General features: G+C 43.8%; 4 protein-coding genes, 2 long non-coding RNA genes and 2 other non-coding genes across 10 annotated transcripts; 2 read left to right on the top strand and 6 right to left on the bottom strand.

Annotated features, from left to right (window-relative positions):
* Nucleotides 1–10,362: 10,362 nt before the first annotated feature.
* Nucleotides 10,363–12,477, bottom strand: LOC118944500. Its single transcript, XR_005039838.1, has 2 exons — nt 12,422–12,477; nt 10,363–10,951 (listed from the first exon to the last, which is right to left on the bottom strand). It is a non-coding gene; the product is annotated as an uncharacterized LOC118944500 (long non-coding RNA).
* Nucleotides 12,478–21,257: 8,780 nt separating this feature from the next.
* On the bottom strand, nt 21,258–39,142 carry LOC110512912 (protein O-linked-mannose beta-1,4-N-acetylglucosaminyltransferase 2). The gene is made up of 2 exons (XM_021593013.2): nt 38,841–39,142; nt 21,258–23,349 (listed from the first exon to the last, which is right to left on the bottom strand). The coding sequence occupies exon 2, from the start codon at nt 23,273–23,275 to the stop codon at nt 21,500–21,502; it is 1,776 nt and encodes a 591-aa protein (XP_021448688.1). The 5' UTR covers nt 23,276–23,349; nt 38,841–39,142; the 3' UTR covers nt 21,258–21,499.
* A 1,747-nt stretch (nt 39,143–40,889) lies between these two features.
* On the bottom strand, nt 40,890–40,962 carry trnat-ugu. The gene has a single exon. It is a non-coding gene; the product is annotated as a tRNA-Thr (tRNA).
* A 7,093-nt stretch (nt 40,963–48,055) lies between these two features.
* Nucleotides 48,056–53,165, bottom strand: LOC110512925. 2 transcript variants are annotated; one of them, XR_002471931.2, is made up of 3 exons: nt 52,912–53,165; nt 52,246–52,441; nt 48,056–48,793 (listed from the first exon to the last, which is right to left on the bottom strand). It is a non-coding gene; the product is annotated as an uncharacterized LOC110512925 (long non-coding RNA). The 2 variants fall into 2 exon arrangements; XR_005041371.1 differs by lacking the exon at nt 48,056–48,793 and having other exon boundaries at nt 50,812–52,441.
* trnat-ugu lies at nt 49,666–49,738 on the bottom strand. Its single transcript has one exon. It is a non-coding gene; the product is annotated as a tRNA-Thr (tRNA).
* Nucleotides 53,166–62,774: 9,609 nt separating the features above from the next.
* On the top strand, nt 62,775–79,675 carry tbrg4 (transforming growth factor beta regulator 4). The gene is made up of 11 exons (XM_021593029.2): nt 62,775–63,137; nt 63,736–64,251; nt 64,489–64,809; nt 67,660–67,834; nt 69,434–69,591; nt 69,724–69,834; nt 70,212–70,356; nt 70,520–70,771; nt 70,843–70,954; nt 71,034–71,148; nt 79,093–79,675. Exons 2-11 carry the CDS (start codon nt 63,838–63,840, stop codon nt 79,192–79,194), a joined length of 1,905 nt encoding a protein of 634 aa, XP_021448704.2. The 5' UTR covers nt 62,775–63,137; nt 63,736–63,837; the 3' UTR covers nt 79,195–79,675.
* Nucleotides 79,676–87,021: 7,346 nt separating this feature from the next.
* Nucleotides 87,022–104,684, top strand: LOC110512944 (mucin-17). Its single transcript, XM_021593039.2, has 10 exons — nt 87,022–87,404; nt 93,487–93,755; nt 93,836–101,021; nt 101,139–101,360; nt 102,081–102,169; nt 102,450–102,518; nt 102,639–102,785; nt 102,908–103,036; nt 103,991–104,113; nt 104,304–104,684. The coding sequence occupies exons 1-10, from the start codon at nt 87,320–87,322 to the stop codon at nt 104,316–104,318; spliced, it is 8,334 nt and encodes a 2,777-aa protein (XP_021448714.2). The 5' UTR covers nt 87,022–87,319; the 3' UTR covers nt 104,319–104,684.
* Nucleotides 104,685–105,987: 1,303 nt separating this feature from the next.
* On the bottom strand, nt 105,988–109,662 carry glipr2l (GLI pathogenesis-related 2, like). 2 transcript variants are annotated; one of them, XR_005041383.1, is made up of 6 exons: nt 109,036–109,662; nt 108,104–108,212; nt 107,818–107,921; nt 107,094–107,171; nt 106,361–106,589; nt 105,988–106,324 (listed from the first exon to the last, which is right to left on the bottom strand). XR_005041383.1 is itself a non-coding variant. In XM_021593053.2 (5 exons), exons 1-5 carry the CDS (start codon nt 109,046–109,048, stop codon nt 106,429–106,431), a joined length of 465 nt encoding a protein of 154 aa, XP_021448728.1. In that variant the 5' UTR covers nt 109,049–109,661; the 3' UTR covers nt 105,988–106,428. The 2 variants fall into 2 exon arrangements, 1 of the variants encoding a protein (XP_021448728.1); XM_021593053.2 differs by having other exon boundaries at nt 105,988–106,589; nt 109,036–109,661.
* Nucleotides 109,663–144,179: the final 34,517 nt, after the last annotated feature.

The following is a 144,179-nucleotide window of genomic DNA, read 5'->3' on the forward strand; positions in this document are numbered from 1 at the left end:
AAAATCTCATAATGCTAGGGGCTAGATGCTAGATGTTTTAGTGGTTGCCATTTTACGATAATTTCCGACTGAGCTGACACATACAGCTTTTACCATGGATGCAGTCTCCGCTAACACTGGAATGTTGCCTTTAAATGTCAGTCATGCTTTAACTCAGATCTTTCGCACTACAGATTTAATCTAGGCCTAGGTCATGATATGTATTGCTAAACTAGGGTTAGGGATAGGGTTGGTGTTACAGCTGTGCATAGTGTTAGGGTTGAGGCTTCATGTCCACATCCTGGTTCAACTCCATCCTCAACCACAACCCTAACCCTAGCTTCATGTCCACATCCTGGTTCAACCCCAGCCTCAACCACAACCCTAACCCTAGCTTCATGTCCACATCCCATTTCAACCCTAAACTGATACTTAACCCTAACCCTAGCTTCATGTCCACATCCCAGTTCAACCCTAAACTGTTACTCAAATCTAACCCTAGCTTCATGTCCACATCCCAGTTCAACCCTGAATCTATCCTCACCATAAGCCTAATCCTAGCTTCATGTCCATATACCAATTCAACCCTAAAACTATCCTCAACTCAAACCCTAGCTTCATGTCCACATCCCAACCCTAAACCGATACTCAACCCCGACCCTAACCTTAACCCTAGCTTCATGTCCACATCCCAGTTCAACCCTGAATCTATCCTCACCATAACCCTAATCCTAGCTTCATGTCCATATACCAATTCAACCCTAAAACTATCCTCAACTCAAACCCTAGCTTCATGTCCACATCCCAACCCTAAACCGATACTCAACCCCAACCCTAACCTTAACCCTAGCTTCATGTCCACATCCCAGTTCAACCCTAAACCTATCCTCAACCCTAACCCTAACCCTAGCTTCATGTCCACATCCCAGTTCAACACTAACCCTAGTCTCAACCACAACCCTAACCCAAACACTAGCCTCAACTACAACCCTAACCACAACCCTTAAGCGTTAAGCCTAACCCAAGCCTTAACACCATCCTTGTATGAATACAGTGTAACAATGAGTAAATAGAATATAATACTTGTTTCACTGTATTTATATAAATAATTACACACTAATAACACAATAATAACAGTAATACCAACAATGTAAAGTGTGACCGAATAAAAATGTGCTTAACAAGTCACATAATAAGTTGCATGGACTCAGTCTGTGAGCAATAATAGTGTTTAACATGATTTTTGAATGACTACCTCATCTCTTTACCCCACACATACAGATAATTGTAAGGTCACTCAGTCGAACACTGAATTTCAAACACAGATTCAACCACAAAAAACAGGGAGGTTTTCCAATGATTCACAAAGAAGGGCACCTATTGGTAAAAAAAAAAAAGAAGCTGACACTGAATATCCCTTTGAGCATGGTGAAGTTATTAATTACACTTTGGATGGTGTATCAATACACCCAGTCACTACAAAGAGACATGCGTCCTTCCTAACTCAGTTGCCGGAGAGGAAGGAAACCGCTCAGGATTTTCACCATGAGACCAATGGTGACTTTAAAACAGTTACAGTTTAATGGCTGTGATAAGAGAGAACTGAGGATGGATCAACAAAATTGTAGATACTCCACAATACTAACCTAAATGACAGAATGAAAAGAAGGAAGCATGTAGAGAATAAAAAAATATTTCAAAACATGCATCCTGTTTGTGGCAAAGAAATAAACGTAATGTCCTGAATACAAAGCGTTATGGTTGGGGCAAATCCAACACAACAAATCACGGAGTACCTCTTTTCATATTTTCATGCATGGTGGTGGCTGCATCATGTTACGAGTATGCTTGTCATTGGCAAGGACTAGGAAGTATTTTTAGGATCAAAATTAATAGAATAGAGCTAAGCACAGGCAAAATCCTACAGGAAAACCTGATTCAGTCTGCTTTCCACCAGACACTGGGAGACAAACTCACCTTTTAACAGGACAATAACATAGTTTTATAACATGAATGTTCCTGAGTGGCCTAGTTACAGTTTTGACTTAAATCGTCTTGAAATCTATGGAAAGACTTGGAAATGGCTGTCTAGCAATGATCAATAACCAACTTGACAGAGCTTGAATAATTGTTTAATAATAATGTGCAACTATTGTACAATAAAGGTGTGCAAAGATCTTAGAGACTTACCCAGAAAGACTCACAGCTGTAATCACTGACAACGGTGATTCTAACATGTATTGACTCAGGGGTGTGAATACTTATGTGAATTAGATATTTCTGTATTTAATTTCCAGTACATTTTCAAAAAATTTGAAAACATGTTTTTACTTTGTCATTATGGAGCATTGTGTGTATATGGGTGAGAAAAACAATCAATTTAATCCATTTTGAATTCAGGCTGTAACACAACAAAATGTGGAATATGTCAAGGGATATGAATACTTTGTGAGGAAATGTACCCAAGGCTCTCTCAAGTAGGAGGCTGTCTGTGATAATAATGAGAGAATTTTTATGGCTCCTCTCTCAGGTATGTTGCTGTAACGATGAAAGGTGCATTGCCATAGCATAATTTACAGCACCTTCTTCAGGCTGGTCTCAGGTGTTCTGCTAATGAAGATGTCAGCGTGCGTGTTTTTGAAACTTCTCAGGTGTGTTTTGTTAGCAGCATATGTTGTCAAAATAACATTGAGTTTACTATGAGGATATTATTGTGATATCACAGAGGAAACTTATTGTATACTACAGCACTACATTATGTTGGGTGCTAAATCCCCAAAGTCACCTTTTACTAAGAGGTTCTAAGATAAAACACAGAGAGATGGAAAAGCTGCATTATTTTGAGTTCAAAGCAGCCTTGAGTAGCTTTCCCCTTTCGTGTATAGTCAATGAGACATAACCCTGACTTCAAAAGCCGGCAGATTAACCTTCTCCCCTTGTTTCAGCGTTGGGGCATTTCTGCAAATATAAAAAAAACTACTGGTGAGTCACTGCTCTCTTTTGGAAGAAAAAGAGCCACTGATTTAAGACGCAACACACTCTGAATACAAATAAGAAAGACTCATCCACTCCCTCTGCAGTTGGACACACAGGCCTACACGAGCAATTCAGTAGCTGCTACCTGCCAACTTCTGACTTCCCTAAAGAACATATTTTGCACGTTGAGTGGCTTGGCTTGTATGAGGCTCACTGGTGGGACCTTGAGCAAATAAAAAAAGAATACATTTCTACACCCAGGCTAGTCCTTTGTGACCAGCTGATTAGAGACAATGTGGCTGATGCCCTTATATTTAGACTGACACCAAGTCTGCATGGATAAATGGCTTTCCAGAAGGTTCATCACCACTGCGGCTACCATCACATCAGGCACGCTTGCTGCTTCACATCATGGAGAGGGAGTAGAAGGGAAGAGTCCTAAGCTTTTCATGATGAGCATCTTCCCACAAATCATATTGTCACACTAGATGTTATGTCCCTCCAGCTTGCCTTTACACTAAGTAAGGTGAAAAACCTCTGGAGCCAGAGACTGAAGGTTAAAGAATGGATTGGAGGATGGGGTCCACTTAAGCCTCAGCCCCTGGCTCCTTCTGTTCTGCTTCTTCAGAGCCACTGTGAGAGTTATTCTCATTCTTCCTCCATTACAGCCATTCACTCCCAAATGGCACACTACATAGTGCACTACTATTGAGCAGAGCCCTATAGTCAAAAGTAATTCACTTTAAATAGAAAGGGGTGTCATTTGGGACGCACACTCACTCTGCTGTGCTCTGCCACCCGGCTCCCCCTGACACTTCTCCACTCTGGGGGCAGGCACTGTCACTTACATCCGTATGCCGGCGCTGCCCATCTGGGCTTGTCAGAGCGCATCTCATCTCCCAAGCTAAGCTGGCAGAAAAAAGCCCAGTGGACAAGAGGGAGGGATGGGAGGGAAGAGAATTAGGGATGCCGGGAGGCGACTTGTCTTCCAAGGGAAATGCAGGTAGTCTACTTTTTATAGGACAACGTATGATGATGAGACCAAGAGTGCATGCATTCACTTTCTGTCTCAGATGTTTGTTATAATTACATTGATGCAGTACAGTTTGTTCTGGAGGACATGTGTAATTAAATAACCTGTATGTATGGCCTAAACTATCTTTAGAGCCCCCAAAAAAAGGTAATGCCCTTATTTAGAACCTAAAAATAAGCAGGTAAATACTGCTTTGAGTTTGACTCCGTCTCGGAGTATCAGTTATAGAAGTTCTAGGTTGCTCTTCTTTTTCGTCTGTGCAATTTCCTTCTCATTCAAACATGATATTGATGACATGTGTAATATGAATGTAATTTCTTAGAATGCTTATTCTCATGAGATGTTTGTCAGAGCTATGAAAAAGGGCAATATACAGTACCAGTCAAAAGTTTGGACACACCTACTCATTCATGGGTTTTTCTTTATTTGACTGTTTTCTACACTGTAGATCAAAGCTATGAAATAACACATATGGAATCATGTAGTAACCAAAAAAGTGTTAAACAAATCAAAATATATTTCAGATTTTAACACTAATTAATTAAGCGATTACCTAGTCAAACCTACATTTTCCATTAACTAAACATACTAAATGACATACATTGCAAAACGTTTTTATGAAAACAATATCCCAATATAACATTTACAACAATACATCACTACTGACAGTGTCTTTCAATATGCCCATTTACATGAATGAACCATTCGGGACAGGCACTACAAAGTCAGCCCAATTCCCTTAGCTCGGGTCCTTATCCAGCATACCCAGAAGCTACAGAGATAGAGAGGAACAGAACAAACAATGCGCTCATCCACAACATATATAAGTATAATAAATATTGCTTATATTAAATATGAACACTGACAAGTGTGAAATGTATGTACTAAGACAGAAGTTCATTTGTGTGTCGACCCACATTGTTACCTTATCTTATAACTGAGCAGGGAAAAATGATGAATGTGTGCGTGCGTTACAGTACCAAATCCTGCCCGCGGCCAGTGACGGACTTCTACGTCACATTACCTTCCTCCTCTCCTGAAGCGACCAGGTTCGAGAGCCTTGATAAGTAGTCCGCCGTGACTTTCTCTTTTCCTGCCTTGTGACTGACACAGAACCTGAAGGGGTGGAGCTCCAGATAGCACCTGGTCACACAAGAATTGCAGTCCTTCATGGTCTGGATCCAGGTCAGTGCTCTGTGGTCTGTGTGCAGGTCCAATTCCCTCCCAAGAAGGTAGTAACGGAGGCTATCTAGGGCCCACTTTATAGCCAGGCACTCCTTCTCGATTGTAGAATACCTGGTTTCCCTGGGCAACAGCTTCCAACTCAGGTACAGCACGGGAAGCTCTTCTCCTGGCTCTCCTTGGGCCAGTACAGCGCCAATTCCCACAGCCGAAGCGTCCACCTGCACGAGAAATCTCTTCTGAAAATCAGGGGTCTGGAGAACAGGGAATGAGCACAGTCGTTTTTTCAGTTTCCTGAAGGCTTCCTCACACTCCTCAGTCCACTTCACAGGGTTGCTGGCCACCATTGAAGTGAGGTTGGTCACAGCCCTCAACCCAGAACCAAGACACAGGTGAAGTCCTTCCTAGGTCTAGCAGGGTGGTACCGGAGATTAATTCCGCAGTTTTCGACCATCGCTGGTCACAGCCCTCAACCCAGAACCAAGACACAGAACCAAGACACAGGTGAAGTCCTTCCTAGGTCTGGCAGGGTGGTACCGGAGATTCATTCCGCAGTTTTCGACCATCGCTGTCACACTCCTCAGTCCACTTCACAGGGTTGCTGGCCACCATTGAAGTGAGGTTGGTCACAGCCCTCAACCCAGAACCAAGACACAGGTGAAGTCCTTCCTAGGTCTGGCAGGGTGGTCGAAAACTGCGGAATTCATCTCCGGTACCACCCTGCCAGACCTAGGAAGGACTTCACCTGTGTCTTGGTTCTGGGTTGAGGGCTGTTCCTGATGGACTCCACTTTGTCCACCTGAGGCCGAACTTCACCCTTACCCAGCTGGTAACCCAGGTACTTTGTCTCCTGTTTCGCCCACTCACACTTCAGGAGGTTAAGTGTGAGGCCTGCATCATGGATCTTCCATAGGACTCTGCTAAGATGCTGTATGTGCTCCTCCCAGGAGTGGCTGTAGATCACCACGTCGTCCAAGTAAGCAGCACAGTAATCGTCACAGTCCTGGAGGACCTTGTCCATCAGCTTCTGGAAAGTCGCAGGGGCCTCATGAAGGTCAAACAGCATGACCTTGAACTGGAACAGGCCCATTGGCATCCAGAATGCAGTGTAAGCCTTGGATTGTTCATCCAGGGGCACCTGCCAGTACCCTTTGCAGAGATCCAATGTGGTGATGCCTACCCATGTCAGAGATGTAAACTCGGTCTCAACCTTTAAGTCTTTACTGAAGACTCATCTCTTCAGTGGGTCATATGATTGAGTGTAGTCTGGCCCAGGAGTGGGAAGGTGAACGGAAAGGTTCTGGAGCAACGAACTGCCCTTGCTGTCTCTGCCTGGCCGGTTCCCCTCTTTCCACTGGGATTCTCTGCCTCTAACCCTATTACAGGGGCTGAGTCACTTGCTTACTGGAGCTCTCTCATACCGTCCCTGGGAGGGGTGCGTCACCTGAGTGTGTTGAGTCACTGATGTGATCATCCTGTTTGGGTTGGCGCCCCCCCCCCCCCCCCCTTGGGTTGTGCCGTGGCGGAGATCTTTGTGGGCTATACTCAGCCTTGTCTCAGGATGGTAAGTTGGTGGTTGAAGATATCCCTCTAGTGGTGTGGGGGCTGTGCTTTGGCAAAGCGGGTGGGGTTATATCCTTCCTGTTTGGTCCTGTCCGGGGGTGTCCTCGGATGGGGCCACAGTGTCTCCTGACCCCTCCAGTCTCAGCCTCCAGTATTTATGCTGCAGTAGTTTATGTGTCGGGGGGCTAGGGTCAGTTTGTTATATCTGGAGTACTTCTCCTGTCCTATTCGGTGTCCTGTGTGAATTTAAGTGTGCTCTCTCTAATTCTCCCTTTCTCTCTTTCTTTCTCTCTCTCGGAGAACCTGAGCCCTAGGACCATGCCTCAGGACTACCTGACATGATGACTCCTTGCTGTCCCCAGTCCACCTGGCCGTGCTGCTGCTCCAGTTTCAACCGTTCTGCCTTATTATTATTGGACCATGCTGGTCATTTATGAACATTTGAACATCTTGGCCATGTTCTGTTATAATCTCCACCCGGCACAGCCAGAAGAGGACTGGCCACCCCACATAGCCTGGTTCCTCTCTAGGTTTCTTCCTAGGTTTTGGCCTTTCTAGGGAGTTTTTCCTAGCCACCGTGCTTCTACACCTGCATTGCTTGCTGTTTGGGGTTTTACGCTGGGTTTCTGTACAGCACTTTGAGATATCAGCTGATGTACGAAGGGCTATATAAATCAATTTGATTTTGATTTGATTTGGTGATGTAATGACCTCTACCTATTCTCTCCAGTAAGTCATCAATGCGGGGCATGGGGTAGGCATCAAACTGGGAGATGGCATTTACCTTACGGAAGTCCATGCAGACGCACAAAGACCCATCCTTCTTTGGGACAATGACAATAGGGCTGCTCCATTCACTTGAAGATGGCTCGACAACATCCATTTCTGTCAGGGTGTGGACCTCTTCCTTGAGGGCTCCCACGAGCCTCTCAGGCACACGGTAAGGATGCTGGCGGATAGGGTTCTGGCCAGACTTCAAACGAATGACGTGTTCTAGGACTTTGGTTCTTCCTGGTCTCTGACCGAAGAGGGACAGATACTTGACAAACAGCTGCTTCAGCTCATCTTGCTTGTTTTCTTCTAGGTGAGCCAGTATGACCTCTGCTCGTCCTTTCCATGCCTCTGTGACCCCATCCGACTCATCCTCTTCTTCTACCAGAAATTACTTTCCCTTGGAGAGTTCCTCTTTCTCCTCCCAGGCCTTGAGGAGGTTCACATGATAGGTTTGCTTCTTCTTACCCTTGTCCGGGTGCAGCACCTCGTAGGTCACCGGGCCCATCTTCCTCTCGATTAGGTACGGTCCTTGCCATTGCGCAAGGAGCTTGCTGGCAGACAAGGAAAGGAGGAGCAGGACTTTCTGTCCTGGCACAAACTCTCTGTGGCGAGTGTGCTGGTCATACCCTTTCTTCTGGGCTTGCTGAAGTTTTGCCCTAGCTTCCTCTCGGTACCGCTCCAGCCTGTCTTGCATCTGGAGGACGTACTGGACAATCCCCTGTCCTGATGTAGCTATTGGTGAACCTTCCCAGCACTTCTTCAGCAGGTCCAGTGGTCCCTGCACTGGCCATCCATAGAGGAGTTCGAATGGCGAGAAACCTGTCGATGCCTGAGGCACCTCCCTGTAAGCAAAAAGCAGAAAGGGTAACCACTTATCCCAGTCTTTACCAGTGTCAGCCACAAAATTCCTCAGCACGTTCTTGAGCGTTTGATTGAATCTCTCTACGAGCCCATCCGTTTGGGGATGGTAGGGAGTGGTTCTCAAGCCTTTAATGCCCAGCTGTTGGTGGAGTTGAACCATCAGTCGCGAGGTGAATGAAGTTTGTCCCTTGGTCCATCAGGATTTCATCTGGGATTCCTACACGAGAGAAGAGCTGAACAAGAGCACTGATTATTTTTCGAGTGGTTATGGAACGGAGTGGGAAGGCTTGTGGGAACCGGGTGGCATAGTCACAGATCACCAATATATACTTGTAACCTGCGCTACTCTTCTCCAAGGGTCCAACAATGTTCATTGCAATTATCTTGAATGGGGTAGAGATAACTGGCAGTGAACATAGATGAGCCCGGTCAGACCTACAGACAGCACTGGTTTTCTGGCACGTGGGGCATGATTTGCAGTAGGTTTGTACATCAGTATACATGGAAGGCCAAATGAAATGGGAGCCTAGCGGGCCTCCCGGTTGGCGCAGTGGTTAAGGGCGCTGAACTGCAGCGGCAGCTGTGCCATCAGAGTCCCTGGGTTCGCGCCCAGGCTCTGTCGTAACCGGCCGCGACCGGGAGGTCCGGGCGACGCACGGGTTAGGGAGGGCTTGGTCGGTAGGGGTGTCCTTGTCTCATCGCGCACCAGCGACTCCTGTGGCGGGCTGGGCGCAGTGTACGCTAACCAAGGTGGCCAGGTGCACGGTGTTTCCTCCGGCGCATTGGTGCGGCTGGCTTCCGGGTTGGATGTGCGCTGTGTTAAGAAGCTGTGCGGCTTGGTTGGGTTGTGTATCGGAGGACGCATGACTTTCAACATTCGTCTCTCCCGAGCCCGTACAGAGAGTACAGGCACACCCCCCCCAAAAAAAAATAATCTCAAAAGGTCGCTTCTCACATTGAAGATTTGAATGCCGTGTGGTAGAACTTGTAGAAGTTGCTCGAGGATGATGACCTCACCGATTTCGTCCTGTGTCTTCTCCGGTCGATCCCATCGTCGGTAGAGACCCTTAAGGCGGTGGTACGTCTCTGTCGGCGACTCACCCGATGGCGTCGATGCAGCTCTGAAGCGTTGACGGTAGGTCTCTGGGGAGATGTCGAACTTCACCAGCAGCGCTTCCTTCAAGCCCTTGTAGATGTTGGACAGCCCCTCATCCATTGCTGTGTAAGCCTCTAAGGCCTTGCCCGTGAGCAATGGGACAAGCCTGCAGGCCCACTCTACCTTCGGCCACTGCCAAATCTTGACCATGCGCTCAAAGGTAGTTGGCATGAGGGCATCTTTGGCTCCTTCCTCAGGAATGCTGGAAGATGGACGTTAACACTGATGGACTGGTCTCCTGGTGCTGAGGGCTGGCCTCATGGAGTTGTGGAGTTGAAGTCCCTGCTGCGTTGAGCCTTTGTCGTCCTGGTGTTGGCAGACCCAATCTTGGGCTCTCACTGACGAGTGAGGAGCTGTGAGGATAGATTGGCGTAGACCCCGTAATTCCTGCTTGAGGTCTTCGTCCCTCCTCTCAAGGCAGGTGAACAGTTGCTGGAAAAGGGCTACCACTGTTGGGTGTGGTTCTGGTCCCCCAACTGTTCCTTCAGTCAGCTGGTCTTTTATGGCTGTATCTGCTGGTTCAACCGGTAACTCAAACGGTTCTGGTTGTGTTTGGCCCCCTGGTCAGGCTCCTAGTTTCTCATACTTGACCTCTTCTTCACCAGACGATTCCATGGTATTCCACCCTGGTTCAATTTCAGGTACCTTTTCTGACAGTTGGTGCTGCTGCTGAGAACGTAATCCTGTACGCTTTCCTTTACCTCTCTTGTTGGAATTCACTGATTTGCGGTGCGCCATCCCATCACTGCCACCATATGTCACGTAGAGTAGGCCAGAAGGATATACTGGAAAACCTAAGCTCTATCAAAATAAAAAAATGGCGGAGCCACAAAAGTTCTTCTGTGCTTCAGCGTGTTTATTTACAAATTGATTCCGGAACAAAAACAACAGTACTGCCATCAAACATATACCTTATGGGACAGCTAAAAACAATGCTACCCCATCCACAGCTCAATCCAAAATGCCTCTCCATGAACTGAAAGAGAGGCTCCTTTTGTAGGGCTAGCCCCTCCCCTCAGAACAATTAACACAAATTAATTAAGCGATTACCTAGTCAAACCTACATTTTCCATTAACTAAACATACTAAAGGATATACATTGCAACACGTTTTTTATGAAACAATATCCCAAAATAACATTTACAACAATACATCACTACTGACAGTGACAGTGTCTTTCAATATGCCCATTTACATGAATGAACCATTCGGGACAGGCACTACAAAGTCAGCCCAATTCCCTTAGCTCGGGTCCTTATCCAGCATACCCGGAAGCTACAGAGAGAGAGGAACAGAACAAACAATGCGCTCATCCACAACATATATAAGTATAATAAATATTGCTTATATTAAATATGAACACTGACAAGTGTGAAATGTATGTACTAAGACAGAAGTTAATTTGTGTGTCGACCAACATTGTTAACCTTTCTGATCTCCCCATCCCGGATCCGGGTTCGTGAATACAGACTCAAGCTCATTACCATAACGCAACGTTAACTATTCATGAAAATCGCAAATCAAATGAAATAAATATGCTAGCTCTCAAGCTTAGCCTTTTGTTAACAACACTGTCATCTCAGATTTTCAAAATATGCTTCTCAACCATTGCAAAACAATCATTTGTGTAACAGTATTGATGGCTAACGTAGCATTTAGCATTAGCATTCAGCTGGCAACATTTACACAAAAAAACAGAAAAGCATTCAAAAAAATCATTTACCTTTGAAGAACTTCAGATGTTTTCATTGAGGAGACTCTCAGATAGCAAATGTTCAGTTTTTCCTGAAAGATTATTTGTTTAGGACAAATCGCTCCGTTTTCTGCGTCACGTTTAGCTATGAAAAAACCCCTGTATCCAGGATTGTGTAAATCTATCAGCAAGCTCATTAGCATAACACAACGTTAACTATTTATGAAAATCGCAAATGAAATGAAATAAATATGCCATCTCTCAAGCTTAGCCTTTTGTAAACAACACTGTCATCTCAGATTTTCAAAATATGCTTCTCAACCATAGGAAAACAATCATTTGTGTAAAAGTAGCTAGCTAGAGTTAGCATTTCGCGTTAGCATTTAGCGTTAGCATTAGCGTTAGCATCCAGCACGCAACATTAACAAAAACATAAAAGCCTTCAAATAAAATCATTTACCTTTGAAGAACTTCTGATGTTTTCAATGAGGATACTCTCAGTTAGATAGCAGATGCTCAGTTTTTCCAAAAAGATTCCTTGTGTATTAGAAATAGCTCCGTTTTATACATCACATTTGGCTACCAAAAAAAATCCATAAATTCAGTCCTCAAAACGCAAACTTTTTTCCAAATTAACTCCATAATATCGACTGAAAACATGGCAGACGTTGTTTAGAATCAATCCTCAAGGTGTTTTTCACATATCTCTTCATTGATACATCGTTCTTGGAAACATGGTTTCTCTCCTGAATCCCAGGAGAAAATGCCTGCACCTGAAGATTACGCACAAATTTAGACAAAGGACACCGGGCGGACCTCTGGAAAATGTAGTCTCTTATGGCCAATCTTCCAATGATATGCCTACAAATACGTCACAATGCTGCTAAGACCTTGGGCGAACGACAGAAAGTGTAGGCTCATTCGTTGCGCAATCACAGCCATATAAGGAGAGAATGGAAAACAGAGCTTCAGAAATTCTGCTAATTCCTGGGTGATGCATCATCTTGGTTTCGCCTGTAGAATGAGTTCTGGGGCACTTACAGACAAAATCTTTGCAGATTCTGAAACTTCAGAGTGTTTTCTTTCCAAAACTGTCAAGAATATGCATAGTCGAGCATCTTTTCGTGACAAAATATCGCGCTTAAAACGGGAACGTTTTTTATCCAAAAATGAAATAGCGCCCCTAGAGCTCTAACTGGTTAACTTATCTTATAACGGAGCAGGGAGGAGTGATGAATATGTGCGTGCGTTAAAGTACCAAATGCTGCCCGCGGCCAGTGACGGACTTCTACGTCGCACATGTGCAACCAGGGGGGAAAAAATCCTAGACTACCTTTACTCCACACACAGAGATGCATACAAAGCTCTCCCCCACTCCCCATTTGGCAAATCTGATCACAATTCTATCCTCCTGATTCCTGCTTACAAGCAAAACTAAAGCAGGAAGCACTAGTGACTCGCTCAATACGGAAGTGGTCAGATGACGTGGATGCAACACTACAGGACTGTTTTGCTAGCACAGACTGGAACATGTTCCGGGATTCATCCAATGGCATTGAGGAATACACCACCTCAGCTTCATCAATAAGTGCATCGATGATGTCGTCCCCACAGTGACTGTATGTACATATCCCAACCAGAAGCCATGGATTACAGGCAGCATCCACATCAAGCTAAAGGCTAGAGCTACCACTTTCAAGGAGCGGGAGACTAATGCCGACACATAAGAAATCCAGCTATGCCCTCAGACAAACCATCAAACAAGCAAAGCGTCAATACAGGATTAAGATTGAATCCTACTACACTGGCTCTGATTCTTGTCAGATGTGGCAGGGCTTGAAAACTATTACAGACTAGAAAGGGAAACCCAGACACGAGCTGCCCAGTGACGCGAGCCTACCAGGTGAGCTAAATGCCTTTTATGCTCGCTTCAAGGCAAGCAACACTGAAGCATGCACGAGAGAACCAGCTGTTCTGGATGACTGTGTGATAACATTCTCAGTAGCCGATGTGAACAAAACCTTTAAAAAGGTCAACATTCACAAAGCCGCGTGGCCAGTTGGATTACCAGGACGTGTACTCAAAGCATGCGCGGACCAACTGTCAAGTGTCTTCACTGACATTTTCAACCTCTCCCTAAACCGAGTCGGTAATACCCACATTTCAAGCAAACCACCATAGTCCCTGTACCCAAGGAAGCGAAGGTAACCTGCCTAAAGGATGAGTGCTTGGAAAGGCTGGTCATGGCTCACATCAACAGTATCCTCCCGGACACCCTAGACCCAATCCAATTCACATACCGCCCCAACAGATCCACAGATGATCCAATCTCAATTGCACTCCACACCCCCCTTTCTCACCTGGACAAAAGGAACACCTATGCGGGAATGCTGTTTATCAACTACAACTCATCGTTCAACACCATAGTGCCCACAAAGCTCATCACTAAACTAAGGACTCTGGGACTAAACACCTCCGTCTGCAACTGGAACCTGGACTTCCTGGTGGGCAGCCCCCAGGTGGTAAGAGTAGGCAACAACACGTCTGCCATGCTGATCCTTAACACTGGGGCCCATCATGGGTGTGTACCTAGTCCCCTCCTGTATTCCCTGTTCACCCTCAACTGCGTGGCCAAACATGACTCCAACACCATCATTAAGTTTGCTGACAATATAACAGTGGTAGGCCTGATCAGCGACAATAATGAGACAGCCTATAGGGTCAGAGAAGTGGCAGTGTGGTGCCAGGACAACAACCTCTCCCTCAATGTGAGCAAGACAAAGTACCTAATTGTGGACTACAGGAAAAGGTGGGCCGAACAAGCCCCCATTATCATCGACGGGGCTGTAGTGGAGCGGTCGACATCATCAATGAACTATCATGGTCCAAACATACCAAGACAGTCGTGAAGAGGGCACAACAAAACTTTTTCCCCCTCAGAAGACTGAAAAGATTTGGCATGGGCCCCCAGATGCTCAAAAGGTTCTACAGCTGCACCATCGAGAGCATCCTGACCGGTTGCATCACTGCCTGGTATGGCAACTGCTTAACATCTGACCACAAGGAGCTACAGAGGGTAGTGTGAACAGACCAGTACATCACTGGGGTCAAGCTTCCTGCCATCCAGGACCTACAGTTGAAGTTGAAAGTTTACATAAACCTTAGGCTTATACGTTTAAATTCAGTTTTTCACAATTCCTGACGTTTAATCCTAGTAAAAATGCCATGTCTTAGGTCAGTTAGGATCACCACTTTATTTTAAGAATGTGAAATGTCAGAATAAGAGTAGAGAGGGATTTATTTCAGCTTTTATTTCTTTCATCACATTAACAGTGGGTCAGAAGTTTACATACACTCAATTAGTATTTGGTAGCATTGCCTTTGAATTGTTTAACTTGGGGCAAACGTTTCGGGTAGCCTTCCGCAAGCTTCCCACAATGACGTGGGTGAATTTTGGCCCGTTCCTCCTGACAGAGCTGGTGTAACTGAGTCAGGTTTGTAGGCCTCCTTGCTCGCATGGACTTTTTCAGTTCTGCCCACAAATTTTCTATAGGATTGAGGTCAGAGCTTTGTGATGGCCACTCCAATACCTTGACTTTGTTGTCCTTAAGCCATTTTGTCACAGCTTTGGAAGTATGCTTTGGGCCATTGTCCATTTGGAAACCCATTTGCGACTAATCTTTAACTTCCTGACTGATGTCTTGAGATGTTGCTTCAATATATCCACATAATTGTCCTGCGTCATGATGCCATTAATTTGTGAGGTGCACCAGTTCCCCCTGCAGCAAAGCACCCCCACAACATGATGCTGCCACCCCTGTGCTTCACGGTTGGTATGGTGTTCTTCGGCTTGCAAGCCTCACCCTTTCTCCTCCAAACATAACGATGGTCATTATGGCCAAACAATTCTATTTTTGTTTCATCAGACCAGAGGACATTTCTCCAAAAAGTATGATCTTTGTCCCCATGTGCATTTGCAATCCGTAGTCTGGCTTTTTTTTATGGCAGTTTTTGGAGCTGTAGCTTCTTCCTTGCTGAGCGGCCTTTCAGGTTATGCCGATATAGGACTCGTTTTACTGTGAATATTGATACTTTTGAACCTGTTTCCTCCAGGATCTTCACAAGGTCCTTTGCTGTTGTTCTGGGATTGATTTGCGCGTTTCACACCAAAGTACATTAATCTCTAGGAGACAGAACGCATTTCCTTCCTGAGCGGTCTGTGTGTGGTCCCATGGTGTTTATACTTGTGTACTATTGTTTGTACAGATAAATGTGGTACTTTCAGGCATTTGGAATTTGCTCCCAAGGATGAACCAGTCTTGTGGAGGTCTACAATTTTTTTTCTGAGGTATTGGCTGAATTCTTTTGATTTTCCCATGATGTCAAGCAAAGAGCATCGAGTTTGAAGGTAGGCCTTGAAATATTTCCACAGGTACACCTCCAATTGACTTAAATGATGTCAGTTAGCCTATCAGAAGCTTCTAAAGCCATGACATCCTTTTCTGGAATTTCCCAAGCTGCTTAAAGGCACAGTCAACAGTATGTTAACTTCTGACCCACTGGAATTGTGATACAGTGAATTATAAGTGAAATAATCTGTAAGCAATTATCTGTAAGCAATTTTTGGAAAAATGACTTGTGTCATGCACAAAGTAGATGTCCTAACCGACTTGCCAAAACTATAGTTTGTTGTCAAGAAATTTGTGGAGTGGTTGAAAAACAAGTTTTAATGACTCCAACCTAAGTGTATGTAAACTTCCGACTTCAACTGTATATAATAGGCGATGTCAGAGGAAAGCCCATAAAATTGTCAGACTCCAGTCACCCAAGTTATAGATTGTTTTCTCTGCTACCAAACGGCAAGTGGTACCAGAGCGCCAAGTCTAGGGCCAAAAGGCTCCTCAACAGCTTCTAACCCCAAGCCATTAGACTGCTGAACAATTCATAAAAATCGCCACCGGACAATTTACATTAATCCCCCCTTGTACACTGCTGCTACTCGCTGTTTGTTACATATGCATAGTCACTTCACTCTCACCTACATGTACAGATTACCTCAATTAGCCTGTACCCCTGCACGGTGACTCGGTACAGGCACCCCTGTATATAGCCTTGTTGTCATTCTTATTGTGTTACTTTTATTATTACTTTTTATTTTAGCCTGCTTGGTAAATATTTTCTTCTTCTTGAACTACACTGTTGGTTAAGGGCTTGTAAGTAAGCATTTCACGGTAAAGTCTACACTTGTATTCGGCACATGTGCCAAATAAAGTTTGATTTGACTTGATATGTCCATTGCTCATGTTTCTTGGCCCAAACAAGTCTTTTCTTGTTGTTGTTGTCCTTTAGTAGTGGTTTCTTTGCAGCAAATCGACTATGAAGGCCTGATTCATGGCGTCTCCTCTGAAAAGTTGATGTTGAGATGTGTCTGTTACTTGAACTCTGTGAAGCATTTATTTGGGCTGCAATTTCTGAGGCTGGTAACTCTAATGAACTTATCTTCTGCAGCAGAGGTAACTCTGGGCCTTCCTTTCCTGTGGCGGTCCTCATGAGAGCCAGTTTCATCTTTGACCTTGATGGTTTTTGCGACTGCACTTTGAGAAACTTTCAAAATTCTTGAAGTTTTCTGGATTGACTAATCTTCGTGTCTTAAAGTAATGATGGACTGTCATTTCTCTTTGCTTTTTCGAGCTGTTCTTCCCATAATATGGACTTGGTCTAAAAAAAAACCTGGAATGAGTAGGTGTCTCCAACTGGTACTGGTACTGTATATAAAATAATGTTGCTTTATTCAATAACTCAGTTACTCAATACTTACTGTTTTATCATTATAGTAAACATAATACATGTACACTAGTTTCTGGCACACTTCAGTCTTAGCAAATATATTTTTTTTACTGGAGGTGGTATACACAACCTAACAAGCAAAAGAAACACAAAATACAACATCACATTGAACAACAGTTCAAAATAATCTCTTGAATACAAACACTGACAGAACTGCATTTGAGAACATCTTTTTTAAAAACAGTTCAAGTTGGACTTTCAAACCGAAACATCTCAGTCAAAAAGGGACAAATTCCAGTTAATGTGGTATTTAGTTTGTCAGTAGGATACCTCAATGGGTACAGCACAATGGGTAGGATATTCACATACTAGCAAGTCAGCACTGCATTTAAACCACTTGATTATTATGACACCATTAATGTCCATTAAATTATTATACCAATAATCAACAATGCAACACATTGCAAAGTCTATGAATTGGCACTGGCGATCTGTGTGTCACTAGTGCTGTTTTAGGGGAAGAGAGAAACCCAATCCAATGCTATTGATTCACAGATTCCTGTCACCACTCTCAGCCTCCTCAAAAACCGTTTCAAACCTGTGCCCTCTGCTGAAAACTCAACCGTGGGACAGAGAGATCTGGGGCCGCATGTCAAGCGCTCAGAGTAGGAGTGCTGATTTAGGACAGTTTAACCTTTTAGATCACAATACAGTGCCTTCAGAAAGTATTCACACCCCTTGACTTTTTCCACATTTTGTTGTGTTACAGCCTGAATTTAAAATGGATTCAATTGAGATTTTTTCACTGGCCTACACACAATACACCATAATGTCAAAGTGGAATGATGATTTCCCCCAAAATTCTAAATTATACTGAACAAAAATATAAACGCAACATGTAAGGTGTTGGTCCCATGAGCTAAAATAAAAGATCCCAGAACTGTTCCATATGCACAAAAAGCTTGTTTCTATCCAATTTTGAGCAGAAATGTCTTTAAATCCCTGTAAGGGATTATCTCTCCTTTACCAAGATAATCCATCCACCTGACAGGTGTAGCATATCAAGAAGCTGATTAAACCCAGTGGGTGGGCCTGGCTCCCAAGTGGGTGGGTCTATGCTCTCCCAGGCCCACCCATGGCTGCGCCCCTGCCCAGTCATGTGAAATCCACAGATTAGGGCCTAATGAATTTAAATGGTCAGTAAAATTGTTCATTGTTGCGTTTATATTTTTGTTCAGTATAATTAAAAATGAAAAGCTCAAATGTCTTGAGTCAATAACTATTCAACCCCTTTGTTATGGCAAGCCTAAATAAGTACATTTGTTTTATTTAAAATAAACAGACATTGAATATCCCTTTGAGCAGCTGTGAAAGGTGAAAACTGAGGATGGATCAACAACTTTGTAGTTACTCCACAATACTAACCTAATTGACAGAGTGAAACTAAGGAAGCCTGTACATAATTCAAATATTCCAAAACATGCATTGTGTTTGCAACAAGGCAGTAAAGTAATATTCCTAAACATGCATCCTGTTTGCAACAAGGCAGTAAAGTAATACTGAAAAAGATGTGGCAGAGCAATCACTTTTTGTCCTATATACAAAGTGTTATATTTGGGGCAAACCCAATACAACACATTACTGAGTACCACTCTCCATTCTTTTCAAGCATAGAAATGGCTGCATAATGTTATGGGCACGCTTGTAATTGCTAAAGGCTGGGGAGTTTTTCAGGTTAAAATAGAAATTAAATGGAGCAAAGCACAGGCAAAATCTTAGAGTAAAACCTGGTTCAGTCTGCTTTCCACTAGATACTGGGAGATTAATTTACAGTTCAGCAGGACAATAACCTAAAACACAAGGTCAAATCTACACTGGTTGTTTACCAAGAAGACACTGAATGTTCCTGAATGGCTGAGTTACAGTTTTGACTTAAATCTGCTTGAAAATCTATGGCAAGACCCAAATACAGTTGTCTAGCAATGATCAATAAACAATGACAGAGCTTGAAGTATTTGGGGCAAATGTTGCACAATTCAGGTGTGAAAAGCTGTTAGAGACTTGCCCAGAGAAACATGTATTGACTAAGTGGGTTGAATACTTAAAGATATACTGTATTAGTGTCATTTTTCTTCCACTTTGACATTAGATTATTTGTAGATGGGTTTAATTGTACGTTTTTTTTTCAACCATTTTAATCCCACTTTGTAACAGCAAAATGTTGAAAAAGTCAAAGGGTGTTAATACGTTCTGAAGGCAATGTATATACGCTTAGCAGGACAGGAGGGCTGCAGCTGATCTTACATCAGCACTCTTACTCTGAGGGCTTGGCACATAATGGGAAGCTAGCCATTACTTTCGTTTTGCACACCACAAGGCAATGAAATGTAACAGGCAGCATTGCACACCATCATATAGACTTGGGCTGAGTCCCAAAATGGCACCCTATTCCCTATAGAGCACTACTTTTAGGCTCTGGTGACCTTTATAGTTCTTGGTCAAAAGTAGTACACTATAAAGGGAAGAGGGTGCCATTTGGGATAAAGACACTGAATCACGCATGGTTAGCAGCATTGATGAGCCATGGAATGGGTTATTACTCCAGTTTGATTCAGGGCATAGTAGTCATTACCAAAGCATCACAGGCTAATTATTTCACAAGTTTATGCATGCATATAATCTGCACAAATTTTCTATGATCACAATCAGAAATGGTACCGATTAATAGTAAGAAAGGAATTCTGATCATTTTCTGCAACTGTGTAGACTGAATAAAAAATAATAATAGGACAATTGAACTCAGAATTGCTGTAATGGGGATACTGAAGTGACATGAACCTTTTGTATGTATATTTTGACACACAGGGCAATGACAAAGAAACTGATTAAAGAAGCTCCAGTTTTTCTGAAAGAAATAGAACTAACCCTCGCATATCTAGCAACTGTACCGCATAGCAACAGAACCTTTCACATAAATACATGACATATTCTCTTTATTTTCATTTAGAGGAACACTGTTCTTAAAATACTGCTACATTTGAAGGAATAATGCATGTTTTAGTCCGCATCTTTAGAAAACTGCAAACATTTTCCTGGACACACTCTTTGAAAGTTTTTATCTGCCTGGTAACCACATTTTCAAATTCATTTTGGTTTCTCTTAAAGGGATACTTCGGGATTTTGGCAATGAGGCCCTTTATCTACTTCCCCAGGGTCAGATGAACTCATGGACACCCTTCTTATATGTTTCTGATTGCGGTTTGAAGGAAGCTGTTAACTTGTGCTAGCATAATTGCTAACTGGATTTAGCGCAATGACTGGAAGTGTATGGGTATTTGCAGCTAGCAGGCCTGGGCAAGTCCTGTCCTCTGGGTCCTGATTGTCACACTTTTGCCCCAGCTAACACACCTAACTCCAATAATCAACTAATCATGAGCTTCAGTTAAAAATTGAATTAGTTTAAAATCAGGTGTGTTTGCTAGGGATGGGGGAAAAGTGTCACACCAATTAGGCCCCCGAGGACTGGAATTGTCCAGACCTGAAGCAGATACCCAGCTAGCAGATACCCATAGACTTCCAGTCATTGTGCTAATGCTATTTAGGATTGGCTCACGAAACTACTTCTAACTTCCTTCATACTGCACGCAGAGGCATAAATAGGGTGTCCACAAGTTCATCGGACTCTGGGTAAGTAGAAAATTGCCAGAATCTTACAGTATCCCTTTAAGGTTTTGGCAACATTCTTCAAACAATTATGTAAATTGACAATTAGAAAGGCAACATGACAAAGCTACAACTTTGTGCAGGAGGGTAGGCTAAGCCACAAAGTTGTGATTTCTCAGATAACAAATCACAAACCAATCAAATCTGAGCTTTGCTGAAAACCTACATTACATACTCAAATAAGTACAGATATAGATAGGTTCAGTGTTTTAAGACTAATAAAAAATATTTTTGCTCATAAATAAGTATATTAAAGAAATTCCTATATCTCAAAAAGATAAGTTGTATAGCACTTTCTGCTATTGTTACAGACGATCCTTAAATCGTGACTCGTGTTCCTGCGTCCCATGCTAAATGCCATTGAACTTCCATTGCATTTCACTCTCTGTGTGAGGACATGGTTGTCTCTCATCCTAGATACAGATCACATATCAACTATCCTCAAATTGGAGACTATCCTCAATCACAGATTTTCATATTAATGAGATTGAACGGGATCTTAAGCACTTACAAATTCGTAACATATCATACGAATTGTAGGAAATATACATTTATTGTGCAGGACGTAACATATCATACAAAATGAATGACATCGTATACAATTGTGCACAATTTTCTGGGACCCATTTTTGGCTCGTGAGCGCTACTTTCAAAACTACTGGCTGAACTTATACAGAACCTTTCTAGTATCACCTTCAGTAATCCAAAACCCCAATATCTGATCATCTGGAACAAGCAGTCACAATCTTGTAACTGTATAGATCAACACAAATTATGTCCTGCACATGAGTACATCGGCAAAAGGCCCCAGGAGGTTTTTGTTAAAGATGCAGCGCACCCACACCAGGTACGTCGTAAAGGGTTTGATGTTTTCAGAGAAGGTATAGTTCTGGTGGGGGAGAATATAAGGCATGTACGTGTTCTCTCCTTGCTCTTGGATCCACACTTCGTACTTCACTTCCCTGACCTTCAGGTACTTCAGGTTCCAGGGGATTTGCCAGGACACAGTCAGCTTGGCCTCGTTGGTGGCCTGGACCGATGTCTGGCACTGGGGCTCTCTGACCCGGCCCGGGTGGACCGTGCTGGCAGGCTTGGCCTTCTTCAGGTTGGGCCTGGTTTTCACGATCGCTCTGAGAGCCTCTAGTAAAGAAGGGATGTCCACTATGGTGTCCTGGTAAATACGATAGAGCCACTCAGGGTTGCGGCAGCACAGGTGTCTGGGTACTTCCTTACTGGTCAGGATGTGATCCTGCTCTTCCTTATCCAGGTGGGCTATACCTCCCTGCTCCCAGGGCCTCTCTGGGTAGGCCACAGAGTTCTCCTCCACCATGTTCCTCCAGGCCACATACTGCAGATCCATGCCTGGTAGAGAGGCCAGGGTTTTGTAAGGGGTGTACTGCTCTGGGTTGACCGCATAGGGGAAGAGCTCCACAACGACGGCCCCCCGGGGGAGGAAGAGAGAGGAGACCAGCTGGGCCCCGTGCATGCTGACCAATATGGAGGCCCCGCTGATGACCTTGACGATTCTGGGGAAGTTCTGCTCCTCCAGAGACACCGTCACCGCTCTCATCTGGAACTCCTGCACTAACGCCAGGATCAGCTCCGCTTCGTTCAGGATGAGTCTGTTGATGGAGCGACTGAACACTACGAAGTACTCATCCTTTTCCTCCGCTGCACTCTCCTCTCCTCCTCTCGTGGTGATATTGAGCTTCTCCATCAGCGATGAGGCAAACTGGCGGATCTCGTTCCCAGAGACCAGGATGTTGGCTTTGGGGCCCTGTGGCTGGACAAAGCCGTACTGGTACCATGTGGTCATCTTGGACAAGCCCACGTAGGACTTTGTGAAGCACATAAGTTTTCCAAAGTTCCTCAGCTGCTCTTTGAGAAGTGGCTGCTTGTTGCTCAGCAGGCGGTAGAGGTCAAAGTGTGCACCCTCACCCCAGCCCTCCATGAAGACCAGGCGGGCCTCATCATCCAGGTCAGAGTACTGCCGCATGGTGTAGAAGATGGGCAGCAGGTCATCGTGGAACACGTGCATCAGGTTATCCGGATTGAACCGGTTGAGGATGAGGGTGACGTCAGGGACAAACACAGGCTTGGGCATGAACTTGAGGGCAGCTGCGGGCAGCTCCAGGAAGTTGAAGTACTGGGTGTTGTGATCCTCTACAGAGGACAGGTCCAGCAGGGCCGGCTGGAAGCGCCGGGGCCCCAGGTTGGGCAGCATGAAGGAGGAGTTGCTGTGGAAGAAGACAAACTCTTCGGCCTCGGTGCAGTAGCACAGGTAGTCGAAGCGGCAGATGCGGTCAGTGTGCATCTTGCCGGTGCAGACCATGCGGGTGCCATGCTCCTGGAGGGCGAGCAGAGCGGCGTGGTAGTCTATCCGGGCCTGGGACAGCTCCTGGGACTGGCGGGTCAGCTGCAGCTCCTCCTCCAGTACTGCAGCGTGCTCGCTTAGCCTGACGTACTTCCAGAGCAGTGCTGCCACCACCGACACCAGCAGGCCATTCAGAATGGCCGCCACGTTCATCCTGCAGCTCGCCGCACGCATCACAGCTCCACGTCCAATCTGATCTCTGATCTCACATGCATGCTCCGCCTCCCGCTAGCCAGGCGCCGATACACCTGGAGAGGGAGAGAGAGAGAGAGCGAGAGTGAGAGAGGGGGTGGGGGGGAGAGAGAGAATTTTTTGCATATTACTGATATCATGTTTCCAACTGAACATACTATATTTCAGACTTAGTAAACATAGAAATAATATCAAACAAAGTGTAAGCCTATTATTTTCAGTGCTTGATGAAGGTCTACATACCGGTAGAACAATTAAAATTTTAGGGATCAAAGTCCCTTCCCTTGAAAAAGTCTTTGTCTGCGTCCCAAATAAAGGGATACTCCGGGATTTTGGCAATGAAGCCCTTTATCTACTTCCCTAGAGTCAAATGAACTCGTGGATACCATTTTCATGTCTCTGCATGCAGTTGGAAGGTAGTTTCTCACTAGCTTTAGCTCAATTGCTAACTACAGTTAAAGCAATGACTAGAAGTCTATGGGAATAGCTAACAACGCTAGTTAACATTGGCTCGCAATACCTCTAACTTCCTTCATACTGGACGCAGAGACATACAAATGGTATCCACAAGGTCGTCGGACTCTGAGGAAGTAGATAAAGGGCCTCATTGCCAAAATCTCAAAGTATTCCTTTTAAATTCACTACTTTTGGCCAGGACCCATATGGCTCTGATCAAAAGTAGTGCACTGTATTGGCTAGGGAAAAGGGTGCCATTTGGGACGTATCCTTTGTTTACCTTGGTGGATAAGCACAGGCATTCCTAGAGCCTCAAATCACATTTCCCTCCTGGTTATGTCTTGATGAATGACATTGTGAGAAAGGGGAAAAGAAAAGTTCCTCTTAAAACTACACTAACCTGCATATTGAGAGAACAAGTGAGTCATGTGGTGAGACTGGCTATCTGCGTCCCAAATGCTATTCCCTATATAGTGCACTGCTTTTGATCACTCCAGGACCCATAGTGCACTACTTTTCACTGCAGCCCTATCTTGGGAATACAGTGCCATTTGGGATGCAGACACTAATTCAGATCCCAAGCAGCTGCTTCCAGACTATGTGGGAAAGTAGTCATCTAAAAGGTTGACTGCTACAAGAACAAATGTTTCAATAGGCTAGCCTCTGCCTGGAATACTATAAATATCACTTTCCATAATAGCGGCTGAGATTAAAATAATATAATTATTCCAGTATAAAAAAGTTGAGTAAATAACATACAGGTTTGAGACTTAAACAATTAATTTAAAATATGCTTTATATCACCATGATAATTTAGCAATACTCAAAAAGAAGAGTCAAGAGAGTTAGCGTAGTCATTGGCATCTATAATATTCATCAGAATCTACGGACTATCTCCCTAACCTTCAACTTTGGGCTGTAGACACTAAATACACTCCCTTCCTCTCTCTGGAGCCAGACGGTCTGCAGTAGGCTTTTTCGGTATACTGTATATGCTGTATTCCAGAGTATTTGGTAATAGCCACGGGATGGTTTTTCAATACCAAATATTTTTTAAGTAAATACCTGCAGTCAACTTGTGCAGTAGGTTAGGAAATAAAGCAGATCACGTTCTTCATTTCACCTCTCACATTATTATTCATTATGAAGTGTAGGCCTACCGGTAGTCCCCAGTCACGCTTGTTTACAAGCACACAACAACAAGACATCGGAGCTTTGTGAGTCACATTGTTGTGCAGCATGCGCCAGGTGATCTAGTTAAAGTATGGAATTCACAACTAAATGTTTGCCAGCTAAATATCTTATAACTATTAAAGGAAAACCCCCACCCAAAAACTATATTTTGGTATTTGTTTCATTAGTCCATTGTTGACATAGTCCCAAGTTTTCAAGATGTAACTTTCAAAATACAGAGATCTGGCCCGTATGATGAATTTTGCATCATGTGATGCTGCGTTTTGCAGAGCTAAATGCTCTGAAGATGTGAATTTGGTTTGCTGATTTAGTACCTAGTTATCTATGAAAATGGAAGTATCAATGAACATGATTGTGGGAAATTAATGAATGCTCAGTTTGTCTGGCGCTGGAGTACCACGTACCGCTAGTAGGATTTTAGACACAGACTTAAGTGCTAGCCATCTAGTCTATGTTTTATAAATGTACAATGAGTATAAAACATGATTCTGGTTAAATTTATAACAAAAATTGATTTTCATATGAAGCTTTGAAAGCCAGATCAGTGATTATTGCAAAAAAAGCAGGTTAAACTATTTTGATAAAATAATTAAATCATTAGTGGGTCAAAGGCTTATATTTATAATCCCTGAATTCATTAGATTATTCCTGTTTCAAATCCAGTGAATTGACCTTATTTGTGCAACAAAGCTTATTCAGAGAAAAAGTTTCAAAAATCAAGATAAATCACCCATAAACTTGAAAACAATCTACATATGGTTTTTAGGCCTACCTTGCTGTCTAATATTAGTTTTGTGTGTGCAGCAAACTGTGAGCAGAATTTGTTACTTTTATAACATTTAAGAGCTGTGATATCTGTCCTGCAAACAGTTTATCAGAGACTGTAAAAATGTTTGCATGCGCTCGTTTTCATTTAACTAGCAATCACTATGGTATTTTCCATGTACTTGTTAGCATTGCTAACCTTGGTATTACAGAGGCTCAGTGGGGTTTGAAAATAGTGCCCCTTGTGTGCGGCGCCGGTATTACCGAATATCCCAGGATGGCACAAGGTCGGTTTGAAGGTAGGACAATCTGGATACCACCCAAGTCTATTTTGCAGCCAAGCCCATCTATCCTTCAATCCCATGTTGAGTAAAATAATTCCAGGTTAACCCTACCTCAATGTCTCTAATGCTTTGAGCAGCAGACATGGAGCACAAGATTCATAGAGCAGATATCATGGAAACATAATGAACGGGCATTGCCACTTCTAACACACATTTGGACAGACACACATGCACCTCTGATTTCTTAAAATTTTCCTCTGTAAAATCACTCTATCCTAAAAACTCCTGGAGAATCCTCCTTCGCCACTAGCATCCCCAGAGAGCAGCCATCCCCCCATGGTCTTCCTGTCTCTCTCTCTCTTCTCTCCAGACTGAGCTCATAAAGAACTCCAGTATCTCTGGCCTGACTCGGTCTCAGTCCCAAATGGCACCCTATTTCCTATTTAGTGCAATACTTTTGACCAGGGCCCATTGGACACAGCCAGCCTTACACTCTCCTAAGCCCCGGACTCTCTCTCCTCTAGCAGCCAGCCAACCCAAGGGCCCTGGAGGAAGAAGCCAGACTGAACAAAGACATGATGGCTCCATCTCTCCCTCCCTGCACTCTCTTTCACTCTCTCTTGCTGCTCTCATTCTCTTTCCATATCTGCTCTCATATGCTGCAATAGAGGCAGGCAAAGTCCTAAGGCTATTTTGACATCCAAATACATAGGCTACAATATGTCAGTGGTAGTAGTAGGCTCAGTATTTGTGGTAATACCCTGCAGTTGTAGCTAAGTTATAGGAAAAAGATCAGTCACCCAAGAGCTTTTTTACTTTTTTTCATTATGATTTGAGATGTAGTTAAGCAAAAGAGCATGATACTAATTCAGGTGGGAAAAGTCTTATTGTATCTATAGATGGAGATAAGGGCTTCCATCTATAGATACAATATGATAGCAATGCAGATGTACTGGTACACAGAATACTCATATGTGAACTGCACTACATTTGAAGATCAACTGAGTGACACCCATCGTTCTTTTGGGGCCTCCTTTTTTCTTCTCTCCCCCAAATATTTGACTTGGATCGCCATTTGCCAAGGGAACTGGCAGAGGAGACAGGTTTGGTTAACTCACCTCTGCCCACTGACCCATATTGTACTGACAGGGGGCTAAAGCCCATAGTTAGACACTGCTCGTGACCTTGACAGCTGGGCCTATAGGCTTCATGACCTGGATGTCATCAGGAGTACATGGCTGTCCCAAATGGCACCATATCCCCTTTACAGTGCACTACTTTTGATGTGACCTGATCAGAAGAAGTGCACTACAAAGGGAATAGGGTGCCATTTGAAAAATAAATTACCTACAGGGTTCCTCTTTGACCAAGCCCCCTACATGGGATTTAGGTCCAGAAATTACTTCTAAGATTTCAAATGTACCTGTATAGGCAGATAGCACAAACCCCTCGGCTTTCCCAAACCCCTCGGCTTTCCCTTTTAGCCTACCCATTTAACCAATTCCTACATGCGTTTAAGTTGGTATGATATTCAGACAATACCACTTCATTTTACTCATTCACGAAGGATGAGAAATGGGCTAATAGTGCTCAATGCATTTTTTTGCTGCTTAAATGTCACAGCATGAAGACCTAAAGCAGCATTGCCCTCCAATCCATGAGGACAAGGGCAATGGTGCCAGTGGTGAGCGTTAATCCTCCTCAATGCACACAGGCGGCCCACAGGGATGCGTGCAGGGCCCACTGCAATTCCACTGTGCCAAGTACTGAAGGTTTTTCCAAACGTCAGCCTGCCTCTGTGATAAATTAGCAGGCAATTCCATGGCATCATCTTCAGCTAAGACTGCACTGACCCACTGAGGTTTCGGCTGGAGATCAAAAGTTTTTGTGAGCGAAAATGTGGATCCAAACTCCACCGCTCCACTCCCCAGTGTTCTCCCTAAAGAGGCACCCCATGATGCTTTCCATATTAAATATCCTGTTGTGTAATATTTTATTCCAATTCTGAATTATACAGATGTATAGAAAAGGATGGTAGGATCTATTGGGACATGCTAGCACTCAGGAAAAACAGACCACTCAATTTAAGAAGTGGATTATTAATGATTACATAGCGTAATGGAAAGTCTCGCACAGTTTGACAATAAATCTGGACTTTCTAAAAAAAAGACTCTGGCACCGTAACCAGCACGCAGAAATGACAGGACAAGTAAAAAAAAAAAATGCTTAGCCATCCTGTTACTAGGAACACAGAACTAGAAAGATATTGTAGATAAGATTTGTTGCACAACCGTTCACTGTTGTCATTTGTTGCACACCATTCAGGCACAATGACTTCAATTAGCCTACATTTTGGTGCTCCAGATAATATTGCGGTACACACACTACTAAGAGACGGCCTTGAAGTCCATTATATGTAGTGAAATACATTTTCTATCTAGTGTTTTTTGTGAAAATCAGACAAAGTAGGCTACAATGAGGGAAAAAAGTATTTGACCCCGTGCTGATTTTGTACATTTGCCCACTGACAAAATGATCAGTCTATAATTTTAAATGGTAGGTTTATTTGAACAGTGAGAGACAGAATAACAACAAAAAAATCCAGAAAGACGCATGTCAAAAATGTTTGATTTGCATTTTAATGAGGGAAATAAGTATTTGACCCCTCTGCAAAACATGATTTAGTACTTGGTGGCAAAACCCTTGTTGGCAATCAGAGGTCAGACGTTTCTTGTAGTTGGCCACCAGGTTTGCACACATCTCAGGATGGATTATGTCCCACTCCTCTTTGCAGATCTTCTCCAAGTCATTTAAGGTTTCGAGGCTGATGTTAGGCAACTTGAACATTCAGCTCCCTCCACAGATTTTCTATGGGATTAAGGTCTGGAGACTGGTTAGGCCACTCCAGGACCTTAATGTGCTTCTTCTTGAGCCACTCCTTTATTGCCTTGGCCGTGTGTTTTGGGTCATTGTCATGCTGGAATACCCATCCACGACCCATTTTCAATGCCCTGGCTGAGGGAAGGAGGTTCTCACCCAAGATTTGACGGTACATGGCCCCATCCATCATCCATTTGATGCGGTGAAGTTGTCCTGTCCCCTTAGCAGAAAAACACCCCCAAAGCATAATGTTTCCACCTCCATGTTTGACGATGGGGATGGTGTTCTTGGGGTCATAGGCAGCATTCCTCCTCCTCCAAACACGGCGAGTTGAGTTGATGCCAAAGAGCTCCATTTTGGTCTCATCAGACCAATACACTTTCACCCAGTTGTCCTCTGAATCATTCAGATGTTCATTGGCAAACTTCAGATGGACATGTATATGTGCTTTCTTGAGCAGGGGGACATCGCGGGCACTGCAGGATTTCAGTCCTTCACGGCGTAGTGTGTTACTAATTGTTTTCTTGGTGACTATGGTTCCAGCTGCCTTGAGATCATTGACAAGATCCTCCCGTGTAGTTCTGGGCTGATTCCTCACCGTTCTCATGATCATTGCAACTCCACGGAGTTGAGATCTTGCATGGAGCCCCAGGCAGAGGGAGATTGATCGTTCTTTTGTGTTTCTTCCATTTGCGAATAATCGCACCAACTGTTGTCACCTTCTCACCAAGCTGCTTTGCAATGGTCTTATAGCCCATTCCAGCCTTGTGTAGGTCTACAATCTTGTCCCTGACATCCTTGGAGAGCTCTTTGGTCTTGGCCATGGTGGAGAGTTTGGAATCTGATTGATCGATTGCTTCTGTGGACAGGTGTCTTTTATACAGGTTGGGTGAGTTTATGTGAAAAATTATTTTATTAATATCACTAGCTGCAACAGAATACCTCCATGGCAGGGTTTCCGTTAGGAGAATATGGCACCTGACATTTTGACCGGCTGCATTTAAAATCAGGGCGTCCACCCATAATGCTGAGAATGACAGATCACATTTAGATTATGGTAATTCATATTAACAGAACATGCAAGTCGAGGAAGCAGCGATGTGCAGTCCTTCTTACCTAATTCTGTTGCGCACTTTGAAGATGTTAGAATAACTGTTCAGGGCTTATATAAATACGATGCATGCCAGTTTCTCTTGGCAAAGAGAGATTGACTGCATCACTTATTTTTATAAGAAACATTGTGTTGAAAATCCCAAAATGTTTGCATAGTCAACTTACACAACGCTCTGACACACACACTTATCCCACCAGCCATGCCACCAGGGGTCTTTTCACAGTCCCAAAATCCAGACCAAATTCAAGAAAGCGTACAGAATGACTCTAACCTAAGTCTATGTAAACTTCCGACTTCAACAGTATATAGGTTTTCAAAATGCAGTCGTGGTGGGTGATACGCTGATGGAGCCTGTTTCCTCCAGCATCTCCACAAGTTCCTTTGCTGTTGTTCTGGGATTTGCACTTTGAGCATACCAAAGTACGTTCATCTCTAGGAGACAGAACGCGTCTCCTTCCTGAGCAGTATGACGGCTGCGTGGTCCCATGGTGTTTATACTTGTGTACTATTGTTTGTACAGATAAATGTGGTACCTTCAGGCATTTGGAAATTGCTCCCAAGGATGAACCAGACTTGTGGAGGTCTACAAAAAAAAAAATCTGAGGTCTTGGCTGACTTCTTTTGATTTTCCCATGATGTCAAGCAAAGAGGCACTGAGTTTGAAGGTAGGCCTTGAAATACACCTCCAATTGACTCAAATTATGTAAATTAGCCTATCAGAAGCTTCTAAAGCCATGACATAATTTTCTGGAATTTTTCAAGCTGTTTAAAGGCACAGTCAACTTAGTGTATGTACATTTCTGACCGTCCTGCCAAAACTATAGTTTGATAACAAGAAATTTGTGGCGTGGTTGAAAAACTAGTTTTAATGACTCCAACCTAAGTGTATGTAAACCTCCGACTTCAAAATGTGTGCGTGTGTATATATAAAAATAAAGTGTGTGTGTGTGTATATATATATATATATATATATATATATACACACACATATATATATATATACATACATACATACACACACACACACATACTTTGTTTTTTATAATACCATCTTTGAGAACTAACAAAAAAAAAGCTATACAGTCAAGGAGAAGAGAAACTGGGCATTCTGGGCACATGCCCATTGATTTTTTGCAGAGGAACACAGCATTAGCCATTGCAAAATGCATAGAAATGCAGGAAATTAGCTTTAAAACTGCAAAATTGTCTCAGCTCCATGCAAAACTGTGTAGAATTTCTGGAAATTAGCTTCAAAACCTCAATGTTCTGAGCTCAATGGAAAAATGTGTAGATTTGCAGAAAATGTGCTTTATAACAGCAAACATCTATGCCGCCAATAGACTGTTAGTTTATATTTCCTCTCCCAATGAACTTTGTGGATGTCAAAACAATAACTGTCTACAAAAATCTCTTCACTTTAAAATGTTGATTACTTCTACTTGCCATTGTCATTCACCTGATAAGACATGGTTACATTTTTTTCTGCTAACATATGATGAAGGTCCCTGGTTTGCCTGGCTGGGGGTCTCTGGGCAAGAAAAGTTTGAAAACCCCTGGACTAAATCATTTAAAAACATTTTTATAATATGTATACTATAGAACTACATGTCTACTGAACTAATTATTAGGCCTAAATAGACATTGACAGCCTGGGTTGTTGGAAAACTGATGTCCTTACATAGCTTAACTTCTGTTGCTGCGGGGAATAACACACTCTGAATGAAGAGTAAACAGAGCGCTTTTTGCTTGACATTTTCTGTGTGAGGAAGTAAATGTTACATTAAGAGTAAAATTATCCAATTGCAGAAAGGTCAGCATAGTTCCAATCATAATCATATGCATGCATGAACTCGGGCTACAACTGGGAATGCTTCACATTTAAATGATATTTCTGTCTGGCTTAATGTTACCGCTCCAGCTCCACTTCATCAGTATTCAGTCTCCCTAGAGCTCCCACCCACCCACCACGCTTCTCAGTCAACCAACTCACCCACATCTGCTTTCCCCTAATAGTCCCAAAATCTTTGTTATACTGAATGCTGCTTATAAATAATGAAACAGGCATTAAGAAAAGTAAATATTCCCTTAGAAGGCAGCAGGCAGGCGATACAGTAAGTAAATATGCTGTGCGTAGAAAAACTGTTAAACCAGCCAGACTGGACAACACATTTCTAGCCTGAGGTTTCACCTGACTTCTCTCTATGCTTTTACAATACAAATGGCTTTCTACTTTTGTCTCTCTGAGAAGACAAAGAGCACAAAGCCTGGAGTAGTTCTGTCTTTATAGATGTCCCTGGGTGACCTAGTAATCCCAAGGCTCTTTCTTAATTGTCCTGATTCCTCAGATCCTCTCTCTTTGCCTCCTCAAAATGTACAGAAGATCCGAGGTTCCTTTGTCTAATCTTCTTCTCCAATGCATGTCGGGGAGGCAAAGAGAGAGGACGTGAGGAATCAAGGAAAGACAATTGAAAAAAATAGCCCTTGTTTCAGGGAAGCTGAAAAGGTCTTTGAAATAGTAAAGACAATTCAGCATCTGGGCAATTCCACAGTAGAGCTCAGTAGAGTAGAGTACAGCACAGCAGAGAGCATTCGAGTACAGCAAAGTACAGTAGTCAAGTAGAGTACCGTAAAGTACAGTACTATAGTGTACCTAACTCTAGTGTGCCCACTAGAGTATAGTTCAGTATTCTTTACTTTGTTGTAGCCAATTCAACTGCCAATTCAACTGCAGAAATTCCGTTAGCGGTTTCTTTATTTATTCCGTTACCAATCAAGTTATAATCACAATAATTCATAAACCAAATTGATAATCAGTAAAAAAAAACACTGACTACTTAATAGATCTACCTTTATTTGTTACTTGTGAACTTCCATTATCCTCCCCTCCTAATGAGGGAGAGAAATTAGAAAATATCTTAAACATGTGGGTTTTTGATAACAGAATTTCAAGAAACAAGGCAATTTTTCTGAAACTTAAAGGCAGAAAAATGTATCCAAAACTAAATATAAAGTGTTGATATTTGTTGGTAAGGGGTGTTTCCTTCAATGTGAGTGTTATATACAGTGCCTTGCGAAAGTATTCGGCCCCCTTGAACTTTGCGACCTTTTGACACATTTCAGGCTTCAAACATAAAGATATAAAACTGTATTTTTTTGTGAAGAATCAACAACAAGTGGGACACAATCGTGAAGTGGAACGACATTTATTGGATATTTCAAACTTTTTTAACAAATCAAAAACTGAAAAATTGGGCATGCAAAATTATTCAGCCCCCTTAAAACCAGTTGCATCTCTAGGGGCGCTATTTCATTTTTGGATAAAAAACGTTCCCGTTTTAAGCGCGATATTTTGTCACGAAAAGATGCTCGACTATGCATATTCTTTTTGGAAAGAAAACACTCTGAAGTTTCAGAATCTGCAAAGATTTTGTCTGTAAGTGCCCCAGAACTCATTCTACAGGCGAAACCAAGATGATACGTTAAACAGGAAATGAGCAGAATTTCTGAAGCTCTGTTTTCTAATGTCTCCTTATATGGCTGTGAATGCGACAGGAATAAGCTTAGACCTTCTGCCGTTTCCCCAAGATTTCGGCAGCATTGTGACGTATTTGTAGGCATATCATTGGAAGATTGGCCATAAGAGACTACATTTTCCAGGGGTCCGCCCGGTGTCCTTTGTCTAAATTTGTGCGTAATCTTCAGGTGCGGGCATTTTCTCCTGGGATTCAGGAGAGAAAGCACACTTCCACGAACGATATATCATCGAAGAGATATGTGAAAAACACCTTGAGGATTGATTCTAAACAACGTTTGCCATGTTTTCAGTCGATATTATGGAGTTAATTTGGAAAAAAGTTCGCGTTTTGAGGACTGAATTTTCGTTTTTTTTTGGTAGCCAAATGTGATGTACAAAACGGAGCTATTTCTAATACACAAAGAATCTTTTTGGAAAAACTGAGCATCTGCTATCTAACTGAGAGTCTCCTCATTGAAAACATCTGAAGTTCTTCAAAGGTAAATTATTTTATTTGAAGGCTTTTATGTTTTTGTTGAAATGTTGCGTGCTGGATGCTAACGCTAAATGCTAACGCTAAATGCTAACGCTAAATGCTAACGCTAAATGCTAACGCTAAATGCTAACGCTAGCTAGCTACTTTTACACAAATTATTGTTTTCCTATGGTTGAGAAGCATATTTTGAAAATCTGAGATGACAGTGTTGTTTACAAAAGGCTAAGCTTGAGAGATGGCATATTTATTTCATTTCATTTGCGATTTTCATGAATAGTTAACGTTGTGTTATGCTAATGAGCTTGCTGATAGATTTACACAATCCTGGATACAGGGGTTTTTTCATAGCTAAACGTGACGCAGAAAACGGAGCGATTTGTCCTAAACAAATAATCTTTCAGGAAAAACTGAACATTTGCTATCTGAGAGTCGCCTCATTGAAAACATCTGAAGTTCTTCAAAGGTAAATTATTTTTTTGAATGCTTTTCTGTTTTTTTGTGTAAATGTTGCCAGCTGAATGCTAAATGCTACGCTAAATGCTACGTTAGTCATCAATACTGTTACACAAATGCTTGTTTTGCAATGGTTGAGAAGCATATTTTGAAAATCTGAGATGACAGTGTTGTTAACAAAAGGCTAAGCTTGAGAGCTAGCATATTTATTTCATTTCATTTGCGATTTTCATGAATAGTTAACGTTGCGTTATGGTAATGAGCTTGAGTCTGTATTCACGATCCCGGATCCGGGATGGGGAGATCAGAAAGGTTAAGTTAATACTTTGCCAACTTTTGCTGCGATTACATCTGTAAGACGCTTGGGGTATGTCTCTATCAGTTTTGCACATCGAGAGACTGAAATTTTTTCCCCTTCCTCCTTGCAAAACAGCTCGAGCTCAGTGAGGTTGGATGGAGAGCATTTGTGAACAGCAGTTCTCAGTTCTTTCCACAGATTCTCGATTGGATTCAGGTCTGGACTTTGACTTGGCCATTCTAACACCTGGATATGTTTATTTTTGAACCATTCCATTGTAGATTTTGCTTTATGTTTTGGATCATTGTCTTGTTGGAAGACACATCTCCGTCCCAGTCTCAGGTCTTTTGCAGACTCCATCAGGTTCTTCCAGAATGGTCCTGTATTTGGCTCCATCCATCTTCCCATCAATTTTAACCATCTTCCCTGTCCCTGCTGAAGAAAAGCAGGCCCAAACCATGATGCTGCCACCACCATGTTTGACAGTGGGGATGGTGTGTTCAGGGTGATGAGCTGTGTTGCTTTTAGATCTCTGCAGTTCATCCAGAGTGATCATGGGCCTCTTGGCTGCATCTCTGATCAGTCTTCTCCTTGTATGAGCTGAATGTTTAGAGGGACGGCCAGGACTTGGTAGATTTGCAGTGGTCTGATACTCCTTCCATTTCAATATTATCGCTTGCACAGTGCTCCTTGGGATGTTTAAAGCTTGGGAAATCTTTTTGTATCCAAATCCGGCTTTAAACTTCTTCACAACAGTATCTCGGACCTGCCTGATGTGTTCCTTGTTCTTCATGATGCTCTCTGCGCTTTTAGCGAACCTCTGAGACTATCACAGTGCAGGTGCATTTATACGGAGACTTGATTACACACAGGTGGATTGTATTTATCATCATTAGTCATTTAGGTCAACATTGGATCATTCAGAGATCCTCACTGAACTTCTGGAGAGAGTTTGCTGCACTGAAAGTAAAGGGGCTGAATAATTTTGCACGCCCAATTTTTCAGTTTTTGATTTGTAAAAAAAGTTTGAAATATCCAATAAATGTCGTTCCACTTCATGATTGTGTCCCACTTGTTGTTGATTCTTCACAAAAAAATACAGTTTTATATCTTTATGTTTGAAGCCTGAAATGTGGCAAAAGGTCGCAAAGTTCAAGGGGGCTGAATACTTTCGCAAGGCACTGTATATCTAATACCTTTAGACTATTTCTGGTAGAGGTTTTCCAAAAAAATACCCCTTTTCCATCTTTGCTTACTCCTACATTTTAAGATGGAAAATTGTTAAAAAAAAAATTAAAAAAAAAAAAAGTATATCCCTTAATTAATAATAAAAGATTTGCCATACTCCTTTGAACTTCACATGGGTTCTTTTAGATGGAAATGACCATATCCTTTTTTTTTTTACATAGTCACTAATCTCTCATCTATACATGATCAAACCTCTGACATTTGTAGTGATGGGAGCAGGAGACAGTAGTGTTTCCAAACTGCTCCTATATGGGTTTGGTTACAAAAGGGTGAGCAGTAGCAGCAGTAACCAAGGAGAATGTTGTTAAGCCTCTCTCTGATGACATCACAGCAGTAGCGACTGAGCTGAGGCTGAGCGTGCCAGGTCTCTCTATCAGGACTTGGCTGACAGGCCTTGCACAGCTCCCTAGTGTTTTGTATTGCCGTTTGCCTTGGAGATGATAAGCACCCTGATGATGGGGATGGGAGAAGCAGCAGCCTGGAGATTCTAATGCATTTTAATAAGGCTCCCGCTCCACGATAGGTAAACAGCGCTGTTAGTATCTTACTCTGGCATTTCTACCCACTGTCTGTCGCTGGCTTGTCCCTTCAGGATCACCTTGGAGATTCCCTCCCTGCTCTGCATCCTCATCCTTTTGAAGGACAACTTGCTCACCTCTCCGTTCTCACAAAGAACCACTTAATAGACCGCTCTTCTCAGCTAGTTTATTGCCTGCGTCCTCCAGGCTCATTTGAGGCGTCCCCGTTTGTCATTTTATTCCTGGCCCAATTGTGGCATGTCAGGTTGGATCAAGCCTCCTAGCGCTCATGTTAGCTAGAGCTACAGACCAACGCACAACATTAGCAGCTGTACCATACTCTCCCTCGCTTTCGCTCTGCTGGGGACACACTGTCAGCCTGCCACTGTCACAAAAACCAAGATGCAGTTAAAGCCACCGTAGCCTGTAAGGTTTCCAATCATTTAAAATGCACCCCTTGAATTCTAAAAGAAAATCACTTATAAACCCCTTAATAGCCTAGATTATTTTCCTTAAAGTTGACAGTACTTGGTTTGTTTCCAGTCATTGTTGCCCCAGGGGGGCCCATGAGAAATGCTGGCTGATGCATCCATTCTGCAGGTTCAGGAGAAATGTCAGACAGAAGCGAGGACAGAACATCCTCTGGAAACATTGCAGCATAGCACATTATAATTCAGCAACATGACAGACTCCTAAAAGGCCAGAAAATGAAATGCAATACTATGACATAGAAAAATAGAATAGGTATCTCATATATAGGCCTAAAAGGAAGTGTGCATTACACAGATATCCTAAAAAGCAGAAACTGTGTATTGTCAATAATACACCAACGAATTAGGCTACTTTCCTAATATTCAGATACACACTTCTCTCATCAACTCCCCCAGACTTCCACTTCATCTACCTCAACTACAGGCTGCCAGCTGAGCTCCCATTCACTATAGATGACCTTCCTAACAGAAGTACCGAGGCCATGAAAATTAGGCATTCATATTTAGGACAGGTTGGCTGTTTTCATGATATGTAGGCTATAGCAGCACCCACTCACCTGAGATCAAGAGCAACAGGTGAGAGAGGTCCATATTGCAGAAGTCATGATAGCCTACTTAAAAAAATTAATCATTCATAGTTCATTCATTTTCTACTTTGCACATGCTTCCATTGCAAAACTACCATTCCAGTGTTTTACTTGCTATATTGTATTTACTTTGCCACCATGGCCTTTTTTGCCTTTACCTCCCTTCTCACCTCATTTGCTCACATCGTATATAGACTTGTTTATACTGTATTATTGACTATGTTTGTTTTACTCCATGTGTAACTCTGTGTTGTTGTATGTGTCGAAGTGCTTTGCTTTGCTTTATCTTGGCCAGGTCGCAGTTGTAAATGAGAACTTGTTCTCAACTTGCCTACCTGGTTAAATAAAGGTGAAATAAATAAATAAAATAAAAATAGTGTTGGCTAGGCCTATTTGTGAAACTATTAATTTAATGTGTAATCAAACACGGGATTCAAGTAGGTCTGGACAGGAGTGATGTTTGTAGGATGTAGTCGTTTGTATGTGCTGTATTGTTTATAAGACATCAAATAAAATCTTGTAAAAAATGTATTAAAAAAAGGTCGATTCAAAAACGAAATATGAAAACCTCAAGAATGCTGGTTTTCAACTTTAGTTGGTGGGATTTTCATAAACGTCATCCTCAGTCAACATGGATGTGTCTGTATGCGATTTAGGAAATTCTTGAAAATGTAAGGGATTAATTACTTGGGTTTGTGATTACCCTGGTGTAGCTAAATCTATTCCAGGATTAATCAATCCCAGACCAGAAAATACTACCTGACCAAACTGTGTTAGCAGTTACCCTTTTATGTCATCCAGAATTGAGTTGAACACACAGAACCCTCATAATGACAGGACAAACGTGTTTACTTCAGTCTTGTTAAGGCCTAGACAAAACTGTGTTAATGAAGAATCGCGATTGATAACAATGTCAGGGTTCAGATTACAATAGTTATGATTAAACACGTATAGCCTTTGTAGGACTAAGCTTGACTGATATTCATGAAGACTCCATGGGCTGCTTAGAAACAGGTCCTGTTCATATTTGAAGCCATATAATAATTTGTCCAAGCAAACCGCTAACGTTACATTCTTGCGTTAAAATAATGTGTTATGCCATGAGCAGAATACATTGATACAGTGGCGTCAAGACAATTTGCCAATGACCGCATTGCTTTTGAATTCGAAACTTTGTCTTGAAACTAAGTTTTCAAACATCACATTGAAACCATGACATGCACCGATAAAACGTTTTTTTTATTCTTACCGGGGAGTTTCGATTAAACTGAAAAGGTATTTTCTTCACTGTAGCTGAAACGTTTCAGCTAAGGCAGCATTACAAGCTCCAGAGCATACTCTCCGCAGAAACGTTCCAGAGGATTGACGTGATAGAACGAACCTCCTTAACGATATGCCTCGATGTAGGTGCAACAGTACGAAATATCAACGCATTCATTCATCAAGTTTAAGTTAAACAGTATTTTTTATGTTAGCTGTCAAAAAGGCGATTTCGATTCTACTTGCTATCCTGTCTCCACCCACTGCAAAGTCAAATCCCACATCCAAAACTCGCGAGATGTTATCGGCGCTTTCTCCACACTCTTTGATGTGACCATAATTACAATGTAAGAGGACATAAAATGTTTAAAATATATATATAATTCCACATAATGCGAGGTTCAGGAATTTGCACAACGATTTGATTGTATATTTTATGGAGACCAAAGTATGGAACATTTATAATTTTCTCTAGTATTATGTTTATCTTGCATAGACCACTAGTTACAATTCACTCATGTGCAAACTACTTTGTTTTTCAGGACAAGCTATATACACATATCACAAATTGCATAGAGAATGTTTATATTAGAAAACATTTCAACATACTGCATTGCTCTGCTCTCCTCACAGCTCCATATTTCCTTTGGCATTTCATTAATCACAGTTTGCACCCTACTGACAGGGGGTTAGGGGACATTACATTTGCATTAATCATGCTCAATCTCTAAATAAAACAGAGTGGCTGCGTTTATACTGACACCCACACCAAAAAAATATAAAATGCAACAATTTCAAAAATGTTACTGAGTTTTACAGTTCATATAAGGAAATCAATTGAATAAAATCAATTGAAATAAATTCATTTGGACCTAATCTATGGATTTCACATGACTGGGAATAAAGATATGCATCTGTTGGTCACAGATACCAGTGTGCCAGTGGCTATCAAAGGTGAGCATTTGCCCACTGAAGTCAGTTACGACGCCAAGCTGCAGTCAGGTTAAGACCCTGGTGAGGATGATGACAGTTTGTGTAGAAATTCTTTGGTTCTGCAAACCCACATTTCCATCAGCTGTCCGGGTGGCTGGTCTCAGACGATCCCACAGGTGAAGATGCCTGGCGTGGTTACACGTGGTCTGCGGTTGTGAGGTCGGTTGGACGTACTGACAAGGGGAGTGAAACAAATGCTCAAGTAGGACTGCTTTCCTACTGCCATATACATTGATCTCTGCCAGAAAAAGATCAATGAAAATAAAATGCAGAAACAAAACAAATCTGTAGTGGTGACATGATCAAATACAATGACATCCACAGATTTCACACATTCATCTCATATGTCAACATTGATTGCATTGGTCTCTCAAGCGAGGCCCTTCCCCCTGGGGATAAAGCTCCACACACGCCCCACCCCAGCTCCCAATCCAGGCATTGAAGATATTAATAAAATATCTGTTTGTCATCTGCCCACAGGTGGAACAGTAGGCTACTCTGGCGAATTTCAATGATGTGCTGTCTGTCCATCAAATCTTGTGGCATTGAATGATCATTGAGAAGCAAAATAACAGTTGTATGTTATTTTTGGTTAATACGCACATTGTTTTGCCCCAATGCAATGTGTAGACAAGGCTGCATGTTAGGCAATGTAGTGCTGCCAGAGCACACGTCAGCCAGGCCGAAACATATGACCCTTCATGGAAGGCCACACCAGCATGATCTGAATTCACAACCCCTGGTTTACAAGACCAGTGCACTAACCATTGAGCCATGACTGAAGCCATAAAACTCAGTAACTCGCTATAAAAAATTTAACAATAAGTCTAAATGTTTTTCTGGGTGTTTGTGAGAGCTTGCATTGATAATGTTAAATGGTAACATGTTAACCTGATAGAAACTTAATTTCTGTGCTGGTTGTTCTATTGACATGAGACAAACTACTACAACAACATAATTCTTCACAAGGTATGTATACATGAGCAGAATTTAACACAAATCGGGATTGTACTGACCTGGATTAAAAAATGTGACCCTTTAGTCAAGGCCCCAGCGAGAATTGAACTCACGACCCCTGGTTTACAAGACCAGTGCTCTAACCACTGAGCTATGGAGCCTTACCTACTCACACCTTGAGACAACAGGTCATTTACATATCACAACAGATCTTGCCAATTCACAGACAGAAGGCCACACCTCATGCCACTCACTCTACCACACTCAGCTGTTAGTGCAGTCTGGCCCAACCAGCTAAACAGGCTGTTAGCATTTGAAGCAGTCAACTACTCTAGGCTTGAGTGTCTGCTGGTTTTCAATCTTTCCATTACATCATGATCTACATGAGATTTAGACCAGAGAAACATAATACACATTCTTACATGCCAATTGGACCTGTGCAATAAAATGCACTCACCTCATGTGGCACTGCCACGACTTGCCACTAGAGAGCAGCAACAGACCATAAAATACATTGCCATTGACAGAACATCTCCGCATATTATCTATCGTCTGTTGCTGCACTCTAGTGGCGAGTACTAGCAGAGCCACAGAGAGTTTATTAGTCACATGAGCAGGGTTGCAGATATAAATGCAGGGTACAGTGAATATCTTAAGTCCTTACAGTGCAAGTCAAAGGGAAGTGAATGAAACAATAGCAACAATTAATAATTACATATTTACAACTGTAACATGATAAATGTCCATTGGGTGGGGGCAGGTTAAATGTAAATTGAGATGGGGGGGGGGGGGGGGGGGTCCATAGGGGGAGCGTCAATGTATAAACTTAATCTCCACTACAAAAAGCATCTAGACATTATCTCCCATTTTTTTTTTAGACTAGCATTTAGTTCTCAACAGCAGAGATTTGTATAAACCGGTCTGTCTCTCCGACCTTTCCAATATTGAATTTATCTTTTTATTTATTTAACCAGGTAGGCTAGTTGAGAACAAGTTCTCACCGTCTCCACCGTCCCATATAAAGTGAATGTGTCCGAACGAGACAGACAGCAAATTGAGCTGGATATCATACAGTAGCAACATGCTAAATATTTTTCAGTCGGCTGGCTAAATCAATACTTTGTTGCAAAAACTAAAATGGATGAGTGGAACATTTATTTACATTTATTGGATATTTCAAACTTTTTTAACAAATCAAAAACTGAAAAATTGGGCATGCAAAATTATTCAGCCCCCTTAAAACCAGTTGCATCTCTAGGGGCGCTATTTCATTTTTGGATAAAAAACGTTCCCGTTTTAAGCGCGATATTTTGTCACGAAAAGATGCTCGACTATGCATATTCTTTTTGGAAAGAAAACACTCTGAAGTTTCAGAATCTGCAAAGATTTTGTCTGTAAGTGCCCCAGAACTCATTCTACAGGCGAAACCAAGATGATACGTTAAACAGGAAATGAGCAGAATTTCTGAAGCTCTGTTTTCTAATGTCTCCTTATATGGCTGTGAATGCGACAGGAATAAGCTTAGACCTTCTGCCGTTTCCCCAAGATTTCGGCAGCATTGTGACGTATTTGTAGGCATATCATTGGAAGATTGGCCATAAGAGACTACATTTTCCAGGGGTCCGCCCGGTGTCCTTTGTCTAAATTTGTGCGTAATCTTCAGGTGCGGGCATTTTCTCCTGGGATTCAGGAGAGAAAGCACACTTCCACGAACGATATATCATCGAAGAGATATGTGAAAAACACCTTGAGGATTGATTCTAAACAACGTTTGCCATGTTTTCAGTCGATATTATGGAGTTAATTTGGAAAAAAGTTCGCGTTTTGAGGACTGAATTTTCGTTTTTTTTTGGTAGCCAAATGTGATGTACAAAACGGAGCTATTTCTAATACACAAAGAATCTTTTTGGAAAAACTGAGCATCTGCTATCTAACTGAGAGTCTCCTCATTGAAAACATCTGAAGTTCTTCAAAGGTAAATTATTTTATTTGAAGGCTTTTATGTTTTTGTTGAAATGTTGCGTGCTGGATGCTAACGCTAAATGCTAACGCTAAATGCTAACGCTAAATGCTAACGCTAAATGCTAACGCTAAATGCTAACGCTAGCTAGCTACTTTTACACAAATTATTGTTTTCCTATGGTTGAGAAGCATATTTTGAAAATCTGAGATGACAGTGTTGTTTACAAAAGGCTAAGCTTGAGAGATGGCATATTTATTTCATTTCATTTGCGATTTTCATGAATAGTTAACGTTGTGTTATGCTAATGAGCTTGCTGATAGATTTACACAATCCTGGATACAGGGGTTTTTTCATAGCTAAACGTGACGCAGAAAACGGAGCGATTTGTCCTAAACAAATAATCTTTCAGGAAAAACTGAACATTTGCTATCTGAGAGTCGCCTCATTGAAAACATCTGAAGTTCTTCAAAGGTAAATTATTTTTTTGAATGCTTTTCTGTTTTTTTGTGTAAATGTTGCCAGCTGAATGCTAAATGCTACGCTAAATGCTACGTTAGTCATCAATACTGTTACACAAATGCTTGTTTTGCAATGGTTGAGAAGCATATTTTGAAAATCTGAGATGACAGTGTTGTTAACAAAAGGCTAAGCTTGAGAGCTAGCATATTTATTTCATTTCATTTGCGATTTTCATGAATAGTTAACGTTGCGTTATGGTAATGAGCTTGAGTCTGTATTCACGATCCCGGATCCGGGATGGGGAGATCAGAAAGGTTAAGTTAATACTTTGCCAACTTTTGCTGCGATTACATCTGTAAGACGCTTGGGGTATGTCTCTATCAGTTTTGCACATCGAGAGACTGAAATTTTTTCCCCTTCCTCCTTGCAAAACAGCTCGAGCTCAGTGAGGTTGGATGGAGAGCATTTGTGAACAGCAGTTCTCAGTTCTTTCCACAGATTCTCGATTGGATTCAGGTCTGGACTTTGACTTGGCCATTCTAACACCTGGATATGTTTATTTTTGAACCATTCCATTGTAGATTTTGCTTTATGTTTTGGATCATTGTCTTGTTGGAAGACACATCTCCGTCCCAGTCTCAGGTCTTTTGCAGACTCCATCAGGTTCTTCCAGAATGGTCCTGTATTTGGCTCCATCCATCTTCCCATCAATTTTAACCATCTTCCCTGTCCCTGCTGAAGAAAAGCAGGCCCAAACCATGATGCTGCCACCACCATGTTTGACAGTGGGGATGGTGTGTTCAGGGTGATGAGCTGTGTTGCTTTTAGATCTCTGCAGTTCATCCAGAGTGATCATGGGCCTCTTGGCTGCATCTCTGATCAGTCTTCTCCTTGTATGAGCTGAATGTTTAGAGGGACGGCCAGGACTTGGTAGATTTGCAGTGGTCTGATACTCCTTCCATTTCAATATTATCGCTTGCACAGTGCTCCTTGGGATGTTTAAAGCTTGGGAAATCTTTTTGTATCCAAATCCGGCTTTAAACTTCTTCACAACAGTATCTCGGACCTGCCTGATGTGTTCCTTGTTCTTCATGATGCTCTCTGCGCTTTTAGCGAACCTCTGAGACTATCACAGTGCAGGTGCATTTATACGGAGACTTGATTACACACAGGTGGATTGTATTTATCATCATTAGTCATTTAGGTCAACATTGGATCATTCAGAGATCCTCACTGAACTTCTGGAGAGAGTTTGCTGCACTGAAAGTAAAGGGGCTGAATAATTTTGCACGCCCAATTTTTCAGTTTTTGATTTGTAAAAAAAGTTTGAAATATCCAATAAATGTCGTTCCACTTCATGATTGTGTCCCACTTGTTGTTGATTCTTCACAAAAAAATACAGTTTTATATCTTTATGTTTGAAGCCTGAAATGTGGCAAAAGGTCGCAAAGTTCAAGGGGGCTGAATACTTTCGCAAGGCACTGTATATCTAATACCTTTAGACTATTTCTGGTAGAGGTTTTCCAAAAAAATACCCCTTTTCCATCTTTGCTTACTCCTACATTTTAAGATGGAAAATTGTTAAAAAAAAAATTTAAAAAAAAAAAAGTATATCCCTTAATTAATAATAAAAGATTTGCCATACTCCTTTGAACTTCACATGGGTTCTTTTAGATGGAAATGACCATATCCTTTTTTTTTTTACATAGTCACTAATCTCTCATCTATACATGATCAAACCTCTGACATTTGTAGTGATGGGAGCAGGAGACAGTAGTGTTTCCAAACTGCTCCTATATGGGTTTGGTTACAAAAGGGTGAGCAGTAGCAGCAGTAACCAAGGAGAATGTTGTTAAGCCTCTCTCTGATGACATCACAGCAGTAGCGACTGAGCTGAGGCTGAGCGTGCCAGGTCTCTCTATCAGGACTTGGCTGACAGGCCTTGCACAGCTCCCTAGTGTTTTGTATTGCCGTTTGCCTTGGAGATGATAAGCACCCTGATGATGGGGATGGGAGAAGCAGCAGCCTGGAGATTCTAATGCATTTTAATAAGGCTCCCGCTCCACGATAGGTAAACAGCGCTGTTAGTATCTTACTCTGGCATTTCTACCCACTGTCTGTCGCTGGCTTGTCCCTTCAGGATCACCTTGGAGATTCCCTCCCTGCTCTGCATCCTCATCCTTTTGAAGGACAACTTGCTCACCTCTCCGTTCTCACAAAGAACCACTTAATAGACCGCTCTTCTCAGCTAGTTTATTGCCTGCGTCCTCCAGGCTCATTTGAGGCGTCCCCGTTTGTCATTTTATTCCTGGCCCAATTGTGGCATGTCAGGTTGGATCAAGCCTCCTAGCGCTCATGTTAGCTAGAGCTACAGACCAACGCACAACATTAGCAGCTGTACCATACTCTCCCTCGCTTTCGCTCTGCTGGGGACACACTGTCAGCCTGCCACTGTCACAAAAACCAAGATGCAGTTAAAGCCACCGTAGCCTGTAAGGTTTCCAATCATTTAAAATGCACCCCTTGAATTCTAAAAGAAAATCACTTATAAACCCCTTAATAGCCTAGATTATTTTCCTTAAAGTTGACAGTACTTGGTTTGTTTCCAGTCATTGTTGCCCCAGGGGGGCCCATGAGAAATGCTGGCTGATGCATCCATTCTGCAGGTTCAGGAGAAATGTCAGACAGAAGCGAGGACAGAACATCCTCTGGAAACATTGCAGCATAGCACATTATAATTCAGCAACATGACAGACTCCTAAAAGGCCAGAAAATGAAATGCAATACTATGACATAGAAAAATAGAATAGGTATCTCATATATAGGCCTAAAAGGAAGTGTGCATTACACAGATATCCTAAAAAGCAGAAACTGTGTATTGTCAATAATACACCAACGAATTAGGCTACTTTCCTAATATTCAGATACACACTTCTCTCATCAACTCCCCCAGACTTCCACTTCATCTACCTCAACTACAGGCTGCCAGCTGAGCTCCCATTCACTATAGATGACCTTCCTAACAGAAGTACCGAGGCCATGAAAATTAGGCATTCATATTTAGGACAGGTTGGCTGTTTTCATGATATGTAGGCTATAGCAGCACCCACTCACCTGAGATCAAGAGCAACAGGTGAGAGAGGTCCATATTGCAGAAGTCATGATAGCCTACTTAAAAAAATTAATCATTCATAGTTCATTCATTTTCTACTTTGCACATGCTTCCATTGCAAAACTACCATTCCAGTGTTTTACTTGCTATATTGTATTTACTTTGCCACCATGGCCTTTTTTGCCTTTACCTCCCTTCTCACCTCATTTGCTCACATCGTATATAGACTTGTTTATACTGTATTATTGACTATGTTTGTTTTACTCCATGTGTAACTCTGTGTTGTTGTATGTGTCGAAGTGCTTTGCTTTGCTTTATCTTGGCCAGGTCGCAGTTGTAAATGAGAACTTGTTCTCAACTTGCCTACCTGGTTAAATAAAGGTGAAATAAATAAATAAAATAAAAATAGTGTTGGCTAGGCCTATTTGTGAAACTATTAATTTAATGTGTAATCAAACACGGGATTCAAGTAGGTCTGGACAGGAGTGATGTTTGTAGGATGTAGTCGTTTGTATGTGCTGTATTGTTTATAAGACATCAAATAAAATCTTGTAAAAAATGTATTAAAAAAAGGTCGATTCAAAAACGAAATATGAAAACCTCAAGAATGCTGGTTTTCAACTTTAGTTGGTGGGATTTTCATAAACGTCATCCTCAGTCAACATGGATGTGTCTGTATGCGATTTAGGAAATTCTTGAAAATGTAAGGGATTAATTACTTGGGTTTGTGATTACCCTGGTGTAGCTAAATCTATTCCAGGATTAATCAATCCCAGACCAGAAAATACTACCTGACCAAACTGTGTTAGCAGTTACCCTTTTATGTCATCCAGAATTGAGTTGAACACACAGAACCCTCATAATGACAGGACAAACGTGTTTACTTCAGTCTTGTTAAGGCCTAGACAAAACTGTGTTAATGAAGAATCGCGATTGATAACAATGTCAGGGTTCAGATTACAATAGTTATGATTAAACACGTATAGCCTTTGTAGGACTAAGCTTGACTGATATTCATGAAGACTCCATGGGCTGCTTAGAAACAGGTCCTGTTCATATTTGAAGCCATATAATAATTTGTCCAAGCAAACCGCTAACGTTACATTCTTGCGTTAAAATAATGTGTTATGCCATGAGCAGAATACATTGATACAGTGGCGTCAAGACAATTTGCCAATGACCGCATTGCTTTTGAATTCGAAACTTTGTCTTGAAACTAAGTTTTCAAACATCACATTGAAACCATGACATGCACCGATAAAACGTTTTTTTTATTCTTACCGGGGAGTTTCGATTAAACTGAAAAGGTATTTTCTTCACTGTAGCTGAAACGTTTCAGCTAAGGCAGCATTACAAGCTCCAGAGCATACTCTCCGCAGAAACGTTCCAGAGGATTGACGTGATAGAACGAACCTCCTTAACGATATGCCTCGATGTAGGTGCAACAGTACGAAATATCAACGCATTCATTCATCAAGTTTAAGTTAAACAGTATTTTTTATGTTAGCTGTCAAAAAGGCGATTTCGATTCTACTTGCTATCCTGTCTCCACCCACTGCAAAGTCAAATCCCACATCCAAAACTCGCGAGATGTTATCGGCGCTTTCTCCACACTCTTTGATGTGACCATAATTACAATGTAAGAGGACATAAAATGTTTAAAATATATATATAATTCCACATAATGCGAGGTTCAGGAATTTGCACAACGATTTGATTGTATATTTTATGGAGACCAAAGTATGGAACATTTATAATTTTCTCTAGTATTATGTTTATCTTGCATAGACCACTAGTTACAATTCACTCATGTGCAAACTACTTTGTTTTTCAGGACAAGCTATATACACATATCACAAATTGCATAGAGAATGTTTATATTAGAAAACATTTCAACATACTGCATTGCTCTGCTCTCCTCACAGCTCCATATTTCCTTTGGCATTTCATTAATCACAGTTTGCACCCTACTGACAGGGGGTTAGGGGACATTACATTTGCATTAATCATGCTCAATCTCTAAATAAAACAGAGTGGCTGCGTTTATACTGACACCCACACCAAAAAAATATAAAATGCAACAATTTCAAAAATGTTACTGAGTTTTACAGTTCATATAAGGAAATCAATTGAATAAAATCAATTGAAATAAATTCATTTGGACCTAATCTATGGATTTCACATGACTGGGAATAAAGATATGCATCTGTTGGTCACAGATACCAGTGTGCCAGTGGCTATCAAAGGTGAGCATTTGCCCACTGAAGTCAGTTACGACGCCAAGCTGCAGTCAGGTTAAGACCCTGGTGAGGATGATGACAGTTTGTGTAGAAATTCTTTGGTTCTGCAAACCCACATTTCCATCAGCTGTCCGGGTGGCTGGTCTCAGACGATCCCACAGGTGAAGATGCCTGGCGTGGTTACACGTGGTCTGCGGTTGTGAGGTCGGTTGGACGTACTGACAAGGGGAGTGAAACAAATGCTCAAGTAGGACTGCTTTCCTACTGCCATATACATTGATCTCTGCCAGAAAAAGATCAATGAAAATAAAATGCAGAAACAAAACAAATCTGTAGTGGTGACATGATCAAATACAATGACATCCACAGATTTCACACATTCATCTCATATGTCAACATTGATTGCATTGGTCTCTCAAGCGAGGCCCTTCCCCCTGGGGATAAAGCTCCACACACGCCCCACCCCAGCTCCCAATCCAGGCATTGAAGATATTAATAAAATATCTGTTTGTCATCTGCCCACAGGTGGAACAGTAGGCTACTCTGGCGAATTTCAATGATGTGCTGTCTGTCCATCAAATCTTGTGGCATTGAATGATCATTGAGAAGCAAAATAACAGTTGTATGTTATTTTTGGTTAATACGCACATTGTTTTGCCCCAATGCAATGTGTAGACAAGGCTGCATGTTAGGCAATGTAGTGCTGCCAGAGCACACGTCAGCCAGGCCGAAACATATGACCCTTCATGGAAGGCCACACCAGCATGATCTGAATTCACAACCCCTGGTTTACAAGACCAGTGCACTAACCATTGAGCCATGACTGAAGCCATAAAACTCAGTAACTCGCTATAAAAAATTTAACAATAAGTCTAAATGTTTTTCTGGGTGTTTGTGAGAGCTTGCATTGATAATGTTAAATGGTAACATGTTAACCTGATAGAAACTTAATTTCTGTGCTGGTTGTTCTATTGACATGAGACAAACTACTACAACAACATAATTCTTCACAAGGTATGTATACATGAGCAGAATTTAACACAAATCGGGATTGTACTGACCTGGATTAAAAAATGTGACCCTTTAGTCAAGGCCCCAGCGAGAATTGAACTCACGACCCCTGGTTTACAAGACCAGTGCTCTAACCACTGAGCTATGGAGCCTTACCTACTCACACCTTGAGACAACAGGTCATTTACATATCACAACAGATCTTGCCAATTCACAGACAGAAGGCCACACCTCATGCCACTCACTCTACCACACTCAGCTGTTAGTGCAGTCTGGCCCAACCAGCTAAACAGGCTGTTAGCATTTGAAGCAGTCAACTACTCTAGGCTTGAGTGTCTGCTGGTTTTCAATCTTTCCATTACATCATGATCTACATGAGATTTAGACCAGAGAAACATAATACACATTCTTACATGCCAATTGGACCTGTGCAATAAAATGCACTCACCTCATGTGGCACTGCCACGACTTGCCACTAGAGAGCAGCAACAGACCATAAAATACATTGCCATTGACAGAACATCTCCGCATATTATCTATCGTCTGTTGCTGCACTCTAGTGGCGAGTACTAGCAGAGCCACAGAGAGTTTATTAGTCACATGAGCAGGGTTGCAGATATAAATGCAGGGTACAGTGAATATCTTAAGTCCTTACAGTGCAAGTCAAAGGGAAGTGAATGAAACAATAGCAACAATTAATAATTACATATTTACAACTGTAACATGATAAATGTCCATTGGGTGGGGGCAGGTTAAATGTAAATTGAGATGGGGGGGGGGGGGGGGTCCATAGGGGGAGCGTCAATGTATAAACTTAATCTCCACTACAAAAAGCATCTAGACATTATCTCCCATTTTTTTTTTAGACTAGCATTTAGTTCTCAACAGCAGAGATTTGTATAAACCGGTCTGTCTCTCCGACCTTTCCAATATTGAATTTATCTTTTTATTTATTTAACCAGGTAGGCTAGTTGAGAACAAGTTCTCACCGTCTCCACCGTCCCATATAAAGTGAATGTGTCCGAACGAGACAGACAGCAAATTGAGCTGGATATCATACAGTAGCAACATGCTAAATATTTTTCAGTCGGCTGGCTAAATCAATACTTTGTTGCAAAAACTAAAATGGATGAGTGGAACATTTATTTTGATCTTCTGGCGGCATGACTATGGATGATTGGGAAAATCAGATGGCAATACTGCCCAGGCACGCAGATTTGGGGGATACTGCATTGAGAGAAAAGCCGCAACGAATAAAAACAGTTAAGAATACAAACTAGGCTGTGCGTTGCTTCGAGGGCTGGCTAACAGAGAATAAAAAAGTTTACTTAAACTGTCACTAAGGAAGTTTAATTAGTTTCTCCGACAGTTTTATGGAAATTTAGGAAACGTGAAGGGGGAGCAGTACAGCATAAGTAGTTATCTGGCACTACCAGTTTCTAAATGACCCACCCATCGGTCACAGCTGGTGTCTTATGAAGGACACTAAATTTACCACCACGATTCATGCATTTATGGCCAACATCAAACAGCTAATTCAAGGAAAATATCACAAACAGCCACCCTCCCATCACTGATAAGGACATGGCCCAGCTCCAAAACTTCCAAGCTCTGAATCCCAGTACACCAAGGGGTCTGGTCCAGAAAGTGTGGTTTGACCTCCAGTTACATATTGGTCGAATAGGAAAAGAGGGGAACAGACAACTAAAGCCCAACTCATTCCTCGTAAAAAACAGACGAGAACAGTCTAAGGTATGTTGTTCATAGCCTGTTTGTGTTATTTCTAAGTTGCACTCGTAATTAGGCTACTACAATATTATAACAACGCATTCTCTCAGATACACCACTCTCGCATATAACGTCCAAGAGAGGATTCATGTTTGAGCAGCCAGGGAACCCACTATGCACGGTGGCATGACTGGGGAAATATCTATCGAATTGCCTGGAGAATGCCCTTGCATTTGATCTCCACCCAAGGAGAGGAGTGTATCGGGGACTCGATCCGGTACACGTTAGAGCCGATGGGAGTCACAAATGTATTAACTCACGGCCTCCTTGGTGTTGTTTAGTCTGGGTATCAGTGATTTACTGTCTAAATTGGTCTGGGTTTAGTTCAGCTGTCCTGTTGCACTTACCCAACATGACCACTAGAGGGTACCAAACATCCACAGGAGTGCCTGCTTTCTCCACACACCCCATGTCATCCTAATCTTCTCTATCATTCCAAGCACAAATAGTCCATTTTTACAGACTCTACCTACAGGACCAGACTAGCAGTCTCATTGACAGTTCATCTCTGGAAGCACCCTGATACTCACAATTACTTAAAACACAAGTCAATCATCCGCTATACACACACAGCACTTTTGGAGGTACTATCTAAAAGATTCTAACAGTTGCCTTTTACCGAGCCGGAGAGCAGGCTGGGGGTTATGTAGAGTAGTGGGCTGTGCTGGGCCTGTGATTGGTGTCGTTAGACAAAAACCAGGCTTTTATATACCCCCCTCCCTTCCCCCATAACTCTATTTGCTAGGCTAGTAGAAACTAAACTTATCTTAAATCTTTATCTAGAGGCAGCTTTTACATAGAGCTATGACAGGTCAGGCTTAGTGTGTGTGTCTTGAACTCTTTCACATATGTAAACAGCAGAAACTCTTACCAACAAGAGGGTTATGAACTAAAGACATTTGTGCTACAATCAAGTCGCCATCTTTGATTTTTTTAACAGTCTTCTTTCACGTCCGCTTGTGCAGTACTCATGTTGTCCGCTAGATGGGGGTCCATCCACAGCAAATAAGACTTGGGGGTGCGCAGAGGACTGATAAACGCTGTTCCACCGAGCCAGAAAGGCAAGTCTGTTGACGACAGATGAACATTTTATTAATTTCACACGTTTGACAACACATTTCTACAATTTTGGATATGACAAAACATGGTCATATACAACAATCATGTTTTCCCAGACGAATCTATATATTAGACAAAGTTCAAAGTAGACAAACTCCAAAATGGAGGGGAGTGAACGTTTTCATATAAATAGGTTGCACTTTAAATTACAACAGCACTGAATAAAATGGTGGTAATTACATGTGGTAAGCAACAAGTTATAGCTAACTACTCACACAGAAGTGTAGCGAACGTGTGTAGCTAGTCTGAAGGTGCCCCAGTATCTGCGCGTTAGAGATGTCGACATGAATATCGATATCTCTAAAGTAGATACTTCGGCTGTCTGGTGGGAATGCATGGCCATAACGTAGTTAACTTTGACTTTTTCAACAGCAGTAGCTATAACATTAGGCCTTTTATTAAATCAACTCAAGCTTACCTTTCGCAGGCAACTATAAAACTTTCAAGGTGTGATTCTGGTGGCTGCTAACTCGTATTTCTCGATAGATTACAATATCCCAAATGCGCTACCATCAGAACAGTTAAACGCCAGTCAACACTCGAGGCACCCCATCACCGCAAATTGTCTACATACACCTGGAGATGGTTGAAAGAAATAGAGCCTGCTCTGTATGCATACATTATGCAAATATCCATGTACACACTAGGCCTACACACAAAATAAAATGTGGCGGCTGTTACTCCATTTTTTAAGTAGGTGTTCTAGAGGCATGTTTCTAATATCAGTGCGCCATAGAAAATTCTATCTGCCATTTCCAGAGAGGCAACGTGCAAAAACAACGGTATTCCAACCACTCAGAGACTGACGTCAACGTTGAAGGATCATACCTGAAATATTGATGTCATCATGTGAACCAATTTTCAACATAGATGGAAAATATTGTAGAATGTGTTGACTTTGTAAATCTGAAAAACGCGTGATCAGCTAATGTTTACTATCAGAGAAAGCAACAAACTGGGCATATTTATCTACAGTTATTTATTCCATTCTAAACCCTATCCTGGCCTGCGTATATACACTACATTACCAAAAGTGTGTGGACACCAACTCGTGGAACATCTCATTACACAATTATGGGCATTAATATGGAGTTGATCCTCCGTTTGCTGCTATAACAGCCTCCACTCTTCTGCAAAGGCTTTCCACTAGATGTTGGAACATTGCTGCGCTGACCTGCTTCTATTCAGCTACAAGAGCACTGATGTTGGGCGATTAGGCCCTCAGTCAAAGTTCCAATTCATCCCAAAGGTGTTTAATGGGGTTGAGGTCAGGGCTCTGTGCAGGCCAGTCAAGTTCTTCCACACCGACCTCGACAAACCATTTCTGTATGAATCACTTTGTGCATGAGGGCAATGTCATACTGAAACAGGAAAGGGCCTTCCCCAAACTGTTGCCACAAAGTTGGAACAGAATCGTCTAGAATGTCATTGGTCACTGCCAGATGGTGAAGTGTGGTTCATCATTCCAGAGAACGCATTTCCACTGCTCCAGAGTCCAATGGCGGAGAGCTCTACAAATCAAATCACATTTTATTAGTCACATATGCCAAATACAACAGGTTTAGTCCTTACAGTGAAATGCTTACTTACAAGCCCCTAACCAACAATGCAGTTTAAAAAAACACGGATAAGAATAAGAAATAAAAGTAACAAGTAATTAAAAAGCAGACGTAAAATAACAATAGCGAGGTCTCCTTTGGGTGGCGCAGTGGTTAAGGGCTCTCTACTCACCAGCGACTCCTGTGGCGGGCCGGGCGCAGTGCGCGCTAACCAAGGTTGCCAGGTTGGCTTCCGGGTTGGATGCGCGCTGTGTTAAGAAGCAGTGCGGCTTGGTTGGGTTGTGTATCGGAGGAGGCATGACTTTCAACCTTCGTCTCTCCCGAGCCCGTACGGGAGTTGTAGCGATGAGACAAGATAGTAGCTACTAAAACAATTGGATAAAAAGGGGTAAAAATAAATAAATAAATAAATAATAATAATAATAAAATAACAATAGCGAGACTATATACAGGGGGGTACCGGTACAGAGTCAATGTGTTAGGGCACCGGTTAGTTGAGGTAATATGTACATGTAGGTAGAGTTATTAAAGTGATTACGCATAGATGATAAGAGAGTAGCAGCGGTGTAAAAGAGGGGGGGTAATGCAAATAGTCTGGGCAGCCATTTGGTTAGATGTTCAGGAGTCTTATGGCTTGGGGGTTAGAAGCTGTTTAGAAGCCTCTTGGACCTAGACTTGGCGGTCCGGTACCGCTTGCCTTGCAGAGAGAACAGTCTATGAACAGTCTATGACTAGGGTGGCTGGAGTCTTTGGAGTCTTCTTCCTCTGACACCGCCTGGTATAGAGGTCCTGGATTGCAGGAAGCTTGGCCCCAGTGATATACCGGGCTGTTCGCACTACCCTCTGTAATGCCTTGCGGTCGGAGGCCGAGCAGTTGCCATACCAGGCAGTCATGCAACCAATCAGGATGCTCTCGATGGTGCAGCTGTAGAACCTTTTTGAGGATCTGAGGACCCATGCTAAATCTTTTCAGTCTCCTGAGGGGGAATAGGTTTGGTCGTGCCCTCTTCACAACTTTCTTGGTGTGCTTGAACCATGTTAGTTTGTTGGTGATGTGGACACCAAGGAACTTGAAGCTCTCAACCTGCTCCACTGCAGCTCCGTCGATGAGAATGGGGGCGTGCTTGGTCCTCTTTTTCCTGGAGTTAATCTCCTTTGTTTTCATCAAATTGAAGGAAAGGTTGTTGTCCTGGCTTTCTCAGGCCTGTCCCCGAGAAAGCAGTATATCATTCACATGGGGCTCATCAGACTCGTTGTGGAATGAAAGTCCGTGGTGAGTAATCTCTGTCCAGATATCCAGAAGTTATTTTCGGTCATAAGACACATAAGATAGTGACAACATTATGTACAAAATAAGTAAAAAAATAAGTTACAAACAACGCAAATAAACAAACAAAAAAACACAATCGGTTTGGGACATGTAAAACGTCAGCCTTCTCCAGCGCCATTTTTTCGTATCTCCAGCAGACGTTTTTCAACATGTTTTTTGAGAAGGAGTAACTCTGCAAGATCATGGTTGAACCATCTGGGTCAGATAGTTAAGACTCGGCCTCCCGGGTGGCGCAGTGGTTAAGGGCGCTGTACTGCAGCGCCAGCTGTGCCATCAGAGTCCCTGGGTTCTGTCGTAACCGGCCGCGAGGGAGGGATTGGTCGGTAGGGATCTCCTTGTCTCATCGCGCACCAGCGACTCCTGTGGCGGGCCGGGCGCAGTGCGCGCTAGCCAAGGTTGCCAGGTGCACGGTGTAGCCTCCGACACATTGGTGCGGCTGGCTTCCGGGTTGGATGTGCGCTGTGTTAAGAAGCAGTACGGCTGGTTGGGTTGTGTATCGGAGGACGCATGACATTCAGCCTTCGTCTCTCCCGAGCCCGTACGGGAGTTGTAGCAATGAGACAAGATAGTAGCTACTACAACAATTGGATACCACGAAATTGGGGAGAAAAAGGGGTAAAATAAAAAATAATTAAAAAAACAGATAGTTAAGACTCATTCTTCTTTAAGGTTGCTGTCCCTATCATCGCCAAGCCTATCTCTGAACTTTTTAACCCGTCTCTCCTCTCTGGGGAGGTTCCCATTGCTTGGAAGGCAGCCACGGTTACTCCTTTATTTAAAGGGGGAGATCAAGCTGATCCTAACTGTTAAATGCTTATTTCCATTTTGCCCTGTTCATCAAAAGTGTTGGAAAAACTTGTCAATAATCAACAGCCTGGCTTTCTTGATGTCTATAGTATTCTCTCCGGTATGCAATCTGGTTTCCGCTCAGGTTATGGATGTGTCACTGCAACCTTAAAGGTCTTCAATGATGTCACCATTGCCCTTGATTCTAAGCAATGTTGTGCTGCTATTTTTATTGACTTGGTCAAAGCATTTGATACGGTAGACCATTCCATTCTTGTGGGCCGGCTAAGGAGCATTGGTGTCTCTGAGGGGTCTTTGGCCTGGTTTGCTAACTACCTCTCTCAAAGAAGAGAAGTCAGAACATGTGCTGTCTCAGCCACTGCCTGTCATCAAGGGAGTACCCCAAGGCTCGATCCTAATCCCCACGCTCTTCTCAATTTACACCAACAACATAGTTCAGGCTGTAGGAAGCTCTCTCACCCCTTTGTATGCAGATGATACAGTCTTATACTCAGCTGGCCAATCCCCAGATTTGTGTTAAATGCTCTACAACAAAGCTTTCTTAGTGTCCAACAAGCTTTCTCTGCCCTTAACCTTGTTCGGAACACCTCCAAAACAAACATCATAAGGTTTGGTAAGAAGAATGCCCCTCTCCCCACAGGTCTGATTACTACCTCTGAGGGTTTAGAGCTTGAGGTAGTCACCTCATACAAGTACTTGGGAGTATGGCTAGACGGTACACTGTCCTTCTCTCAGCGTCTAGATGTCCTTTACCATTCGGCCATCAGATTTGCCACCAATGCTCCTTATAGGACACATCACTGCACTCTATAATCCTCTGTAAATTGGTCATCTCTGTATACCCGTCGCAAGACACACTTGTTGATGCTTACTTATAAAACTCTTAGGCCTCACTCCCCCCTATCTGCAATATTTACTGGAGCCCTCATCCTCCACATACAACACCTGTTCTGCCAGTCACATTCTGTCAAAGGTCCCCAAAGCACACACATTCCTTGGCCACTCGTCTTTTCTATTCGCTGCAGATAGTGACTGGAACGAGCTGCAACAAACACTCAAACTGGGCAGTTTTATCTACATCTCTTCATTCAAAGACTCAATCATGGAGACTCTTACTGACAGTTGTGGCTGCTTTGCGTGATTTATTGTTGTCTCTACCTTCTTGCCCTTTGTGCTGTTGTCTGTGCTCAATAATGTTTGCACCATGTTTTGTCCTGCTACCATGTTGTGCTGCTGCCATGTTGTGTTGCTACCATATTGTTGTCATGTTGTGTTGCTGCCATGCTATGCTGTTGTCTTAGGTCTCTCTTTATGTAGTGTTGCGTTGTCTCTCTTGTCGTGATGTGTGTTTTGTCCTATATATATATATATATATATATATATATATATATATATACACAGTTGAAGTCGGAAGTTTACATACACCTTAGCCAAATACTATACATTTAAACTCAGTATTTCACAATTCCTGACATTTAATCCTAGTAAATTTCCCTGTCTTAGGTCAATTAGGATCATCACTTTAATTTATGAATGAGAAATGTCAGAATAATAATAGCGAGAATTATTTATTTCAGCTTTGATTTTTTTCATCACATTCCCAGTGGGTCAGAAGTTTACATACACTCAATTAGTATTTGGAAGCATTGCTTTAAATTGTTTAACTTGGGTCAAAAGCTTCGGGTAGCCTTCCACAAGCTTCAAACAATACGTTGGGTGAATTTTGGCCCATTCCTCCTGCCAGAGTTGGTGTAACTGAGTCCGGTATGTAGGCCTCCTTGCTCGCACGCTTTTTAAATTATGCCCACAAATTTCTATGGGATTGAGGTCAGGGCTTTGTGATGGCCACTTTGTTGTCGTTAAGCCATTTTGCCACAACTTTGGAAGTATGCTTGGGGTATATGCATATAATATATGCATATTATTATTAGTATTGGATAGAAACCACTCTGAAGTTTCTACAACTGTTTGAATGATGTCTGTGAGTATAACAGAACTCATATGGCAGGCAAAAACCTGAGAAGAAATCCAAACAGGAAGTGGGAAATCTGAGGTTGGTCGATTTTCAACCCAGCCCCTATTGAATACACAGTGGGATATTGGTTATGTTGCACTTCCTAAGGCTTCCACTAGATGTCAACCGTCTTTAGAAATGAGGCTTCTACTGTGATGTGGAGCAGGATGAGAGCTCTTTGAGTCAGTGGTCTGGCAGAGAGCCAGGTCCTGGTCACGCGCATTTCACATGATAGCGACCTGCGTTCCATGGCTTTTCTACAGACAATGGAATTCTCCGGTTGGAACGTTATTGAAGATTTATGATAACAACATCCTTAAGATTGATTCTATACTTAGTTTGAAATGTTTCTAAGACCTGTAATATAACTTTTTGAAGTTTTCGTCCGACGTTCGGCTGGACCTGCACGAGCGTTTGGATTTGTGTACTAAACCCCCTAACAAAAGTAGCTACTTGGACATAAATAATCAACATTATCGAACAAATCAAGCATTTATTGTGGAACTGCGATTCCTGGGAGTGCATTCTGATGAAGATCATCAAAGGTAAGGGAATATTTATAATGTTATTTCTGATTTCTGTTGACTCCAAATGGCGGATAATTATTTTTTTCTTTCTGAGCTCCGGTCTCAGATTATTGCATGGTTTGCTTTTTCGGTAAAGTTTTTAAAAATCTGGCACAGCGGTTGCATTAAGGAGAGGTATATCTATATTTCCATATCTAACAATTGTATTTTCATCGACATTTATAATGAGTATTTCTGTAAAAGGATGTGGCTCTCTCCAATATCACCGGATGTTTTTGGAACTAGTGAACGTAACGCGCCAATGTATACTGAGATTTTTTGAATATAAATATGAAATTTATCAAACAAAACATACATGTATTGTGTAACATGAAGTCCTATGAGTGTCATCTGATGAAGATTATCAAAGGTTAGTGATTCATTTTATCTCTTTGTGCTTTTTGTGACTCCTCTCTGGCTGGAAAAATGGCTGTGTTTTTCTGTGAGTTGGTGGTGACCAAACATAATAGTTTGTGGTGCTTTCGCTGTAAAGCCTATTTGAAATTGGACACTGTGGTGGGATTAACAACAATATTACCTTTAAAACGGTATAAGATATATGTATGTTTGAGGAATTTTAATTTTGAGATTTGTTGTTTTGAATTTGGCGCCCTGCACTTTCACTGGCTGTTGTCATATCGACCCCATTAACGAGATTGCAGCCCTAAGAAGTTTTAAACCAGGCACACATGACAATTGAAATGCATTCCATGTGTCTTCCTCATTAACACTCTTTTGGTTACTGCATGATTCCATATGTGTTATTTCATAGCTTGGATGTCTACAATGTAGAAAATAGTAAAAATAAAGAATAACCTTTGAATGGGTAGGTGTGTCCAAACTTTGTTTGTTTGTTGTTTGTTTCTTGCTTTTATTATCATGGGATGTCATGGGATAGATGATTGGCGGAAACAATCTTCGAAAAAGTGCAAAAAAAGTACGAAAAAGTATGAAAATGTATGCACTCACTACTGTAAGTCGCTCTGGAGAAGAGCATTACTAAATTACTGAAATGTCAAATGTAGAAATATATACAGTGGGGCAAAAAAGTATTTAGTCAGCCACCAATTGTGCAAGTTCTCCCACTTAAAAAGATGAGAGAGGCCTGTAATTTTCATCATAGGTACACTTCAACTATGACAGACAAAATGAGGAAAACAAATCCTGAAAATCACATTGTAGGATGTTTAATGAATTTATTTGCAAATTATGGTGGAAAATAAGTATTTGGTCAATAACAAAAGTTTATCTCAATACTTTGTTAAATACCCTTTGTTGGCAATGACAGAGGTCAAACGTTTTCTGTAAGTCTTCACAAGGTTTTCACACACTGTTGCTGGTATTTTGGCCCATTCCTCCATGCAGATCTCCTCTAGAGCAGTGATGTTTTGGGTCTGTTGCTGGGCAACACAGACTTTCAACTCCTCCAAAGATTTTCTATGGGGTTGAGATCTGGAGACTGGCTAAGCCACTCCAGGACCTTGAAATGCTTCTTACGAAGCCACTCCTTCATTGCCCGGGCGGTGTGTTTGGGATCATTGTCATGCTGAAAGACCCAGCCACGTTTCATCCTCAATGCCCTTGCTGATGAAAGGAGGTTTTCACTCAAAATCTCAGCCTCAAAAACAGCCCCAAAGCATGATGTTTCCACCCCCATGCTTCACAGTAGGTATGGTGTTCTTTGGATGCAACTCAGAATTCTTTGTCCTCCAAACACGACGAGTTGAGTTTTTACCAAAAAGTTATATTTTGGTTTCATCTGACCATATGACATTCTCCCAATCTTCTTCTGGATCATCCAAATGCTCTCTAGCAAACTTCAGACGGGCCTGGACATGTACTGGCTTAAGCAGGGGGACACATCTGGCACTGCAGGATTTGAGTCCCTGGCGGCGTAGTGTGTTACTGATGGTAGGCTTTGTTACTTTGGTCCCAGCTCTCTGCAGGTCATTCACTAGGTCCCCCCGTGCGGTTCTGGGATTTTTTTCTCACCGTCCTTGTGATCATTTTGACCCCAAGGTGTGAGATCTTGCGTGGAGCCCCAGATCGAGGGAGATTATCAGTGGTCTTGTATGTCTTCAATTTCCTAATATTTGCTCCCACAGTTGATTTCTTCAAACCAAGCTGCTTACCTATTGCAGATTCAGTCTTCCCAGCCTGGTGCAGGTATACAATTTTGTTTCTGGTGTCCTTTGACAGCTCTTTGGTCTTGGCCATAGTGGAGTTTGGAGTGTGACTGTTTGAGGTTGTGGCCAGGTGTCTTTTATACTGATAACAAGTTCAAACAGGTGCCATTAATACAGGTAACGAGTGGAGGACAGAGGAGCCTCTTAAAGAAGAAGTTACAGGTCTGTGAGAGACAGAAATCTTGCTTGTTTGTATGTGACCAAATACTTATTTTCCACCATAATTTGCAAATAAATTCATTAAAAATCCTACAATGTGATTTTCTGGATTTGTTTTCTCATTTTGTCTGTCATAGTTGACGTGTACCTATGATGACAATTACAGGCCTCTCTCATCTTTTTAAGTGGGAGAACTTGCACAATTGGTGGCTGACTAAATACTTTTTTGCCCCACTGTATATAAATCTTCCCAAAGGGGTGTTTTAACACAGTAATTGTTTTACTTTTCTGACTCATCAACAGATTTTATATTTGTAAATGTGGCTTATATGAAATCTCACATGAAAGGATAACATTTATTTTTAGAGGTTTTGCAATTTGATGGAAAACAGTGAGACGTTTTACAGTTTTGAGACTATGAAATGTGTTTCAAAACATTTACTAAATTTCAATTGAGAGACTTAACGAACACTTCTTAATGGGCTGTTAACTGTGTATTCAGTGGTGGAAAAAATACCGTATTGTCATACTTCAGTGCAAGTAAAGATACCTCAATAGAAAATGACTCAAGTAAAAGTGAATGTCACCCAGTAAAATAGTACTAGAGTAAAAGTAAAAAAGTATTTGGTTTTAAATATACTTAAGAATCAAAAGTAAAAGTATAAATAATTTCAAATTTCTTATATTAAGCAAACCAGACGGCTTTATTTTTTGTTTTTTAAATTTACGGATCTCCAACAGTCAGACATAATTTACAAACAAAGCATGTGTGTTTAATGTGTCCGCCAAACCAGAGGCAGTAGGGATGACCGGGGATGTTTTCTTGATAAATGCATGTACTGGACCATTTGCCTGTCCTGCTAAGCATTCAAAAATGTAACGAGTTCTTTTGGGTGTCATGGAAAATGTATGGAGTAAAAAATACATTATTTTCTTTATGAATGTAGTGAAGTAAAAGTAAAAGTTGTCAAAAATATAAATAGTAAAGTACAGATACCCCAAAAATCTACTTAAGTAGTACTTTAAAGTATTTTTACTTTTAAGTACTTTTGTGCTGGCGTCCTGTTAGAAGATAACAGATGATTTTATTACAGTGGTTAAGATGGATTTTCAGTGTGTTCCATGATGTTTATTGCTCCCTAGTGGAGCTTTCTGGTACTTAGAAAGACTGTACGGAAACAGGAAGTAGAGTAGTCGTTCTGCACGCAGAGAAGCAGCTAGAGTGCAGTTATTTCTTGTCACGCTTCAGCCTCGGAAAATATTTGTTTGTAAGTTAGATTCAAGCATATTGCTAGTGATGATAATCTTGTTATTGATATAATTGCTTACTTATAAATGTTGGTTGCATTTACTCACACAAATGGCATTTCCTTTCATGTATGACGTCAGCTGTATTACTTTGCTCGTGCGTCATGTAAACGAATTGTAAAACATACAATACTGTAGTTTTGTTACTGTTTCTAGTGTAATATGCTTTGCTATTGTACAGAGGTGGTTGCACATTATTAGAGTAATAAAGGAGTTAGACAATTACCATATGAGTAACAATTAGCGATATGGTTTGGCATCAGGCCAGATGCATGGTACTTTGGCACGTGCTTTGTATTTATGCAACTGTGAATTGAATACTAAAGTATGTTCTTTTCTGTATTTTGCAGTTTCACAACATAAACGTTTTCAATATATTAATTCAAGAAAAGTTACGCCTTGGGAGTTTTATTGAAGACTTGGTTGTTAACTATCTGTCTAATTTTGCATGGGAACGCAATTCAAGGGCAAAATAACTTTACACCATTGTGTGTATCTAATTCTATGGGTTCTGCGCATAAACATCAAGACCAGGTTCTGCAATAAAAAAAAAGACAATCTAAAGTGCCTTGAAACAAGTGGACCAATCGCAGCTTCGTCCGACAATCATGTGACACTGGTAGCTTTGAGGTCATTTTCTTGCGACTATAGCTGACAGCTCCATGTGAATGTCGCCTTCGTCTTCTACCACTAGCTTTCTATCTTATTTATCAAGGTAAGAACAGTCCTTTAAAGATATAAATGGCAACTACATGTATTTATATGTCTACCTAAGACCTGTCACAGGTGCAGTTGTGAATGCAGAGAATGTTTCCAGTTTGAGTTTCATAATTGTAATCGCTAGAACGGCAGAAACCCTAGTCGGCAAGGTCAGAATACGCTTGATGGCAGCTCAGCTTTTGAGACTGAAATGTTGCTAGTGACGTTAATTCAGCTCAGTCCACTATGACTACTTGCCACAACCATGTCTATTCATTGATTTCCTGCAAATATTTTGTTTTTAGTAGTACAGGCTACACGATTGTTGACACAATGTTATGTTACACAACACAATCCCCACGTTACTGTTACTAATTGCTAAAGCGTCTCAAGATAGCTAGGGTAAGCTTGTTGACAGCAGTCCATGACCGGCATACTACGGAGAATAAGAACATATAGTCCTTATCATAAAGTTGCACATGAAGAGGTTAGTTGGGCATAGCAACATGTGATTGTAGGTTCAGGAACAACAAAAAAAAGAATGAGAACCACTGAGTGATATTCACTCTCTTGAATTAACTCTCTCTCTCTTTCTCTCTATTGCTCGCTCTCAGGTGTTGGCATGGTGACAGTGGCTGCTGTGTTGTGAATACGTGTCTCGCTTCTCTCTGGCCTTGTGCTGCTCTCTCTGGTCTCGTGCTGCTCTCTGTTTCTCCATGACCAGCCGTCTGCTGGGCCGATGTGCCCGTCTCCTCCCCAGGCCCCCCCAGGCCTCAGCCGCCGCTGCCCTCCTGCCAACCCCTGCAGCTGGGCCAGCAGAGCCACTGTGGGCCCAGGCCTGGCGGCAGCCTGTGTTAAGGGGGCTATGTGAGGGCAGGAGTTTGGTCAATGAGGAGTATCCCATCGAGCCCAAACGCACCCAGCTGGATGAGCTCTTAGAGAGGGCCCAATCTCCACAGGATGTCCTGCAGGCATGGGCGGCACAAGGAGGAAAGGCCAATCAGGCAGCTAAGGCTCTGGTTCAGCTTGTCAGATTGGCTGGGAGAGAGAAAGGTGGGGCTAAAATGGACCAATTTGAGCTGCTGAATGATCCTAGACTGCTAGACATACTGGACACGGTTACTGCACAGGTAGGAGAGGGTGTTGTAAGAAGGGTCAGGGGATAGGTAGGATGAGGAAAGGTGAGGGTAGATAAGTGGAGGGTTGAGAGGGGATGAAGATGGGTAAGGAGTGATGAAAGCAAGAGACATGGGGCAGGTTACAGTTAAGGCAGAAGGCAGCTCTAAATATTCATTAAACCTTTCGGTGCTCTGAGTTTCTTTGCGTGTGTGTAAATTGACTGTGTGTGGGTGTATCTCTTCCCCCAGGTAGCGTCGGTCTGGAATGGTACGCTGGTCTCTCTGCTGCGCTCCCTCTCTGCTCTGGGTGTTCCTCCTACAGCTGCAGTACAACGCTCCATCCAGACAGAGGTGCTGTGGCGTGTACGCAGGCTCTCCTACAAACAGCTGGCTTTCTTGGCAGACTGGGGAGCAGGGCGTAAGGGTCAGATGGAGGTGTCGCTGGTGAGTGCAGCGCTAAAACAGCTGGAGCTCCGCTGGACTGAGATCGCTGACTCTAGAACAGTCAGTACCCTGATGGCTAGGGCTGGACACCTCAGTCCTGCACTGATGGACAGACTGGAGGATAAGGTAACAAGCACCTATACTACTACCACCACACTACACACACTAAGTTATCAAAAATGTATTTGGACAGTGAATAAAAATACATTTAAATTGTCGCTATACTCCAGCATTTTAGATTTGAGACAGAATGTTTCAGATTAGGCGACAGGAAAGAATGTTAGCTTTTATTTTAGGGTATTTTCATACATATCTATTTTACTGTTTAGAAATGCACCTTATGTAATTTAAAAAGTCATAAGTATTTGGACAAATTGACTTAGTACTAAACTTGACTAGTTTAATAAACTATTTGTCACCATATTCCTTGCACGCAATGATTAGGGATGGGCATTTGCCATTTTTTGACTGTTCAAATACCCTATATTTATTTTGTGAGTACTCAAAGGAATTTAAAAATATATATTTTTAGAACACAAGAACCGCACTGGAAACAAATGTGCGCATTTATCTATAGGCCTATGCCAACAGTGCTCGACAACGCCAAATGTATCATAACCATTACAGATAACACATCCTAATTGCTAAATTGCCCCATATACACAGTATTCAGTCAATAAAAAAGCAAGTGCCATTTAAGATTAATTTATTGAAACCTTAATATCAACTGGTAATATTATATCGTGGAACATGATCTTCAGAATGGCAGTAACCTCATCAGTGACGCTTGCTTGTAGAAACATATGGCTGTGCAATGGCATAGGCTTGCTTGTTAATTTAGCAGACAAGACACTCTTATTTCCCGAGCCCTTATCACAGTCAAGACACCTATATTATAGTAAAAAAAACATGATGTAATATAACAATAAAATTGAACAAAGTATTCAGACCCCTTTTTCCACATTTTGTTACTTTACTGCTTTATTCTAAAATGTATTACATTGTTTTCCCCCCTCATCAATCTACACACAATAACAAAGCAAAAACAGATTTAGACATTTTTGATAATTAATAAAAAATAAACTGAAATATCAAATAAAATGTTATTTGTCATATGTGCCGAATACAACATGTATAGGTAGACCTTACCGTGAAATGCTTACTTACAAGCCCTTAATATCACATTTACATTGGTATTCAGACACTTAGCACTTTGTTGAAGCACCATTGGCAGCGATTACAGCCTCGATTCTTCTTGGGTATGACGCTACAAGCTTGGCACGTGTATTTGGGGAGTTTCTCCGATTCTTCTCTGCAGATCCTGTCAAGCTCTGTCAAGTTGGATGGGGAGCATTGCTGCACAGCTATTTTCAGGTCTCCAGAGATGTTCAATTGGGTTCATGTCCGGTTTCTGGCTGGGCCACTCAAGGACATTCAGAGAATTATCCCGAAGCCACTCCTGCGTTGTCTTGGCTGTGTGCTTAGGGTCGTTGTCCTGTTGGAATGTGAACCTTTGCCCCAGTCTGAGGTCCTCAGGAGCAGGTTTTCATTAAGGATCTCTCTGTACTTTGCTCCGTTCATCTTTGCCTAGATCCTGACTAGTCTGCTTATCCCTGCCGCAGAAAAACATCACCACATCGTGATGCTGCCACAACCATGCTTCACCAGACGGGATGCTTGGCATTCAGGTGAAAGAGTTTCATCAATATTTTTTCTCATGGTCTGAGAGTCTTTAGGTGCCTTTTGGCAACTCTAAGTGGGCTGTCATGTGCCTTCTACTGAGGAGTGGTTTCTGTCTACCATAAAGGCCTGATTGGTGGAGTGCAGCACAGATGGTTGTCCTTCTGGAAGGTTCTCCCCATTGGGTTCTTGGTCACCTCCCTGATCAAGGCCCTCATTCCCTCGATTGCTCAGTTTGGCCGGGCAGCCATCTCTAGGAAGTGTCTTGGTGGTTCCAAACTTCTTCCATTTAAGAATGATAGAGGCCACTGTGTTCTTGGAGACCTTCAATGCTGCAGACATTTTTTGGTACCCTTCTCCAGATCTGTGCCTCGACACAATCCTGTCTCGGAGCTCTATGGACAATTCCTTAGACCTCATGGCTTGTTTTTTGCTCTGACATGCACTGTCAACTGTGGGACCTTATATAGACAGGTGTGTGCCTTTCCAAATCATGTCCAATCAATTGAATTTACCACAGGTGGACTCGAATCAAGTTGTAGAAACATCTCAAGGATGCACCTGAGCTCATTTTCGAGTCTTAGCAAAGGGACTGAATAATTATTTACATAAGATATCTGTTTTTTTATTTTTGATACATTTGCAAAATGCCTATCGTTTTTCGCTTTGTCATTATGGTGTGTGTGTACATGCATGCATACATACATACAGTTGAAGTCGGAAGTTTACATACACTTAGGTTGGAGTCATTAAAACTTGTTTTTTAACCATTCCAATTTCTTGTTAACAAGTCGGTTGGGACATCTAGTTTGTGCATGACATAAGCCATTTTTACAACAATTGTTTACAGACAGATTATTTCATTGTATCACAATTCCAGCGGGTCAGAAGTTTACATACACTAAGTTGACAGTGCCTTTAAACCTCTTGGAAAATTCCAGAAAATGATGTCATGGCTTTAGAAGCTTCTCATAGGCTAATTGACATAATTTGAGTCAATTGGAGGTGTACCTGTGGATGTATTTCAAGGCCTACTTGTGTCATGCACAAAGTAGATGTCCTAACCGACTTTGCCAAAACTATAGTTTGTTAACGAGAAATGTGTGGACTGGTTGAAAAACAAGTTTTAATGACTCCAACCTAAGTGTATGTAAACTTCCGACTTCAACTGTACATGTATAGCGGAGTGGAACTGTAATTGCCACCATCAACAAATCTGTCTCAACCCAACACTCCTTTTCTTTTGATTTTCCTTTTCTTTTCTCTGTCTCCCCCCTCTCTCTGTTCCCACCCCAGGCGTTAGAGCTAGCTGAAGGGTTTGGGGCGGAGGATATCCGCAGGGTGTCTGTGTCTCTGGCGTCTCAGGGACGCCGTTCAGTGCCTCTGCTCAGAGCTCTGTCCTACTACCTCCTACAGAAACCCTCAACAGACCTTTCCACACCGCTACTGTTGGACCTCGCCTACGCATATGGTACACACACTTGACTAAAATATTTAACTTGTTGTGTATATTAAATTTGTTTTATTTAGAATTTATTATTTCATTTAATCTCCATATAGGTGCTGCCTATGCTGTCTGCCAAAATCAATAATGTTTAGTTATTCAAAGTAGATAAGGTATACTGTTTTTTTTTTTCTAGAGAAAATGTGCGCATTGAGCTCAAAGAAAAAAACTGAACAAAATGGAATTCAAATAATTTAATCACTGTAGGTCAATAAGTTGTTTAAAAACCGAACAATAACCGAAGTGTCTGTTAATTGCTCAGCAATAATATATATATACACACACATAAACTGGAGATGTAAAAGGATGTGCCACAGGGTTGAATGCTGGTACCATTGTTATTCTCCATCTTTGTTAACAATACACCTAACAACAAACTACCTGCGGTCAACTGATATTTCAGCTGGGAATTTTTCTTTATTCCAACAGATTTATAGGGGCAGTGCAGTTAATGTGATCTCCCCCCCCCCCCCCCCCCCCCCCTGAGGTCGAAATAGCACACTGTAATTGTGATAATGATGATATGCCCTTTTTGTGTAAGAGCTGTTTGAAAAAAATGCCTGTGCCTTCAATTATAGGTGCGTGCGCAAAAAAAGCCTCCTGTATTTCCGTCTTCACGTGAATTATGGGGATTTGGGCCTGGTCTCGGGGAAGCTGTTGGACTCATTAAAGGAAAAATCTTTGTCCAGTTTAAGGAGAGTAATTGCTGTTCTGCTGTCCATAAGCTCTTTTTGGTCATAAGAGATGGTAGCAGCAACTTTATGTAAAAAATAAGTTACTAACAATGCAATAAAACCAACAAAATAGCACAGTTCGTTAGGAGCCCGAAAAATGGCAGCCATCCCCTCCGGAACCATTATATAAGTGTTCAATGATTATTTATATATATATATATATATATATATATATATATATATATATATATATATATATATATATATATATATATATATATATATATATATATATATATATATATATATATATATAGGGGGATGCCTGCCATTTTACGGGCTCCTAACCAACTGCTATTTTGTTAGTTTTATTGCATTTATTGCACACATTTTCATTCATATATATATATATATATGAATGAAAACGTGTATATGTTGCTTGCCTGTGACGGTTTTATAAATACCAATCATTTGAGGTGCATTCAAATGCTAGAATCTCCAAGTATGCCAGAATTGAGTAAGAAATGTTTGCGCGGTTGATGAATGAGGCCTCTGGAATTTCAGCCTGTTCAGGTGGGATGGAACATTTGGCCCACATCATGATCTTAATATAATAGACCAATGACTGTTCATTTGGGTAAGTGGTGGACTCTAGACCATCCTATCAGCCAATCAGGGCTGTGTATGTAAATATCTTAAATGTCCACACAATCAGACATCATTTCAGGGGCCAAAGGAGGTTTAGGGAAATAAATTACAAAAAATATTCTCTGTAATTGAACACAGTGATTTATTAGACATACTGTGATCATTTCAAAATAAAATTACAAAGACTGCATGGGGGCTTTAAATTCTCTCTCGCTCTCTCTCTATTTTTCTTTCTTTCTTTCAGGGAAGTTGAATTTCCACCATTCCCAGGTCTTCCAGCGATTGGCAGCCGAGTTGTTACCCAGAATGCCAGATATTAGTTCTGCCGATGTCACTCGCTGCGCCAAATCACTAGCCTTCCTCAAGTGGCTCCATCTCCCATTGTTTGAGGCATTCGCTGAGGTCCGCACACACTCAGACACTTCTAAACACATCTTCAACTGGTTGGATCATCCCCTAGCCCTCTTGAGTAACAAATATTGCTTTAACTCATCCTCTTATTTTCTTCCTTTGATTTTTTTAAAAACTATTCAGCACTACAGCGTGAACAGTCAGAAGTACAGCACACTGCAGCTTTGTAACCTGCTCATGTCACTGGCCAGGCTCAACTTCCAGCCCAGCAAGGGGGAGGAGTTCTACAAGAAGGTAAACAATGAGAGTAGCAATTTGTTTCTTTATTTACCTTATGCTGTTTATTTAAATTTTGTTTAACCTTTATTTAACTAGTCAGGTAAGTCAGTTAAGAACAAATTCTTATTTAAGGACTGCCTACCCCGGCCAGACCCGGACGGCGCTGGGCCAATTGTCTGGGACTCCCAATCACGGCCGGATGTGATGCAGCCTGGATACTCTTGGATAAATATTGTGTAGAACGACTGGGTTCTCAGTCATGTAGATTCATGTCAGTGCTGCACATGACAGTTCTATCAACTTTGGTTGATGAGGGGAAGAGGCATTTGGCTAGAGTACCTTCCCAGAATGTAGTCCGTGTTTGTCAACTGTCTCCTCCTGTGTGTATGTAGGTCCACTCTGCCCTGGAGGGTGTTCTCCCTAGCCTGGAGGCGTTCCTGCAGATAGACGTGGTGTGGTCTCTGTGTGTGTTACAGCAGGCCAAGCCCCAGCACATCACAGCCCTCAACCAACACACACATGTTGCCAAACTCTCAGGTAAACACACACTCTAGTACTGGTCCACCCCAGGAGATGACAGCAGAGGACCGATCCACTGATGTTCATGTGGTCTGTGCTCATAGCCCTGTGCATTCTCAGCTGTACAGACTTGGTTGATTCTGCTGATTTGATGTTGCGTTGCTATATTGTTGTTTCACAGAAGGCAGTCTGTCTCGAGTGGAGAACTATCGCCTGAAGCTCCTCCACATCATTGCTACCCTCCAGTTAGAACACCCAGAGTCTCTGTCCTCCACCCTGCCTACAGAGGCCATGTTGATTCCCTCCACCCTGGGCCGGGACTCCCCCCTCTCCCCTCTACAGACTGGGCTGAAGGGGGCCCTGGATAATCTGGTGGGGGGGAAAGCAGAGGCCCTACGTACCGGGGTCAACACTATATACGGCTGGACCATAGGTGAATACACGCGCACACACAAACACTGTAAGGCTGAAACAACAGGTGATTGACTTGTTGTGTCCTATCAGATGGAGAGCTGGTGGTGGACAGTGAAAATAAGCCAATGGACCTGGTGACCCTGACAGCCCCTCACCTGCCTGGAGGAGGTGGAACCAATCCCCTACCTGAGGGTGCATGCAGGTGAGGGAAGAAGGGTGTGTGTGTGTGTGTGTATGTGTCTGTGTGTGTGCATGTGTTCTGACAGTCCTCCTCTTTGCAGGTTAGCGTTCTTGACCTGGGAGTTTCCTAACTATGGCTCCAGGAGTAAAGATCTGCTGGGACGATTCACCATGATGAGACGGCATCTCAAACTGGCTGGCTTTATCCTTGTAGAGGTATGGAGGGATGATGAGGAGAGAGGGAGTGATGCAGGTGGACTGAAAGAGACGTTCTGGCTGTCATTATAACAGTAACTGTCTATCGCATACACACAAACCCTAACCACAGCATACTCTCCAGCCCAGGCCAGACACTCTTGGGTGTAATCACCAGAACAAGCCTCTTTCCTGGGGGAGATCAGGTAGACTGGGATGGACACAGCATTACTGCATTACACTGCTTGAAGCTCATAGCCTCAAAGTAACACACGCACAGTACAGCAGTCTTCTGAAGTTAAAAGGGAATTGACTTCCATTCACTGTAGATGTCTAGGTGTGATTCATAGCACATCCCCTTAGCATGTGCATCAGAGTTGTTACATAGGGAATGGGCTGTGTGAGATATGCTCGTCTCAGTGTTTCCATTTCAGCAAATTAACTCATCACCCTGACAAAGTAAAATGGTTCTTTATCCTTCTCTGATTAACAGACTATGAGAACGACAAGCTCTTTGTGTGGCTAATAGGGTTGTCAGTATAACACAAATCTCTTTTCCATGGCAAAAAGAAAACACAAAACCAACTATACTCTATTGTCCTTTTTAAAAACTGCTGTATAAGCTGAGTATACAAAACATTAAGGACACCTTCATATTGAGTTGCACCCTCCCCTTTTGCCCTCAGAACAGCCTCAAATCGTCAGGGCATGGACTCCACAAGGTGTCAAAAGTGTTCCACAGGGATGCTGGCCAAGGTTGACTCTAATGCTTCCCACAGTTGTCAAGTTGGCTGGATGTCCTTTGGGTGGTGGACCATTCTTGATACACACGGGAAACTGTTGTGTGAAAAACCCAGCAGCGTTGCAGTTCTTGACACAGAAACCGGTGCAACTGGCACCTACTACCATACCCCATTCAAAGGCACTGAAATGTTTTCTCTTGCCCATTTACCCTTTGAATGGCACACGTACAGGGCATTCTGAAAGTATTCAGACCCCTGGACTTTTTCCACATTTTGTTATGTTACAGCTTTATTCTAAAATTGATTAAAATGTTTTTACCTCATCAATCTACACACAATACCCCATAATAACAAAGCAAAAATAGATTTTTAGAAATTGTTGCTAATTTATAAAAAATAAACTGAAATATCACATTTACATAAGTATTCAGACACTGTACTCGGTACTTTGTTGAAGTACCTTTGGTAGCGATTAGAGCCTCGAGGTTTGGGTATGACGCTACAAGTTTGGCACGTGTATTTGGGGAGTTTCTCCGATTCTTCTCTGCAGATTCTCTCAAGCTCTGTCAGGTTGGATGGGGGAACGTCGCTGCACAGCTATTTTCAGGTGTCTCCATAGATGTTAGATCGGGTTCAAGTCCAGGCTATGGCTGGGCCACATAAGGACATTCAGAGACTTGTCCCAAAACTACTCCTGCTTTGTCTTGGCTGTGTACTTAGGGTCATTGTCCGGTTGGAAGATTAACTTTCTCCCCAGTCTGAGGTCCTGAGCGTTCTGGAGCAGGTTTTTATCATGGATCTCTCTCTGTACTTTGCGTTAAACTTTCCTGGGATCCTGACTAGTGTCCCAGGGATGGTGCCAAGTTTCCTCCAGACGTGACATTTGGAATTCAGGCCATTGAGTTCCATCTTGGTTTCATCAGACCAGAGAATCATGTTTCTCATGGTCTGATCGTCCGTTAGGTGCCTTTTGGCAAACTCCAAGCGTGCTGTCATGTCCATTTTTACTAAGGAGTGGCTTCCATCTGGCCACTCTACCATAAAGGCCTGATTGGTGGAGTGCTGCAGAGATGGTTGTCCTTCTGGAAGGTTCTCCCATCTCCACAGAGGAACTCTGGAGCTCTGTCAGAGTAACCATCTGGTTCTTGGTCACCTGCCTGAACAAGGCCCTTCTCCCCCAATTGCTCAGTTTGGTCGGGTGGCCAGCTTTAGGAAGAGTCTCTTGGTGGTTACAAACCTCTTCCATTCAAGAATGATGGAAGCCACTGTTTACTTGGGAACCTTCAATGCTACAGATGTTTTTTTTTGGTACCCTTCCCCAGATCTGTGCCTCAACACAATCCTGTCTCGGAGCTCTACGGATAAGACTAATTTCTATCAGCGTGTTAAATGTGCAACAAGAGGAAAAAAACTGTAGACCACCTTTACTTCACACACAGAGACGTGTACAAAGCCCTCCCTCGCCCTCCATTTGGCAAAACTGACAATAACTCTATCCTCCTGATTCCTGCTTACATGCAAAAATTAAAGCAGGAAGCACCAGTGACTCTGTCTATTAAAAAAATAAAGGAAAGTGGTCAGATGAAGCCGATGCTAAAATACAGGAATATGTTGGAATACGACTGGAATATGTTCCGGGATTCTTTCGATGGCACTGAGGAGTACATCGCATCAGTCGCTGGCTTTATCAATAAGTGCATCGAGGACGTCATCACCACAGTGACTGTACGTACATACCCCAACCTGAAGTCATGGATTACAAGTAACATTCGCACTGAGCTAAAGGGTGGAGCTGCCCCTTTCAAGGAGCGGGAAGCTTATAATGAATTCCGCTATGCCCTCTGAAAAACCATCAAACAGGCAAAGCATCAATACAGGACTAAGATTGAATCGTACTACACTGGCTCCGACGCTCGTCGGATGTGGCAGGGCTTGCAAACTATTACAGACTACGAAGGGAAGCACAGCTGAGAGCTGCCCAGTGTCACGAGCCTACCAGTCGAGTTAAATAACTTTTATGCTTGCTTCGAGGCAAATAACACTGAAACATGCATGAGAGCATCAGCTGTTCCGGATGACTGTGTGATCACATTCTCTGCAGGAGATGTCAACATTCACAAGGCCGCTGGACCAGACGGATTACCAGAACGTGTACTCCGAGCATGAGCTGACCAACTGGCAAGTGTCTTTACTAACATTTTCAACCTCTCCCTGTCAGTCTGTAATACCAACATGTTTCAAGCAGACCACCATAGTCCCTGTGCCGAAGAACACGAAGGTAACCTGCCTAAATGACTACTGACCCGTAGCACTCACGTCTGTAGCCATGAAGTGCTTTGAAAAGCTGGTCATGGCTCACAACACCATTATCCGAGAAACCCTAGATCCACTCCAATATGTATACCGCACCAACAGATCCACAGATGATGCAATCTCTATTGCACTCCACACTGCCCTCTCACACCTGGACAAAAGGAACACCTATGTGAGAATGCTACAGCTCAGCGTTCAACACCGTAGTGCCCTCAAAGCTCATCACTAAGTTAAGGACTCTGGGACTAAACACCTCCCTCTGCAACTGGATCCTGGACTTCCTGATGGGCCCCCCCCAGGTGGTAAGGGTAGGTAACAACACGTCTGCCACGCTCATCCTCAACACAGGGGCCCCTCAGGAGTGCGTGCTCAGTCCCCTTCTGTACTCCCTGTTCACTCATGACTGCACGGCCAGGCACGACTCCAACACCATCATTAAGTTTGCTGACGACACAACAGTGGGCCTGATCACCGACAACGATGAGACGGCCTATACAGACGAGGTCAGAGACCTGACCGTGTGGTGCAAGGACAACAACCTCTCTCTTAATGTGTCAAGACAAAGGAGATGATTGTGGACTACAGGAAAAGGAGGACCGAGCACGTCCCCATTCTCATCGACGGGGCTGCAGTGGAGCAGGTTGAGAGCTTCCAAGTTCCTTGGTGTCCACATCACCAACAAACTAACATGGTCCAAGCACACCAAGACAGTTGTGAAGAGGGCAAAACCTATTACCCCTCAGGAGACTGAAAATATTTGGCATGGGTCCTCAGATCCTGAAAAAGTTTTACAGCTGCACCATCGAGAGTATGCATCACTGGTTGCATCATTGCCTGGTATGGCAACTGCTCGGCCTCCGACCGCAAGGCACTACAGAGGGTAGTGCGTACGGCCCAGTACATCAGCGGGTCCAATCTTTCTGCCATCCAGGACCTCTATACCAGGCGGTGTCAGAGGAAGGCCCTAAAAATTGTCAGACTCCAGTCACCCGGGTCATAGACTGTTCTCTCTGCTTCCGCACGGAAAGCGGTACTGGAGTGCCAAGTCTAGGTCCAAGTACATTTTCTATTGTGTTATTGACTGTACGTTTGTTTATCCCATGTGTAACTCTGTGTTGTTTTTGTCGCACTGCTTTGCTTTATCTTGGCCAGGTCGCAGTTGTAAATAAGAACTTGTTCTGGCCTACCTGGTTAAATAAAGGTGAAATAAATCAAATTAAAAGAGCTAGGCGATATGCACAAATATCAAATCATGGTATTTTTCAAATGTTTGATGCTATTTGACGGTATTTTATGTTTTTGATTAATATACATTCTACATTTGCTTGGGTGAGGGCTAGGGCCATTCCCCCCCCAGAAATGTCTGGGAACTTGTAGGTGCCTTGGTGGAAGAGTGGGGTAACATCTCACAGCAAGAACTGGCAAATCTAGTGCAGTCCATGAGGAGATGCCCTGCAGTACTTAATGCAGCTGGTGGCCATACCAGATACTGACGGTTTATTTTATTTTTATTTTAATCCCCCCCCCCCCCCCCCCCCCCCACACACACACACACACTTTATTCAGGGACACATTATCCACATTGTTCAGTTTATGTCTGTTGTTGAATCTTGTTATGTTCATAGAAATATTTACACATGTTAAGTTTGCTGAACATAAACGCAGTTGACAGTGAGAGTGAGAATTATTTCAATGGGTCTTTCTCCATTCAGTTTTATACTGTTCAATTCAACTTCAACCTAAAATAATTTCCTGCGTTTCCATCAGTTTCTGCATTTCCTGTACTCATGAGAAACTTTCCAAACTGCCACGATATGGGCAAAAAAACTGGGCCTTATTTTTAACCAAATGTTGCAATTGTGATTTAGATCAAAACACTTGGGTGAACTTTTGGAATCATGGAAATATGTTTATTCTAATTCTATAGTTAGAATATAAATAATAGTTGGCACTTTGATTACAGTGTTGTTTGACATGACAACGAGTAAAAATGCCATTAGCAAGTTGTTGTGACTGGGTAGGAACCAAAGTGATGTTCATAGTTTCCTAGGTGACCCTGTAATCTTTGGCTACATTAAATCTTTATTCATGTAGCCAACATATTCATGCTTCGCCTATTCCTCTTTGATATAGAAGGTACTTTTGAAGAAACAACATGCTGATTTAGGCCTCCACCAGCACTGGTATCAGGCTGTATTAGCTAGCCACGTTTGCCCGACTCATTACTTTAAGTAGCTAGTTAGCTAACACGATTTAGCAAAAGTTGCTAAGAAAACACAAACTAGCTGTTTGCAGATGTAAGGAAAACACAAATATTGTAATTATAGAACGCTTGTGGATTTATATTAAGATCAAAGTGGAAACAACACCGCTGTCATAAACATTGTTGCATGTGCTGCATTGACCATGCAGTCTGAACGAAAGTGTTGCGTGGTCAAGCAATAACAAATGCGCTTCTAGAGTGACTGGGTGGGACTAGGTCTGTGTGGGAAGCAGCATGGAGAGAGAGCGGAGAGGGATGACTCAAGTAGCGGGGTAACCTATACAAATGGACGTTACAGACGGCGTATCACATTTTAACAAACCAAACATTAAAATACCGTTATAGAAGGTAAACCAAAAACCCAAACCGGCCCGTTCATTAATACCGGTATATAGTAAAATATGTAGACCGCCCTAGGTCCAAGAGGCTTCTAAACTGCTTCTACCCCCAAGCCATAAGACTCCTGAACATCTAATCAAATGGCTACCCAGAATATTTGCATTGCCCCCCCTCCCCCTTCTATGCTGCTGTTACTCTGGTATCTATGCATAGTCACTTTAATAACTCACATGTACATGTTACCTCAATTACCTCGACCCGTGCCCCTGCACATTGACTCTGTACCAGTACCCCCTGTATATAGCCTCTATTGTTATTTACTGCTGTTCTTTAATTATTTGTTATTTTTATCTCTTACTTTTTTTGTTGTTGGTATTTTCTTAACTGCATTGTTGGTTAAGGGCTTGTAAGTACGCATTTCACTGTAAGGTGCATGTGCATGTGAAAAATAAAATTGGATTTGAATTCCTTCAACCTCATGGCTTGGTTTTTGCTTTGACATGCACTGTCAAATGTGGGACCTTGTATAGACAGGTGTGTGCCTTTCCAAATCATGTCCAATCAATTGAATTTACCACAGGTGGCCTCCAAGTTGTAGAAACATCTCAAGGATGCACCTGAGCTCAATTTCGAGTCTCATAGCAAGGGGTCTGAATTTTTTACATTTTATTTTATTTGAACCTTTATTTAACTAGGCAAGTCAGTTAAGAACAGTCTGTTTTCAATGACCGCCTAGGAACGGTGGGTTAACTGCCTTGTTCAGGGGCAGAACGACAGATTTTTACCTTGTCAGCTCGGGGATTCGATCTTGCAACCTTTCGGTTTCTAGTCCAATGCTCTAACCACTAGGCTGTATGCAAATAAGGTGTCTTTGTTTTTTTATTTGTACTACATTTGCAATAATGTCTAAACCTGTTTTCCCTTTGTCATGATGGTGTATTGTGTATAGATTGGTGAGGAATAAAATTATTTAATACATTTTAGAATAAGGCTGTAACATGACAAAATGTGGAAAAAGTCAAGGGGTCTGAATACTTTCCGAATGCACTGTACACAATCCATGTCTCAAGGCTTAAAATCATTTTTTAACCTGTCTCCTCCCCTTCATCTACACTGATTGAAGTGGATTTAAAAGATGACATCAATAAGGGATCACAGCTTTCATCTGGTCAGTCTGTCATGGCAAGAGCAGGTGTTCTTAATGTTTTGTATACTCATATTAAATATTGTGATATAGTTTGGAAAATTCAATAATTGGACTCTAGGTGACAACATAATGTTTGTTTCCAACTTTTGGACAGTTTTCCTCAATAAATGAACTCTTGACTTTTTAGTTTCCTTGTCACAATACTTAGTATAGTGATATTGGTATCATGACAACCTTAGTGGCTAATGCTGGCTAGCGGTGTACCGTATGATGCTATAGTTGGCTAGCTAATGCTATAAAAAACAATCTAATGCTAATTTAATGCTGCATCATGCAGGGCCAGGCTGGTCTGTCTCCCTGAAGGATGCCAGTTATAAAAAGGCCTGATAGTCAGTCAGGAGCCAGGAGAATAGCAGCAGCAGCAGCTCTGTCTCATCTAGGCCAAGCTCCTCAGCCAATCCCAGCACACACTCTCATCTAGGACAATCGCGTTAGCCAATCTTACCGCTCTCTCTCATCTAGGCCAATTGTGTTAGCCTGAGAGCTCTCAGGTCTGCAGTGGTGCATGCTGGGTAAACTAGGCCACTGAACTTACCTGTGACAGACTTCCAGACATAGGCCTTTTATCAATTAGATTTGTCCACCTCCTGTGTCCTCTCTCCTCTGTCCTCTTTCACCTTCTTTTGAAAAAGGTCAGTTAATCAGGGAGAGTCTGCAAGATAAATGTCTAAAGTGATCAAAACAAATTAGGTAGTTCTGACTTTTTATAAATAAAATAATAAGTAGCATATCGTTTTTAAACGTGCATGTTTTTTTCCACCGACACAACAAAAGCTGATTCAAAGGGTGTGTGGCAGATTTAAAAACTTTCCTGTGGTAGGATACACATGAGTATCCTCAATGAAAGGTGGCAATTGAGGAGGGGAGGACACTCTTCTTACTAATGAATTGACACACATCTTGACAACTTATCTGTTTCTGGGTCATGGAGGAGAGAAAATGAAGGATTGACTTTTACCCAAATGAGAGAACCACCTAGATTGTCTCCAAACCTGATTTGCATAAAAACACTACTTGGTGTATGTCAGCTATAGTATTGCAAGGTAAAGAGTATTATTGATAGACAAACCCCTGAATCTGTACTTTCTGTCCCTCCCTAGGTGCCATACTATGAGTGGCTGGAGCTCAAGTCTGATTGGCAGAAAGTGGCGTATGTGAAGGATAAGATGGGGAAGGCCATTGCTGAGGAAATGGCGAAGTGAACTAGGCCAAACAGCAGAAGTTTAGAACTGAACCAGACTCAACTGGACTGGAAAGAGGAGAGCCAGGATGTCAAGGACGGCTCACCAAAACCAATCTGGTCTCAAACAACTCTGAACAACAACCCCCCCACACACACACATACACACTAATCAACCCACTTTAAAACAAGCTGATTGGTGGAAAATGTCTTTGTCGTTTTATCTTTGGTTGCCTTGCCGATGCGTGGGGCTTTCCATGTTACCATGGAGACGGCCCTTGAGAGTTCTGTATGCTGAAGAGAGCAAACAGAGAGGGAGAAAGAGAGAGTGGGCTCTATAGCAGAAAGCAAGGGAAGAAAGACCTCTTGCTAAGGAGATGTGTCCCTAAGTGACACTCAGTGAAAGAGAATGGAGAGCAGCATCATATAATCAACGCCCCAATCAATGTTAAAAGCTGTGTATCACCTGTGAATAGAATGGTCTAATTAAATTATCAATATGAGCTTTGCTGAGTGATATTATTGAATACATTATTTTATGCTTTAATTTCGATATACGTGTCCCACACACTGTCCTCCATGTTGGCACAAATGTTCCATGACTGTAACATTGTTTGTGTTTGAGAGCATAAAATCCGTGATCCATTGTGGGTAAATTGTGACTGACTAATAAGTATTTATTCATGATGCAAGGTGATTTGTAGATCAGTCAATCAATCAAATGTATTTATAAAGCCTTTTTTAAATAAGCCGATATCACAAAGTGCTGTACAGAAACCCAGCCTAAAACCCCAAACAGCAAACAATGCAGATGTAGGAGGCACGGTGGCAAGGAAAAACTCCCTAGAAAGTCCAGAAACTAAGAAGAAACCTAGAGAGGAACCAGGCCTCTTCTGGCTGTGCCGGGTGGAGATTATAACAGAACATGTCCAAGATGTTCAAACCTTCATAGATAACCTGCAGGGTCAGATAATAATAATCAGTGGTTAGAGAGGGTGCAACAGGTCAGCACCTCAGGAGTAAATGTCAGTTGGCTTTTCATAGCTGATCATTCAGAGTTGGAGACAAGAGGTACGGTAGAGAGAGGGTCCAAAACAGCAGGTCCAGTGAACAGGTCAGGGTTCCATAGCCCCAGGCAGCACAGTTGAAACTGGAGCAGCAGCATAACCAGGTGGACTGGGAACAGCAAGGAGTCATCAGGCTAGGTAGTCCTGAGGCATGGTCCTACGGCTCAGGTCCTCAGAGAGAAGAAAGAGAGAAAGAATGAGGAAAAGAGAGAATTAGAGGGAGCATACTTAATTACACACAGGACACCGGATGAGACAGGAGAAATACTCCAGATATAACAGACTTACCCTAGCCCCCTGACACAAACTATTGCAGCATAAATACTGGAGGCTGAGACAGGAGGGGTTGGGAGACACTGTGGTCCCGTCCGATGATACCCCCAGACAGGGCCAAACAGGTAGGATATAACCCCACCCACTTTGCCAAAGCACAGCCCCCACACCACTAGAGGGATATCTTCAACCATCAACCTACTACCCTGAGACAAGGCCAAGTATAGCCCACAAAGATCTCCCCCACGGCACGAACCCGAGGAGGGCACGAACCCGGACAGGAAGCTCACGTCAGTGACTCAACCCACTCAAGTGACGTACCCCTCCTAGGAACGTCATGGAAGAGCACCAGTAAGCCAGTGACTCAGCCCCTGTAATAGGGTTAGAGGCAGAGAATCCCAGTGGAAAGAGGGGAACTGGCTAGGCAGACAGCAAGGGCGGTTCGTCGCTCCAGTGCCTTTCCGTTCACCTTCACACCCCTGGGTCAGATTACACTCAATCATAGGACCTACTGAAAATATGAGTTTTCAATAAAGACTTAAAGGTCGAGACAGTCTGCGTCTCTCAGATGAATAGGCAGACCATTCCATACAAATGGAGCTTTATAGAAGAAAGCCCTGCCTCCAGCTGTTTGCTTAGAAATTCAGTGTAGAGAGGCTAGCACTGGAGTAATATGATCAAATTTTGGGGTTCTAGTCAAGATTCTAAATACTAACTGAAGTTTATTTAGTGCTTTATCCGGGTAGCTGGAACGTAGAGCATTGAAGTAGTCTAATCTAGAAGTGACAAAAGCATGGATTAATTTTCCTGCATCATTTTTGCATAGAGAGTTTCTAATTTTTGCAATGTTATGAAGATGGAAAAAATCTGTCCTTGAAATATTGTTGATATGTTCGTCAAAAGAAAGATCAGGGGCCAGATTAACGCCGAGGTCCTTCCCAGTTTTATTTGAGGTGACTGTACAACCATCAAGATTAATTGTCAGATCCAACAGAACATCTTTTTGTTTCTTGGGAACTAGCATCTCTGTTTTGTCCGAGGTTTAAAGTAAAACATTTGCCGCCATCCACTTCCTTATGTCTGAAAAACAGGCTTCCAGGGAGGGCAATTTTGGGGTTTCACCATGTTTCATCGAAATGTACAGCTGTGTATCGTCTGCATAGCAGTGAAAGTTAACATTATGTTTCCGAATGACATCACCAAGAGGTAAAATATATAGTGAAAACAATAGTGTTCCTAAAACGGAACCCTGAGGAACACCGAAATGTACAGTTGATTTGTCAGAAGACAAACCATCTACAGAGACAAACTGTTATATTTCCGACAGATAAGATCTAAACCAAGCCAGAACTTGTCCATGTAGACCAATTTGGGTTTCCAGAACATTGTGGTGATCAATGGTATCAAAAGCAGCACTAAGGTCTAGGAGCACGAGGACAGATGCAGAGCCTTGGTCTGATGCCATTAAAAGGTAATTTACCACCTTCACGAGTGCAGTCAGTACTATGGTGTCTAAAACCAGGCTGAACTGTTTCGTATACATTGTTTGTCTTCGGGAAGGCAGTGAGTTGCTGCGCAACAGCTTTTTCACATTTTTTGAGAGGAATGGGAGAATCGATATAGGCAGATAGTTTTTTGATTTTCTTGGTCAAGATTTTGCTTTTAGTGAGTTTTGTACACATCCGGTGGATAGGGAGCCATTTATTAAGTTCAACATAGGAGGGCCAAGCACAGGAAGCAGCTCTTTCAGTAGTTTATTTGGAATAGGGTCCAGTATGCAGCTTGAAGGTTTAGAGGCCAAGACTATTTTCATTGTGTCAAGAGATATAGAATTAAACAACCCGAGTGTCTCCCTTGAACCTTGGTCCTGGCAGTGTTGTGCAGACTCAGGACAACTGAACTTTAAAGAGGAGTCCGTCATTTGCTTTCTAATGATCATGATCTTTTCGTCAAAGAAGTTCATGATTTTATCACTGCGGAAGTGAAAGCCATCCTCCCTTGGGGAATGCTGCTTTTTAGTTAGCTTTGCGACAGTATCAACATTTAGGATTGTTCTTATTCTCCTCAATGAAGTTGGAAGAATAGGATTATCGAGCAGCAGTGAGGGCTCTTCGATACTGCACGGTACTGTCTTTCCAAGCCAGTCGAAAGACTTCCAGTTTGGTGTAGCGCCATTTCCTTTCCAATTTTCTGGAAGCTTGCATCAGGGCTCAGGTACTTTCTGTATACCAGAGAGCTAGTTTCTTATGACAAATGTTTTTTTTGTTTTTAGCGGTGCGACTACATCTAGGGTATTACACAAGGTTACATTTAGTCCCCCGGGTGGTTAACAGGTTTTTGTACTCTGACGTCCTTGGGAAGGTGGAGGGAGTCTGGAAGGGCATCTAAGAATCTTTGGGTTGTCCGAGAATTTATAGCACGACTTTTGATGATCCTTGGTTGGGGTCTGATCAGATTATTTGTTGCGATTGCAAATGTAATAAAATGGTGGTCCGATAGTCTAGGATTATGAGGAAAAACATTAAGATCCACAATATTTATTCCACGGGACAGTACTAGGTCAAGAGTATGACTGTGGCAGTGAGTAGGTCCGGAGACATGTTGGACAAAACCCCCTGAGTCGATGATGGCTCCGAAAGCCAGTCAGACATCATCCGCCTGCACTGCTGGCTGCAGTGTGGACAAGCCCATTATCTATGGCTCTGGTAGGTCTTGTGTTTAGAGAGGACGTTGAGTTGGATGAGCTTCTATGGTATCATTGGCATCCTGATGGTGTGATATTCAGCCTGAGGATGCTTCTCTTCACAAGATGCAGCTAATAAGACATATTTATTATTAAACGTGATGGGTCAGTGGTGTGTGTGTGTTGTGGGGGGGTTGCTGAATGTATCCCACAGGGATCGGCTCACACACACTGCTGTTGTGTCCGTGCCGTCGCATACCCCTTGACTTATTTCACATTTTGTTGTTACAGCCCGAATTCAAAATATGTATGTTTTACCCGTCTACACACAATACCCCATAATGACAAAGTGAAAACATGTTTTTAGAATTTTATTGCAAATTGTATTGTAAATTAAATACATAAATATCTCATTTACATAAATATCCACACCACTGAGTCAATACTTTGTAAAAGCACCTTTGGCAGTGATTATAGCTGTCTTTCTGGTTACGTTTCTAAAGCCTTGTTCACACTGCAGGCTTTAATGCTCAAATCAGTTTTGTTTTTCAAATCCGTTTTGGATTACTGACTTTCCAAACAGCAAGTTACAAGTGACCAAATCTGATTTGTGTGTGTCCAGACAGCAGTTATTTGATTTGATGGCATGGCAATGATAGTTGTCATAGTAACAATGGGTGTGTGCAGTAGTGTAGGCTGATTGGTGGTGGTGCTCGTGAATCCTATCACTCAGAAGGTATAGAGCAAGCTAATGCTACAACAATGCCTGCCGTGGACGTTTCCCAGTTGCTTTGAATGTTCAAAATCACAGTGTAAGAACACTTTTAAAGCCTCAAAGTAGATTTGTAGTCAAAACTGTAACTCGGCCACTCAGGAACATTCACTGTCTTGGTAAGCAACCTTAGTGTAGATATGGCCTTGTGTTTTGGGTTATTGTCATGCTGAAAGATTTTTTAATCTCACAGTGTCTGATGAAAAAGAGACTGAACCAGGTTTTCCTCTAGAGGTTTGTCTGCACTTAGCTCCATTACGTTTATTTTTATGCAAAAAAAATCCCCAGTTCTTGCCGATGACAAGCCCACCCATAACATGATGCAGCCACCTCCATGCTTGAAAATATGAAGAGATGTTGTGTTGGATTTGCCCCAAACATAACACTTTGTATTCAGGACATAAAGTTTATTTCTTTGCTACATTTTCTGCAGTTTTCCTTTACTGCCTTATTGCAAACAGGATGCATGTTTGGAATATTTTGTATTCTGTACAAGCTTCCTTATTTTCAATATAATTTTGTAGTAACTAAAATGTTGTTGATCCATCCTCAGTTTTCACCGATCATAGCCATTAAACTCGGTAACTGTTTTCACCATTGGCGAAACCAATGGTGAAATCCTTGAGCGGCTTCCTTCCCCTCCGGCAACTGAGTTAGGAAAGACACCTGTATCTTTTGTAGTGACTGGTTATATTGATACACCATCCAAAGTGTAATTAATAACTTCACCATGCTCAAAGGCATATTCAATGTCTGCCATATTTTACCCATCTACCAATATGTGCTCTTCTTTGTATTTGAATCTGTGTTTGAAATTCCCTGTTTGACCTTACAGATCATTGTATGTGTGAAGTACAGAGATGAGGTAGTCATTCAAAAATCATGTTAAACACTATTATTGCCCACATTCCATGCAACTTATTGTGACTTGTTACGCACATTTTTACTCCTGAACTTATTTAGGCTTGCCATAATAAAAGGGTTGAATACTTATTTACTCAGAACATTTCAGCTTTTCATTTTTTATTTATTTGTAAAGAATTTTAAAAGCATATTCCACTTTGACATTATGGGTAGGCCAGTGACATAAAATCTCAATGTAACGCAACAAAATATGGAAAAAGTCAATGGGTGTGGATACTTTTTGACTGCACTGTATGTAGTTGAGTTGCTTTGCGCTGATTGGAGCATGTGTGCTCAGCTATAATGATAAAGCAGGATGTTTAAGATTCTGTTTCCATTTATTATCTCACCTAGAATCATTCGTGGACAAAGTACCCAATTGTCATACTTGAGTAAAAGTCAAGATACCCTAATAGAAAATGACTTAAGAAAAAGTGAAAGTCACCCAGTACAATACCAATTGAGTAAAATTATTTGGTTTGAAATATACTTAAGTATCAAAAGTAAATGTAATTACTTTGATATAATAAAAGTATAAATCATTTAAAATTCCTTATATTGAACTAACCAAACGATACCATTTTCTTGTTTTTTACATTTACTTACAGATAGCCAGCGGCACACTCCAACACTTAAGACATCAGATACAAACAAAGCATGTGTGTTTAGTGAGTCCGCCAGATAAGATGCAGTAGGGATGACCTGGGATGTTCTCTTCATAAGTGTATGAGTTGGACAATGTTTCTGTCCTGCTAAGCATTCAAAATGTAACGAGTACTTTTGGGTCTCAGGGAAAATGTATGGACTAAAAAGATTTTCTTTAGGAGTGTAGTGAAGTAATGTTGTAAAAAATATTAAAAGTAAAGTACAGAAACCCCAACAAACTACTTAAGTAGTACCTTGAAGTATTTTCACACCACTGTCTAGATTGTAAGAGAGAGAATCATGACTGATCTACATATTCTATTTCTGTAGCAGCTCCAACATGTACGTTAATATATATATATATTTTATTTAACTAGGCAAGTCAGTTAAGAACAAATTCTTATTTACAATGACGGCCTACCCCGGCCAAACCCAGACAATGCTGGGCCAATTGTTCACCGACCTATGGGACTCCCAATCACAGCCAAATGTCATACAGCCTGGATTTGAACCAGGGACTGTAGTGACACCTATTGCACTGAGATTCAGTGCCTTAGACTGCTGCGCCACTTGGGAGCATAATTATATCATTCAAAAGGCTCAGATGGTTCATTTCGAACTCTGGCCCCATGAGCGTTGAGATCATGTTGTGATATAGAGAGTGAGCTGCTAAGTAACTCCATTAATTGGTTAGTTGGTTGATTGACTGATTGATCTCATCACCCCACCTCTGAGCCCAGCCAGCCAGCTGTCCCAGTATTAACTGTGTTGTCATAGAGACCAGATCCTGTCTGAGGGCAGTATGTTTCTGTGTGTTGCTGACCTCAGGTCAGCGAGGAGCAGGGAAATATGAGTAAGCAGATGAGAGAGGAGGATACCGCTGGTGTATAAATGCCAGCCGGGCTGAAATTGGCAGAGAGAGGAGACAGGGGACTCTGTTGAGCTGGCAGAGCAGATGCAGAAACCCCCTGATACACACACACACACACACACACACACACGCGCACACACCACCCAGCGTGGGAAGCTAGGGGTGGCCAAGGAAACTGCCAGTGATCTGGGTTTTGGGGGGGACAAATGGAAAAGGGGAGGAGACTGAATGTCCCGCTTTCTCTTTTCTTTCTTTGTAACTCTCCTTCAATTTCCCTTTCAGAAGCATTATTTCCTCCATCTCTCTTTCTGCAATAGCCCATCTTCTCCGCACACCCTCTCTCTAACCCTCTGTCTCTGCAGTACCTTCCTGTAAGGATGGGGGCAGCACTCAGACAGCAGCAGAAATCTGCTGACATCATCGCTGAGTATCAAGTCATCGCCAAGGAGAGAGAGAGAGGGAGGGAGAGAGGGATGGGAAGGAGAGAGGGAGGGGAGGAGGGAGGCAGTGCAGCTCAGATGGGTAATGAGAGAGAATACTGCAGCTCCCTCTCAGATTCCACACAAACATATGCGCCCACACATACACACACACACACACACACTGGCAGCATCGCGAGACCCACACACCCTCTCACTCATAGCATCATCACGGCTCTGCTCTGCTGCACCACAGAGAGAGGCATGCACTCTCTCTCACTCTCTAACACACACACATATAGACACACGTGTGCTGCAGGAGATCTAAGTGCCAGGTCGCTGAGCATTCACCCTCTCTCTCTCTCTCTCTCTCTCTCTCTCTCTCTCTCGCTCTCTCTCTCTCTCTCGCTCTCTCTGCCCCTCCCGATACTGCGCACTCTCTCTCGGTTCACCTTGGCTACTTGGTGGTGTGGAGTTATTGTTGCGTCAGAACCAGAGAGATCCAGAGACAGCCATGCCGGGGGAGAGCTCTCAAAGATCTGTCCCCAAAGAAAGACATCCGGAGCTTGGAGCAGAGCAGACAGGCCTGCCTGAACCAGGTAGGACCACCTGGGAGGAGGGGGGGGGGGGGGGGGGGGGGAGGACATGGGAGAGTGTAGATGGCAGAGGAGAGACAGGGAGGGTGAGGAGCATGTGCGACACTAGGGAGAGGAGGAGATGTTAGAGTTACAGAGAGGCTGGTAGAGGAGGAATAATAGATGCCTGCTATACTGCCGTGTGGGAAGCAGACAGACCGACGGATTAGATAGGTAGAGCTGGGTCATGTCTGTCTGTCTGTCTATCTATCTGTGATCCCCACTCTAGTCCTAGTTCCAGCTCCAGCACCCTAGCCTTCACCCCAGACCCCCCATCCACAACACCTACCCTACTTAACCCCACAAACATCCCCTTCCCCCTACCTGACCCCGAGCCCCAGCTCCATATTCCCCTTTCCCCTCACTAACCCCATACCCACATCCCCTTCCCCCACTCTATCCCCAGCCCCATCTCACTGCCCAGTGGCGGCATGTTTTCTCAGGGCAGAGTGGAACGGCTCCTCCCTCTCTCTCTCGTCCATTACTTCCCTTCCCCCAGTCTCAGCATGCAGGGACATGACACAGCATCGCACTCAGCAGCAGCATCCACACAGTAACAGCAGGGCCACATGCTGAAGGAACAGATTTAGACACGGACTGATGTAGGGTAAAGCAGAGCATTTGAAAATGAATTGTTCATGTTAGATAAGACACCGACTACCTGAACTGTGTGTGTACATGCCACTGTATGCTACTTACTGCTAACATAGCTATTGATGAGATGATGTAGTCAATATGGTTATTATGGTATTGTTGTTATGTTGCATCTGGTAGGTTTGTGTCTAGCAGACAATAGATGTATTCTATGTTAGATGCTGTACTTGACAGTAAAGTATAGGAGTTAGAGTATGGGAGTTGCATCACCCAGACTGTGTATTTACCTGTGTATTATGTTTGTGAGTTCATTATGTTGAAGTGAAGGGGGATAAGTACACTGGGGGGATAAATGCATGTCTCAGACAGTAGAAGTACAATGCAAGTGTTAGGTTTTATTTGTGGTTTATTTGGCCCCCAAATAAAACCACAAAAAATAAATATATCATGTTTATTTTGGGGGGGATTTTAATTGTTGGTCATAAAAGACTGTACCAAATACGAGGAAATCCACTCCAAGTGATTTTAATTTAACAAATCTGTTCCCAGGTATTCACACACATAATAGAGAGACATGAAGTGATATAATGTATAATGTATACAAATGTAAGCAAGGTTTGAAATTATTGTTTTAGTCAAACATTATATATGTTTGGGCTTCTTACAGTTAATTTGTAGTTTACAAATGATTAGTAATTATGTTCTGACCCCCCAACTATCCGCTCAAGAAAAATTTGGCCTGCGGCTGAATGTAGTTGATGATCCCTGCGTTAGGGTATTATCTCTCTGACAGTAAAGGCGGTTGGGGTATAAGGTACAGTAGCATAGAGGTTAGAAGTGGCGGGCCAGCAGCCAAAGGTTTCTGGTTCAAGCCCCAGGCTGGGAGACTCAAAAATGGCAATGGAACTGGATCTCTGATCCTGCCCTTGAGCAAGGCCACCCACAACTTCTCTCTATTCAGGGTTCAGACTGTACAGTAGAGGGACAAGTGGTATAGGTAGGGCCATGAGTTTTGAAGCACGGTGCTTTTACCTGCATTGTCCACTAGTGTTGCTGCAGGTAGGAAATCCTAGAAAATGTTTGGTAATTGACACATGCTGTCTCCTCCGATCAATCAATGTCTGATTGTGCTTATCTCTGCAAATCTTAATTGCACCAAACCTAATATTTGGCAGAGAATACTATTTGTAGAAGAGTGATTCTACACCTCAATTTGCTGAAGATGATCCTTTCGAATGGAATCAAAAGTTGTATCTAAAAATAGGTCAATTTGGGCAGTTAAAGAGAGAGTCAATGAAACCAACCTTGGAAGTATATTGTACACCTCAGACAGCACGTATCAGCTCTGCTGGTCTGGCGCTAATGATGTGATGTAATCCAGATGGCTATTTGGAGTAAGACTTCTAGTCTTTGTATTATTGCACTGCCATTCGTTTTTTGTAAAATACCCATCCTTTAATATAAATCATATCCTTACATTGTCTTGTCTGTTCCTGGAGTGTTCTGATGAAGGCCTTTCAATCCGAAACATCACTGTTTTCCTGCACTGAGAACACAATGGTTAGATGAGAAGAGAATGCAGCAGAATAGGATGATGGCGGGAGAGAGAGAGAGAGTGGGAGGGAGGGAGGGAGAAAGGGGGAGAAGCAGAGAGCTGGAGAGAGGTATTGTGAGGCAGTAGGCTCCTGGGGTTTGTCTCAAGGCCTGGGACTGTCTTGGAGTGAAGGCTGAAATAGAAGCTCGCTCTGGGGCCTGACAGGCCGTGGAAGCAGCCTCTGTGACGCAGTTCCAGCCTGCTGCGGCCTGCACACTCCAAGCATGTGGGTGTAGGCAGAGCCACACGCGCACACACACACACACACACACACACACACACACACACACACACACACACACACACACACACACACACACACACACAAACAAAGAAACCTTAGAACGGCACACGTCTTATTGTGTCCTTGTATGCATCTCTGTGACAAATTGTGTGTGTGTGTGTGTGTGTGTGTGTGTGTGTGTGTGTGTGTGTGTGTGTGTGTGTGTGTGTGTGTGTGCGTGCATGCATGCGTGCACACACTGTGACATGACTCAGCATAACAATCCAGTAATAAACATCCCCACCCTGGGCCTAGGAAAGGATAGAGACAGTGCAGCTAAGTGCTGACGATATTAGCTATTAGCTAGACCACAGGCACAGAGAGAGGAAGGAAGGGAAAGGGAAGGGGGAGACAGGAGAGAAAAGAAGAAATAGAGAGAGGGAAAAAAGGAGGGAGGGAAAGAGGACAAAGAGAAATGCAGCAGAAGAGAATGGGCTATCAGAGATAAACAAAGAGGGAGGGAGAGAGAGAGTCCACATACTCCATCAGTAAGTGATATTTGGGTTCCTGGTGGAGCTAGTGTGTGTGTGTGTGTGTGTGTGTGTGTGTGTGTGTGCGTGCGTGCGTGCGTGCGTGCACATTTCTGAGGCCACTGTGCATGGCGATGGCCCAGTTGAGAGAAGAGAATAAAGTCCTGTTCTCTGGTCAGTGTTTGTGTGTGTGTGTGTGTGTGTGTGTGTGTGTGTGTGTGTGAATGCGTGCATATGCCTATGTCTGTACCAAGGTTATTATAGTTTAGTGCTTTTCTATTCGTTTTTATTTCTATTGGTTTTTCGATTTGTATTTGCAATTCAGTTTAGTTTCAGCTCATTTTCCGACCTGATTTGCTAGTTTTTATTTAGTATTAGTTGTATATTATTTAGTTTCAGTTTTTATGGAGGTTTTAGGGATGCTGGAGCCATTTAAAAAAAATATATATATTTCACCTTTATTTAACCAGGTAAGCTAGTTGAGAACAAGTTTTCATTTACAACTGCGTCCTGGCCAAGATAAAGCAAAGCAGTTTGACACAAACAACAACACAGGGTTACACATGGAATAAACAAGCGTACAGTCAATAACACAATAGGAAAAATTAAGAAAGTCTATATACAGTGTGTGCAAATGGCGTGAGGAAGGCCATAGTAGCGAAGTAATTACAATTTAGCAAATTAATACTGGGGTGATAGATGAGCAGATGATGATGTGCAAGTAGAAATACTGGTGTGAAAAAGAGCAGAACAGTAAATCAAAACAATATGGGGATGTGGTAGCTAGATTGGGTGTGCTGTTTACAGATGGGCTATGTACAGCTGCAGCGATCGATTAGCTGCTCAGATAGCTGATGTTAAAAGTTAGTGAGGGAAATATAAGTCTCCAATTTGAATTATTATACATATATTTTTTATGTTATATCGCAGATGTGCCCATTGTTCACATGTACATCTGCTCTCTTATTGGCTAGAATGTTCCAGCCTGCTACCACCTCCTCCCGACTGCCTTCTGCCTTTTCTGACATTTGTTCCCATTGTTAGAGCATTGAGTCCCATCTCTTGTCAGTGTATAGATAATCTTTGGTAAATGCGTTAGTTGAAGGGTCAGGTCATAGGTTAGGTTAGGTTTAAATTATAAAGTCAATCTCAATGTGACTTGGATTTAAAAGGACTGGTGCTGAGACTGGTGCAAAAAATAAGGGAGTAATAATAACCTTGGCATGTGCACTCACAGTACGTGACAGGTCTCAGGGGATTTCATGGAAATCTCATAAGGAGTCTTGTGTGTTGTTTTCATTTAAATCCTGCAGAACCGTCACATCAGTAAGGAGCAGCAGAGCTGGTCATAATAGAATGGAAAATACCCCTTTTGTCGATCCCTCTCTCATTTTCTCTTTCTCTCTCTCTCTGACTGATCCAGACTCCCTCCTCCACTCGCACTCTTGCCCTAGTTCCTCTCCTCCATTCTGTCATTTTCTCTCAAAATGATCCTTCGTTCCTGTTTAAGGTTATGGAGACGATGGCGTAGTCACTAGAGTGGAGTGCATGTGTGTGTGTCGAGGGAAAGGCGGTGATCTAATAATGGCACCATTTAGCCTATGGCTAATCTGAGTGTCTGATTAGAGAGAGAGAGAGGTAGCGCAAGAGAGGGAGAGCAAAAGAGAGAAAGATGAGGAGGAGAGAGAGCAAAAGTGCAAAGAGAAAGACGAGAGCTAGCACCAATAGCCTCATTTCAAGTAAGAGACGGAGCTACCATGTTGGCCATAATTTTACCACTAAGCACTGAGAGCAGTGTTAGCATGGTATTTTCAAGTTGTACATGAAGTAGCTAGTGAAGTTATCGAACTGTGCTAGCTGTACTACTATCAAGCATCAAGCAACGGAAGAGGGCAACAGACACCCTGCATGTAGCGCCCCTGCAGGATCTGGGATGAATATCACACAAAACCAGCTTGTTCTTGATGTTACCAATCAATCAATATGAATTCTTCTTTATTCAATTCCTTTCATTCTCTCTTGTCTTTTCTCTCTCTTTATCCAATACGCCATAATGTCAAAGTGGATTATGTTTTTAGAAATGTTTACAAATGAATAAAAAATTAAAAGCTGAAATGTCTTGAGTCAATAAGTATTCAACCCCTTTGTTATCGCATGCCTAAATATGTTCAGGACAAAACATTTCAAATCAAATCAAATTCGCTTAACAAGTCACATAAGTTGCATGTACTCACTGTGTGATTTTTGAACGACTACCTCATCTCTGTACCCCACACATACAATCATCTCTAAGGTCCCTCAGTCGAGCAGTGCATTCCAAACACAGATTCAACCTCAAAGACCAGGGAGGTTTTCCAATGCCTCACAAAGAATTGTTAGATGGGTACAGGAAAGATGGGAGGAGGGGTAGAGGAGAGGGGGAAAAACACCTACATGCACAAGCTTACACACACTCGTGCACAGTGCGGGCTCAATTGCCCTAGCAGCAGGTACTACAGCCAGATATGCAGACTTCAGCAAACTCAGGGTGTGTTCCATTCCCTTGGGGGTCAGGGGTCACTACTGTGGAAGGAAAAGTGCCTGAGTAAAGAACTACCCTGGGCAGTGAGCCCTGTAAATGGAGGGAGAACACATTTAGTTAATTCAGAACTCACTACCAGTAAATGGGCTCCATTCACCCAGCCGTAGTTGATGGTTGTAAGTGACGACAGTAGGGACCTTATATTTTGATATGTTAATACCACTTGATGTGTACCCTGCTGTGAGCGTGGTCTTTTCAGTCACCTGTTTTCTCTGACATTTAGGTGAAATTCTAGACCCGCTAGGTATGGCTGTGTGTGCAACAGTAATGGAGGGAGAACAAGCTTCAAAGAGAGAGCTGAAATGACTGTTTCTATTCAACAAAGTCAAAGAGACTACAGCATCCATTACAGATGTTTTGTGTTTTAATTGTATTATTTTTAATACATTCAGGAGGTAAACTGAAATTCTAGTTGCCTTTTCTCCATTACTGTTACTGTTGCCACGTCATGAAGCAGCTAGTGATTCTGACCTCATGGACATAACCTTACAGAAACAGTTTCTTATTTTTCGCTCCTCTTTCAGACATGACCAGACATGCCTCCACTGATTCCACCCCTAGTGACAGCGGCTCTAGTCCCTCCCCCAGCACCCCTCAGAAGCTGCTGCCATCATGCACCTCTCCGTTCGGGCCACGGCTGGTTCGGGCCACACCTAGCTCCTCCGCGACCCCGCGACCCCAGCCTGAAGGTTCAGACCGTCGCCACAGTAACACGGTCCGACTTAGCGGGACGTTTGGAGGTCACGGACCCTGTGGACGCCGCAGCGGACCCGTGAAGATGGAGAGAATCAAGGTGTGTATATGTGTGTGTATGTTTACCAATGGTCTACTCTTCTCTTTATGTTTTTCTAACATTCTCATTATGTTCTCCAGGTTCTGATGGGCTCAGAGGTGGAGAGCGACTACAAGGAGCCAGAGAACATAGACACACGGGTGGTTATGGGCCAGGAAGCCCTGCTCAAGACAAAGAAAGCCCTGCTCAAGACAAAGAAAACCCTGACAGGGAAGTGCCCATGCGAGCAGAGCAGCCAGGCGATACCCCTGGCTGGAGGCCCAGTCTTGGAGGTCCCTAAGCCTCCCTTAGAGCCCCAGGCCGAGGCTGGAGAAAAGGCCCAACTGGACACAGGGCAGGAGAGAGACAATTCACCTCTGACCCCAAAGATGGAGCAAGAACAGGAGAGAAGCCCCGTCCTGCCCATTGGCCCTCTCCTCACCCCTCTCCTAACCCCCCTCATCCCTGCCTCCCCTCCCTCCTCAGAGCCAGTCACAGTGGATGTTAGTTTGACGGGCAGCTCAAGCCCTTTGGAGGCAGGGCTGTCTCCCTATGGTGAAATGTCTTTTGTATGTTCCATGTATGCCATGCCCTCCCTGTCCGAGCCAGCCTATCCCCCTGCTATCCTATCCTTCACTGAGCCGGCCTATGCCGTGGACCCTCTGAGAGTGGGTGTTCCCTCGTCCCTGGATCCTGACCTGTACTACACCGCACCCTCCACCCCCATCAAGATGGCTGCTCGCCCCTTACACCTCAAACACCGCTCTTACCCCGGCTCCCCAGCCTCTCCCCTCTCACCAAACTCGGACAGTGAGGACCTGTGCTCCCCCCTCACTTCCCCCTCTGGCTCCTACGTCACGGCGGAGGGGGGCAGCTGGACCTCTTCCACCTCCCCCTGCACCTCCCCCAATCTTCTCCTGGCAGAGGAGGTGCAGGAGGCACCTGCATGCTTTGTCAGCTCGCTGTCCGAAATCGGAGACGAAGTGGGGGAGGATAGGGGAGCAGTAGGGGAGAGGGCAGAGGAAAAGGGAGGAGGAGCAGCAGAGTGGCGGTTCTGCCTCTATAAGGGTCTAGCAGAGACTGTGATCCTGGAGGAGGAGGAGGTACTGAGAGGGGAGGTAAGGGGGAGAAGGAGTGAGGAAGTGACAGTCTCAAGGGGTAGCTGTCGCCCTCGCTGGGTGACAGAGGACACTTCCCCATTGAGGAGCAGCAGCGGCAGAAGCACCGACTCCCAGGAAGATGGAGGGGAGTCCGAGGGTTCGCTCTGCCCAGCAGAGGATGCTCTGGCTGGGGGACAGCAGTACTCAAGTCCCCTGCTGCAAAGAGGCCTGGAGCTGGAGCTGCAGGCCTGTGTGTCTGAGGAGCTTTACCCTCCCATTACCAACCCAGATGATGATGGAGCAGACTCCCCACGGCTGACCTCCATCTCCTTCCCCTTTGCCCCAGACATGGGGAACCTAAGCCCTCACACCTCCAGCGTCAACCCTGCCTCCTCCAACCTTACCATGGACACCTGCTCTCCAGATGTGTCAGACGGGGATAACTCCAGCCCTTACGGAGAGATGGGTACCTTCCTGCTGTTCCCAGGCTCCTACAGTGATGATGGAGAGATGGAGGAAGAGGAGAGTATGATCCCAGCCTCTCTGCTTAACTTCCCCCTCCACACCAGTCTCCTCTTTCAGGCAGACTCCATGGAGATCACTCTCTTCCCCACAGAGGAGGGGAATGAGGGAGGAGAGGGAAACGACAGGAACGATGTGGATGCGTACGCGGCCGGAGAGGAGGAGGGGGACGTGGAGGATGATGATGAAGATGATGAGGAAGAAGTGGAGGCTAAGGTAGAGATAGAGGAGGCTAAAGTAGAAATAGTGATAGAGGAAGAGGTGGATGAAGAGGAGGGTGAGGATGTTGAGGATGAGGAGGAGGAGGGTGAGGGTAAGGCTGTAAATGACCCAGCTGAAGAGGACAACTCGGCCTCCTTCCTTCATTCACTGTCAGAAACTTCCATCAACGAAGGGCTGGATGAGTCCTTCTGTTTCCATGACGACACTGACGACTCACTAGACTCCGCCTCTTATAATGGCGAAGAGGATGAGCGACTGTACAGCACAGAGAGACATGCTGAACCACCCACAGGACCACCCACAGGACCACCCACAGGATCACCCACAGAACCACACCAAGCCAAACCTCAGCCTAAAACCAGACCAGAGGCCTACAGCACTGAACTGTCCCAGTCCCAGAGCAGACTTAGCCTAATCAATCCCCCAGGTGACAAAGAGCCCCGGCCTGAGGATCCTCCAGGACCTAGACCACCACAACCTGCACTTGCACCTGCCCAACCTGCGGAATCAGCCCACCCCGAGTCCTCCAACAGCAGTAGTGGGAGTGAAATGGAGATCTCCTCAGAGTCCTCTGACCCTCCTGTCCCCGCTCCTTCTCAGGAGAGCCCTTATGTCTCTACCCTTACCCCTAAACTTTCTACAACCCCTTACCGTGCCTTCACTACCCCAAAGACTACTCCTGCTACCGTGTCAACCCCTAAAACCAAGCCTGAATCTCTCTCTAACCCCAACACTAACCGTGCTCCTGCCCCTAATGCTAAATCTGCTACTGTTTGTACCACTAACACTAACCCTGCTACAGCCTCAACCCCACAAAATAATTATGCTACTTCCTCAACCTTCAAAACTAACTCTGCTACCGTATGTACTCCTGAAATGAACCCTGCTACGGTCTCTACCCCTAACACTAACAGTGCTCCTGCCCCTAACGCTAAATCTGCTACGGCCTGTACCACTAACACTAACCCTGCTACAGCCTCAACCCCCAAAACTACCCCAGGTACATGCTCTACCCCAAACCCCGCTGCTACTCCTAAAACTAACCCTGCTGCTACTCCTAACACTAACCCTGCTGCTACTCCTAGCACTAACCCTGCTGCTACTCCTAACACTAACCCTGCTGCTACTCCTAACACTAACCCTGCTGCTACTCCTAGCACTAAGCCTGCTGCTACTCCTAACACTAAGCCTGCTGCTACTCCTAACACTAAGCCTGCTGCTACTCCTAAAACGAACACTGCTGCTACTCCTAACACTAACCCTGCTGCTACAATCGAGGAGACAGCGTCCCACAACAATCCTGTCATCCTGGCAACCCAGCCATCCCATAACAGCCCTGTGACCCTGGCAACAGGAGCAGGGCAAGCCAAAGCAGTTGCAGAGGAAGTACAGGCTGGTACGGTGAGAGAGGAGGACAAAAGGAGCAGTGCAAAGAGAGAGAAAGACAAACAGAGCAGTGGGGAGAGAGGAAAGGACAAACAGAGCGGTTGGGAGAGAGGAAAGGACAAACAGAGCGGTGGGGAGAGAGGGAAGGACAAACAGAGCGGTGGGGAGAGAGAGAAAAATGAACAGAGCACAGAGACTTCAGACGAGGACCACACAGAGCAGACAGACAGAGACTCGTTCAAACTACTCATTAAGCCACGCCCCTCTAAGTCAGACACACCCCGGCCTAAACAGAAGACCTCTGAGCCCCGTAAGCCGCTCCCACGTGTGTTTGGGGTGGCAGCAGCTTCAGTCCGGTCCAAACCGCTTCTGGTGTCAGTGCTGGAACTGGACCAGAAGAACGCGAACAGCAGCGCTGAAGGTGTGGACTCCCATCAGGTCCTTGAAGGGACCACTGCCACCAACGACCTGAACAAGGGGGTCCCTCTGCTCACATGCCCGAAAGAGCCTAACCCCAGCAACATCCCTGTCTCCTCCTTCCCTGAGAGCTCACCTGACCTGACTGACAACCTGTCCCTGACCCCTGACATCTGCCCATGTGACCCAGCCCAGGAGAACCTGAGGGAGAACACCCTGAGCACTGAGGACGGGGGCCCTGGGGCCCTGGGCTCCCCTCACACACCCCTGGCTGTCTCTCCCAAGAGGGAGAACTCAGAGACAGATGCAGGGGGGAGGAGGGGGGATGGGGGCTTGAGGGCTGATAGGAGGGGGTTAGGAGCAGAGTCCGGGTCCTGGGGGGCAGGGGAGGCCCTATCTCTCTCTCTGGGGCAGGGCTGTGGGTTGGAGGCACAGAGCCTATTACTGTATGAGGTGGAGGGACATACGATTGGACAGACAATTGGACAGAAGATTGGACAGACACTCTCCGGGCTGCCCAATGTCGGCACAGATGAGGATGTGGTGGGTGATATAATGGGGGACGAAGAAGACAACAACAGCCTGTGTGGTCGGCCAGACAAGATGGCAGATGTCGAGCTTGTGGGAGAGGGAGTGCCAGAGTCCAACCTGTCCAGCTGGAGGTCCATCGAGGAGATATCAGAGGCAGGGGGAGGAGAGGACGGAAGCTCCCAATTCCCAGAGGATGATGTCAGCAACCTGCAGAGTCACCCGGAAAACAAGGAGGAGCAGGAAAACAACAACAATGTCTCAGTGTTCCTTTCCTCTGGAATGCCAACCTGTATGACTCTGAATGCCCTGTCAGAGGACGTGAGACACCAGAGCCAGAGTGTGTGTCTGAGGGCTTCTCTCTCAAACATACCACTCACAGAGGTGAGATCACAGGCTGCTGCAGCCTCCGATAGGCCATCAACATCAACTGACAGCTCAACACACCAATCAGACATAAGACAACCTTCCTTGTCCATGGAAAGCCCTGGGCGTGTCTCACCACCAGGGGGTAAACCACAGACTGTCTCAGACCAGAGCCCTGGTTCAGTAGAGGCAGCCATTTCCAGACCCAACAGTAACACAGATATTAACCCAGCAGTCAAACAGGCAGACCCAGCTCTGTCTCTGCTGGGTGGGGCATTTGGATCCTTCAGCCATAAAATCAGACCAAGCAACCCCAAGTCAGGCAGACTGTCCCAAGAAACTTCCCGATCACTGAAGAAAGACACAGTAGAGAATGTCCAAGTTTCCCAAGAAACTTCTCTCTCAGTGGGCAAAGACACAGTAGAGAAGGTCCAAATTTCCCAAGAAATTTCCCCATCAGTGGGCAAAGACAAAGTACAGAAGGTCCAAGTTTCCCAAGAATCTTCCATATCAGTGGGAAAAGACACAGTAAAGAAGGTCCAAGTTTCCCAAAATGTTTTCCAATCAGTGGACAAAGACACAGTAGAGAAGGTCCAAGTTTTTCACGAAACGTCCCCATCAATGAGCAAAGACATAGTAGAGAATGTCCAAGTCTTCCAAGAAACTTCCCTATCAGTGGGCAAAGACACAGTAGAGAAGGTCCAAGTTTCCAAAGAAACTTCCCCATCAGTGGGCAAAGACACCGTGGAGAAGGTCAAAGTATTCCAAGAATCTGCCCTATCAGTGGGCAAAGACCCAGTAGAGAAGGTGCAAGTTTCCCAAGAGACTTCCCCGTCAGTGAGCAAAGACACAGTAAAGAAGGTCAAATTTCCCCAAGAAACGTCCCCATCAGTGGGCAAAGACACAGTAGAGAAGGTCCAAGTTTCCCAAGATACTTTCCCATCAGTGAGCAAAGACACAGTAGAGAAGGTCCAAGTCTCCCAAGAATCTTCCCTATCAGTGGGCAAAGACACAGTAGAGAAAGTCCAAGTTTCCCAAGAAACTTCCCCATCAATGGGCAAATACACAGTAGAGAAGGTCCACCTTTCCCAAGAAACGTCCCCATCAGTGGGCAAAGACACGGTAGAGAAGGTCCAAGATTTCCAAGAAACTTTCCCATCAGTGAGAAAATACACATTAGAGAAGGTCCAAGTCTCCAAAGAATCTTCCCTGTCAGTTGGCAAAGACACAGTAGAGAAAGTCCACGTTTCCCAAGAAACTTCCCCATCAATGGGCAAATACACAGTAGAGAAGGTCCAAGTTTCACAAGAAACTTCCGCATCAGTGAGAAAAGACACAGTAGAGAAGGTCCAAGTTTCCCAAGAAACTTCCCAATCAGTGAGTGATGATACAGTAGAGAAAGTCCAAGTTTCCCAAGAATTTTCCCCATCAGTGAGCAAAGACACAGTAGAGAAGATCCAAGTTTTCCAAGAATCTTCCCTATCAGTGGGTAAAGACACGGTAGAAAGTGTGAAAAAACTCTGTTCCCAGCCTCAGCCAGAGGAGACAGAGCCACAGACGGTGAGCCAAAAAGAAGGTGGTGGCGGTCAGAAGACTGACAGGCACATTGACCAACCAAAGACGACTGGGGCCTTAGAAGAGCAGGAGAGCAGTGTTTGTATCTCAGGCGAAAGAGAGGTGGAGGAGATTGCAGAGGAGAGATTCTCTCCAACAGAGAGTGTTCCAGAACCTGCACAGCGTCAGACACCCGAGGGAGAGCTAAGCACAGAGAAAGCCATCACTCCTCCTCAGCCAGGGAGGAGAGGGAAGCAGAGCAGAGACAGACCCAGTCAGCCGCGCAGACAATCTCCGTCAGGCTCTGGGTCTGCTGATCACCCACAGGAACCAGCTCTCACTGCCAAGACCCTAGAAGACACCTCCCCACCAGGGAAGCAAAAGAATAAGAACACGAGGGGACAAAAATCTGCTGCAGATACCAGACAGAGGACACCTGTGAAGGGCAAACCTGAGGCAGAGTCCGAGAGGAGAGGGGAAAACAGAAACATCTCCAGATCCCCGACTTCCCCTAGTCCTACCAACCTCTGCCCTATCTCTCCTGCTCTCCTACTCAACCAGGAAGTGACCATGGAAGTGCACCAGGAAATGCTTGACAACAGGCCGCTGCCTGGTTGCCAGACAGAAAGCAGGAAGGACATCAACGATAACAATGTGGGGAGTGGCCATGCCTCCCCTACAGAACAGAATAGATCTTCTTCTCCTCCACCTCTTCCCTCCTCCTCTCCTCCCCATCTCTCCCCCTCTCCTCTCTCCTCCTCTCCTCCCCCCAGTACCTTCACAGTGCAGCCAGATGAGGACCTCCCCACCCCCATACAGGAGTCCCAGCCTCTCCTCACCACAGTCCAGCCTGTCACCCCACTCCTAGACACCCAGCCTCAATCAACCAATCTTCAGGCAGCCTCCGCAACCCTTTCTACTACCCCTATCGCCCTTCCTAAGCATCCCCCTATACCCACTGAAAGTGTCCGTATGTCCCCTACCCCCTACTCATTCTCATCTCCACCCACGTCAGCCCTGCCCTCGACCCTCAGCCTTACCCAGCCCACCCAGGAGTCTTTGCCACGGCTGGAGGCTCCAACCACAGTGCCTGTCCTAGACATCCGCTGCCAAGCCCAGCCCCAACCAAACCTCCTCACCAAGCCCAACAGACAGATCAAGCCAGTTCAGTCACAAAGCCCACAGGACAGAGGTGAGTTACACTCAGGAGAGATAGGGGTGTGGGGTGATTTGATTTTCTCTTTTGGGTAATCAAGTATCAGTAAATCATGAATCAGTCCAACCTGTGTGAACTTGGATTTTGTTGCAGATGGGATGGACACAGACAGTGATGATGACACTGCTGTTCCTCTACGACGTCACATGACTCAGCCCAGGGGGATTGTTGGAAACCCTTCTCATAAAGAGTCTGGCTCCTCCAATCAGCGAGAGATACTGCTTCACTCCTCCCGCCAACCAACTGAGAGACAGATAGACTGTCCAATCAGCCACAAGGATTCACAGGAGCTGGAACTGTCCTTCAAATACAACTGTACGTACTCTGCAAACCCATATCTCTCCATCTCTGTCTGTTTCCTTGAGATAGTGATTCTGAGAAGTGACTCAACCTATGACCTTCCTCACACACACAGATGTCTCTGAGTATGTCTAGTGGCCCTGCTATGGTCCTGATGAAGGACATACTTTTGATTCTAGGAAAGCTTCTCAATAATACCCCGTCGACCACAGAACACTGCTGCAGCTACTGAATAATGGAGGAGAAATACTCAGAGAGAGGATCATTTTATCCAGGAGGAATATTGTTATTGCACATCTTTCAATAGAGGTTATTTTAGGGCAACCGTCAGTCAACCTGAAACCACTGGTTCAATCTAGCTAGAACTGACCTCCCTGTAGATGATAGTACATAGAATCATGGATGGGGATTTATGTGTACTGTATGTGTGGTAGCACTGCAGCATAATGAACAATGCTACATGCATTGAAACGCACTAGTACAGAATGTAATTATACGTCATAACCTGCATGTTCCATAGCATAGAGATGAAATGCCATTACTATTTAATGAGGTGATCTATTTCTCCTCTGAGATCGGGGATTAGGTTAGACATAGAGCTTTATGATGGACTGTCCCATTACCAGTGCTAACGAGCTACACCATATCCTCATCATCTATATCTCAGTCATTAGTTACCATAGCAATGAGGATGTGATGCAGTACTCTGAGAGTAACAGTGTGTGTGTTCCACAGTGGGCTCCTGCAATGAGTCGGAGAGTGAGGGATCAGTGCCAGAGTTGGAAGAACCAGAGGTGGTGCCACTGAGATCCTCAGAACCCCAGGTGAATCTACCGTGTGTGGGCAGAGAACACTCTAGAAGTCCCCTTACCTCCAAGGGTGGAAACCTTGCTTTCACTGTGTGTTATGTAATAACATATTGATGTCATTACCTTTAGGTAGAGTGGTAAGAAGGATGCGTGTTGTGGGGCCTGTATTTTCTGAATGGGTCGCAGCTTCAGAGATCTTTTCCATATTATCAGTCTGGATATGGGTAAACTACTGTAGAATGTTCTCAGGTTTGATGTGTTGAATTGATTTTGTTGTTCTCCTTCTCTCTCTCAGCCCATCTCTCCTGCTGATGATGGGATTAACAGACCTAAGCAGAGCCGCAGTGAGAAGAAGGCCCGCAAGGCGAGATGTGAACACAGAGCTGCTCCATGTGGCAGATTCAGCTAATCAAACACAGAGCAAATGTGTGTGTATTCTGTGTGTTTGGCCGCGTCATGGTGTAACAAGTGTGTGTGTGTTTAGGCCATGGGTAAGCTGGGCTTGCGGCCGGTCCACGGTGTGACCAGGATCACTATAAGGAAGTCGAAGAGCATCTTGTTTGTCATCAGCAGACCTGACGTCTTCAAGAGCCCCGCGTCAGACATCTACATCGTGTTTGGAGAGGCCAAGGTGACATCCTAACCTTCTCTCACTCGCTCTCTCTAACCTCTCTCTCTTTATCCCCCTCTTTTCTCTCATCTACATTGTGTTCAGAGGCCAAGGTGACCTCTCTCTTCCTATTTCCTTCCTAGATAGAGGACCTGTCTCAACAGGTGCACAAGGCAGCGGCAGAGAAGTTTAAGGTCCCGGTGGAGCCCTCCCCACTGGTGCCCCCTGCACCACCCAGCCTCACCATCAAGGAGGAGAGCGAGGAAGAGGAGGTATGGAAATGCATGCTCACTCATTATGTCAAGGAAAAACACCAATCTTTACACTATTCTTACTCTTTCATGTACAGTAGTTCTTTTAGATCTTAATATGAAACCATTCTGTCTAGTGTTGTTATATTTCATTTCTACTGCAGTGGTGGAAAAAGTACCCAACTGTCATGAGAAAAATAAAGATACCTTAATAGAAAATGACTCAAGTTAAAGTGAGTCACACAGGAACATCCTGTATTTGGTTTTAAATATACTAAAGTAAATGTAATTGCTCAAATATACTTAAGTATAAATCCTTTCAAATTAGTTATATTAGGCATAACACACAGCATGCTTGCCAGGGGCACCCTTCCAACACTCAGACATAATTTACAAACAAAGTACGTGTTTAGTGAGTCCCCCAGATCAGAGGCAGTAGGGATGACCGGGATGTTATCTTGATAAGTATGTGAATTAGACCATTTTCCTGTCCTGCTAAGCATTCAAAATCTAACGAGTATTTTTGGGTCTCAAGGAAAATGTATGGAGTAAAACGTACATAATTTTCTTTAGGAATGTAGTGAAGTAAAAGTTGTCAAAAATATAAAGAGTTCAAGTGACATACAGATAAAAAAAACAACTTAAGTAGTATTTTCAAGTATTGTTACTTAAGTACTTTACTGTAGTTAGCCTGATGGCTATTTACATTTTTTTTACTAGGCAAGTCAGTTAAAATAAGAACAAATTCTTATTTTCAATGACGGCCGAAGAACAGCGGGTTAACTGCCTTGTTCAGGGGCAAAACGACAGATTTGTACCTTGGTGATTCGATCTTGCAACCTTCCGGTTTCTAGTCCAAAGCTCTAACCACTAGGCTACTGGCCACCCCAATGCTACAGTTATGAACTGTAGCATTTTTTTTTTCATGTTCAGAAGTGTTCCATAGTGCAACTGACTTTGACCTCTGTCTGTCAGGTGGACGAGGGAGGTTTGGAGCAGAGGGATATAGAGCTGGTGATGGCCCAGGCTAACGTGTCCCGTTCCAAAGCTGCCCACGCCCTCAGACACAACACCAACGACATCGTTAACGCCATCATGGTGAGGAGGGAGTGATGAAGGAAGGAATCTGTTGTAACACACTGTCCACATTGGGCCTACATTTGCTGTTATGACCTACTGATTGCAACAGTCCTTTTTCCAACAGATCTTGAAAAAAAAGAAGCTTAACCATATGTTTTTCACACATCCAACCCCAAGTAATTCTCCCCCTCTTTCTTCTCTCCCACAGGAGCTGACCATGTGAGAGGACCCCCCCCCCCCAAAAGCATAAATGCCAGTGTCACATCTGTATCGCTGCTATGTTGCATTCTCCTTACCTGCTAATAAACAGTCTGTTATAACCACACTAGTGGGCGATACTGTTAACCACCCTTATACTGCACGTCATGTATGTAGTGAAAATGGGGCATTTTACAGACAGTCGCTTTTATTACATTAAAACAAACAGAATACAAAACAGACAAACAAGTGCTCAGTTCAGAAAAAAGGTCAGTTTAAATCATGCTCACAATGAATAAAACACATACATACAGTACCATTGAAAAGTTTGGACACCTACTCATTCCAGTGTTTTTCTTTATTTTCTACATTGTAGAATAATAGTGAAGACGTCAAAACTATGAAAATACATATGGAATCATGTAACCAAAAAAAGTGTTATACAAATCAAAATATATTTTACATTTAAGATTCTCTTTGCCTTGATGACAGTTTTGCACACTCTTGGCATTCTCTCAAACAGCTTCATGAGGTAGTCACTCGGAATGCATTTCAATTAGCAGGTGTGCCTTAAAAGTTCATTTGTGGAATTTCTTTCCTTCTTAATGCGTTTGAGCCAATCAGTTGTATTATGACAAGGTAGGGGTGAATTTGGTAAAAGACCAAGTCCATATTATGGCAAGAACAGCTCAAATAAGCAAAGAGAAACAGTCCATCATTACTTTAAGACATGAAGGTCAGTCAATCAGAAATATTTCAAGAACTTTGAAAGTTTCTTCAAGTGCAGTCGCAAAATTCATCAAGGGCTATGATGAAACTGGCTCTCATGAGGACCACCACAGGAAAGGAAGACCCAGAGTTACCTCTGCTGCAGAGGATAAGTTCATTAGAGTTATCAGCCTCAGAAATCACAGCCCAAATAAATACTTCACAGAGCTCAAGACACATCAACATCAACTGTTTAGAGGAGACCGTGTGAATCAGGCCTTCATGGTCAAATTGCTGCAAAGAAACCACTACTGAAAAGGGCACCAATAAGAAGAGAGAAGAGACTTGCTTGGGCCAAGAAACATGAGCAATGGACATGAGACTGGTGGAAATCTGTCCTTTGGTCTGATGAATCCAAATTTTAGATTTTTGGTTCCAACTGCCGTGTCTTTGTGAGACACAGAATAGGTGTAAGGATGATCTCTGCATGTGTAGTTCCCACCGTAAAGCTTGGAGGAGGTGTGATGGTGCTTTGCTGGTGACACTGTCAGTGATTTATTTAGAATGCAAAGCACACTTAACCAGCATGGCTACCACAGCATTCTGCCGCGAAACACCTTCCGATCTGGTTTGCGCTTAGTGAGACTCAATTTTTTCCCCACAGGACAATGACTCAACACACCTCGAGGCTGTGTAAGGGCTATTTGAGCAAGGAGAGTGATGGAGTGCTGCATCAGATGACCTGGCCTCCACAATCACCCGACCTCAACCCAATTGAGATGGTTTGGGATGAGTTGAACCGCAGAGTGAAGGAAAAGCAGCCAACAAGTGCTCAGCATATGTGAGAACACCTTCAAGACAGTTGGAAAAGTATTCCTGGTGAAGCTGGTTGAGAGAATGCCAAGAGTGTAAAGGCGTCAAGGCAAAGGGTGGCTACTTTGAAGAATCTAACATATAATCAAATTGTTTAATTATCATTTTTTTGGTTACTACGTGATTCCATATGTGTTATTTCATAGTTGGGAGGTCTTCACTGTTATTCTACAATGTAGAAAATAGTAAAATAAAGAAAAACCCTTGAATGAGTAGGTGTCCAAACCTGACTGGTACTATTTTTTTTTAAACCAGAAATTATTTTACTATGTGTAAAATCCCTACTCCCACTATCGATGGAATGAGTAGGTCGAAACCCAGTGGGGTGGCTGGTACACCTCCGGAAGACACAGCTGGCATGGTTTGGTCAATGGTGTGCCTATATTTTTGTTCATTCATTTGTTAAGTCACACACACACATACACACACACAAACACATACATACACACATACATACATACATACATATACACACATACATACATACATACATACATGTAAGTCAAGGTCACAAGTCAAAGTGCAAATGTCTTTTGGATGGGTCAGTATGTTCCTTAGTCCTTGGGCGGCAGGACGTTGTTGTCAAAGTGTCCCTGGTTGGTGATGTTCCCTGCTGGAAAGTACCTGGCTACCACGAATGACGAGCCATCTGGCGCACTGGCCTTCCCCACACCCAGCTTCTTACTGCCCTTCCACACCATTGCTGTGAAATGACCTGGTTAGAGAGAGAGAGACAAGCTAAACACCTTCACCGAAGGAAGCCCTCTGCAGCACTGCTCTTCTAAATATTTACAGCTACAGAGCCCTATATTCATCTCCCCCCTCCTCTATCATCCCCTCCATATACACTCTTTCCCCTCTATTGCACACTCCCATCTCTCCCTCTCCGTCTTTCCTCCTTTATCTGTCAGCAGCACATGAGTTGATAGGAGTGATCCTGACGCTGCAGGGTCGGTCACACTGAGCAGGAGGCTTCAGGAAGAGAACAGGAAGGACAGAAAAGACTGGGAATGCTATAAAGAACTGTGATTTTCCACAGGAAGCAGTGTTCCATGCATGTTTGTGAGCAGAGTCACAGAACTACACAGTCACAGAATGAGAATGTCACATTTATAGAACAAAGACCACACAGTCCAACACTGCCTGGGTGAACACAACACTGTGGCATGCAGCATCACACAAGTCAGAGTGTGTGTCTGTGTGCATGCTTGTGTCTCACCTGTGCCAGAGGAGAAGCCGGGGCGGTTGAAGTTGTATTGTTTGACCTCGTCATACCAGCGGTCAGCCACATCCTTCCCTATACACAGAGAGGACAAAGGTTACAGGTTATCACATAACATTATACTTGTTTGTTGCCTTTGTCACCATTGTTTAACAGAAACTCGGGCCAAAACCCCCAGAGTTCCAGCAGAGATGACAGCGGCAAGGAAATATTATCCAAGATGGCAGCTGTCCAAGGCAACAGTGCTAACCGTATAAAAGCTGCCAAAGCTTGAGATGGGTCAGAAGAACACGGAGAGGTTTGAGATCCCGAGTTTCAGAGGAGTAGTCCAGAGAGAGATGAACTGAGCTTGACCCAGTGACAGTATGTATCCATAGGAGACTGTTTATGAATCACAGCAGACTGTCAGGTCAGTGCACAGACATAGTTGTGCTCTGAGTCATGGTCTTGTTGCTGAAACACTCCAAACACAGAGCAGGGAAATGGACCCCAGCTGTTCCTGCCTGGGCCGCCACTGGACAGGATAGTCTATAGTTTAGACCTAACTAAACCCTACAGAGACTCTGGATCGCTCTCTTTAATGGATCGCTCTCTTTAATGTTACTATCTGTACCGTACACAGTGAATAATGTATCTGTCTCCATTTACATAACTAAACATATGCAGGCTATGTCAATGTTTGGTTATAGCATTAGGAGTCATCGTGTTACAGTGTGTGTACCTGGCTGGTCATAGGAGGCCCAGGCCAGGTTCTCGCCACAGCTCCCCTTACTGGACTCAACACTGTGCTTCAGGATCCGTGTGCTGGCCAGAGACTCAGCATACCTACAGGGTGGAGATAGTTGTGGTAATAGTTAGATAAAGACAGCTAAAAGATGGGTGGGGTTAGGTGAAGTGGAAGGAAGTAAGGGTGTGGTTGGCCATGTCTCTGATAAAGGTGGTAGGTGGAGGAGAAAGATAAGTGTGTGTGTGTGGGTTGGGGGGGCCCCGATGTCTGGGTGACCCACCTAGTGGCATCGCTACTCAGCTTGCTGCTCAGCTTCAGAGGGGGTGTCTGGTGCTTCCTACGATACTCATTATGACTCCGCAACACTTCCTCCGAAAACTGCTTAGAAGCTGAGAGAGAGAGAGAAACACATAAAACAAGATGCCATGAAAAAACTGAAGGTAAATGTCTATTGTTTCCCTTGTTTTCACTGTAATATACAATCAAACTTTCAAATCATTAATACAACTCAATAAAACGATAGGCTGCAGATAATCAGACGGTAACTTAGGCAGTAGTAAATCTCCAGTAAGCCCCATACATATGGCTGTTCCCCAGGCTTGAGTCTATAATACTAGACAGACAGTACCAGGGTATGTATGAATGGGGGACACATCCACCCTCTCCCCAGCCTGGTGCCAATCACAGACATACTCACACATCTCCATTCTCTCTGGCATTCACACAATGAGGCGATTATCTCACACACACACACACACACACACACACACTTAGCAGATGTAGCGGAATACAGTCTGTTACAGCCTTGTGAATAATCAGTGGTTGCAGTCCTTGGGGCTGGATCCTTGACCCAGACTTAGCTTATTCCTAAACTAAATACCACTTTCAATGGAGGATAATGTGGTTCTGGAAACTGGCACCGAAAATGTTCTGTCAATCGATCTCTCTCACACACACACACACACACACACACCTTGCACATAGGGAATTCCCCTACTGGCACAGCTATTCCTGATACTCTCACCACCCCTTTCTCCCTGTTGCATGATAACAGCCCATTGTCACAAATTGAGACCTAATCCTCTTTTGTAATCACACACACACACACACACACACACACACACACACACACACACACACACACACTTTGATAAACATTTTCCACTTTCACACAGTCCTATTCCAGTACAATTAAATCTCATGTAGTCTTACCTGATTTGCCCATGACACAGAAACTCTCTCTTGTTCCCTTTGGCTCAGTCCGCTCTCTGACGGTCTGAAACAGCTGCTATAACTTTGTTTCTGTCCCTCTCTCCCTCTCCCTTTCTGTATTCCTATTTTTCTCCGTAGCCTTTGTTCCTCTCGCTCACACTTCTCCCTCTAGTAAACTAGTCTTTCTCAAAACTTCTGCTTCTGTCCTCTCTCACTCTTAAACACCCTGCCTTTTCCTTGGCCACACACACATTATCCTCCCTCTCCCCTTATCCCTCTGTAACACACAGGCTCCCTCTCTCTGTGTAACTGAAAGGGGAGACCCAGCATGGCTGTTCTGATGACATCATCTCTATGAGACACATGCCCTTTTATGGCCTGAGATTCCTGCTTTCTGCTTGAAATGTGAGCTGGACATTCTACCCTAACTAAATTAAGAGCAGTTTAACTGTTTAGAAGCACTTTTACACAGTTTTACTACGGTGAGCCTATGTGGCATCGATATTAGTCAGAAAAATGTATTCTAGTGTCCAAATTGACTACAAAGTGTAAATAGTAGGATCATTCTGGTCATAAAGTCAGTCTCGTCCAAAACTGAGATTTTCAAGAACATTTAATTTAAAAAAAGGAAGGGTACCATAACAATTTTCCTTGGGTTGGGTTTATTTCAATCCTGCCCACAGCTGGCAGCACCCAAGTAATCATCAATTCGATGTGCAGCTGCATGTGACCCGATTGTAATACCCTTAGGCTAGGGTATAGTTAGAGACCATCAATAAAATTACACAATGTACATGTGACAATATTAAAATATTTAAATAGCTCCAAATTTCAATGACTTAAAAACCTCAAACCAACTATAAACTGTAAACTCATATACAAATATTGAAAGCAGTTAATGAGACAACTAAAAGGTGTGCCTTTAATGTAAATATTGTCCTAGTTACATTGTGTAATTTATAGACGGTCCCTCACTAGCCCTGGAGATAGGCTATCCAAAGTCTAACTCTGTCACTTGGGCACAACAGCCGGCTGAAGATAATTGGCAAAAGAAGTGGCCTAGGTGACTTCAAGACATGGTTAGGCTGTTTTATGTTATCTCGAAGGGTGTATGACTAACTGTTTTGGCAGAGTGAATATACAAACCCTTGTCACGTGCGAACACACACACAAGAGAAACCCACATTAAAGTCTCGTTTGATTTCCGTCATGGCTGCTGCATTTCTTAATGTTCAAGCAACAAACAAAAAACAATGCCAAATGAGTAACTTCAGCCCCTCTTTAAGTGTACATTTCATCAGAAGATTACTTCCCTAAAGACTTGCTCCAGGACACAGTAAGCTATTCTACCTGCCAAGAGCAAATAAGGTGTCAAGATTCCAAAGCCTGAACTCTCTCAGGAGAATCAGTTTGACACAGAGGCCTGGTCATTTGTTTTGGTGGCTTGATCAGAGTAGTGGGACTGAGAAGGAATAAGAAAACAATCAAACTTTACTCTGTGTGGCGACAGTTCGGCAACTCTGTGCTGTGACTGGGTCAGAGATGGTAGGAGATCGATATGGAGAACAAAGTGAAGCAAGTATGGAGCATAGCGGTAAAAATAAAAGGGAGAAGAAAAAAAAGAAAGTGGGAGAGAAAGAGAGTAGGGGTTTGAAGGGGAGCGATAGGTCGATGGAGGCAGAGATGAAGAAGAAAAGGAAGTTTGAGGAGAGCAACATAGTTTCCAAAGCCAGCGGCAGTTCGGAGGTAGAGCCTGCCGAGAAGGAAGGGCAAGCTAAGTCGCGAGGGGATCATGAGTCTGATAAGGCTGACGGCTGTGATAAAAGAGTTGATTGGGGAAGTTGTCAATGCTAACGTGTTAAGAGTGGAAGCCTTTTCTGTTCACATCATTTTTAGGATGATGCTTTTGTGGCGATGTTGGTGCGGTCTCTTGCTCCATTCGTATTTGGGAACCCATTGATGACATCATGGCAAAGAAACTCCTCTTGAAAAATGACTGCACTTTAGGCTATATGGATTAGTATTGTAGCAAATGCACTGATGTTGTCAAATTATATGATATAGGCTGGTAGGTAGGTAAGTCCAGCCGGCCAGTTAGGTAGGTCTGGCCAGTAAGGTAGGTCCGGCCAGCCAGGTAGGTAGGTCGGCTGGACCTCCCTACCTTGCCAGACCTAGGTTCAGCTGACTGGCCAGGTTGCTAGGTAGGTCCGGTCATGTAGGTAGGTCTGGCCAATTAGGTAGGTCTGGCCGGCCAGGTAAGTATGTCCGGCTGGCCGGCAAGCCAGGTAGGTAGGTCGGCTGGACCTACCTACCTGGCCAGACTTATCTACCAGATTAGGTAGGAAGTTCCGGCAGGCCAGGTAGGTCCAGCCGACTGACCAGGTAGGTCCGGATGAAACAGGAATTTATTGAGCTGATCAGCAACCTAAAAGGCTCTGAAAAGCATCCAATTATCTCCTGTCCCTTGCCATCACTGGGTCGCGGCTGCGAAAGTTTCAGCAGGCTCTTAGCACTTTAAATCTGGCTTAAAGTCTACTGCCATTCTGTTGGTGTAACCTTTTACAATTTCAACACTTGTTGGAAACAAAAGATGCTCTACAGGGACGATGGACCCAAACCATCTAGGCACCTGGACCCTTTTCATATTTCAAGGCTGCGTTGAGATATTGACTCAGAGACAGACCAAGCCCTGCTCAGGTAATACCTCCCGTCCTCTCTAAGCGCTATCGTCATACTGTTGTCTATGTCTGCCAGGGGTGTTGTCAGTTGTAATTTTGTACCCATTGACTCCACTCTTAGATCTGCTATTGTTAGCTCAAAAGAGGAACCCGCTGTGGCCTGCTCACCCAATGCTTTTAGTTCAAGTGTGAATTCCGTAAACCTGAATACCCCCTGGTTTTCAAATCACGTAGAGGGCTTGGGCTATGCACCATCATTGGTTACACTGAGAGTTCCTCATATTGACATTGGTTGCGGCCTCAGGCCCTATGGTGCTAACCTTGGCAAAGTCATTCCAATTTCTTATTGTTCCTCTATTACTAACAGGGATAGACCAAATGGTGCAGTTCTATGAAATATTTTAGCCATACCAACTATATCAATCATCAGACAGGGCGTGCAACAGCCTATTGAACATAGCTTGTTTGAGCTGTTTCCATGTGACTTTAAAAATCGTAAAGGACTTGGGTTGATGCATCTGAACATTAGGAGTTTACTTCCTAAACTAGATTTCGTCAATATCTGAGCTATGCAGACGAATCCGGATATTCTGGTATGGACTGAAACTTGGAACTCTGGGGACATTCTGGACTCTGATATTAAAGCCATAGGCCACAAATAAAAGCAGGCTCAGCTACACTCATAGACTGCATAAAAAATAACTGACATGGCTCATAGTGCATTAAACAAAATGTGTTACAATAGTAATAATAGTAGCACAGTAGTTAGTGTAAAAAAAAAAGGCAGATGCATGTTTTTTTATGTCTTTCCCATTAGATGGCGGTGTTGGCACAGACATGAAGAGTGGAACATGGAACCTAAACTGAAGAAGGAGGTACATGATGTTGAGTTTAATTCGAAAGAGTTCGACCACATCCCATACCAACACTTAGATGGGCTGCATCTCCTCTTCTCCAGCCTTCTTCTGCACTAATTTGAAACTGCACTGGTGACCTATTCTGTGTAGGAAATGAGTCGGGTTAAAACAATACATACAAAAATAATTATTGTGCAATTTATATTATTTATATTGGCTACATTTAGATTTGTCTTTCATAATTTGGCATTAGTGCATAAGCCCTAGCTTTAGGGCCTAACTTTATACGTGCCAAATAGCCTTCACGCCACATGCTTTTGTGAACTGGCAGAACAATTCCACTGAGGCAAAAAGTAACATGTTTAATTCAATAAGAGAAAATCTGCAAAATGGAGAGTTTAAAATAAAGAGAAGGGAGGGCCAGAAAAGTAATGTTTAGGAAAGATTTGGGGAATTAGTTAAAGAGGATGATAGCAGTGCCTATGTGTGATGACTGTGAGGCTCTACACTAATTTGACAGAGACAAGATGTGGACATCAAATAGACCTATGCCATGTCAAGGAAAGGGTAGCCTACTCTTTAGATGGCTTAAATGAAATCTGGACACTGACTATAGGTCTATAACCTTTCACATGTTTCCAAGCCGAACTGAAACATATTGGGTCGTTTTCACAGCTTTCTATTTCCTAACAACTGGTCAAACTGATGTCATTAGGACATTTGGCACAGAAAATCTTTCCTATTTTTCTTCCCTGTTCCTAAACATATTTTCCTGTGAAAGCAGAGATGACACTGAAAACGTTACCGATGTCAACTAGTTTGAAGCATTCATTCTATAATTTATGACATTAGTCTGGTCAGCAAAACTTTATTTAGTCTTCTAGGGCAACATACATTACATGACCAAAGTATATGGGCACCTGCTTGTCAAACATCTCATTCCAAAATCATGGGCATTAATATGGAGTTAGTTCCTTACTTTGCTGCTATAACAACCTCCACTCTTCTGGGAAGACTTTCCACTAGATGTTGGAACATTGCTGTGGGGACTCGCTTCTGTTCAGCCACAATTAGTGAGGTCGGACACTGATGTTGAGTGATTAGGCCTGCCTCGCAGTCGGCGTTCCAATTCATCCCAAAGGTGTTTGACGGGGTTGAGGTCAGGGCTCTGTGCAGGCCAGTCAAGTTTTTCCACACCGATCTCGACAAACCATTTCTGTATGGAACTGTTTTGTGCACGGGGGCATTGTCATGCTGAAATAGGAAAGGTTCTTCCCTGAACTGTTGCTACAAAGTTGGAAGCCAGAATCGTCTCAAATGCCATTGTATGCTGTAGCGTTAAGATTTCCCTTCACTGGAACTAAGGGGCCTAGCCCGAACCATGAAAAACAGCCCCATACCATTATTCCTCCTCTACCAAACTTTACAGTTAGCATTATGCATTGGGGCAGGTAGCGTTCTCCTGGCTTCCGCCAAACCCTGGTTCGTCCGTCGGACTGCCAGATGGTGAAGCGTAATTCAGTACTCGAGAGAACGCATTTCCATACCTCCAGAATCCAATGACGGCGAGCTTTACACCCCTCCAGCCTACACTTGGCATTGCGTATGGTGATCTTAGGCTTGTGTGCAATTGCTCGGCCACGGAAACACATTTCATGAAACTCCCAACAAACAGTTATTGTGCTGACATTGCATCCAGAGGCAGTTTGGATCTCGGTAGTGTTTTTACACCCTACGCGCTTCAGCACTTTTTTAATGATCAATTAGCCTTTTAAAATGATAAACTTGGATTAGCTAACACAACGTGCCATTGGAACACAGGAGTAAATGGTTGCTGATAATGGGCCTCTGTACGCCTATGTAGATATTCCATTAAAAGTCAGCCGTTTCCAGCTACAATAGTCATTTACAACATTAACAATGTCTACACTATATTTCGGATCAATTTGATGTCCTTTTAAAAGACAAAAAATGTGCTTTTCTTTCAAAAACAACCCCCAGAACCATCCTCACATACTTTGTGCCCCTGCTGGGTTTTGGTGTGTGTGTGTGTGTAAGTAATCTGATTTATAGAGAGAAGCTCTTTCAGAGGGCAGTGGAGACGTTGATCCATGCAGATATAATATCTCTGCTGTCAAAAAGGTTGGCACTGCTACCTGTGAATTGTGGCAGTCGGTCTCTCTCTGTCTCTCTGTGTCTGTTCCAACCATTTATATCCCTCATCCCTATATATGTATTTCTCCCCCCTCTCTATCGATCTATCTTTCCTCTCTTTCTCTCTGTCTCTGTCTTCACCTTCCCCCTCTCTATCGTCCACTCTCTAGCTCCCTCTATTATTCTATCTCTCTGCACTTTCTTTCTGTCTCTCCCTCAGGAGATAATATGATATCTGTGATGAGAAGCATTTCCTTGCTTTAACGATTCGATAACGACCCCCTCCCATCAATCCTTCACAACGTTGTCCTCTCCACTCTGTTCTCCTGTCATGTGTGTCTCAGGCCGTTAACATTGATGGCACATTACGGAGTTAACTACGGAGATATCAAAAGTGCTCAAAATGTGAAATAACTTGGAAAGTGCATGCAAGTGCACTTAAGTGCATATAAGTACCTATAAGTTGCTATAATTGTATTCCAGCAGTCGGAAGAGGAGGTTGAGGACTTTTTAATAACTGTTGCAGTTCAATCTCATCCTCATTCGAAAGTCTTGTGTGTGTGTGTGTGTGTGTGTGTGTGTGTGTGTGTGTGTGGGGAGACTGAGACGGTATTAAAGAGACCTTATTACCAGGAATTAAATTATCAGCAGCAGGAGGAGGAGGAGGAGGAGGAGGAGGAGGGAGTTTATTTTCGCCCAATAAATTCCCAGTGTTCTGTATCAGAACCCTACAATTCAGTAAGAATTAGCTGGCATTTGTGATGTCATCAGATAGAACCACAGAGAATGTTCCACAGAGGATAGAAGTATTCAGTCAGTACATCTAGCATGTTTAATAGGAGTCTAGCACCTGTCAATCAAATTAAATAGAATTCTCACAATAAGAGATGTCATTTCCCCAAATGCCATAAATCTGATCATCCTGTTGCAGGATAACTTTCCTTTCCTAAAATGTGCAGTGTATTTGAGGTTTAAAAAGGCTTCTGAACTGTGTAGTTTCCACTTAGAAATGTCAGACTTGATTTTCTCTAATCCACATACAATCATTTCCATGATAATTATAATCCACATAACAATTCACATTTCCTGTTGCTGCAGGATTATTTTAGTGCTGTATCAAACTGGCACAAATTAAGATCCCACATCTGTATCTAAAGGTGAGATAGGGAGGGAGGGAAGTGATAGAAAAAGCAAGAGTGAGATTCTGAGGCAGAGAGTAAGAAACGGGGAGAGGGAGAGAGCAAGACGATGATGATGGTTTGTCTGGGGGGAGATGGCTGACTCCTGGCTGACTCTAATCAGCAGAAATGTAATGTCTTAATAGGCCAGTGCAGTTACACACACACACACACACACACACCCGCACACAGTTTTAAAAGGCCGTAGCAGTCAATAAAGTTCCTAATGTGCTTTAAGAAATTAAGCCTTTGGAGAGGAGCAGAGTGCATGTTGGATTTAACCCCAGGCAGTAACCTGCTCTATCAACACTCTAATTAAATTACCCTCTCTCTCGCTCTCTCTCTCTCACACACACACACACACACACACACACACACACACACACACACACACACACACACACACACACACACACACACACACACACACAAACTCTTCAAAAGGAGGATGAAATTAGTAAGGTAAGGGAGATAAGTCAGATGATGACAGTAGGCGTCTGTGCCAGTGGTCTATAGACGTCTATATTTATTGACCTTAGCTGTTTCTTATTGATTTATGTATTATGTTTTGATATCCTGTTTCAGAGCACAATCTCTCACTGGTCGCTGCATGCCTCAATATGAATCCCGAGTTGATATTTTCTTTGTAGAGATGGGCTTTTTAATGGAATATGTCACCCATCTGTGGGGCTTTCTGGCCTTCTTTATTTCTTTCTTTTTTGCCTCAGTTCAATATTCAAAAGGCACTCGCACATTAGAGCTATCTTTGTTGCTGGTGCATGGTAACAATTGAATAAGATGAATTCAATCAATTGCAGAAGAAGGAAATCGCTCAGAACGTTTACGCTGTATTTTAAGGACAGGTGTTGTTTGTGTCCAACACTGTATCAGAGGTGTCAAGCTGTTTCTCTTGCAGACATTGTAATTGGATATTGACACAAAACCACTCCTGTCCCTAAAATATAGCAGACACATTTGAACCAACAGTGCCGTTTCCATTACCTGATGAAATTGGGACATCTGTCTAGACTCTCTTACTCTGAAACTCCCGAAGTCAATTCAGGCTACCATATTCAACAGAGGGTGTGTGTGTGTTTGCCATGCTGAGGTGCACTCTTATAGTGAGACAGGAGACTGTCTGGGAGAATGCTGGACTGGGGAGAGCGGTTAGCAGCACATCAGCAGCTGTCACACACGCACACACACAAAAACACACAAACAAACACACAATGCAGCCGTCAAGCGCTGACAAATGAAGAGACAGGGCCAGATAACTTCCATTCAACACACACACACACACACACACACACACACACACACACACACACACACACACACACACACACACACACACACACACACACGAGTCCATCCCATATCCTATTCGAGCTATCCCTCTTTCTTTGTCCTCCTGTTTTAAGCTGTCAGTGTCAGTGTCCGTGTCAGATCCACTTCACAGAGATAAGGAGTTAGTGTGTGGGCACGTGCGTGCTTGTGTTTGTGTTGGTTTTGGTTCATACCACCCACTCCTCTATCTAGGAATCTCTTCCATAGACAGACATCTATACATCTTATTGTCTTTCTTTGTGAGAAACGTTTACTGATCTGTTTTATAAAAGGCCATAGTGTATCATGACTGTAGTCACAGCCTAACACCTTGCCTTATAATCAGAGGTGTCATGCCCATAGCGGGCACAGGGTTTTTCCTGTTTAATATTTTGTTTTTAATAAATTGTTGTTAATATTGTATCTCTGTAATACTACTAGCCACCTAATTTTATGAAGTTGGCTATAGCTAGTCCAGATTGGTTCCCAATCTCATAACTAGCTACCAAGAAAGTTATTTCAGACTATCAATCAAGTTAGAGTAGCTAGCTTGTCTAACTATCTTAGCTGGCATGGCTGCTGGCAAGGTTGGTAGACTTTAGAAAAGCAAACAATTACTAAACGTACTGGAAAAGACACACATTCCTTTCAATCTTTTACCCAGATTTTAACAGAGATGCAAAGAAACATATTACATTTCTTAAAAACACCAGTCAGGAGGATACAGAGAGCTCCAGAGGTTTGCTTAGTACCCCTCCAGACCACCCCCCCAGCCATCTTCACATACTTTGTACCCCCTCAGATTTTGGGGGTGCATGATGCCTCTGCTTATAATGAAGTATTATCCATGATATACAGTGCTGTTATTTGCCCTCTTTCTAATTTTCTCTACTTTTGCATATTTTTTATACTGAATGTTATCAGATCAAAACCTAATGAGATGGGTCTCATTATGTCTGGCGAAAACCAAACGCTGCATATCACAGTAAGAACCTCATACCAACAATCAAGCATGGTGGTGGTAGTGTGATGGTTTGAGGATGCTTTGCTGCCTCAGGTCCTGGATGACTTGCCTTAATAGAAGGAACCATGAATTGTGCTGTGTATCAGAGAAATCTACAGGAGAATGTCAGGCCATCTGTCTGTGAGCTGAAGCTGAAGTGCAGCTGGTTCACACAGCAAGAAAATGATCAAAAACACACAATCAAGTCTACATGGTTAAAAAGCAACACATTTGAAGTTTGGGAAAGGCCTAGTCAAAGTCCAGACTTAATCCCAATGGAGATGATGTGGAAGGACTTGAAATGAGCAGTTCATGCTTGAAAACCCACAAATGTTGCTGAGCTAAAGCAGTTCTGCATTCAAGAGTGGGCTAAAATTCCCCCACAGCGATGTGAGAGACTGATCAACAACTACAGGAGGTATTTGGTTGCAGTCATTGGAGCAAATGGAGGCACAAACCGTTATTGAGTGTAAGGGGGCAATCACTTTTTCACACAGAGGAATTGGGTGTTGCATAAACTTGTTAAATAAAATACGTTTTTTTTGTTGTTATTTGTAAACTCTGGTTCCCTTTATCTAATATTAGGTTTTGGTTGAAGATCTGATAACATTCAGTATCAAAAATATGAAAAAATAGAGAAAATCAGAATGGGGGCACATACTTTTTCACGGCGCTGTACCACATTCTCAAACACAGTATGGCTTAAACTCTGAACAGAGACAAAGTTTATAGTTTACCGTAACAATAAAAAGGTCTGGAGAGCAGATGGAACAAGAGGAGAAATGGGAGTATGTGTTTTCTTGTGTCAACTGGGCAGCTCAATGCTGAAACTTAATCATCACACACAAACAAACACACACATGCACACGCACATTGCACACACTCATACACAAGCAAATACACACACACACAGCAAATGCACAGAGAACACACACATGCACACACTCACTCATTCACATACAAAAGCACATTCAAATAGACACACTCACTCATATAGGCTTATACATATACCAGAGATACCCACACACACACACACACACACACACACACACACACACACACACACACACACACACACACACACACACACACACACACACACACAGAGAATGACTTAATGAAGAAAAACTTTGTTCTGCATTCTCCCTTTCTTCTCCTCCAGTCATGGATCATGGGAGGTCAGGGAAACAAAACATAGTCTAATATAGAAGGAGAATGCAGGACCACAGCCTTGGGGAGGTAGAAACAGCAGGTGTGTGTGTGTGTGTGTGTGTGTGTGTGTGTGTGTGTGTGTGTGTATGTGTATGTGTATGTGTGTGTGTGTGTGTGTGTGTGTGTGTGTGTGTGTGTGTGTGTGTGTGTGTGTGTGTGTGATGGGGAGAGAGGGACTGAGAGAAAATGAGATTGGTGAAATGAATAGTGCACTTTCTTTCCCCAAATGAAAGTGGCTCTCATATTTGGGGAAAAAAGTGATGGGGTGTGAAGAAAATCCATCTGAAGGAGGGAGGGATGCCAGTATCCCTGATGAAATGACAAAGGCCCACAAACAGAAAACGAATCAGGGAGAAAAGCAGACAAGCAGATTGTATAGAAAGCCAAGGGCTCCCCATGAGACTGTTAGAAACTTCACTGAAACTTTACTGTGAGACTTTACATGGAGAAACTTTACTCATCGTTACATGCAATGTACTTAATTAAAGTGGAATGGACAGTGTTTTAACTATTTTGCAGATATGAAACAAACAATCATAATATACGTCAAAAATATCAAACTCCTAGTCAAAGAGTTTGAAACTCCCAAACTCCCATGTCACAACATGTTATGATGCTGGGTGTAAAGTAAAGTGTTACCGTTGGCAGAATAGATGGATGCAGTGCAATACAGCATGATTAATATAATTCATCAATACATTTCTTGGTAGTCCAAAAAATCTTGCTATCAAGTTGTAAATCACAGCTGGCCTGGTACACTGTTTGCTTCCTCTACCCATTCAGGATGCACTGTTTCAGTTTCAATGACTCAATATTTTGAACAGAAATGGATGACTAACTAAGGCTGGGAATGTCAACAAGTCAGTCATGATCACAAGTCAGTCATAACATGACTAATAGGCTAGCACACTTGTGTCAAACACAATGTCTGTGGGCCGAATAGGACACACAAATGAGTATAAATGAGTCAACAGTTGCGTTATCTACTTTATAAAATTACAGCTTGATGCGCTCGCATCGGTGAATTCAACTTCAATTATTTTCGTGTGTCCCATTTACAGTAAGGTGACCAGATTTCTGAAATTAAAACCGGGGACATTTCCAGCTCGGCAAGTCAATATATCATTAAAATATCCAATGTTATTATCTATGAAATATAAAAGGGGGACAATTCCGGGTTCATGTATTTAGTCTAACAGGCACGCTGTGATAGAGAAAACAACTATATTACAAAAACACTACAGACGAGACAGAACTGTCCGATCTGAACAGCCATTCAGTGGTCCTGGTAGTCTGGGTAGAACTGATCTGAACAGCCATTCAGTGGTCCTACTAGTCTGGGTAGAATAAGTGCAGAAGAGAACATGAGCAAAACTGAAAAAACAGACAATAGTATATGTGAAATACTTAACAACATAATAAAGAAGTAAGACGATGATGAGGTTGGTACCTACATTGTATACTTATACCAACCTAATCTGTATATTTCTCAGAAGAATGTATCTTCTTCAGGATTGCTCTGTCTTTAGCCAGCTTCTCCATGAACTCCTGGCAGGGAGGTTGAAGTTTGTCTTCACAATAAGCATGGCCTTGATGGTAGGAACAGTGAACCTATTTCTTGCTGCTGTCCATAGATCATTAATTTGGGAGAACACTCTCCCGACTGGTGCATTACTTCCAGGTAAGCACATGACAACAGACGCTAATCTAGCCAGGTTAGTGTGTGGGATGTCGTTCTCTTTGAAGTGAGTAACCACCATGCTCCATCTCTGACTAAGCGGTGTCTCAGATGTTTTCCATTCCTCAAGCGATTCCCCCTTTAGGAACTCTTGCTGGCCAGTAACCTCGTCAAACAATGCATTATCATTGATGGTCACAGTAGGGCATTTTTCCTGCAGTGTGCCTGCTGCCTTCTGGATCTCTTCATGCTGAGGTTGCCTTTTTAAAAGGAGACAATGTAAATCTTTTAGATGATCTGTGTGCTTTCCCCAATGCTTGCAAGTAGTTCGCAGCCGTAGTGAAGAATGATTGGGATGTTTTGTGAAAGCTCTCTTTAGACATGGCTCCATTTTCCTCCAGCTCTCTCAGAAGTCCTCTGACCAAAACTGGAATGAAGTTGTCATCACGTCTTGCAGTCAATTTTGCCTCAATGTTTCTCAGAATTGCAGCGGACTCCACAGCACAGTGGTCCTGGCCTTCAAGCATCTTGATCGTGTCACTGAATACAGTCAAGTTTCCATGGACAAAGGCCAGCCAAAGTTCAGTCAGTGGATCTTCAAACATTGTTCATAGGACAACAGGGCTTCAGAAATAAAAAAGGATTTCAATGGCACATGCATTTTCAGCACTCTTTCTAGAGCAGGGAGCAGGGACAGCCAGCGAACATCGCTGTGTCCTAAAATGTTATGGTACTCCTGGCCAACAAAATCACAAAAGCTCTTCAGTCTTTCTACTCTGACGGTGAAAATATGAAAATATCCAAATATCTTTGTGAGCAGGTACTCAACATCAAGGGGAATCATATCCAAAGCTGTTCTGGCCGTGTTATGAATGATGTGGGCAGGACAACCTAAGCCAATCACCTCCCGCTGCAGAGCATTTTTTTTACATTGGTATGGACATTGACCCTCTCCAAAATTGGTATTTGTGTTGTCGGAAGAGAATGCCAGGACTTTGTTTTCCAGGTTACATTTTTGGATGACCACCAGGACCTCAGCTGCAATTTCCTCTGCTGTTTCTCCTTTCAATTCAACAAAATCAAGCAGTTTTGTTTCCACAGATGTGCTGCCATCATATATCTTACAATATCTGACTACTATTGGCAGCAGCTTTACATGTCCAGGATTGGACGCATTAATGGACAGGGACACAAATTCAACCTGGTCTAGGTCCTGTGTTACCAAAGTAGTTGCCCATGGTGCTAACATGTTACTCACTATGGCGTCACATTTTGTCCTAGCACATGTAAACTTTGGCTCATAAAGCTCCCGTGTGAGTTGTGCTGTGCAGTCCATAGATCTGTAAATATGATTGTGTCGCATAGTGTGGTATGCAAAGACACCCTCCTGTACAGCTAAATCATATTCTTCTTGGGAAGGCTCTACTTTCTTGAAGAATGTGGTGACAGAGGGCATACCAACAAGGCCCATCAGACAGGCTTTATGCTTTTTCGTTTGTTGATGTTCTACCACTAACGCTCTTCCCCCGCTGCCAATTGAAAAAGAGGAATTACAAAGGGTGCAGTTAACCATTTTATCGTCTTGACCTGAGCGTATGAATGGAAATGATCTCATCATGTTGTCATTAAAATGGCATTTCCGTTTCTTGGAAAGAGCCATTGTACCTCCTCTGTCTGCTCTTCTTCACTCTCTTTGTGTCACTCTTCTTACTCTCTTAACTTTTTCTTCTCCTCCAATCTTTCTCCTCCTCTTTTCTTCACTCGTCTTCCTGATCTGTCTTCCTTTCCTTCTCTTTACCTTTCCACCTCACTCTTCCACACTCTCCTTGATTCACTCTTTTTACTCCCTGATTTTTTCCTTCTCCTTCCTCTCCAATCTTTAATAATAAATAGTACACTATTAGATCAAATACTTTGGTTAACAGATTCCCATTGCTTGGCTAATTTTTGTATTTTATCTCAAAAACATTGTTTGGAATAATAAATTGGCAGGCTCTGCAATCATATATTTACCTTTCCTCCTCTATCTCTTTCACTCTCCTAGCCAGTCTTCCTCCTCTCCACTCTAACAGAAAACATTATGCTAATGTTATCCATGAAAATTTCTAAATATATTTTCACACTACTTTGAAATAATGCCAAACCATTAAAATTGTAATCTACAAATAAATATTCTCAGAATTATGCATTAATTTAATATCATATTTTCAAAATAGCCCGTCCACTGCATGTTTACATGTGAACGTTTTTTAACCTAGCTACCATGAAAGTAGCTAGTTAACCTAGCTAGATGACTTTAACTCCGTCGACATAGCTAATGTTAGCTAGCATAACCTATTTAAAACCTCATAAAGCAGATCATCTATCTATATAATAAATTGTGACATTATAACATCATTAGCTAGTATCTCAAACAATTGTAACTTACCTGGCTTGAAAATACATTTGTGGTGATGTGGATTAACTTGATACTTGCTAGCTTCTGGACGAGTTTTCCACAGTAGTTCGCTCTAAAAATAGCGCGAGCAAGTAGTTAGTAGAAGAGATAATGAAGCTGCTGTAGCGAGCAGCCCCCTCTGCTGGACAAAACAAGCACAACGTGATTGAGACGTCAACTGGTAGGCTCTGCTGCCCGGTCTTTCTTGCCATGTAAAATATTATTTCACTTTGCAGTCTGTTAAAAACGGGGACATTTCCGGGGACAGTTCCAGCCGGGGACAGGCCACCAAAAACGGGGACGTCTGGTCACTCTAATTTACAGTGCAGCAGAGGGAAAGTGTATAGACACATGCCACAGTCCTAGCTAGGCTACTAAAATGTTGCAGTCTAGCTATGGTTTTTAAAGCTTGACAATGAATAATCAAAAAACTAAACCTGCAACAAAACACTATGCAAAGGAGAAACATGTAGACCTATTATAGCAACATTTGAGCAGTAGCCCATGGTGGCTATTCAACTATAATACGTTTTGAGTACACCATACAGCAATGCTCTATTAAACTGCACCGGTGATCCATGCAGTTCAAGGAGTATTTCTATCTGTAATAACGCCCACCTGTGGGGAAAACTCATTCTGATTGGCTGGGCCTGGCTCCCTGTCACGTTCTGACCTCTATTTCCGTTGTTTTTGTATTTATTTAGTATGGTCAGGGCGTGAGTTGGGTGGGTAGTCTATGTTTGTTTTTCTATGTTTTGGTCTAGTTCTATGTTCGGCCTGATATGGTTCTCAATCAGAGGCAGGTGTTCGTCATTGTCTCTGATTGGGAACCATATTTAGGTAGCCTGGGTTTCACTGTGTGTTTGTGGGTGATTGTTCCTGTCTTTGTGTAGTGTTCACCAGATAGGCTGTATTAGGTTTCACGTTCCGTTTGTTGTTTTCATATTCATTTAGTTATTTCATGTATCGTCTATTATTGATTAAAGAACATGAGTAATCACCACGCTGCATTTCGGCCCTCTCTCTCTACAAACGAAGAACGCCGTTACAGAATCACCCACCACACCCGGACCGAGCAGCGTGTTAACAGGCAGCAGCGAAGGGAGGACGTTATGGACAGCAATGGCATGGAGTATACTAGTTGGGAGGACGAATTAGACGGTAAAGGACCTTGGGCTCAGCCAGGAGAATATCGCCGCCCCAAGGAAGAACGGGAGGCGGCGAAAGCGGAGAGGCGCTGGTATGAGGAGGCAGCGCGGCGTCGTGGATGGAAGCCCGGGAGTCAGCCCCAAAAATTTCTTGGGGGGGGGCTAACAGGGAGTATGGCTAGGCCAGGTAGGAGACCTGCGCAAACTCCCTGTGGTTACCGGGGGGCTAGAGAGACCGGGCAGGCACCGTGTTATGCTGTGGAGCGCACGGTGTCCCCAGTGCGGGTGCACAGCCCGGTGCGGTACATTCCAGCTCCGCGTATCGGCCGGGCTAGAGTGGGCATCGAGCCAAGTGCCATGAAGCCGGCTCTACGCATCTGGTCTCCAGTGCGTCTCCTTGGGCCGGCTTACATGGCACCAGCCTTGCGCACGGTGTCCCCGGTTCGCCTGCATAGCCCAGTGCGGGCTATTCCACCTCGCCGCACTGGCAGGGCGACCGGGACCATTCAACCGGGTAAGGTTGGGCAGGCTCGGTGCTCAAGAGCTCCAGTGCGCCTGCACGGCCCGGTCTATCCGTCACCACCTCCACACCCCAGCCCTCCGGTGGCAGCTCCCCGTACCAGGCTGTCTCTCCGGCCCATCCGTTCAGAGCCTTCCTCCTCTCCAGCGCTGCCGGAGTCTCCCGCCTCTCCGGCGCTACCAGAGCCTTCCTCCTCTCCAGCGCTGCCGGAGCCTCCCGCCTGTCCGGCGCCTCTGCCGGAGCCTCCCGCCTGTCCGGCGCCTCTGCCGGAGCCTCCCGCCTGTCCGGCGCCGCTGCCGGAGCCTCCCGCCTGTCCGGCGCCGCTGCCGGAGCCTCCCGCCTGTCCGGCGCCGCTGCCGGAGCCTCCCGCCAATCCGGCGCCGCTGCCGGAGCCTCCCGCCTGTCCGGCGCCGCTGCCGGAGCCTCCCGCCTGTCCGGCGCCGCTGCCGGAGTCTCCCGCCTCTCCGGCGCTACCAGGGCCTTCCTTTTCTCCAGCGTTGCCGGAGCTTCCCGTCTGCCCAGCGCCAGCTGAGCTTCCCGTCTGCCCAGCGCCGCCAACGCCGCCCGTCTGCCCAGCGCCACCAACGCCGCCCGTCTGCCCAGCGCCGCCAACGCCGCCCGTCTGCCCAGCGCCGCCAACGCCGCCCGTCTGCCCAGCGCCGCCAACGCCGCCCGTCTGCCCAGCGCCGCCAACGCCGCCCGTCTGCCCAGCGCCGCCAGTGCCGCCCGTCAGCCAGGGGCCGCCAGTGCCGCCCGTCAGCCAGGGGCCGCCAGTGCCGCCAGTCAGCCAGGGGCCGCCAGTGCCGCCAGTCAGCCAGGGGCCGCCAGTGCCGCCAGTCAGCCAGGGGCCGCCAGTGCCGCCAGTCAGCCAGGGGCCGCCAGTGCCGCCAGTCAGCCAGGGGCCGCCAGTGCCGCCAGTCAGCCAGGGGCCGCCAGTGCCGCCAGTCAGCCAGGGGCCGCCAGTGCCGCCAGTAAGCCAGGGGCCGCCAGTGCCGTCAGTCAGCCAGGGGCCGCCCGAGCAGCTGCCCCTCTGTCCAGAGCAGCTGTCGCCCCTCTGTCCCAAGCTGCTGCCGCCCCTCTGTCCCGAGCAGCTGTCCCTCTGTCCCGAGCAGCTGCTTCACCTCTGTCCCGAGCTGCTGCCGCCCCTCTGTCCCGAGCAGCTGCCGTCCCTCTGTCCCGGGCAGCTGCCCCTCTGTCCCGAGCAGCTGCCCCTCTGTCCCGAGCAGCTGCCCCTCTGTCCCAAGCAGCCCCTCTGTCCAGTGGGGTCATTGAGAGGGGTGGGCAGGGTGAGTAAGCCACGGAGGCGGACAATAAGGCGGACTAGGACAATGGCGAAGTGGGGTCCGCGTCCCGCGCCAGAGCCGCCACCGCGGACAGACGCCCACCCAGACCCTCCCCTATAGGTCAAGGTTTTGCGGCCGGAGTCCGCACCTTTGGGGGGGGGTACTGTCACGTTCTGACCTCTATTTCCGTTGTTTTTGTATTTATTTAGTATGGTCAGGGCGTGAGTTGGGTGGGTAGTCTATGTTTGTTTTTCTATGTTTTGGTCTAGTTCTATGTTCGGCCTGATATGGTTCTCAATCAGAGGCAGGTGTTCGTCATTGTCTCTGATTGGGAACCATATTTAGGTAGCCTGGGTTTCACTGTGTGTTTGTGGGTGATTGTTCCTGTCTTTGTGTAGTGTTCACCAGATAGGCTGTATTAGGTTTCACGTTCCGTTTGTTGTTTTCATATTCATTTAGTTATTTCATGTATCGTCTATTATTGATTAAAGAACATGAGTAATCACCACGCTGCATTTCGGCCCTCTCTCTCTACAAACGAAGAACGCCGTTACACTCCCAGTGGGATGGCTCCAATGTAGGTGGACCTATGCCCTCCCAGGCCCACCCATGGCTGCGCCCTTGCCCAGTCATGTGAAATCAATAGATTGGGGATAATGCATTTATTTCAATTGACTGATTTCCTTATATGAACTTGTTGCAGGAATTTAATTCCTCTGTTTTAATTCCCAATTAAAATTAAACACTCTGTCAATTCATAAGAATTTGTATGACCCTTATTTTATAGAGATGGACCGAGCCCGGTCTTAAAGTCAAATAGCAGCCTTTATTCACGAGAGTACTGAACACGATACAGTTTTCCACAGGTTATAAACTGAAAATGACGTCATTAGTTTTAGCACCAACCCGTGCCATCTCTGTTCCAGTACAAAGGCTGTATGGTTCTCACATCGTCTCTCTCTATTAAGATAATATACGACTGGGCTTAAGACAGCTTGTGTAGATAAGCCCTCTAGCCAGACTGGAGATATAATTCATTCATTTCTACCAAGGAACAGGCAGTCATTGTTCTAACTCTTGACCACATTTACACCCATTATATTCAGCACTGGGATCAAGAAAGAAAACTCATAAATATACAGCAACATAATAGTATTCTGATTAGTACATGTACAGTAACATAATAGTATTCGGATTAGTACATATACAGTAACATAATAGTATTCGGATTAGTCAGTCCTGATTGAAATGTATACATAATTAGTCATCAATGATAAAAATTCCCTTAACAGAACTGTAACTCAGCAACAGTATCTATTTATGGCGCTAGATATTTATTTAGCACACTAAAAACACGGAGCCTAACATTAACTAGCTAGCTGCTGGGATGATGTCTTGTCATTGGAGGAGTGGGTGAGTGATTGGCTTTTTACCCTCACATCGTTGTTCAGTGGCTACAGCTAGAGATGAAGGTGTCATTTGGTTAGCTAGCAAGAAATGTGAATAGTTTTGCTAACTAGATACTGTATGCTGAACTTGAACGACTGTTTTGTTATCCACAGTTCGCATATCTCTTAGTTGTCAATCAAATGTATTTGGTGTCGATCAAATGGGCGACCATGCAGACAAGTTCCCACTCAGTTGTCAAAACGTGGGTTTGGACAAGCATGGCTAGCAAAGCTGTAGAAGGACGAGCATGCTACTACTTCAATTTTGACGCCAACTAGCTGAAAGAGTTTATCTAATGTTCCTTCGTTAGATTTTAGCTCATCTCGCTCTGGCTAGCATTAGTTGTTAATCTTGTTGCTTTTGGCGAATGCCTTCTAATGATCTAAAGTTGCTCGATTGTCAGAAAAAAAGTCATATTCTTCCTGGGGGTGTATATGAACAGATTTGAATAAGATTTAATGTTGCTAAAACGCTGTCAGCTCCACTTTAAATATTGAGCTTCAGTGCTCTTTTGAAAAAAGGAAGAGCAATGCAGGGCTGGTGCGGTGACCATATTACCGGCAGTCATTAGTCATGACCGCGTTAAAATTCCACATGACCGGTGAGTCACGGTAATTTCCTCTCATGCACTCTGGACATTCGTTGGTTATACCCAAGTCGCTAACAATGATTAGGTTGCTAATGGCCTGGTGCTTAGGGCTCTATTGTCCCTCTAACCACTTTGACATCAATTTAAAAAATCACATCATAAAAACAGTATCATGCTTTTAAAACTCACCTCACTGTGATTGATGAAATTGAAGAAAGAATTTCAACAACAAGGTAAAACTGAGTGGAAAATATGGTCGTTGTGGAAGTTGTTTCAAAGTCTAACAACAAAATGGACAGCTGATGATTAAGGTGATGATTAATTCAAAACGCCCACACGCATATAAGAGCATATGCATATACATAGGCCTATATAAAGTGCATTCAGGAAGTATTCAGACCCCTGAGTTTTTCCACATTTTGATATGTTACAGCCTTATTCTAAAATGTATTAAATTGTATTTTTTCTCATCAATCTACACACAATAGCCCAGAATGACAAACAAAAAACAGGTTATTCTGAATTTTTGCAAATGTCTTACAAATAAAAAACAGAATTATTCAGGCCCTTTGCTTTGAGACCCAAAATTGAGCTCACGTGCATCCTGTTTCCATTGATCATCCTTGAGATGTTTCTACAACTTGATTGGGCTCCACCAGTCGTAAATTCAATTGATTGGACATGATTTGGAAAGGCACACACCTGTCTATATAAGGTCCCACCGTTGACAGTGCGTGTCAGAGCAAAAACCAAGCCATGAGCTTGAAAGAACTGGCCATAGGGCTCCGAGACAGGATTGTGTCGAGGCACAGATCTGGGGAAGTGTACCAAAAAAATATGCAGCATTGAAGGTCCCCAAGAATACAGTGGCCTCCATCATTCTGAAATGGAAGAAGTTTGGAACCACCAAGACTCTTTCTCGAGGTGGCCGCCCAGCCAAACTGAGCAATCGAGGGAGAAGGGCCTTGGACAGGGAGGTGACCAAGAACCCGATGGTCACTCTGACAGCGCTCTAGAGTTCCTCTGTGGAGAAATTCTAGAAGTTCAACCGTCTCTGTAGTATTCCACCAATCAGGCCTTTATGGTAGAGTGGCCAGATGGAAGCCACTCCTCAGTAAAAGGCACTTGACAGCCTGCTTTGTGTTCGTCAAAAGGCACCTAAAGTACTCTCAGACCATGAGAAACAAGATTCTCTGGTCTAATGAATGCCAAGTGTCACATCTGGAGGACACCACCATCATGGTGGTAGCAACATCATGCTGTGGGGATATTTTTCAGTGGCAGACTAGTCAGGATCGAGGAAAAGATTAACAGAGCAAAGATAAAAAAAGAGAGATCCTTGATGAAATCCTGCCACTCAGATGGGGGCGACATCAACCCTAAGCAGACAGCCAAGACAACACAGGAGTGGCTTTGGGACAAGTCTCTGATGTTCTGGTGTGGGCCAGCCAGAGACATTAACTTTTTTTAATACCTTTATTTTACTAGGCAAGTCAGTTAAGAACAAATTCTTATTTTCAATGACGGCCTGTTCAGGGGCAGAACGACAGGTCGGGGATTCGAACTTGCAACCTTTCGGTTACTAGTCCAACGCTCTAACCACTAGGCTACCCTGCCGCCCCTGATCGAACATCTCTGGAATGACCTGAAAATAACTGTGTAGTGATGCTCCCCATCCAACCTGACAGAGCTTGAGAGGATCTGTATAGAGGAATGGGAGAAACTCCCTAAATACAGGTGTGCCAAGCTTGTAGTGTCATACGCAAGAAGACTCAAAGCTGTAATCACTGCCAAAGGTGCTTCAACAAAGTACTGACTAAAGGGTCTGAATACTTATGTAACTGTGATATTTCCTGTTTTTGCTTTGTCATTATGGGATATTATGTGTAGATTGATCAGGGGAAAAAACAATTGAATCAATTTTAGAATAAGGCTATAATGTAACAAAATGTGGAAATTGTCAACAGGTCTGAATACTTTCCGAATGCACTGTATGAGTTTGGTCAGGGTGTCATTTGGGTGGGCATTCTATGTCCTTTATTTCTATGATGTGTGTTTCTATGTGTTTGCTGGGTATGGTTCTCAATCAGGGACAGCTATCTATCATTGTCTTTGATTGGGAATCATACTTAGGTAGGCCCTTTTCCCTCTTTTCAGTGTGGGTAGTTAACTTTGTTTATGGCACTTTGCCCTGTAAGCTTCACGGTTGTTCAGTTTGTTTCTTGTTTTGTTGGCGTCATTCCGAAATAAAAAGTAATGTACGCTCACCGCGCTGCGCTTTGGTCTTCCTTCAACGACGGTCGTGACAGAGAGAACATATAGGCCTAGGCGACACTGTTGGTTCATTGATTGTGCAGGGCGGCTTAAAGTTAGCCTACGATTATATTGAATTTGTATTTGTAAAAACATGATACAGTCAATGTTCCCAAAAGGATTTTACTTGGTTTACCAAATGAATCATTGGGCAGCTGCAGGAACAGGGTTGGAGAGCCCTTGGCAAAGAGAGTTTGGGTGTAATATCACCTGTTCGTGCAGCGAGAGGCTGCATGATCCTCAAACAATGGTTGATGCATTGAGTGATGATGCATTGAGTCTGTCATGACTGTCCATGAGGATCCAAATAGGTCAGACAAGGTTTGCAATAAATAACTTAAATCAGACCCCCTCTCACCCGTAGAGGAGGGAAGGAAAGAACGAGTGGGGATGAACAACTCACATCCTGTTGTAAATCAAGGGAGAAGATCTCTCTCTCTCCCTCTCCAAGATTCACCAAAGGAAATGCTCTTTGTTTCAACATACTTTTTTCTGCCAAAACTCTAACAAGCGAATACTGGAACAATATTTCTATCATAGAATGTGGGAAATGGTCAGAAGCGATCTATGGAACACTAACAATATTGATTGTTATGTTGTGATGTCATTAAAAATATTATAATGGAAATACTGTTTAACTTGGAAAGTATGCCCACTACATGTATGAAGTTTCCATACTATGCATTGTGCATGTAATATGACAAATTATGAAAGTGTTTTTGTTAAGAGAGGGATGGGATTTGAAAAGCTATAAGAGATGATTGTTTTTTATAACTTGCTGCAGCTGTACGTTTAAATTGGTTTGAACTTTGAATCTCAACACGAGGTGAAGACGATAAACTCACCTCCCGGACAATCACTGGTACGACTGATTAGCTGTCCTAAGTAAAGTATCTTCAAAATCGAATTTAAGGAGGACCATCCGGTTATTCTGCTCAAACCATCGTATTACGCTACCCTCATCACCCCACTGGGGAACCATCGATACGGCTGGCTAGCCTATCTTCAAAGAAGCATCTTCAAGAGCGAATGGATGGAAAATAGACTCTGACTCGGTTACCGGACAACTACAAAGAAGGACAACAGTAGAAGACTTGGTGGAACCATTTTGGACAATCAGAGCCTTACAAGCGTTTCCAAGGCTGCCCTGTCAAACGAGAGATCCCTGGCGACCCAGGCATTTCACGTAAATACAATCATGATTTCTCACTCAAAGCGGGCGGCGGTTCATGTGCAAAGTATATGGTTACTGTAAGTGAGAGTAGTTTATGACTGTACCAATGTTAATCTAACTGCCCTGCACCATTTACAGTAGATATTACAGTGAAATAATACCATGCTATTGTTTGAGGAGAGTGCACAGTTTTGAACTTCTGCTTTTAACAGCTAGCTGCTTGCTAAGCTGCTAGCCATCAAACTAACAAGGTTAGTCCCAGATAAGTTTTGCAATGGAGCCTTCTTTGTCTGGAGAAGTAAATGAACAGTTCCAGTTCTGTAGGATCTGTATCTACTACGCTTTGTTTCTGGACAAACTGGATCACTCAGAGTTCCTATGCGGCAATTGTTTGCTTGCCAAGGATTATGGGATTGAAGTGACTTCCTTGATCAAGCAGGTCGCCAGCCTACGTAAGAAACTGGGGAAAACTCAGAGTGGAATGTTTACTTTTTCTATGCCAGTGGCTGGACAGCGTTTGAATCTCTGCCTTGTCGTTTGTCATTGTCCGACCGGCCGGTGTTGCCTGAAGTTCGCCAGGGGATTTCCTCAGCCTTCTCACCAGCCTTGATTTTGGGCAGCTCCATGGTATGAAATTTTACTGTTCCTGGTGCTAAAACCATATCCTATCCCGGAGTTTGAGTAAATTACATTACTACATTACTTACACCAATTGCTAACAGTGAGCATCTGAAAAACATGTGTGAAAGGCTTGATTTTGTATGTGATATCAACAGAGGGGTATATTTTCTGGGTGATTTAAATATGAACTGTCTTTCATCAAGCTGCCCAATCAAGAAAAAGCTTCAAACTGTAACCAGTGCCTGCAGACTGGTTCAGGTTATCAGTCTACCAGGGTATTTACAAACAGCACATGAATGATACCAGCAACATGTATTGATCACATCTTTACTAATGCGGCAGAAATTAGCTTGAAAGCAGTATCCATATCGATCAGATGTAGTGATCACAGTATAGTAGCCATATCTAGGAAAACCAAAGTTACAAATGCTGAGCATAATATAATGTATAAGAGGCCATACAATACCATTTTTTTGTGATTCCTATGTTGTTGATATAAATAATATTTGTTGGTCAGTGGTGTGTAAGTGAGAAGCAACCAGACGCTGCATTTGACACATTTATGAAATTGCTTATTGCAGTTACTAATAAGCATGCACCCATTAAGAAAATGTCTGTAAAAACTGTTAAATCCCCATGGATTAATGAGGAATTAAAAAATTGTATGGTTGAGAAGGAATAGGCAAAAGGAATGGCAAATAAGTTTGGCTGCACAACCGATTGGCAAACATACAGCAAATTGAGAAATCATGTGACTTTACTGAATAAAATGAAGAAGAAACTATACTATGAAACAAAGATAAATGGTATAAAGAATGATAGTAAAAAGCTCTGGAAAACCTTAAATGAACATTTGGGCAAACTCAACTCCATCATTCATTGAATCGGATCGCTCATTCATCACAAAACTCACTGATATTACTAATAAGGTTGCCCTTATCTTGATTTAGTATATGGCCTAGGAGGCTCACTGTTTCTGTGATTTTGTCCAGGAGGGGTGTTGATATATGCTAGTGGATGAGGTTTTGTTTTTGGTCCTGAGTGGTACCAAGAGCGAGATCAGAACATAGTGTAGGAGACCAAAGCTGAACGATAATTTATAGCCAATGCTGTCTGGCTATGTGTGTCTTTGCTATAAAGGATCTCAGTTGCAATGTGTAAGGACTCTCAGAGAATTCATTTATAGACACTGAATTGATCTGAGTCACAGGGTTGTGATGGAGCTCATATAATTAAACTCTGACTTGTGTGTGGGTTTTGCTCTCTCATGATTTGGTAATACAGGAAATTTCCACTACACTCGCCAATGTCCAGTTTCTTGACAACAAGGTAGACGAAATTCAAGCGAGGGTTGCTTTCCAGAGAGACATCAGAGATTGTAACATTTTCTGTTTCACGGAAACATGGCTCTCTCGGGATATGTTGTTGGAATCGGTTCGTGCCAACAGAGATAAACACCTCTCTGGGAAAAGGAAAGGCGGGGTGTGTTATTTATGATTAACAACTCATGGTGTAATCATAACAACATACAGGAACTCAAGTCCTTCTGCTCACCCGACCTAGAATTCCTTACAATCAATTGATGGCCATTCTACCTACCAAGAGATTTCTCGTCAGTTATAGTCATTGCTGTGTACATCCCCCCTCAAGCAAACACCAAGACGGCCTTCAAGGAACTTCACTGGACTCTATGTAAACTAACTAAGACTGTGCCCCCCCCTCTCCTTCACAGTGGCTGACGTGAGTAAAACATTTAACCAGTTGCATCTCTAGGGGCGCTATTTCATTTTTGGATAAAAAACGTTCCCGTTTTAAGAGCGATATTTTGTCATTTCCAGTTTTGGAAAGAAAACACTCTGAAGTTTCAGAATCTGCAAAGATTTTGTCTGTAAGTGCCCCAGAACTCATTCTACAGGCGAAACCAAGATGATACGTTAAACAGGAAATGAGCAGAATTTCTGAAGCTCTGTTTTCTAATGTCTCCTTATATGGCTGTGAATGCGACAGGAATAAGCTTAGACCTTCTGCCGTTTCCCCAAGATGTCGGCAGCATTGTGACGTATTTGTAGGCATATCATTGGAAGATTGGCCATAAGAGACTACATTTTCCAGAGGTCCGCCCGGTGTCCTTTGTCTAAATTTGTGCGTAATCTTCAGGTGCGGGCATTTTCTCCTGGGATTCAGGAGAGAAAGCACACTTCCACGAACGATATATCATCGAAGAGATATGTGAAAAACACCTTGAGGATTGATTCTAAACAACGTTTGCCATGTTTTCAGTCGATATTATGGAGTTAATTTGGAAAAAAGTTCGCGTTTTGAGGACTGAATTTTCGTTTTTTTTTGGTAGCCAAATGTGATGTACAAAACGGAGCTATTTCTAATACCCAAAGAATCTTTTTGGAAAAACTGAGCATCTGCTATCTAACTGAGAGTCTCCTCATTGAAAACATCTGAAGTTCTTCAAAGGTAAATTATTTTATTTGAAGGCTTTTATGTTTTTGTTGAAATGTTGCGTGCTGGATGCTAACGCTAATGCTAACGCTAAATGCTACGCTAGCTAGCTACTTTTACACAAATGATTGTTTTCCTATGGTTGAGAAGCATATTTTGAAAATCTGAGATGACAGTGTTGTTAACAAAAGGCTAAGCTTGAGAGCTAGCATATTTATTTCATTTCATTTGCGATTTTCATGAATAGTTAACGTTGCGTTATGGTAATGGACATACTCAATGGTTACGGACATATTCAATCAATCCCTATACCAGTCTGCTGTTCCCACATGCTTCAAGAGGGCCACCATTGTTCCTGTTCCCAAGAAAGCTAAGGTAACTGAGCTAAATGACTACCGCCCCGTAGCACTCACATCCGTCATCATGAAGTGCTTTGAGAGACTAGTCAAGGACCATATCACCTCCACCCTACCTGACACCCTAGACCCACTCCAATTTGCTTACCGCCCAAATAGGTCCACAGACGATGCAATCTCAACCACACTGCACACTGCCCTAACCCATCTGGACAAGAGGAATACCTATGTGAGAATGCTGTTCATCGACTACAGCTCGGCATTCAACACCATAGTACCCTCCAAGCTCGTCATCAAGCTCGAGACCCTGGGTCTCGACCCCGCCCTGTGCAACTGGGTACTGGACTTCCTGACGGGCCGCCCCCAGGTGGTGAGGGTAGGCAACAACATCTCCTCCCCGCTGATCCTCAACACTGGGGCCCCACAAGGTTGCGTTCTGAGCCCTCTCCTGTACTCCCTGTTCACCCACGACTGCGTGGCCACGCACGCCTCCAACTCAATCATCAAGTTTGCGGACGACACAACAGTGGTAGGCTTGATTACCAACAACGATGAGACGGCCTACAGGGAGGAGGTGAGGGCCCTCGGAGTGTGGTGTCAGGAAAACAACCTCACACTCAACGTCAACAAAACTAAGGAGATGATTGTGGACTTCAGGAAACAGCAGAGGGAACACCCCCCTATCCACATCGATGGAACAGTAGTGGAGAGGGTAGCAAGTTTTAAGTTCCTCGGCATACACATCACAGACAAACTGAATTGGTCCACTCACACAGACAGCATCGTGAAGAAGGCGCAGCAGCGCCTCTTCAACCTCAGGAGGCTGAAGAAATTCGGCTTGTCACCAAAAGCACTCACAAACTTCTACAGATGCACAATCGAGAGCATCCTGGCGGGCTGTATCACCGCCTGGTATGGCAACTGCACCGCCCTCAACCGTAAGGCTCTCCAGAGGGTAGTGAGGTCTGCACAACGCATCACCGGGGGCAAACTACCTGCCCTCCAGGACACCTACACCACCCGATGTCACAGGAAGGCCATAAAGATCATCAAGGACATCAACCACCCGAGCCACTGCCTGTTCACCCCGCTATCATCCAGAAGGCGAGGTCAGTACAGGTGCATCAAAGCTGGGACCGAGAGACTGAAAAACAGCTTCTATCTCAAGGCCATCAGACTGTTAAACAGCCACCACTAACACTGAGTGGCTGCTGCCAACACACTGACACTGACTCAACTCCAGCCACTTTAATAATGGGAATTGATGGGAAATGATGTAAATATATCACTAGCCACTTTAAACAATGCTACCTTATACAAATGTTACTTACCCTACATTATTCATCTCATATGCATACGTATATACTGTACTCTATATCATCGACGGTATCCTTATGTAATACATGTATCACTAGCCACTTTATACTATACTATGCCACTTTGTTTACATACTCATCTCATTTGTACATACTGTACCCGATACCATCTACTGTATCTTGCCTATGCTGCTCTGTACCATCACTCATTCATATATCCTTATGTACATATTCTTTATCCCCTTACACTGTGTACAAGACAGTAGTTTTGGAATTGTTAGTTAGATTACTTGTTATTGCTGCATTGTCGGAACTAGAGGCACAAGCATTTCGCTACACTCGCATTAACATCTGCTAACCATGTGTATGTGACAAATAAAATTTGATTTGATTTGATTTAATGAGCTTGAGTCTGTATTCACGATCCCGGATCCGGGATGGGGAGATCAGAAAGGTTAAACTGGTTAACACTAGCAAGGCTGCTAGCCCAGACGGCATCCCTAGCCGCGTCCTCAGAGCATGCACAGACCAGCTGGCTGGTGTGTTTATGGACATATTTAATCGCTCCCTATCCCAGTTTGTTGTCCCCACATGCTTCAAGATGGCTACCATTGTTCCTGTACCCAAGAAGGCAAAGAACTGAACTAAATGACTACTGCCCCATAGCACTCACTTCTGTCATCATGAAGTGCTTTGAGAGGCTAGTCAAGGATCATATCCCCGCAATCTTACTGGCCACCCTAGACCCACTTCAGTTTGCATACTGCCCCAACAGGTCCACAGATGACGCAATTGCCATCACACTGCACACTGCCCTATCCCATCTGGACAAAAATACCTATGTAAGAATGTTGTTCATAAACTACAGCTCAGCATTCAACACCATAGTACCCTCCAAGCTTATCATCAAGCTGGATGCCCTGGGTCTCAACCCTCCCTGTGCAACTGGGTCTGGAATTTTCTGATGGGCCGCCCCAGGTGGTGAAGGTAGGAAACAACATTTCTGATTTGCTGACACTCAACACTGGGGCCCCACAAGTGTGTGTGCTCAGCCCTCTCCTGTACTCCCTATAGTGGGCTTGATCACCAACAGCGACGAGACAGGTGAGGGCACTCGGGGGTGTGGTGTCAGGAAAACAACCTCTCACTCAATGTCAACAAAACAAAGGAGATGATCATGGACTTCAGGAAACAGCTGAGGGAGTACCCCCTATCCACATTGAAGGGACAGCAGTGGAGAAGGTGGAAAGTTTTAAGTTCCTGGGCGTACACATAACAGACAAACTTGAGAGCATCCTGTCGGGCTGTATCACAGCCTGGTAAGGCAACTGCACTGCCCTCAACCGCAAGGCTCTCCAGAGGGTAGTGTGGTCTGCACAACACTTCACCGGGGCAAACTACCTGCCCTCCAAGACACCTACAGCACCCGATGTCACAGGAAGGCCAAAAAGATCATCAAGGACAACAACCACCTGAGTCACTGCCTGTTCACACCGCTATCATTCAGAAGGTGAGGTCAGTGCAGGTGCATCAAAGCTAGGACAGAGAGATTGAAAAACAGCTTCTATCTCAAGGCCATCAGACTGTTAAATGGCCATCACTAACTCAGAAAGGCTGCTGCCTACATTGAGACCCAATCACTGGACACTTTAATAAATGGATCACTAGTCACTTTAAACAATGCCACTTTAAATAATGCCACTTTAATAATGTTTACATATCTTACATTACTCATATTACATCTACAGTGGGGCAAAAAAGAATTTAGTCAGCCACCAATTGTGCAAGTTCTCCCACTTAAAAAGATGAGAGAGGCCTGTAATTTGCATCATAGGTACACTTCAACTATGACAGACAAAATGAGAAAAAAAATCCAGAAAATCACATTGTAGGATTTTTAATGAATTTATTTGCAAATTATGGTGGAAAATAAGTATTTGGTCACCTACAAACAAGCAAGATTTCTGCCTCTCACAGACCTGTAACTTCTTCTTTAAGAGGCTCCTCTGTCCTCCAAGAAGGACATGGACTGCTGGAAAAACAAACATTTATCCTGTTTAACATATAGATCATGCTCCAACAGTCTTCTCAGCACAGAACTGACTAATGAGACATGCTGAATAAACCAAAATGTTGTCTATATAGATCACTAGGCCCCGTCCCAGCATGTCCCAAAACACTTTGTTGATGAAGGCCTGGAAGACTGAAGGAGCATTAGATAGTCCAAACGGCAGTCTCTATGGGGGAACCACAGGGTTCAATATTCGGGCCGACTCTTTTCTCTGTATATATGATGTCGCTCTTGCTCCTGATCCACCTCTACGCAGACGACACCATTCTGTATACATCTGGCCCTTCTTTGGTCACTGTGTTAACTAACCTCCAAACGAGCTTCAATGTCACACAACACTCCTTTCTGTGGCCTCCAACTGCTCTTAAACACTAGCAAAACCAAATACATGCTTTTCAACCTTTCGCTGCCCGCACCCGCCCGCCCGACTAGCATCACAACTCTGGACGGTTCTGACCTAGAATACGTGGACAACTACAAATACCTAGGTGTCTGGCTAGACTGTAAACTCTCTTTCCAGACTCATATCAAACATCTCCAATCCAAAATCAAATCTAGAATCGGCTTCCTATTTCGCAACAAAGCCTCCTTCACTCACGCCGTCAAACTTACCCTAGTAAAACTGACTATCCTACCGATCCTCGACTTCGGCGATGTCATCTACAAAATAGCTTCCAATACTCTACTCAGCTAATTGGATGCAGTCAATCACAGTGCTATCCGTTTTGTTACCAAAGCGCCTTATACCACCCACCATGCTCTAGTCGGCTGGCCCTAGCTACATATTCGTTGCCTATGCTAGGTAAAGCTCTGAATTATCTCAGCTGACCCAGTGGGTCACGATAACAACACCCACCCATAGCACGCACTCCAGCAGGTATATCTCACTGGTCATCCCCAAAGCCAACACCTCCGTTGGTCGCCTTTCCTTCCAGTTCTCTGCTGACATCGACTGGAATGAATTGCAAAAATCGCTGAAGCTGGAGACTTACATTTCCCTTACTAACTTTAAACATCAGCTATCTGAGCAGCTAACCGATCGCTGCAGCTGTACATTGTTACGGTGCGTGAATGAGGACCCAAAAGCGAATCAACTTAAACAGAGCTTCTTTAATTACCAAACATAGGTAGGCTCAGATGGACCGGCAGATTCCGACAGGACAGGACAAGGTTACAGCAAACATGACGGCAGTCTGGTTCAGGCATGAATGACACAAACAAACAAGAATCCGACAAGGACAGGAGCAGAAACAGAGAGAGATATAGGGACCTAATCAGAGGGAAAAAGGGAACAGGTGGGGAACGGGGTGAATGGGTAGTTAGAGGAGACAAGGGACAGCTGGGGGAAAGCGGGGGAGAAAAGGTAACCTAACACGACCAGCAGAGGGAGACAGGGTGAAGGGAAAGGACAGAGACAAGACAACATGACAGTACATGACAGTACCCCCCCACTCACCGAGCGCCTCCTGGCGCACTCGAGGAGGAAACCTGGCGGCAACGGAGGAAATCATCAATCAGCGCACGGTCCAGCACGTCCCGAGAGGGAACCCAACTCCTCTCCTCAGGACCGTACCCCTCCCAGTCAACTAGGTACTGATGACCACGGCCCCGAGGACGCATGTCCAAGATTTTACGGACCCTGTAGATAGGTGCGCCCTCGACAAGGATGGGGGGGGGGGGGGGGGAGACGAGCGGGGGCGCGAAGAACGGGCTTAACACAGGAGACATGGAAGACCGGGTGGACGCGACGAAGATATCGCGGAAGAAGAAGTCGCACTGCGACAGGATTAATGACCTGAGAGATACGGAATGGACCAATGAACCGCGGGGTCAACTTGCGAGAAGCCGTCTTAAGGGGAAGGTTCTGAGTGGAGAGCCAAACTCTCTGACCGCGACAATATCTAGGGCTCTTCGTTCTACGCTTATTAGCAGCTCTCACAGTCTGCGCCCTATAACGGCAAAGTGCAGACCTGACCCTCTTCCAGGTGCGCTCGCAACGTTGGACAAAAGCCTGAGCGGAGGGGACGCTGGACTCGGCGAACTGAGATGAGAACAACGGAGGCTGGTACCCGAGGCTACTCTGAAAAGGAGATAGCCCGGTCGCAGACGAAGGAAGCGAGTTGTGGGCGTATTCTGCCCAGGGGAGCTGTTCTGACCAAGACGCAGGGTTGCGAAAAGAAAGACTGCGTAAGATGCGACCAATAGTCTGATTGGCCCGTTCTGCTTGACCGTTAGACTGGGGGTGAAAGCCGGAAGAGAGACTGACGGAAGCCCCAATCAAACGGCAAAACTCCCTCCAAAATTGAGACGTGAATTGCGGACCTCTGTCCGAAACGACGTCTGACGGAAGGCCATGAATTCTGAAAACATTCTCGATGATGATTTGTGCCGTCTCTTTAGCAGAAGGAAGCTTAGCAAGGGGAATGAAATGAGCCGCCTTAGAGAACCTATCGACAACCGTAAGAATAACAGTCTTCCCCGCTGACGAAGGCAGTCCGGTGACAAAATCTAAGGCGATGTGAGACCACGGTCGAGAGGGAATAGGAAGCGGCCTGAGACGGCCGGCAGGAGGAGAGTTACCGGACTTAGTCTGCGCGCAGACCGAACAAGCAGCCACGAAACGACGCGTGTCATGCTCCCGGGTGGGCCACCAGAAACGCTGGCGAATGGAAGCAAGCGTACCCCGAACGCCAGGGTGGCCGGCTAACTTGGCAGAGTGAGCCCACTGAAGAACGGCCAGACGAGTAGGAACGGGAACGAAAAGAAGGTTCCTAGGACAAGCGCGCGGCGACGGAGTTTGAGTGAGTGCTTGCTTTACCTGCCTCTCAATTCCCCAGACAGTCAACCCGACAACACGCCCCTCAGGGAGAATCCCCTCGGGGTCAGTGGAGGCTACTGAAGAACTGAAGAGACGAGACAAAGCATCAGGCTTGGTGTTCTTAGAGCCCGGACGATAAGAAATCACGAACTCGAAACGAGCGAAAAACAGCGCCCAACGCGCCTGACGCGCATTAAGTCGTTTGGCAGAACGGATGTACTCAAGGTTCCTATGGTCAGTCCAAACGACAAAAGGAACGGTCGCCCCCTCCAACCACTGTCGCCATTCGCCTAGGGCTAACCGGATGGCGAGCAGTTCGCGGTTACCCACATCATAGTTACGTTCCGACGGCGACAGGCGATGAGAAAAATACGCGCATGGGTGGACCTTGTCGTCAGAGAGGGAGCGCTGAGAAAGGATGGCTCCCACTCCCACCTCTGACGCGTCAACCTCGACAACGAACTGTCTAGAGACGTCAGGTGTAACAAGGATAGGAGCGGATGTAAAACGATTCTTGAGGAGATCAAAAGCTCCCTGGGCGGAAACGGACCACTTAAAGCACGTCTTGACAGAAGTAAGGGCTGTGAGAGGAGCTGCCACCTGACCGAAATTACGGATGAAACGACGATAGAAGTTTGCGAAGCCGAGAAAGCGCTGCAGCTCGACGCGTGACTTAGGGACGGGCCAATCAATGACAGCTTGGACCTTAGCGGGATCCATCTTAATGCCTTCAGCGGAAATAACAGAACCGAGAAATGTGACGGAGGAGGCATGAAAAGTTCTCAGCCTTCACAAAAAGACAATTCTCTAAAAGGCGCTGGAGGACACGTCGAACGTGCTGAACATGAATCTGGAGTGACGGTGAAAAAATCAGGATATCGTCAAGGTAAACGAAAACAAAGATGTTCAGCATGTCTCTCAGGACATCATTGACTAATGCCTGAAAGACAGCTGGAGCGTTAGCGAGGCCGAAAGGAAGAACCCGGTATTCAAAGTGCCCTAACGGAGTGTTAAACGCCGTCTTCCACTCGTCCCCCTCCCTGATGCGCACGAGATGGTAAGCGTTACGAAGGTCCAACTTAGTGAAAAACCTGGCTCCCTGCAGGATCTCGAAGGCTGAAGACATAAGAGGAAGCGGATAACGATTCTTCACTGTTATGTCATTCAGCCCTCGATAATCTATGCAGGGGCGCAGAGATCCGTCCTTCTTCTTGACAAAAAAAAACCCCGCTCCGGCGGGAGAGGAGGAGGGGACTATGGTACCGGCGTCAAGAGCTACAGACAAATAATCTTCGAGAGCCTTACGTTCGGGAGCCGACAGAGAGTATAGTCTACCCCGGGGGGGGGGGGGTTCCCGGAAGGAGATCAATACTACAATCATACGACCGGTGTGGAGGAAGAGAGGTGGCCCTGGACCGACTGAACACCGTGCGCAGATCGTGATATTCCTCCGGCACCCCTGTCAAATCACCAGGCTCCTCCTGTGAAGAAGAGACAGAGGAAACAGGAGGGATAGCAGACATTAAACATTTCACATGACAAGAGACGTTCCAGGAGAGGATAGAATTACTAGACCAATTAATGGAAGGATTATGACAAACTAGCCAGGGATGGCCCAAAACAACAGGTGTAAAAGGTGAACGAAAAATTAAAAAAGAAATGGTTTCACTATGATTACCAGAAACAGTGAGGGTTAAAGGTAGCGTCTCACGCTGAATCCTGGGGAGAGGACTACCATCCAGGGCGAACAAGGCCGTGGGCTCCTTTAACTGTCTGAGAGGAATGTCATGTTCCCGAGCCCAGGTCTCGTCCATAAAACAGCCCTCTGCCCCAGAGTCTATTAAGGCACTGCAGGAAGCTGACGAACCGGTCCAGCGTAGATGGACCGACAAGGTAGTGCAGGATCTTGAAGGAGAGACAGGAGTAGTAGCGCTCACCAGTAGCCCTCCGCTTACTGACGAGCTCTGGCCTTTTACTGGACATGAAGTGACAAAATGACCAGCGGAACCGCAATAGAGACAGAGGCGGTTGGTGATTCTCCGTTCCCTCTCCTTAGTCGAGATGCGGATACCTCCCAGCTGCATGGGCTCAGCACCCGAGCCGGCAGAGGAAGATGGTAGTGATGCGGAGAGGGAGGCGACGGAGAGCGCGAGCTCCTTTCCACGAGCTCGGTGACGAAGATCAACCCGTCGCTCAATGCGAATAGCGAGTTCAATCAAGGAATCCACGCTGGAAGGAACCTCCCGGGAGAGAATCTCATCCTTTACCTCTGCGCGGAAACCCTCCAGAAGACGAGCGAGCAAGGCCGGCTCGTTCCAGCCACTGGAGACAGCAAGAGTGCGAAACTCAATAGAGTAGTCTGTTATGGATCGATTGCCTTGACATAGGGAAGACAGGGCCCTGGAAGCCTCCTCCCCAAAAACAGATCGATCAAAAACCCGTATCATCTCCTCCTTAAAGTCTTGATACTGGTTAGTACACTCAGCCCTTGCCTCCCAGATTGCCGTGC

This window comes from Oncorhynchus mykiss, chromosome 3, assembly GCF_013265735.2.
Source record: "Oncorhynchus mykiss isolate Arlee chromosome 3, USDA_OmykA_1.1, whole genome shotgun sequence".
In the NCBI taxonomy this organism is placed as follows: Eukaryota; Metazoa; Chordata; class Actinopteri; order Salmoniformes; family Salmonidae; genus Oncorhynchus; species Oncorhynchus mykiss.

Bases quoted from the DNA above. Each gene is read 5' to 3' on its own strand.
- tbrg4 (XM_021593029.2), top strand. From the start codon at position 63,838: ATGACCAGCCGTCTGCTGGGCCGATGTGCCCGTCTCCTCCCCAGGCCC. The intron at 64,810-67,659 runs GTAACAAGCACC...TTCCCACCCCAG, and splicing joins TGGACAGACTGGAGGATAAG to GCGTTAGAGCTAGCTGAAGG. The intron at 71,149-79,092 runs GTATGGAGGGAT...GTCCCTCCCTAG, and splicing joins CTGGCTTTATCCTTGTAGAG to GTGCCATACTATGAGTGGCT.
- LOC110512944 (XM_021593039.2), top strand. From the start codon at position 87,320: ATGCCGGGGGAGAGCTCTCAAAGATCTGTCCCCAAAGAAAGACATCCG. The intron at 93,756-93,835 runs GTGTGTATATGT...TATGTTCTCCAG, and splicing joins TGAAGATGGAGAGAATCAAG to GTTCTGATGGGCTCAGAGGT. The intron at 103,037-103,990 runs GTATGGAAATGC...TCTGTCTGTCAG, and splicing joins AGGAGAGCGAGGAAGAGGAG to GTGGACGAGGGAGGTTTGGA.
- LOC110512912 (XM_021593013.2), bottom strand. From the start codon at position 23,275: ATGCGTGCGGCGAGCTGCAGGATGAACGTGGCGGCCATTCTGAATGGC.
- glipr2l (XM_021593053.2), bottom strand. The intron at 107,922-108,103 runs GTGGGTCACCCA...TCCACCCTGTAG, and splicing joins CTGAGTAGCGATGCCACTAG to GTATGCTGAGTCTCTGGCCA. The intron at 106,590-107,093 runs GTGAGACACAAG...CTCTCTAACCAG, and splicing joins CGGCTTCTCCTCTGGCACAG to GTCATTTCACAGCAATGGTG.